A 142,889-nucleotide genomic window follows, 5' to 3' on the forward strand; every position below is an offset into this window, starting at 1 on the left:
GCTTATATTTATGCTTATAATCTACTATCTCCGTCATAGAAAATAAGAGATTAGAACTATTCACTTATTATTTTTAACCATTCGTCTTATTCAAAAATGTAGTACAAATGTAAAAATTTATAAGTAATTCTTAAACTACTTTTAATAATAAAGAAAATAATAAAAAAATAAATAATACTTTTAAATTTTTTTAATAAGATGAGTAGTCAAACATTGTAAACAAAAAGTCAAAATCTCTTATAATCTGGGACGGAGGGAGTAAAATCTAATTTTATTAACTATTAATTTGAAGTTAATTTTAGAGTTTTTTTCATGTATTTTCTTCGAGCATTTTCTTTTAGATTGCTAAGAACACATATAAAAATTTTATTTATAAATTAATTTTCGTTTATAAATATAACTATTTTGTTTTTTCACTCCAAAAGCCAGACAATTACCCCCTTTTGTTCCTACAGAATCTGTCTGGTCTCGCTGTCGCCGATCAAGGCAGAAGAAATGAAGGGCACGGACGTGTTGTTTTGCCGTCCCTGCGACGCAGGAAAACTAGTCTCTACCCGTTGTTTTTCCATGCGAGAGTGTCAATTTGTTGAAGGCCACAAGCAAGAAAATAAACTGACAAATTTAGACCGGGAAAGGCTGTGACATTATAGCTCGTCTTAGGACTGTCGAATATTTTGACCCCGCTTTAAGATTCGGGAAGGCATGTGCATGCTCGTCGGAACGCACAGTTATTTGTTGTCTCCGGTCAAAGACATTGCTTATACAGTACAGCGCTTCAAAGTTGAATCGCATTTGGGTTACTTATTTGTATAAAGTAAGATACAGATGGGATTAATTAAACTATTGCAACTGTGCATTCTGAGATGAATCTACTGCACATTGGAGTACTATTTTGGTGCGGCCACTTGAATCACTGAATATATTTGATGGTCTTTTGTTTACTGATGCCATTTTTTGCTGACACGGTTTCCACAATTGCCACTAGTTCGACGTTAGACCTCTTCTCACTTTAGCCATTTGCGAAAGCATGACAGTATGACAGCGCACATCTTTTGGTCCAAGCTAACACAAAAACTCTGGTAGCCAAAAAGTTTAGTATTATTTTCATATGTCCACTTTAAATACTGAACATATTTGATATGTTCTTTTTTATTTATGCCGCTGCCATTAGTGATACTGTTTCCACACGTGCCTGCAGGTTGAAGGTTCGGCGTTAGACCACTTCTCACTTTTACCATTCGTCGATTACGGTGATAGATCCCACAACCAGCGACACAAAAAATAAAATTTTCTTACGATGATAGCAAATTCCCTATGGTGTTTGACTGGATGAGGTTAATTCAAACGATTGTCATTGCTGGAGTAAATACCTATGACCACTGCACACCACAACTTGCTCCCGGGTCAAAAATTTGCAATCTATCCGTTCTAAAATAAAGTTATTTTCACCATTCATCTAAAAACTTGTTTAAAAATAAAACTTGTTTCTGCTAACCCTCTCATCTAAAACAATCATAACAATTCTCTATTTAATTTCTTCACCTAATTTATCTTCTTAATCACTCACAAGCTTCTCTCAAACATTTTCACATCTTTTCACATACACATCTCCATAAATAATACTTATATTTTGGAACAGAAACCTTACGATCAATCCCAACAAACACACAGTGCAATCTGATCACCACCAAAGAAAATATGTGTATCCTGACAGTGACAAAGCTCACTCCCTGCATGCATGAACACTAGGATCACCATCGATATCCTTCAGTGCATACGCAGTGAGAAATGCATCGCACTTCCACGGTTTCACGTTACCAACGAGGCGACGACGACGTCGTCGTCGTCATCGCGTGAAGCAGTGAAACACCGAGACCTAGACTGGTTCAGGGCAAAGAATTTAAAGGGACATGAGAAATGTTAGACGCTCGCGTGCTGCATGCAGAAAAAAAAATTCGCTGCAACTGACGTCTGAACGGCGCCGGCTTTGTTCTTAGCGTTGGTTTCTTGCTTGTGCCAGTCTTATGACGGTGAACAAGGTAGTACCATTTGCTGATAGAAATTAAACACACATCTACTCTGCAGAGACCAGAGCTGCCTAGGAAAGATTAGGTTAGATAGAACTGGTACGTAGATGTTGCGAAAGTCTTTAGCCAGCTCGTTCACATGCATGGAGAGTTTCATGTATATGCGTGTAGTGCAGGCACCAGCTATGGCAGGTATGCATACGCTGGAGTGATCTGATTGGACTGGAAGAACAGGCAGGGGAATGTATATATGATATGGAGTTGATGATGATCGATTAGTTAGGTTTTGATCGATGACAAATGCGCACATTATTCGACCTAATTGATAATGTCATTCTTTGAAGAAATTGTGTGAAGTCTTCTGATAAAACCAATCAGAAAATTGTTGATGAATGGGACTTGTGATTGCACTATATTGGCTTGAAAACGGGAGTCGGAATTTTGTATAAAGAACTTTTCTAGCAAACTAAGGTTAACATTATGTATATATATGCGGATGCACTTGATTAATTTTCTCTCTATATATATAAATTAATATGAATATATTACTATCTCTGTCTGCTTTAAACGTAAGAGATTCTAAATGTGAATTTGGACAAACACTTATCCAAATCCATTTCTAAAATTTTTTATATTTAAGATGGAGATTTCTAAAATTCTTTATATTTAAGGACAGAGGCTTATGAGTGAACTAAATGTTTGAAGATGATGGTGGAACATCACCAGTGCCGGTATTAAACAGGAACCAGTACCAATTTTGAACTGACACTATGGAACCTTAGCCATGTATATACGGGCTCAACTCATTTTCCAATTATTTGAATTGAGTCTGTAACTTATCAAAGGTAATAGACATACGTGGGGCTAATGGATAGGATAATAGACATACGTGGGGCCCACATGTAGAAATCGACTAAAATTTGCACAAAGTTGCTTTTATACATAACAGATCATCCCACTAAATTTTAGTCAAATTTGATAAACTTTTATAGTGTGAACGCGAGTTTTAAAATTTTAGGTCCGAGTTTATACATATCAAATAGTGCATTTATTTTGCAAGAGTTGGATTGGTTTGGATTGGATCCCAATGAAGAATAATTGGTGCGGTTTGATTTGGTAGACTAATTAGCAAAGAAATGGATTGGAGCGGATTTGGATTGGATTACAATCCAATGGCAGGCTTATTTCTATATGATATTGAAGTATATATTTGCGCATCCCAAATGACATCAAATGAAAAGGTTGTCAACTAACAAATTGTAGATCTTATTGAGAGATACAATTTTCATATTAAGTTTATCTCCATCCGAGTTCGTATGAAAAAGTTCAATTAATACCAAAATAATAATTTTGGTTGAGGTCAACAACGCTGGTTCTTTCTATGAACCAACTGAACTCAATCAAAATTTACAAATTTTACCCTAAAAAATTACCATAAACTGGCAATGATGAGGTACATAACTAGCACTGATATCCCAACTAAAATGAGGTGTTATGTTTCAGTGGGGCCAGGTTGACAAACTGAACAAATTCTGCCTCTTTCTCGTGCACAAGGTCGTCTTCCTGAAGCTTCACGTTTATTTGATTTACTGTTGTTTGGAATACGTATGAAACCATCGAGAACACAATTGCCAAGTAGCCATAATTTATGTAAATAATTTATGTTAGCTCTTTTTTAAATATTTTGAACGGAGAAGTATACTCTATATGACAATTACATCAATTAAAAAAGGTGATGATTATTGTAATGACGTTGTTAGATCGATATCTATGCATGTACTGGTACGATTATATATATCCATTACTTCTGACCATATCAATTCTTAAGCCAACAAGACACATCGTCTGATCAATCACACAAAAGCATCACAATTTAATTAAATTTCATCAATTGGCCGTACGACATAGAGTCCTACACTAACAAAGTGTTTAGATCGTTTGTACCTGTCTATTAGAACTATAAGAATTCTTGGCCTCTATTGATAAGAGAATAAGGATAAAGGAAACATACTAAATTATTGTCCTTATTGAATAAGGACCATGACGATCGAGAGGGTACTCAGAGATAAAATAAAAATAAATTTAAATAACTAATAATTAACGGACACACAGATGATACTCTAAAAATCTCTTATATTAACGGAAAAGGTGCAACCGGCAAAATCATTTATTTCAGCATTCTTGGAACAGAGTGTAATTAACTTTACTGCACGCATGCCAATAAGCAAGATTTATGAGTTGCGTAAATACGAGTTAATTGACAATGTCTACTTAAAAAATGTTCTGTGAACTTAAAAATAAAAGATTGAAAAAATAATAAAAATCTCTACAGTGTGCAAAAAGAAAACATACGCACCAAAGATAGACATGAGATGCAATTAGTGCAGCACACACTGTCCCTCTACCTACTGAAAATAAAACAAAAATATACGAATACTACTGTTTTTTTTTTTGCGAGATTGCTCTGCGCCTGTACAGTGTACACACTCTGGGTAGCACTTAATAGCACAATAATCATATATCATATAGTCCACGAGATAATCTTAAAAGAAGTCCTCGAGATATGCGTGGAGTACACTATGACAAAATAAATAAATTAGAGTCCATCAGTCGATGTTTATAGAGAATATTTTAGTCTCAATTGGTCAAACTAGTATATTTTGAGCGGTGGTTATGTGTATCAGCTAATTTTAAATTTTCAAACTTAAATTTAATTTTAGGGTTTTTTAGTAGAGTTTATTTTTCTGCCTTTTATATAGTTAAGAATATATATATTAATTTTTTTAACAAATTATTTTTTCTTTGTAAATATGCCGTTTGACTTTTTTTATAAAAAACCAAACAACCACGCCCATAGTCAAATAAAAACACATTTACTATGTAAAATTAAAAACTATATCAATAATTTGTATTTTGCATTGCTTAATCACAATAGATTGTTTGTATACATATCATAATTCAATTTATCAGAAAACAATGCTCAATGTCTTATCTTAAAAACTTCTTAAATCCATTACCTTAAAAAAACTTCTTAAATTATACTACCATGTAAAATTTCATAGAAGTAAAATTCCATGAGCTTATTGTTTACGTCGTCCCTATTATAAGTATTAGTATTATGATGGAGTAACTATTCATCAGTTGATTAACTGAAGAAAAAAAAACAGGCCTCTAGCCAAATCATGTTGTATTCAGCTCTATTCATCTCCTTTCTTTTGCCTCTATATGAGGTGGTTACTCCCTCAACTTGTTTATTTAACATCGTTGATTTTTAAGTCTATATTTGATCACTTGCCTTATTTAACAAATTTATATAATTATTAATTATTTTTGTTGTGATTTAATTTATTACTAATTAAATAACTTTTAGTATGACTTACAATTTTTCATATTTACATAAAACTTTAAATAACGTGAATGTACAAACGTAGATCTAAGATTTAGCAGTGTCAAATAAAAACCAAAAAGAATATTTATTTTTCCCTCAACCTTTTTTTTTGTCTCATGTCAATAAGATGGCCTCTCGTGCACCACCTAATATATCTTGTCCTAAGGGGTGGCATTGCTGGATTCACTTGTCAATACGTTTTAAAAAGTGACTGTAAAAGTTGAAATACGTTCATATATAAGATAAATTATAAGAGCACAAAAAACACGCCTCTACAAGATAGATTCAGCAAAATGTGCTAAGACGATCTCTAAAATACCTATTAAAAAGTATTATTGATGATTTTTAAAATGACTATAGATGTCTCCAGTACATTAAACACCTAATTTTATAGACAATCCTCAAATTATATCAGAGAGACGCCCCTACCCATAGTGTTTTTAGTAAAACTTCTCACCTCCACGGCATGCAGACCCTATCCACTCCTAGATTTCTTGACCATAGCTCCACTGGTTACCCTGCCATCTTGTTGCATAGTCCATGTCAACCCATATTGCCAATTTTCCTATCGCTCTCACTTCACATAGGTGTCCTAGTCCAAGGCTTGCTGCCATTGGGTGGCAAGAAGATGGTTTGCCGACACATGGAGAGTCAAGAGAGGAAATGAAGAGATGATGGGGGAGTGAAGAAACAAGTGGGCCGTTGGATCAAGATCGATCCAGTGGACCAAAAGTAGTGATTGAAACTTTGAGCAAATAATCAGATTACCGATGGATTGCTTAACTGCATTATTGTATAACAAATCTCCCCCACGATGGATTAGTTAATTGTCATTGTTCTCAACAGACGATACTCCCTTTCTTATATCTCTTTCTCTGTCTCGATCGCGAGTTCTTACTATGCCAGGAAGTATCTATCTAGCTTGTTTTCAACACTGCACTATGTGAAGAAGTAACATTACATGAACACAATGTACCAAAGAAGTAACGTTGCATGAATATAATGTAACAAAGTCCAAAGGTGTATCAATCAGGTTTGGCATATGTCTATAAGAGCAAATTTAATAGTAAAGCCAGCTACTAGCTATAAACACGTATTAGAGCTAACATGTATCACAGATTAACTGTAAGATAGCTCAATAATGTTTCTCTTATATGTTTATCTATCTTGTGCATTTATCTTGGACCATATATAGAGCAAGATTTTACACAAGAGTTAACACTACCTTGTGTTTTCTTTGTCATTTATATATACTTATAGTTGGCTTATAGTCTGCTATTATACTTATACGAAACTATAAAACTCTTGTGTCACCCTTTCCTCTTATTTTCAATGATTTGTGATAAGGTGCTCAATTTTGTCATAAATCAAACTTTTCTCTAACTTTGATCAAATGTATATAAAAAGTCAATGTTTGCAAACAACAAATTAGTTTTTATTAAAATCCACCATGGAATTAGTTTTGTTAAAATCCATCATATAGATGTTAATTGTATTTCCTATAAACATTGTTGGAGATAAAGAACTTTGACTTATATATAATCAAAATTTAAATTTAAATACATGGAATGTGTTGGATTGTAAATGGTCTTTCTTTACCCCCAAAGCTAGCTCACGATGTGATCTTCATTGCTCATTATTTATATATTAGGTCACTTGTCACAACTAAATGGATGGAGTAGTGTTTCATTACTCTCGTTCTGAGTTCACATAAATTTCAAGAGAAATAATTCATAAACAAATAATGAAATTACAGTTGCCAAACTTTGACGTGACGGCTAGCTTCTAGCTAGTCTGCACTCCATGTTTCCATTCCATTTCGCTCGATCCGTATTTCCTCAAGGAAAACGTCCACGTTATCGGCGGCTGATAGAAGAAAATAATTAGAGATGACGACGCATGTGCTTCACATTCTTTCCTGCTATTTTTCTGAAGTTATGGTGAGATATCAATGTCTCCATCAGCATTAATATATGCTCGCAAGGACAACATAGACCGTTATCATTATTATTCCACATGTTGATTGAAAGGTTAGTCCTCCAAGACGTGTGTCATCATGGAATTTCGCACCAACTCAATCGATCGACGAATTTTTGATTTTTCAATATAGATATAGTTACTTCTCCAGAGACAGTTTTCTTACTCCAAATACTTCCAAGAAAGAACTTGTATTTTTTTTTCTTTCAGCATGCCTAAATTTGGTGTGGATTTCTTTGGTGACCGGCCGGAAGTCTGATATCAATCGCATCGATAATCGGTACAAATTTTAAACTGGGTTGTATTCCACAATCCGCTGCAGGTTTTTTTTTCACTCACATATAATTAAGGAGGTGGTTGTCAAACAACGTATTTACAAAGTAAAAATAATTTATAAATAAAATTTTTATATACGTATTCTTAGCGATCTAAAACTCAAAACTAAAAATTAAACTTCGGTGAAAAACCCTAAAATCAACTCTAAATTTAAGATTAAAAATTTAAATTTTTGGTTCATAAGTATAAGGAGAAGCGAAAAGATAAATGATGTAATTGCTTGCAAGTTAGTTAGCTTGTGTTAATTCGCTTCGTTAAGACGTCAATTAATCGGTAACACATTATCAGCGTAAGTACGATTAGTAGTCTTCCTAGTCAGCCCATGGAGATCGATCCATGTATATAGCTGTATGAATTTTTGAGGTGTCTCGCTCGTGATTTCGTGGTTGACGAGATGACAAGAGAGAAAAGGAAAACGTGCCGTGCCGTACAGTTAACACGTCAAGAGTTTATACCATTAATTACATACAGTATTGCTAATTAACGTGCATACTACGTATCGTGCTGTGCGCTCGTTCCTACATATATATTGGATTACACTGCATATATACGCACGTTTCTCACGTGCTGGCCACAATCGTTATCAGGTGCACTGATGAGGATCATGGATCTCAATCACCGACTGAAAATGAGGTCTGGATCTGCAAAGGGGTACTGTAGCTAAAATGGAAATGAGTCCGGCATATATGTTACTGTAGCAATTGAGGCGTGATATTCTGCTGCGTACCATGCATGATGTTATTGTAGCAGCTGAATTAAAGGCATCCATTTTTTTTATCCAATGGTGTTTATCTCAATTCACAATGCGTCATGTAGATTCAAGAAGAGATAAATATTTAAGAAGGGCCACTAATAGCGAGAAATCACCAGATTAAAATATATATATATCCTTGATCCAGATAGGTTTACTTGTTTGGGGATGTTGGGTTTAGTCTCACACCACAAAGTAATGATGGAGAAGCAAAGGTGGGGATGATTTTCACCCATGCATCAAAGTTTTTTTTTGTTGTTGTTATATAGGCTTAGGACTTAAAGTTGTGGATCCAATTGAACTTGTGGCAGAGCATACACAATATGATATGATATAGATGGCCTATGGTTGGTGGGCCAAGCAACTTACAATTAGATAGGGATGTTGCTAGTTCATAGACTGACTATTGTACCATCCTGAGGTTACCCACAAGCGTTCCTTCTAGGATAGCAATAGAGGGAGACTAGGAATATGGGCACTGGAGCCACACCTCCAGGATAGGTCCAGAGGGAGCAACCGAGGGAGGCTCTTTCCAACACAACAACTGATGGAGACTCTAGGAATATGGGCCCTAGAGCCACCCCTTCTAGGATAGGCCTAGAGGGAGAATAATAGAGGGGGACCCCAGAAACATGGGCCCTAGAGCCATCCTCTCCAAGATAGGCCTATAGAGAGAGGAAGAGTCGAAGTCAAACCCAGAAGCCACCCCTCCAAGGCAGGCCGAAAGGGAACAACCGAGGTAGACTCTGGGAATTTGAGCCTTGGGAGCCATCCCCTCCAATGGGGGAAGGGGATGAGCTCCGATCCCTAGGGGTCAACATTGGGAAAGTGGCTAGACTACATATGGACCAACCTCTCCCACTCGGCGGCAAACTCAAGGAAGCATCAATCACTTATAGTATCTCAACCAAACCCTTCTAAATAGTATGATCAAGACATGAACTCTAGAGGAGGATGGACAAGAATACCCTCGCAACTGCATAGACACTCAAGTATCCTCACATGTGTCCAATAATAGCATTAACGTATATCTTCATGTTTTCCTTGGACACCCCTTTACATTAGGTTTTATGGGGATGAGACATAGCTAGCTCATAGCCTAACCACATAACCTACTCCTCCACAAAGCTATTGGATTATATTATAGCTAGTGTAAGTAGCCCTAGGTTCACAAGTCAATGGGGGCAAAATTGTAAAAGCACTAGCCATCTTGCCCCTATATTAATGAAACTTCTAGCGCTTCACAGATTGAATATCCGCTCTTCATTCCTCTCATGTCTAGCTTGTATCTTAATTCCTTAAGCTTGAGCTCACCACCATGGGTCTCGCCGCATTGGTTAGGGAAAGAATCCGGGCAGCACCAAAAAATTGGAAAAATAGGTCTTCAATCGTAGTGTTTCGCAGATTTGCTCCTGGGCTTACATTTCATAGACACAGATGGACCCACATGTCATACACTCGGAGACCCATTTTTACAATGGCACATGTTTGAAGACCCATTTTTACAAATCTCCCATTTGCACCAATGATACACATGAATAACAGTGGTTTGTACAAGCGGTTAAACAACTAATCTAATGAAGTTTTAAGTCCAACACACTTGCCTACTAGCTCCTCCGTAGCTGCAAAATAGCTTTTAGATAGCGTTTGCAACAAATCACTCATCCGATTATTTCAATGAATTATGTACTCATTTGATTTGATTATAGAAATAAATTGAATATTTTAGCAAATAAACTTAGCAGATAGCCTAGAACTACTAAGTCTAAACAATACGTGCGATAGACTAAACAATGCCGGCATGAATGGAAGTATAGAACTGTGTGAGGACTGGCCTAAGTTAATGGCGAGGTAGCAATCATTTGTTTGACAAGACCATTAATTAGTCTCATCACGTATGCCATGATTATTCTGAATTAACAGCTCGCAAGTTGTGGGTGGATGGAGTGAAAATTTTTCGTTTAGAAATTTGGAATCCAAAAAATTGAATATGTTTTATTTGGGAAATGTTTAAATTCAGCAAATAATATTAGAATATCAAAATTTTGTTGTAAATTCCATTGGTATTCCGAATTTACGTTCAAAAATGTAAATCCCGGTGGGGCATGTCCTTAGCTAGACTACAGCGATCAAAATCCATCTCCCAAGCATGACGCTTCGATCCAATTAAGGTATAAATATAAGCTTCACTGCGGTGTTCTCAGTATTTTACTATCTGTATTATCATCAATGGCAGAACCGATCTCAACCATTGATTTAGAGTTCTACTGTTAATAGAAAAAAAATACTCTACTAAATAGATCTCCCAATCTCCCATGCAGGCCACTTCGATCCAAGGTATAAATACTGTGCTTGGTTATGGTGCTCATCTTTGAAGTATTCTATTATTAATATTATCATCGATCTAAGAATCTAAACCATTGATTTAGAGTTCTACTATTGATAGAAAAAGTATTATAGTGATAGTAGTTGATATGGTAATATAAATAGATCTAATATATTAAATTAGAAAAAATAAACAGTCTAAACTAGTACAGCAGTAGAGACCGTCGTAAAACACCTAATAAATATTATCTCGGTAGTTTAATAGACGAGCCATTGACTTTTTCTCACAATTTGATCATTTATTTTATTTAAAAAAACTTAGTTAATTATCATTTATCTTGTTGTGATTAGATTTATTATCAAATATATTTTAACTGTAATTTAAATTATATAAACTTTTTGAATAAAATGAATAGTGAAACATGTTAAAAAAGTCAACAATGTTATTTATTAAAATAGACAGAGTATTAGTTACTAAAACTAGCTTTTACAGCCTTAATTAATTTACTTTTCTCCTCGCTGATCTTATATTTTCTGGTCCATGGAATCAATTTCCAACTTTCCATATGTGAATGTCCTAGCCACAATTTAATTTTCTTTTTTTATTGAATACTAGTACACCACATAATGCTTGCTTGGCACGTCCTATAATATTCATAGTTCCAGGCATGCATGCAACCCTTCAGGATTTCTCTTGACTGGCGAGTTCCGAAGGACTTGAAATGGGCTCGTCTTGTTTAGTTGCCAAAAATTTTTGGCAAAAAGTCACATCCAACGTTTGATAAGATATTGGAAGGAGTTTTATATACGAATAAAAAAACGAATTTCACAGCTCGTCTGAAAACCACGGGACGAATCTTTTAATCCTAATTAACCCAACATTACCACACATGATTACTGTAGCACTTATGGCTAATCATACACTAATTAGGCTCAAAAGATTCGTCTCACGATTTCCTCATAACTATGCAATTAATTTTTTTATTTTTATTTATGTTTAATATTTTATTTAAATATCTAAAGATTTGATATGATGTTTTTGGGAGAAGTTAGAACTAAGCAGGGCCTTAGATCTACAACAGTTGGATGTGTTGAGCAAGTGACAGTAGCAATAATAATCTATTCCTTTTGACAAGTCATCCTGCATCTGGCAGAAAAGTACAACAGGACAGCGAATTGAACGAGCTGAAATTCTCAGGTTAGGCTAGTACCATGGCTACTTGACATGGGCTTTACGGGAACGTTATCCTCTACCGTTATACTACATAGTTATACCATTATAGTTACAAATAAGTAATACTAATAGTATTGTTCAACTAGAGGGGTTATCTTTTCTCTTGTTAAGGAAAAAAGCCCAAACAATATATCTATAAATAAAAAATAATTTATAAATAAAACTTTTATATACACGTTCTTAGCCATTTAAAAGTCATGTCTAAAAAGTAAGAAAAACCTCACTTAAAATTTAAATTTAAGAATTAAAATATTGACTTATAAACTTAAAAACGAAAAAGACGAGGGGGTTACTTACCGAATTCTGCATGTGGATATACGTCCAGTACCGATGGCGCAGTTCACGTACGCCCAAGCCGGAAGCTGGCTGGAGATCCGACAGAGAAACTGGCGCGCGGTCAACGCGCGTCTGGCGACGTGCATGCATGGGTGATCGATCGCAGCAGAAAACGAAGCAGCAGAGCAGCAACCGTGTCCATCCATCCATGATCCATCCATCATCGTGTGCCAATTTGCTCCCGGCCTGCAAGTTGCCGAGAAGCCATCGACCCGGCCATTTTTATCCCTGGAAAGCTAGCTGACCGCACGCCGCCGGGAGGCCTGGCGGCCCAGCGCGCGCGCTGCAGCTGGTCGAGTTTTGCTCCGCGTTCGTACTACTAGCTGCTGTGGAAAAGCTAGCCTTGCAAGTTGGTCATGCTACGCCAATACGCCATGATGTGTTTCTTTGGATATATTCACGTGCAACTGGATGCTTTGGATGTGGTGGTGTTTGATCGATGCCCGCCCTGCCTGCGTTGAGAAATGTAAGGGCGTGTTGATTTGTGGCATGGTCTTTAATTAAGTTGAACTTAATCTGAACATTGATTTCTATCATAACATGTACGTGTTCTCAACAGAACAAAATTAACATTATATATATATATATATATATATATATATATATGAAAGCATTTTTAAATATGAATCCACTAGTAAAGGTTGTATTGCACTAAAGTACATATACTCTCCATAAAAAATAATTGCAATTTTAGAATTCAATATTTGTCCCAAAATAAATGCTATTATATATAATGTAGTTTTTCTCCTCTGAATATGTTTGGTAATGAAGCGGGACGGTGCCGGGGATGGTAAGAATATATGACCACGTCCCTGCCCCCGAAATATATTCCAATCCCTGGCTCCGGCCCCTAACCTAGAATACGAAACTGGGGAAAAAGCAGTCCCGTCCTCGGCCTTGAACGGGGCCCTGTTAGCCCCGAAAAAAGTTTAAGATGTTCACTTGGTGACAGTGGAGTCGAAGCCAAATACAGTGACAACGTGAGGGCGGCCGGCGGTGACAGGGGTTAGTGAGGGTTAAGAGGTTGAGAGAGATATTACTAGGGTTTACTCTAATGGGCTAAAGTCCAATAGACTTTTACCAACAATGGACTAAGAATTTTTATTTATTAAAAATTTTGGGCCTCGTGGGGATCCGTGTCCATACAGATAAATTTTGTCCTTCGTCTCTGACCGAGGCCTCGACCTCAAATCTGAGTGGGGCAATTTTGTCCCTGGCCCCAACCCCAGTCTCGTTTGGTCAGGTTCCTGCCCCCGGCGGGATTTTGCCAAGCCTACCTCCAAATTACCTCGCATGCCACTCTGTCTCTGATTCTAACCACATCTCCATTCTCAACCGCTCTTATATTTAATAATGGAACGACTGTGTTTTTATCTAAATTATTAGTTAAAAGTTGGCTCCTTATATTTTCCCGAGGATAGGTTTGCAGATGAACTGTTGTTTTAATTTCTTCATGTCTTCTTATACAAGCTTATTGATGTGTTATTTAGTAGTAGTAGACACCATTCAGTATTATGCAATTTCCACGCTGTTATAATATCAGGCCAAAGAAAAAACTTGGCACATACTCAAGTGTATAGCGAAACCCAGCAAATAGCAGCACGTAAGACAAATTAAGGGTGACACAAATTGATTGGTGACTGGTTAAGAAATTCAGTACCCACTCCCTTTCATCATCATAATGGAATAAAAATACCACAAAATAGTCACTTTTTGATATAGATGTTTATTTATTGATGTAAAACAATCACAAGATCAAGATGCGTGATCATTTAATAATGTGTGTTTAAGATGGAGTTTTGTGTATTAATTGTCATTCTGAGCGATATTAGTTAGGCATACTTATAGCTATATAGGACATTAGTGAATAAATCTGGCCACATATTGATGGATCTACGTGGGTAAATTAGTCCAAGGCAAGTACAGCTTCATAATTATTAATTATTTCTAAATGTAAGACTTACTACTAAATCACAAAATAAAAACTAAAGTAGGACTTCAAAAAAAAAAGGAGTGCAAACTTTGTATCTATACTTCAAAATTTAGGTTTTGTTTTATCCTAGACAAATGAAATTAAGACTCATCAACTAAAATTTCTAGTTGTTGATTATTAAATCAGTAACATACTAAATTGAGAGCGCCCAAGACCGATGGAATATCAAACTTATAATTTGAGATTATAAAATTATCACATCATAAAAAAACAGACTGTCCAAACCGAGTGTAGCTTTAAAGTATTCCAAATAATTGGAGGCATATACTTAAAAATGATTTGAAAATGTCATGGTCTTATTCGTTTCACCTTATACATGTACGATCCACCAATTGGAACTATTTTATCAAGAAAATAAATTGGAACGTACATACTTAAAGATGGTTTTGAATTTTTCATGATCTTTATATTCGTTTCACCTTATAAACATTCTTATACACGTAAGCGCCGCCAATTGGTTACTTTACTGTCTACTTGGAAAGATTATCAGCTCGATGGGAGAAAATTGGATTGGATAATTTTAATGCGGTTTTGACCGTATTCCCACTTGCCAGTAAAAAAATAAGTCAATTAAACGAAGCAATCTATGGCGCTCGACGAAGCTCTCCGTCTATTTAAGAAGCCGCCATGGCTCGCCATTCTTCTTCACACCGCGCTAGCTTTACAAGCACAGGCTCAGGCTCACCACCTACTCGATCGATCGATCGCTAGCTTCTGCGCTTCCGTTCCGACAAGCCGGCCGGTGAAGCAATCAAGCTCGAGCGTTCGCGCGCGCATGGCGTCCGGGCAGCACCACCCCACCGTGCCGAGGTGGAAGCCGAGCCCGCCGCGGGCGGCGCACGGCCGCGAGGCCGACGAGGAGGCGCCGTTCGACGCCGTCTCGGACCTCAGCGCCTCCGTGCGCAGCACGGACGGCTTCCCCTTCGGCAGCGGGCGGTCGTCGTTCGCGCCGCCGCCGTTCCTGCCGGCGAGGCAGGCCTCGCTGGAGATCAGCGTGGAGGAGAACGGCGCCGTCCCCCGAGAGCGGTCGCTGCGCCGGCCGGACCAGGGCGTCGTCCTCGCGTGGGAGGACCTCTGGGTGTCCGCCGCCGGCGGGAAGGGCGGCCGCGTGCCCATCCTCTGCGGGCTCAACGGCTACGCGCGCCCCGGCGAGGTCCTCGCCATCATGGGACCCTCCGGCTGCGGCAAGTCCACACTTCTTGATGCGTTGGCAGGTAACGTGTCCATGCACGCCAGTCTCCCGATCCGGACGAACACGATCCTGTCACCGGCCGAAAAGATGGAGTTGCGTGCTCCGACAAGCCTGACACCGACTGACCGAGCTCCATGTTTTCTGGGTGCACAGGAAGGTTAGGTTCCAGTGTGAGCCAGAAGGGAGACATCCTGATCAATGGCCGGAGGCAGGCGCTGGCGTTCGGCACGTCGGTAAGCCGTGTTTTTCTTGGCAGAATGATTGTTTCATTGTTTCAGTACGTCTATGTGCAAGGAATAGTAATGGCGGTTTGGCTATGGCGCGCGCGCGTTGGTTGCTGCAGGCGTACGTGACGCAGGACGACGTGCTGATGAACACGCTGACGGTGCGGGAGGCGGTGCGCTACTCGGCGCAGCTGCAGCTGCCGAGCGGGATGACGGCGGCGGCGAAGCGGGAGCGCGCGGAGGAGACGCTGCGGGAGATGGGGCTGGAGGGCGCGGCCGACACGCGCATCGGCGGGTGGGCGCACAAGGGGATCAGCGGCGGGCAGCGCCGCCGGGTGAGCATCTGCATAGAGATCCTCACCCGCCCGGCGCTGCTGTTCCTCGACGAGCCCACCAGCGGCCTCGACAGCGCCGCCTCCTACCACGTCGTCAGCCGGATCGCCCGCATGGCGCGCCGCGAGGGCATGACCGTCGTCGCCGCCGTGCACCAGCCCAGCACCGAGGTGTTCGGCGTCTTCCACGGCCTCTGCCTCCTCGCCTACGGCAGGACCGTCTTCTTCGGCCCAGCCGCCGACACCAACCAGGTACGAACCCTACACACACATATGTATACAGTACAAAATACAAATACATACGTACGTGTATATTTATACGTGTATCTTGATTTATTATTAATCTTCTCGTGCTTTTTGAAAACAAAAAAAAAACTAATCTTGTTTTAATTTACTGGAGCTGGCAATCATGCATCAGCCACCTGGGTCTAGCTTTGTTTAGGAAAAAAGAATGGCAGCCAGCCTGATCGATCAGTGGATTCATACTGCCTAGTGCCTATGATATTATCATATCGTCGATGAATAGCTTAATTAGTCAATCCTTTGTGATTCAGTTTTTGGTAAGAGAATCGTTTTGCCGAGTTTTTTTAGTCACACTTGACGGGCTAAATCTGATGGTAACCATGCATGACAGTTGCAAAAACAAAAAAAAAAGGATTTGAACTTAGTTAGATGAAAGCCGATAGTTGGAAAAGGTTTTATTTTCCGAGAATAAGCATGAGCTATATATCTTTCTATCAAACGTACTACCTCAGTTTCGTATTAGAAGTTAATTTTGTTTTGTTTTAGTTAAACATTTTTGAATTTGACTAAGTCTATAGAAACATAAAGTAAGACACAAAATAAACAATCTAAAAAAACTATTTTAGTATGTGAATGTTAGCATAATTTCTATAAACTTGAGTATAGTCAAACTTGTAGATGTTTGATTTGGGATAAATTCAAAGTAACTTATAATATGAAACATAGCAGGATTGAAATCATTACTGGGGCAATCATGGCAAAAAAAAATCACAAAAATTGAATAGCTCAGACATAGTGAACAATATGCAGAAACAATACACATTGTTTTAGCCATTACTAAAACCTTTTCTGATAATGGATTTAATTATACCGAGCTTACTTGGACGTACACACCGCAGCCATTACTACAAACATAAAAATTGTTTTCGAAAGAAACAAATCTACAGACTATAACATCGGAACCATATTTCTGAAAATTAGCAAGGACAAACTGAGAACTGTTCTCAAACATTGGTAGGTAGTAGGAACAAGGAATCGAACTATAGCCGAAAAGGAGACTGGATCTGAAAACCCTATATATGAACTGCATACATTGACACAACTGCACATTCATTTTAATACCAACTAATTGTGACGCTTGCTTACTCACAAACAGAGGAACAGAACGAATTTAATGCACTGGCATAGTGAATTAGTGACCACTCCAATAGTTCTGTGATGTGTGAACCTGTCTCGTTCTTCTCTGGCGAGAGCCGCGTGTCTTACTTTTCTGAAGATCTCATTGAATCCAAACAGCGTGGCACGAGCTGCATGCAGAACATAACATATCCTCCTAATTATGGAGTCTTAAGTTTCACTGCATCGGTGGCACTTATTAATTCAGTTTGACTTAAAAGCTTGTGGGTTTTAGCTAGCTCTGTCAGCTGCAGCATACATCATCAGTACAGTACTACAGTAATCCAGTGTCATTCAGTTTGACGAATTTTCAGTTCTGAAGGCTGAAAGTCCCCAGAGATTACTCTGCAAAGATAATCTTAGTAGTACTGGTAGTAGGTAAACTACCCAGCAAAAGGAGTCCTGATACAACAAAGTATCAGGTGTGATTGAAGGCGAAACCAGGAAGCAATTGGGCCACCACTTAACTAATAATTTTTGAAGGCAAAGTTCTCCCATTAGTAGCATACCTTGTGATCGATTAGTTGACCTAGAGCACCCTTTGGCGTGGAACTGTGGAATTAGGAAACGGTACGAATAAAATCAAGGAAAAACACGCGTCTTCCTTGATCTACACCTGCGGTCGTGTACCATGTATTCAGGTCCATAGACAAACTGAAATACTGTGGCTCAGAAATAGTACGTCAGAAATTTCAGACTTGGTCACTGTTCTTGACCCTAGAACAAACGGAAAACAATAGTTCAGAAATCAGAAGAACCCTTGTTCTGAACTTTTTGACTTACTGCACAGATTCATTGAACTGTTCTTTCTTTCTTTTTTTCGCAGTTTTTTGCTATGAGCGGGTTCCCTTGTCCATCACTGATGAACCCTTCAGACCACTTCCTGAGGACTATCAACAAGGATTTTGACAAGGTGAGTCGCAAATGACGAGATCAATTAATCAAGACAAGACCAATTTTAACCATCTAAATTAAAGAAAAAAAGGCTGCCGAGTTAATAAACAAACGGATCCCAAATATGTTAACTTAGCCTCTAAACGATCTATTAATTCATCAGGATATCGAGGAAGGCATGGACGGGAAGAAGATGACGACTGCTGAAGCAATCGACACGCTCGTCAACTCCTACAAATCCTCCGTCCACTTGGAGAAAGTGACGCGTCACATCCAAGACATACGCGCCACCGTATGTCACACAAATCATCTCTGAATTCATTCGAGCTAGCCATATGAATCATCTCCAATCAAATTTTAAATTTTTTGCTTAAATTCTGCGATTTCATTTGGACAGGGAGGGGCAGTGGTGAAAAAGGAAGAGAGGCCGAGCTTTCTGACGCAGACATGGGTGCTCACGAAGAGGTCGTTCGTGAACATGTACAGGGACCTGGGCTACTACTGGCTGCGATTTGCCATTTACATCGCGCTGTGCCTCTGCGTCGGCACCATCTACTACAACGTCGGCCACAGCTACGGATCCATCCAGGTTCGTCAGCCATGGCCATCACAGTGTTCTCTATTGGTTGCACCCATCACTGTTCAGTGGTATTCCGTACTTATTCAGTGACAGTGTGATACTGTGTACGTATGTGACCGTCTGAAAAATGTCTGCAGGCTCGTGGCTCGATGCTGATGTTCGTCGCTGCGTTCCTGACATTCATGGCCATCGGAGGCTTCCCATCTTTCGTCGAGGACATGAAGGTATGCTCACTGATACCCTGAACGCGACAGTGACATATTTGTATTATTGTTCATCATTTCTGAACACACATGTTTAATTTCGATCGATTTTTTTGTGCAGATATTTGGGAGGGAGAGGCTGAACGGGCACTACGGCGTGGGGTCGTTCGTGATCGCGAACACGCTGTCGGCGACGCCGTACCTGGCGCTCATCTCCGTGGCGCCCGGCGCGATCGGCTACTACCTGACGGGGCTCCAGAGCAGCGCCGACCACTTCGCCTACTTCGCGGTGGTGCTCTTCACGACGATGATGGTGGTGGAGGGCCTGATGATGATCGTGGCCAGCGCCGTGCCGGACTTCCTCATGGGCATCATCACCGGCGCCGGCATCCAGGGCGTCATGATGCTCAACGGAGGCTTCTTCCGCCTCCCCAACGACCTGCCCAACCCGGTGTGGAAGTACCCCATGTACTACATCGCCTTCCACAAGTACGCCAACCAGGGCTTCTACAAGAACGAGTTCCTGGGCCTCACCTTCCCCAGCAACCAGCCCGGCAGCGGCACCATCACCGGCCACGAAATCCTCAGGGACTACTGGCAGGTGCAGCTCGGGTACAGCAAGTGGGTCGACCTCGCCGTCCTCGGCGGGATGGTCGTGCTCTACAGGGTGCTCTTCTTCGTCATCGTCAAGCTCATCGAGAAGATGAAGCCCATGGTGCAGAGGCTCAGGTTCAGGAGCGACGCGCCGTCGGTGCACATCGCCGAGAATGGCTCCGCGTCAAGCCCTTGATGTCCAGGATCGAAGAAAATATTAGGCATCTTATTAGTGGTGTGAGTAGCAGTAAATATGTGAACACTGTATATGCAAGCACGGGTGATGATGTGTTGTTAATTTTTCTCTTCTTTTTTTTTTTGGTTAAGGGGGAAAAAAATGGGGAAACGGTTTTGTACTACTCAGGTCTACTCCAAGTTAGATGTATATTACTGAAAATGTTTTGGTAACTTTAATAGCACTAAAATGTATTGAGGTAGAGTCATGGATATATGACTCACCTATAAGAGTTTAAATCCTAGTGTCCGTAAGAGTTTGAATTCTAAAGTCCGAGTAACTTTACCATCCTTAAAAAGGTACCAGGAGATATCACTAATTTCTATCTAAAATTTGGTATCTTTTGGTACCTTAAATACTAGAAGGTATTAAATTTTAAGCAATTTTACCATCCTTGAGTAGGTACTAAGAGGTACCACTGTTTTCTACGTAAAATTTGATACCTCTTGGTACCTTAGGTACTAGAAAGTACCAAATTTTATATAGAAAATAGTAGTACCTTATGGTACCTTATCAAGGATAGAAAAAAGCTCTTAAATTTTATATAGAAAAAAATGGTATCTCAGGACACCTACTTAAGGATAAGAAAAATGCTCTTAATATATAGCATACACGAGTTAAATAGAATTCATGAGGCTAGAGTGTAAGGCAGAGAGGCACTTATAGAGGCACAAGTGCAGTGTGCATATATACAGTGATGTGTAGACGTGCGTCTTCGCTATATTTCTGTGTATACTATTTTGGTCTATATTATTAATTTTTCACATCATTTTTCTTTTGAAAATATATATAAGAGAATCCAATCGTGCCTCAGCTAAGGGCTACGTTCTTCTGGTGATAAAAAAATATTATATAATTTTTTGGTAGTTATTTAATGGTATAAACGATGAAATTAACTATTATAAAGCTAAAAAATCCACTTTAAAAATGTTAGATGATAAACTTTTATAAAATGTGTTTTTTTAAAAAAAATACCTTTAGTACCTTAGAAAGTATGTACAGAAAAGCTAAAGAAGAAAACTGATAATAATCTGGTAAAATAACACAACATTTGAGCCTGGGCCTAACTTCACACCCCCATCGAGTCTTAGTCATTTAAAAAAAAATAATTGAAATGTGTAGCCCATACTTAGAGATGGACCTGGGTCAAATAATAAATAATTCACAATCGATTTTGGTTTAACTATAAAATATAAATTTTATTTTACAGTAAGTACTAAATTAGTGTCGGCCCTAAACCAACCATGACACCCCTACAGTTCAGCTTGGCAGATATCATCTTATCCAAGTCAGTGTGTTTTCATCAACACACAAGCCCATGAGGCCTAGCTAGGGCCATTCGAGTAGCAGTGGAGCCAAGGCCCGGCGACCCACCCAGGGCCTGTGCAGTGCTTGGGCTCCGCCGTTTGCAGCATGAGATTTGCATGTCATTAATCATTAATTATATATATATATATATATATATATATATATATATGCTATTCTAATGAAGCGCATACATAACTAGAATACTACTCTACTACCTAACTAATGAATTAATTACCCTAATGAAGCTGCATATTCTAATGAAGCACGCGCAACATAAGAATAGAAGTTTCTTTCTCCTATTCGATATGTACCTTCTCACTGTGGTATATTCCTCTATCTTTATTTATCAAGGAATGTACCAAAACCTGTTTTGGGTATTGAAATATGACTAAAAATTCATCTTTATATATGTTCTCGTTTTTAGTGCTTTAAACTAGATTTAGTCTATTACGGGTGCCTGAATTTGGATCGAGGGGATTCCGAGAAACCCTCTAATACATACATGGTGAAAATTGATAAACTATACCTAATTTTTTTTTCGAGGGAGTTCTCCTGACATATGCAGCGCCGCCCCTGAGTATAAGGGACCGAGCCAAGTTGTGCTAAAAAAAGATATTTCATCTTACTTTTAAGTAGACATCCTACAAATTAGATATTTTTTTTATCTTTTAGCAATAAAACAACACAGCTACGCCGCAAGAATACCTTGTAGTAGGCGACGGTACGCGTACGTACGTACGTGGCAACTAGCTCACCATGTTGGAAAGCGATTGAGCAGTCAACGTCTCTCAACGTTCATTGCTTTTCACCGATCTTTCCTATACGTACGAGCTGAGCGAGCTAGTAGCAGTTTAGCACGCAACGAAAACGGCAGAGAAAAATCAAGAACATCGCCAAAGCTGACCGCCTGCTTTCTTTAATTCTTTCTCCATAGATTTTCTAAACTTTTTTTCGGCATTTGTGTGAGCCATAACTGAAATGTAACACCGGTGTTTTTAAAAAAATATTGAATATGTTATATTTATAAAGTACTACTAGATTTTTACTTCCAAGTAAGTTACTTCCATCCTTTATAATTTTAAATAACTATAAAAAAAATCAGATAATCTTTTATGAACAAAAAACACAACCTTACCCTAGTACTACTACTGTAGCTTGCCATACTCCAGCTCATAATAGAAGCAAATCACCTTTGATCCTAGGTATTTCTTATAATTTTATAATTTGTCATTTTGGATGAGAGTGTTAAACTTTTAAAATAGTTAATTTAAAAGCACTAGGACAACGTATATAGATGAATCATAAAAAGTATTTTAATTAAATAAATATTTATTTATATATTCTAATAGAAAATTATATAAGATAGATTTAAAAGACTGTGTTATTATCTAAAACGATAAGAATTATTAAACTGGTGGGAGTATTTAAGTAGATACCTAGCAGGCTTTTATATCTTTTCAGAGCTTTGCTTATTTAAGTTGCTTCCTTTGAAAAAGAAATATTGGAACATATTTTTTTTGCGTACGGCTAGGAAAGGCTTGCGAGTTGCTATTATTGTTGATGATGTTAGATGCATGTATGCACATTATATATTGCAGCATGGCGGGAAGTTGGCAGATGAACATGTTATTCATCATATGTCTTGTACGTGCAACCTATTGATGGCATTTGAGTTGTTGTCGTGATAAATGGCCGTGCAAAATTCCACTTTCACATCATCCACAGATTTCCGCAATTTCCACATTATTACTGTAACAGATTTGATTCTCTATGACGAAACGAAAATATCACAGATCGATAGTCAAATTTTGTTGTGAAATTTTTTTCTTGATCTAAAACTACGTGAGATATACATATTTTATTTTTGAAAGTGTATGCATGTATATACACACGTGTGCACTTATTCACTATGTGCGCGTACACATATATGTGTCCTACCCATATATACGGGCACTTTCAATAAATTCAACCGTAATATCTTAAGATTAACGAAGTTAACATAAATATCTTCTTGTTGACGGCACATCACTAAAACTGAACTAATCAAGTCTAGGAAGTGAACCTTCGTCGATAAATTTCACCAGATCATGAAGAAACCCAACCATTGTGTTACCATGCTCAATTAAGAAATTAACGTGTGTAACACACACACATATATATATATGTATATATATATGCTTCACAAAATGTGTGTCATATTGGAAACTCTTATCTATGGTTACCCATATAGTTTGGGCAATAGGCTGATCAACCAGGTAAATGTTGTGGAAAATGCCGTACTTCAGAAAAATCATCGAGTGCACACTTGTTTTTTTTCCATAGCTGATATTTTCCGCACGCTCATTGAAATTATAGATTGAAGACATTGCCACCATTTTTAAACAAATGAGACCACAAAATTGTTAACAATGACTCAAATTTTAATTCTAATATAAACCTATCATTTAAATGACAAACCTTCAATGCTGAAACTTCAACATTTTTTACCGGTGAAGAAGCAAAGTTATTCATAGTATCCTGATCAAATGGGTCGTGCTAAAGTGGGCCGGCCGAGCATATCCATAATATATATGACTCAAGCACGTCATGGGTCGTTAGTCGTAAGACGTGCCCACATGTCATGTTTTGCTTGGGCCGAGGGTGTACTATGCTTGGCCGGCACGACATGGGCCGGTTGCCGTAACAAGCAGCATGGCCCAAGCATGAACACGACCGGCCAACCCACCTATTTTCCCATATTTTTTCTATATTTTATTAATATTTTTCACGTGTTTTTTCTATTATACCTTTTTTAACCAACTTCGCATATATTTATCTCTTTTTTAAAAAATTTCCTTCAATTCATTTATCTTCTATTTTTTCTTCTTTCACATTCATTTCACTTTTTCACACATATTTTAAATTTATTAGATATTTATACTAGTGAGCTATAATTAATCCGTAGCCTAGCCTGGCATGGCCCGTCTCCTCAATGGGTCATGCTTAGACCGTGGTTTCGGCACATGGGCCGACATGCCATGACCTGCTATATGTATTGTGCCTAACCGGGATGTCTCGGGGAATGGCAAGTCGTGCCCCAGGCTAGTTGTGCCATCCCGGGACACCCATTTAGCTATGTATATCTGACTGCAAAATCGAATGTGCCATTCTAATGGGCATGGACGGTAGTGATCATATGGACAAAATAGTCTAAGCTTACAAGAGGTATCAATGCTAAGTACTACACTCGCTTCATACAGTAAGACTTTCGAGTCTTAGCTAATTAAATTTATCAATTGATTAATACATATAGTTTATATATGTATTTAAATTCATATATATATATATATATATATATATAAATCTAGACAATGCTAATTAAAATGTCTTAGGTTGTAAAATTAAGGGAGTAGATAGCAGGAAGTTTGAAGTGGGGAGGTGAGACCCGTATCCTGTTGCTACTTGCTAGTGTCATGCATGTTGCATTGTGAAGCTCAACATGAGACAATTGTGACAACTTGTGATGTTACCGCTAGCTAGGGAAGTGGGGGTTAATGCATATGCATGTATTGGTACATATGATGTGGATGCGCATGTGAAGATGCTGATATCATAATCTTAGTTATAGCACATCCCGTCTCTTATTGCAACTGGTACCACACAAATATATATACTCCAACCAATCGTCAATATTGCAAACAATATTTAGTACATATATGGGATACATAAAAACAATTCTGTTGTTTGAGCTGCCCAAGTTCTTTTTCTTATCAGTCATTCATAGTCTGAACTTGCACAATATAAATAGCAGTAACTGTTGTACACATAAAGTTTGTCTGTTGTTTTATTTCCTAGACTATTCTAGATACATGTTTATGGTTGCATAGATCATGTTTGTTTTTCATATATTTGAGCATCACCCAATTATACTAGATTCTTTGTTTCATCACAAGGAAAAAACACATAAGTATATGTTGTTGGATATTTATCTATTGGTAGAAAAATATGATTGGTAAATAAGAAAATAATCATTGGTTTGATATAATGATGCATGCCCCCAAGAAATGACACATAGTAGATGAAAATTTAGAGGGTGATTGTTTGGCTTTTTCATGAAAAAAAATCAAACGGTATATTTGCAAATAAAAATAATTTCTGAATAAAAAATTTATATACGTATCTTGGCAATCTAAAAGAAGACTGAAAAATAAACTTCAGTAAAAAAAAATCCTAAAATCGACATCAAATTTATTATTGAAAATTCAAATTAGCAGAAGCGAAAAGGTTTGGGTGTTGCTAATTCATCATCATTCTCGACCGTACACTGGTAATTATATTCGTTGACCTCAAACACTTCTTGTAATTTGAGTTATGAATGGTCAATTTTACAATCCAACCTTATCTGTTTGAGTTCACAGCTTGTTCCTCATTTCTCTATATAAGCAAGCCTGCTCGTTGTAGTCTTCTTCACACGCTAAGAAGCTGATCGAATCAGCTCAAGCTCAAGCTCAAGCTCATGCATTCCATTGATCAGAAGCACAAAGCTGCCACCAGTTATTGCGGAGCAAGTATTCCAGCGTGCATGGCGTCCGAGCAGGAGCCCGCCGCCGTGCTGAGGTGGACGCCGAGTCCGCGGCGGCGTCAGGACGACGAGGCTGATGATCATCACAGGGGGGCATTCGACATGGTCTCCGACCTCGGCGGCTGCATGCGCGGCACCGAGGGCTTTCCCTTCGGCAGCGGGCGCTCGTTCGCGCCGCCGCCGTTCCTGACGGCGCCGGAGGCGGAGCCGCCCTCGCTGGAGATAAGCGTGGGGATGAACAGCGACGTTGCCTTGGTCGCCCGGGACCAGGTGACGTCTTTGCGCCAGCCAGACCAGGGCGCCGTCCTCGCGTGGGAGGACCTCTGGGTGTCCACCGCCGGCGGCAATCGCCGCCGCGTTCCCATCCTCTGCGGCCTCAACGGCTACGCGCGCCCCGGCGAGGTCCTCGCCATCATGGGCCCGTCCGGCTGTGGCAAGTCCACTCTTCTCGACGCCCTAGCAGGTAAAATGCATCCATGTCAGTCTTGTGATCTCGACTCGCGCGCGTGCTCCGACGCGAACATCACGGACGGAATTGCATGAATTCTGGGTGCAGGAAGGTTAGGTTCTAGCATGATCCAGAAGGGAGACGTCCTGATCAATGGCCGGAGGCAGGAGCTGGCGTTCGGCACGTCGGTGAGTCGGCGAATGATCTCATGTTGTTCGATAAAAGAACTAAAGATTCGATCGAGCAATCAATCGAGCTCACGATCGAGCATGCCATGTGCGGAGTTGATGGAAGTATGATCTCTCTCGACTCTCGTGAAACGTACGCATGGATCGAGCAGGCGTACGTGACGCAGGATGACGTGCTGATGAGCACGCTGACGGTGCGGGAGGCGGTGCACTACTCGGCGCAGCTGCAGCTGCCGAGCGCGATGACGCCGGCGGCGAAGCGGGAGCGCGCGGAGGAGACGCTGCGGGAGATGGGGCTGGACGGCGCGGCGGACACGCTCATCGGCGGCCGGTGGGCGCACCGGGGGGTCAGCGGCGGGCAGCGCCGCCGGGTGAGCATCTGCACGGAGATCCTCACCCGCCCGGCGCTGCTGTTCCTCGACGAGCCCACCAGCGGCCTCGACAGCGCCGCCTCCTACCACGTCGTCAGCCGGATCTCCCGCATGGCTCGCCGCGAGGGCATGGCCGTCGTCGCCGCCGTGCACCAGCCCAGCACCGAGGTGTTCGGCCTCTTCCACGGCCTCTGCCTCCTCGCGTACGGAAAGACCGTCTTCTTCGGCCCCGCCGCTGACACCAACCAGGTATTGTATGCATCGACCAGTTACATCTAAAAACCTGAGTTGATAGAAAAAGAAGACAATTTATTTTATACACTCTAACGCTTCGACTATTTTATCCCAAATACGGTTATGTATCCATAATTTCATATATATATGCAAAATACTTTTACTATTGATTAAACGTTTGATTTTTTTTCTTCTGTCAAACATGCGCCCAATGTATGGGTGGCTGGGGAAGGACGTGTATGGACTTTTTGACTTGCGTGCACGTCTTCAGATTATCATCCAACGACAGTGACCGGATTTGATTGATAAAATTAAAATTTTCAAACTTTTAATCACTAGACGGATCTATACAAAGAATATTACAGGCAAAACAAGAACGTATTGTATGAGAACTTGGCTTGCTGAAAGGTGAGCTTATGTGAAAGCCCTAGCCAAGAGCGAACTGTAGATGTCGCTAGCTTACTCAAAAACAGAAGCAATGAACAGAGCAATTTTAATGCGCTGAAACACACTCAAACAGTGACTCCGATCGGTCGGTGACGTGTGAAGTTAGACCCCTTTGATTTGTAGATAAAATATAGGAAACTTAAAAAGATCTTAATTCTATAGAATAAATCCCTAGAAAGACCTTTGAAACAATGAATTGAAACATATGCTTTACTTTGACTTTTATATGGAACAGCTCTATAGAGATTTTGGAAGGAAATTTGGCAAAACCTTTATCTTCTTGGGGATTTTCTTTGAGTGATCTATTTCTCTCATCTGATTCTTATGTTTTTTTAATCTATTCGAACGATCATTCCAATTTTTCACATGTGCTTTATAATCTTTAATTCCACACCTGCAATCCTATATAAATCGTGTGCTTTTACTGTTCTTCAATTGTCTTGCATTTCAAGAGAGCATTAATTCTCGATGCTTTCTGTGGCTTACATACACGTTACACCTTTTCTTTTGGGAGGGCCCTGTAGCTTACACTTCTGAAGAACTCATTGATGCCAACAGGAAGACGCAGCTGCAGTAGTAGCAGTAATCTTCACTGTACATTGTAGCTTTGCCGGCTGCAGGCTCGCAGCAGGCTGCGGCTGCAGCATCATTTCTATACAGTAATGCAGAGTACAGACGCAATAGTTAAAATTTGGCAAACTTTTCAGTTCTGAAAGCTGCAAGATCAGGTTCCAGATTTATTTGTAAAGATCCTTCCTGTAGTACTGTTAGTAGGTAAGACACTCCGCCGAAATCCTGATACAGCAAGATATCAGATCGATGTGGACCATGTGGTTGAAATTGAAATGAGGTAGCTCTGGGTCCGGTGAACAAAAATCTTACAGTTGATAAATTTCTATAAAACATGAAGAAATTACCCGTCTATAGAATGGATATGGAAGGTTTTTGAAAAAAAATTTATGGAGGTAGAACTAATCCCTATGAAAATCCTATAAAATTCTTACATATCAAAGGAGTCATCGCCCATAAATAACTGAAGAGACTCGGTTTTTAGGGTAGGTTTAGAAGAAATTCCTAGCACTTCCTGGTTGCTAATAAGATCTATGTTTCTGGTCATTGAAGAATTTCTTTGGAGGCCTAATATGATATTGTGAGGTCTCCCTATCTCAGGCAAATTCTCACCGAGTGAAACTCATTTTTTTTAAAAAAATATTTTTTGGGTAAATTTGAAATTAACCAGCATGAACATAATTTAACCATAACTTGAAGAAATTCGAGTGGATCCAAGAATTTTGTCCAATTGGAAAATAATCTCAGGAAGTTATAAGATTGCGGGATGCCAATCGAGATGTCACAAAGGCAAATTTTATCCAAATGATAAGTGCTTACTGTTTTTATTGATTAGCTCCATGCTTTGCAACATATAAAATAGCAAAAAGTTTATTTTACTCGCAAAAACTAATTCATTGGAGTACTTAGCACCATAAACTATTTTTTTAGTTTATTTTACAACTGAACTATTGAAAATGATTCACTTTACTATCTGACGGTACTTCTATTTTTTCTTTCCCTCCATATTAGTCATAATTTGCACTAAAATTTTTATAGGACGATAGATACATTACAACATACCTCTGGCTATTTTTTTAGAATTTCTCAAGTTGTTTACATAGGTTGAAAGCACCTTAGATTAAGTTCATGCAATGATGGAAATAGTCACGAAAAAATTGATTTTTTTAAACTTTGATAATAGTGTCATCCATGGTTCTAAAAACTTGCAGCTTAAAATACAACTTGTATTAACAATAACGACAAAGAAAAATATTATGAAGTAGTGAAGAGAACTATTTTCAATTCTTTAAGGGGGTAAAATAAGCCTTTTTGGATGTAATGGACTTTTGGGGGAGTAAAATGGACTTTTTGGATGAAAAATATCCTAATATTGCCAAAAATAAATAAAAGTGTGTGTTCCATAAAATATGTTCATTCATTTTTTTCTATAAGGAATATTTACCTTAATTTAATTCTATATGTGGTCATCCCTTTAGATTCAATTGTTATGTAATATTAAGAGATTCAAGGAGTTGTCAATAAAAAGTACAATATAAATAAAAATGAGTATTTTTCTATCCTTGAGAAGGTACCATGAGGTACCATCGTTTTCTACATAAAATTTGGTATCTTCTAGTATCTAAGGTACCAAGAGGTACTAAATTTTACATAGAAAACAGTGGTACCTTGTGTTACTTCTTAATGATGAGAAAAATGCTCAATAAAAATAGGTAGGGTACCAGATTCACTGTCAGCATCACTCCTCTCATTTAAAGGACTATAGACTATAGATTATGATATTTCTCCATTTTTGTTTCAGTTTTTCTCTATGAGCGGGTTCCCTTGTCCGTCACTGATGAACCCTTCTGACCACTTCCTGAGAACCATCAACAAGGACTTTGACAAGGTGAGCAAATCATGATTCATGAGATCAATTTGATGCCACTACCTTAATCATCTGAAAATTTTCTGAATCAGTATATGTAACTCTCCACCGCCTATGTTAGTCTCCGTCGCTTGGCTATACTTTCTCTTGCGAAGAGCTAATTTTCTAAATCATGTTTGAATTTTTACTCTTGCCTAAATGAAATAAAATTGACAGTTCTTTTGCCGGTTTGGCTTAAAATAAACATCTATACTCTATGTGTTCAATTATATTGGCACTTATGCTATTTTTTTGGAGGATTAAAGTTGATGTGTGAAATAGTTTTTGAAGTACATGAAGAAGTGGGGAATGATGGTCTGATTAAGGGTGAAGAAGTAGACGGAGAAGTAGTAGTAGATATATGGAGCTAACTCTGGTGTATTTTACTTATAGTAGAATTTAATCCATACCCGTTGTTTCATTTTTATTGGACGGATGTGATTAAATTATACTACCAACAATATTAGGTGCAGTAGAAATTTGAAAGGGTAATATCGTCCTTTTTATTGTGGTCTTTATTAAAAAAACAAAATTATAAAATATTGCTAACCACGTAATTAACAGAGTATAGAAATATCATTTTTCTACTGGTAGTATAATCTACCAGTAAAATGCACTGAAGAGTTACTCGTAGATATATACATATTAAATGGGAGAGCTGGAGAGGGAGTAATATTAAGAGACGAAAAGACTATATCATTACACCTCTCCTTCTAAGCTAGCTATTCATTCCTCAGGATATCGAGGAAGGCATGGACGGGAAGATTATGACAACAACTCAGGCAATCGACACCCTAGTCAGCTCATACAAATCTTCCTTTCATTGGGAGAAAGTGATGCATCGGATCGAACAAATACGCGCCAATGTACGTCGCTCACACATTATTGCATTAATTTCCTGTATATTTCTGCATTAATTTTCTTCATGCATGTTTGCTTAATTTACATCCTATATAATAATTTTAATTCTTTATCTGCAGGAAGGGCAGCTGGTGAAGAAGGAAGGGGGGCAGCCGACCTTCCTGACGCAGTCCTGGGTGCTCACCAAGAGGTCCTTCGTCAACATGTACAGGGACCTGGGCTACTACTGGCTGCGTCTCGCCATCTACGTCTCCCTGTGCCTCTGCGTCGGCACCATCTACTACGACGTCGGTCATACCTACGGATCCATCCAGGTTAGTTCGCCGACGGCCATCCATGGCTGAGCTAGCTAGCTCGCTCCGTCGAACTGTCAGAGTCTTCCGTATAAGTTTGCTCGGTTTAATATTTATCGTATTAGTGTACTGCACAGCTTGTGATAATTTGTGTGTGTGTGTGTGTGTGTGTGTGGCCGTCTGAAAATCTCTGCAGGCCCGTGGCTCCATGCTCATGTTCGTCGCTGCCTTCCTCACCTTCATGGCCATCGGAGGCTTCCCCTCTTTCGTTGAGGACATGAAGGTTTACTTATTTACTGATTATTGAATGGCATTATGTCGAATCGCAATTTTATACCAGACAAGATACTTGGGAGTAGTGAGCAATTAGAGACTTTGTATCTTTCCGGAGCATTTTACTGGCAGGATTATACTACCACTGCTAGAGCTAATCTCATCTGTCGATTTAAAAGAATATTTTCGTACTTTATTAATTAATTGATTAGTAGTAATCTGTAATTTGTTTTTTGAAAAAAGATCACAATAAAAATGAATATTACCCCTTCTACTGCACATAATATTGATGGTAGTATAATCTAATCACAGTCATTCGATAAAAATAAATCAACGGTATGTATTAAATTCTACTACAAGTAAAATGCACCGGAGTTAGCCGCATTAATGTTGACTCATAAATGTTGATACAGATATTTGGGAGGGAGAGGCTCAATGGTCACTACGGCGTGGCGTCGTTCGTGGTCGCGAACACGCTGTCGTCTACACCGTACCTAGCTCTCATCTCCGTCGTGCCAGGCGCGATAGCCTACTACCTGACCGGCCTCCGGAGCAGCGGCGAGCACTTCGGCTACTTCGCGGCGGTGCTCTTCACGACGATGATGGTGGTGGAGGGCCTGATGATGACCGTGGCCAGCGCCGTGCCGGACTTCCTCATGGGCATCATCACCGGCGCCGGCATCCAGGGCGTCATGATGCTCAACGGCGGCTTCTTCCGCCTCCCCGACGACCTGCCCAAGCCGGTGTGGCGGTACCCCATGTACTACGTCGCCTTCCACAAGTACGCCAACCAGGGGCTCTACAAGAACGAGTTCTTGGGGCTCACCTTCCCCAGCAGCGACCAGGCCGGCGGCGCCGCCACGATCACCGGCGGCGAGATCCTGAGGGACTACTGGCAGGTGCAGCTCGGGTACAGCAAGTGGGTCGACCTCGCCATCCTCATCGGAATGGTCGTGCTCTATAGGATGCTCTTCTTTGTCATCGTCAAGCTCGTCGAGAAGATGAAGCCCATGGTGCAAAAAGGCTCAGGTTAAGGAGGGACATGCCTTTCGGTGAAGGTTATCACTGAGCAAGGTTTCAGCAGCCCATGATCCAAATGGAGATCGCGATAACACGGTAGTGTGTGCTGTGTTGGATAGATGCAAACGTTAGCATACGGTAGTAATTAAGCTACGCATTGGACAGGTTGATTGATATACATGGTAGTGTACCTTTTTGAGGAAATACGTACATGTAATGTAATACTTGTTTCCCCGCAAAAAAAAAATGTAATACTTGATAGTGACTTAGGCCCTGTTTCTTTCAGCTTAAGATTATTATAATCTAGATTATTGAATCAGATTATTATAAGCTAGATTGTTATCATCCATAGTAGAATAAACCGTGAGTTGTTTCTTTCCTAGATTATTATAGCCTAGATTATTGGGTTTACAAATCTAAATAGGGAGTGGGGTGATATGGTGGGTAATTTTTTACCCAATAAGCTAGAAATAGCTCACCTAAATGAGCTTATTAGATTATAATAAGCTGAGCTCTAGATTATAATAAACTACTTTAATAACCTGACTGTTTCTTTTAGCTTACTCCTAATAATCTGGATTATAATAATTTCAAGCTAAAAAAAATAGGGCCTTAGTGTATATGTAGTGAGTATATATATATTACAATAATCATTGTGTGCAAGTGTGTAGAGCCGAATACAAAGAATATATTTATAGGTATGTATAGGCACGTGCCAGTCGCGTACTACTACGACAGAATAGGCTACTGGCGGGCCGGTGTCATGCAGTGGGCTACTGGGCTGGAATGGGTACCACCGGCCGGCCTGTTCGGCATCGCGGTCTCACGGCCCGCACGCGCGCGGGTGGGCTTGTCCCCCGTTCTGCAGCCCACCCGTTCGTTTGTGAAGCGGCCGGCGTCACCGCCCCCATGGCATCCGGCCCGGCCTTACAACCGCACGCGTGGCTGCCTTTGGAGTATGGAGTATGGAGACCTGGAGAGCAGGGCGCGCCATCGATTCTACGGTGGCGCCAAACACGGTCAAAACGGAGGGGTTCGGGTGGGGGGTGACAATATATCATTCGGATTTTTTTATAAAAAAATCACACGAGTTAATTATAATTTTAACTATCTATACTCTTATAAATAGTAGTAGTGGTGATGAATCTGTCACCTACCCATCACTAACTCAACTAAGATTTATATATAACTAACCATTTTTATTAGCTCTATTTTAGTAACATGTTAATGATATTTTTTTAATAACATTATGAAACGCTTGGTTAATATGCTAGTGTAGTTAGAAATATCTACTATCTCTGTCCCGAAATAAGATCGTTTTTCAGTTTTTTGATACACTATTTTGTCTCTTCGTCTTATTTGAATTATTTTGTGATTAATATTTTTATTCTTACTAGATGATAAAACATAAATAGTATTTTATGTGTGACTAATTTTTTTAAGTTTTTATATAATTTTTCAAATAAGACAAATGGTCAAACTTTGGACATAGAAAAATGAAAAATAAAGTTATTATGGAGCAGAGGTAGTATATAGTTTTAGATTATTAAACTTTAATATAGAAATATGATACATAAAGATACATAGTAATTGTATGTACTAATATTTTATACTAGAAAATATGACTAATGTGTAATTTTACTGTAGAAAGTTCCTCTAGGTACTACAATTTACACACAAAATTTTGATACCTAGAGATACAAAGTAACTAAAGAAACTAAGTTTTACGCGATAAAATACGGTGTATCCCGGTACTTTCTTGAATATAGTGAAATTGCTTAATAACTAATATGTAAGTCTCATACAAATATTAATATCCGTAGTTTAATGTTGGTTATATTGGAATTATATGCTAGTTACGTTCTAATTGCACCATAATTATATTCGTATGATTTTAAGAAAAAAATCGCTCGAATGATTTATCTTTGTTTTAGAAAATGGATTAAACGGCCTCCACACTAAACATGGGTGTACATGGCCAGAACAAAGTATCAAAGAGTGCTTAATCCCAAAACCTTAATACCAGGTTCACAAAGAAATAAGAACACGCCATTTAAGAGCACTGGGCTCAACACACCAATACAACACACAACAGTACTGCTAGATTTCTTGGTCAAGGATGACAAAATAGCACTAAAACAACCCAACCACCAACGCACTACTCTTCAAGCCTTCTTCTCAAATTCCACCCTCTGTTACATTATTTCTCCAAAATATTACATTATTTCTTTACCTTCTAGTCATCTTCCTCTCTAAGCAGCATCAACCACCGTCATGCCCAAAAAGTTCCTCTAAAAATTACCTAGCAAGTAGTATCCATTAAAGACTCACCCAACACAAAGTTGCCACTCCTACGAAAAGTTTTTACCCTAAGTTGAACCTGTTTTAGCCTATTCCCTAGAAGATTAGCAACCCTTTTAGACGATCTAATACCAAATGTTATCGTAACAGCATTCCACGTAAATCCTGCCACAGCAAATTCAGAGAAGAGGTGCTGAATTGTTTCGTTAGAATCACAAAAGCATCATTTCGGCTACCTTCCACCTCCTTTTTTGAGTAAATTATCTTTTGTCAAGATTATCCCTCTCTTTAGGTACCACAGGAAGATCTTAATCACAGTGGTATCTTGACCTTCCAAATCATGTTCTTTTTAGGAACAATTTATTCTCTATACATTGAGTTAACTGATCGATTTATGACCTTTATTACTCGGATGATTTATAGCAAAACCGTTCTTGGATAAGCCAGTCGATGGTACCAAATCATCCTTGACTGCCTCGTCTCGCCATCGAGTCAGACCACCGGCTGCGCCGTGTTTCGCGGAGAAGCGTGCAGCGACTAAAATTACAAGAGGACGTGGTGCAAAACGGTGCAAGCTTCAACGAGGCGAGCCTTACTTGTGACAGGTCGTATTCGTCGCGGTCTCCATTTTTCTTCGCAGGCAACAGTGCATCGCCTGTAACCGGTCCACGAAGATATCGCTTAATTATGATGGGTCCCTTTTTTTTGTGTGTTTGTGTGGATCTCCTCGCCGGCCGGCTTGCAGTTCCGTAACGTGCATGGTGCATCCGCATTGGAAGATATCGCATTTCAGAACACGACCCCTCGCGTATTTTCCTACGCGACCTTGGCTATAAAACGCCCGGTGCACGATCATCCGTGCATGTCAGCTTAGCTAGCTAGCTTCAGATCGATATCCATTGCAACTCCTGCAAAGAGCTGATCATTTCGACTCTGCACTCCAGAGCGATACACCTGAATTGATCACGATGACGACGATGCCTAAGGTGACTTCGGTTGTCATGGCAGCCGTGGTCGGCATGGCGATGGTGTCGCTGGCCGCTGGGATCTCTGGCACCGCGACTTTCTACACGCCTCCTTACATACGTACGTACGCTGTATCTTCTATACTATACCATGGCCCCGTTGGTTTCCTCTCTTCTTTAGCTTCAGATTCTCTAGTTTTTCGTATACATATATTCCGAACGGCTAAATATTTTTTAAAATTTTCTATAGGAGGATTCTTTAAAATTTTAGATTAATCTATTTCTTAAAATTTTTATAGTTAATAATTAATTAATCATGTACTAATATATCGTCATATTTTTCTAAATTTTTATATTTAATAATTAATTAATCATGTACTAATACATTATCATATTTTTCGCGCCGGTTAACGACATGCTTGCCGAACGCAGCCCATGTGTGCATCGATCCATGCACATGTAGCTATATTTCACCGTGCACGTCGATCGAGTAGTAAAAAAGTGGAGATCGATGTGAAAATTGCATTTATTTTGCGCGCTACGTAGCGTCGGCGTGCTACGGGAACCAGGAGCAGGGGACGATGATCGCGGCGGCGAGCGACGTGTTCTGGAACGGCGGGGCGGCGTGCGGGAGGCGGTACGCGGTGACGTGCACGGGCGCCACCAACCAGGGCGTGCCGCAGCCGTGCACCGGCCGGAGCGTCACCGTCAAGATCGTCGACTACTGCCCCTCCGGCTGCCAGGGCACCATCGACCTCTCCCAGGAGGCCTTCGCCATCATCGCCAACCCGGACGCCGGCAAGATCAAGATCGACTACCGCCAGTACGTCACATATCCATATATATTTTGCATCCATGTCACACTCATTGACTTCTGTGTATGGAGTATCCTCTTATTTATTTTTATTACTGGTCTCTCCAGTTTTATAATTCTTATTGTTTTGAATAATGTTATGGTCAAACTTTTAGAGGCTCGGGAGAGAACTTATAAGAACGAATGGCTCAAAGAAAACTTTTAGAAGTTTGGCTATTAATAAGTTTTAAAATTTATATTTTAAAAAACATGTATAAATGAGTCACAATGCACACTTTACTAAAAGTAAACATTTATTTATTTGTTATATATGTATACTAATACAAAATCATAGTTAGAAAATCATTTCATTATTCAATAACATGAATTATTAAACTGGAGGGAGTATCGGACGAGGACTGAATTGATGCGACTCATTTAATTTGTTCACTTCCATTAATGTGTTTTTGGTTTGCAGGGTGTAAATTCTACTATCGACGTGATGAAGTCCGCACGTATCTATATAAAGCAAATAAAATGCATCTCCAAATGGTTGGAGCAAACGTAGATTAATTGTACCACTGGGAGAGTGAAAAAATGTCTCCTGATATATAAATCATTTCTGATGATTAAGAAAAAAAATATGTTACTATGGATGACTTGTCATGTGGATATATTATGTGAGTGTCTTTTTACCATCTTAAAAATACCATCTCCATACAAGGTAACTCAAGTATATATCGAATTTTAAGTGTTTTTACTACTTGAGGTACTATATTTTCTAATTTAAAAACTTGGCACATCTAGTTACCTCGTAACTAGTACCAAAATTTTACACCGAAAATCAGATACATTTGAGATATTTTGTTAGGTACTAAAATTTCTCCAATACTTTACACTAATACCTCAACTTCCCACCGTATGGACATGAAAAGGACCGAGAACCGTTTGCCGTGACGCGCTCGCCCTTTCTTAAGTTCGTTTGCAACGCATTCTGTGATCGATCGATCGATCGAGTTGTGCCCATTGGCAACACGGCCCCACGTCTCGTGGATTTGACTAGTGCATGGCGCGCGTTTCCACCTGGTCGATCGATCTGTCGCACGCCGCGAGCGGGTTGCCGCTCGATCGATCGATCGATCTCATGCGCGTCGATCGGGTAGATTGCTACTAGCTAGCGTGCAGCCGGCGTGCGCGCGTTGGGCGCATGCACTCGATCTCGGCTCTTGCATCCCGCGAAGCGAAGCCGTCGCGCAGGCGGGAGGTGTGTATAGATCGCTCACGGGCGGGCGTCTCCGGAATACTGGATCGCGCACGTACGCGGCTCGGGCGGGGCGGGCCGCGCGGGGGGGGGGGGGGCGTACGTGGAGTGGAGGCGCGCTTGGGCGTTGGCGAGGCGATGGGATGGCCGCCCGGATCACGCGGACTCGGCGGAGCCGCCGGGGCGAGAGTACTAGGCGCGCTCGGCGTAAGGAAGTATAGCGTGCGAATGTTAGTCCACCGCTCAGGCGCGTGAATTGGAACACGACGTTCCGCTCCGATGGCAGATGTTGAGGGGCTGCGTCTAGGGGCTGTACTGGATCTCATCTTTTTAATTATCTACAAAATTTAAGGATTAGGTTTAAAATGAGTTTAAAATAAAATTTTATAGAATCTTGAGCTGAATTTTTTTAAGGATTAAATAGGGTCATTAAAAAAACCAAAAGCCTTGATCTATTACCACTCCGAGATCACGTGGGACTAGATCTCTCTTTTATTTTGATAACTCTGTTTCAAACTCATCTGAAAAAGTTTATATACCGAGACTCATATGTATTTTCTTTATTTTTACGATAAATATGTTTCAAACTCATTTGAAAAAAGTCTATATTCCAAATGTATTTATCTAAAATATTTATATGTATATTGTTTACATATAAGTATATATAATATCTCTATACAAACTGCCAGTTTATACATACCAAGTTTCTATATAACAAATATACATAGAACGTCCGGACACATAAAGTCTCTCTTACTAATATTTAAATGAATAGAAGGCCTTAATAGAAAATTTGTAATCGTGTCATTATAATTTTGAAGATATAACATTAGTATCTCACTGCCATGTGGGACACATATGAGTTCAATGATATGTGGGTTAAGATGACGTATCTCAAATTTACTAAAATTATAATAATAGCCTTATAATTTTTTTTCCTTTAATATTTATTTAATTTAATCTTAAATATAACACCTCCCTTCGTTTTACACGCAATTGAACAAAAAATTTGACTAGTTAGGACAAGGTTTACAAACCAAGTGGGATCCTTCCTTTGTCACCGTTGGCACAAAACTATGTGGCCTTCACTTTCGCCGAGCCGGCAGGCTGCCCTCTATCAGCATATGCCGCAGCGGTGTCACCGCTTTTGCGTTTCCACCGCAGAATCCAAACACAGACAATGTGCAATGACGTTGCAACTTGCAATTCTGCCGGCTGCTACTTGCCCCAAGCCCGGCCATGAACGTCATAATCTCCGGGCATGCAGAGCAGAGCAAGTGAGCAACGCATAGAATTTCTCCATTATGAGAAGAGATCACTGACGAACTCTGTGCATGATTGCTTGCATTGTACCACACCGGCATGCTGCTCTGGACAGCTCCGGAGAAAATGAAATAACCGTCTCTATCTTTTCATTTATACTTATGAGCCAAAATTTAAATTTTAAATTTATAGTTGATTTTGAGGTTTTTTATTTATAGTTTGTTTTTAGTCTTGGCTTTTAGATCATGAAGAACACATGTATATAAATTTTATTTAAAAATTATCTATCCTTTGGAAATACGCAGTTTGGTTTTTTCACTGAAAAAGTCAAACCATCAATCAATCCTTTTTGATGATCAGTACAATGCTGAGATTAGCATCTTACTCTGTTCCTGTTAAGCAAACAACAGAACCGCGATCCTGCGAAATCCAGTATAACGTACTCACTCCGACGACCAAGTCACTAATATCTGCCATCGTTCATCAACCTAGGGCAAAGCGTGGATTAGGACTTGGGAGTGGCATCTTGGACGTTTTTCCATGTCGTATCCTGTTGCATTTTACCATGAAACCTAACCAAATCCTGCATATGTGCTTAGCTGGTGAGATGTGCCCTGTCCTAATAAGTGCGTTTATGCTATCTATGCTGCCCTCTGTCGTTCATGTCAGGCTCGTGTGAGATCATTCATCGTCTCGATGGATGAGACTGGGGGCGGACTGATGAATGATATATAGTTAGTTAATTTCGATGTTAAGAAGCTACTAGTTGCGATTGCAATCTTCAGCAATAGACACACTCGATTTGTATGGTACCGCCTTATAAGAATGTGGCATGTGCTGGTACAGTAAAATTTTATCGCCTATATAATGTGGCTTAACCAGTGTAACATTCACTACTAACTACCTCTTGCACACATCCATATTTTGCACGAGCTAGCTTAATCCTGGGCATTTTGTGCAAGGGTGATTGATCAGTAGCCGATCGATCGCTAGTTCGCTACCATTATGGCGCCTAAGATTGGTTCCGTTGTTATGGCGATTATTGTAAGCCTTGCCATGGTCTCGCTGGTCGCCGGGAGTTCTGGGACTGCGACTTTCTATACGCCTCCTTACACACGTTAAGTTACTTATCCTTGTACAGTTAAATGCAATGTTCGGAGAAAACTGTTTAACTAATTTCTTCAAAATTGCTGTAAATTTTTTCCAATTCGAATAGGCCCTTGCTAAACTTTAGTTTCGCTTTAGTTATCGTGCAAGTCTAACGTTAGGCTCTTTCGATGGATGCATGTGCGTGCGCGCAGCGTCGGCGTGCACGGGGTTCCAGCAGGAAGGGACGATGATCGCGGCGGCGAGCGACGCGTTCTGGAACGGCGGCGCGGCGTGCGGGAAGATGCTGGCGGTGACCTGCGTCGGCGCGACGAACCAGGGGGTGCCGCAGCCGTGCACCGGCCGGAGCGTCACCGTCAAGATCGTCGACTACTGCCCGGCGGGCTGCCGGGGCACCATCGACCTCTCGCAGGAGGCCTTCGCCGCCATCGCCAACCCCGACGCCGGCAAGATCCTCATCGAATACCACGAGTACGTGCCGCATCGGCATGCGTGCACCTGACATATTTCTCTTCTTTCTTTATTCTGATGAATTTTGCTTGAATTTATTCACGATATATCATATTATATGTGATAATTTTGCAGGGTCTAGTTGAAGCGGATTTGCAGGGTCAGTAGCAATAAGATGGATGTAGGCTGGAATAAAAGGATATCTCCATGAGATTCCACTCTGGTTCAGAAGGAACCATGCTGTTGATGTGATTGTGAACTCGACGTGGGCGTAGAGACATTTGATTAAATTCAAGTGATCCAGTTTGAGAGTATTATCGAATATTGTTGCTATATTTATTAAACACTTGTGTAATACAGAAAATACTCGTACGAGTATATCAAGCATAAGTTGGAAATTCAGAATTAATTTGTGATTCACTACTGATGGCTCAAGAACAGTTTATTTTAGTTGTCAGATGTATATGCTCTTCTTAGCAGAACTTCTGGCATTATCAAACAGAATGAAAGAAAGCTCTACCAAATGGATCGGATTTTTTTTTATACACACTTTAGTGCACATAAATTGCTCGATACGAGAACCAACAGTACGATAACCATTATTTAACATGTTATAGGCCTGTGGTGTTAAAAGTGTTATTTCTGGAAGCGTTCATTCGTTGCACAAAAGTTAAACGGATACATATGTAACCATTCCTACATAGATAACCCGTGCCATTTGGGGACAGGGTAACTGAACCTAGAGGTGGACAAGACAAGTTAGTTGTTCAGGATAAACGGGAGAACAACGGTTCATCGCTTTCAGTATCAGATCGGGCTGTAAGATCAAAACAGCAATCCAAACCGAATGCTAAAGCTGTGATGAACTGTTGTTGAGCATGCTAAGATGACCGGAGATTTTCTCCTTGCACGCTGGACAGATGAAGCCAAGAGAATCAGCTTGCTGATCGGCGACGGTGCCAAAATGCTGGAACTGAGTGTTGCACCATACACAGACGGACGACTGGAGCACACACCCGCCAACCATCTTTGACATGGACATGTCCCATCCTATCTGGACAGGAGGGCAGCTACCAATGTGCGGCGCATAACCTAACATCAGTGTTGGTTCGGGTACAGGAACATGATTATGCCTGCTCATAGTCCCAAATTGTGGAGCTCCAGCTGAGGCCATCCTCAGCTGCTCCTCAAAGGTAGGATACATCTGTGGTTTCTGAACACCAAATCCAAGCTGCAAATCACACTGTTGAAAAACAATCAAATTAGTATGTCCAATTCCACTATTCCAGCATGCTGTCGTTTAACGTGAGTAAAATAATTAAATCACGAGCCATCAAGCAAAAGGCTATGTGGCTCACTAAGGACACTAAAATTTTTAGCAATAAATAAAATTAGTTCATCTACTGCAAGTTACAGAACATGTATGCGATATTAAACTTCACATATTTTCCGCTATCACGAAAATAACTTTTTTCTTGTTCCTTCAAGTGTGTCCAATGAAGCCACATAACTCAACAATGATTATTGATTAAAATTCAAACAAGTGCCATTGCTTAAGCTCTACCCCCTCCGTCCAACAATGTAGATGGAGATTTTTGAAGAGGTTAAGGTTGAGAGAATGGAGGATTGTAATTAGTGGAGATGAGAAAGTATGTGCGAAAATTAAATGATGAAAGGTTGTGATTGGTTTGTATTGGTAGGGTGGAGATCTCTTTAGGCCATTCTCAAGATTTCATTATGCAATTTCTAATAATATCATATCATCAAAACATATTTAAGTAGATGAATAAAACAAGTGTTTTTAATGCAATATTTCACTTCACGGTTTGATAGGCCAATAGGAGTTGATTAAATGTGTGGAAATGAAACAAATTACTCTCAGTGAAAGTTTTAGTCCAATTTTATGGTTTAGCTAACTGTGTACAAATCCCCATAAAACTAAACTTCTCTCTCTCATCATAAATTTTGTGTCACATCACTATTTTTGTCTACGTGACATGTCATTTAATAAGATTGAAACCCCTACTAAGACTATCATTATATTGTTGGACAAAATTCAAACTCTAGACGCACTTATAGTTTTGGACAGAGGGAGTACTAGATATGCTATTTAGTCTGGTCAATGGCATAATAACCTACTAAACTTTCAAGTAGGAATTCAACAGCTCTACTAGATTGAATTGCACAGAATTTTTAAGGCAAAACTCAGAATATCTTGAGAAATTACCTGATCTTGAATAATTCTACTCATTGGACCATCTTCAACAGAACGAACCAAAGAGGTCAGGCTACCGAAATTGGTTTGCATGGACATAAAATCATCTATACTCCCGCTTGTGCCAGCTGCAGGGAGCGAGCCACAAGGACGAGCGCTGCCATTGTATTGATTTTCCAGGTCGCTGTCAGATTTTTCCAGTGCCTCAAGCATGGAACCCTTGATATCGAAATCCAGTGTGCAATGTTCATTTGGTTCATTTCGACTGGTGGAGCTATTAACAAAAGTATTCCTCATACTGTGCATATCAATTTCATCAGTTGCAGAACCACCAGTCAGTGTGTTCAGATCAGATAATGAATAGCAGCTTGAATAATCAGTTTTCATGTGTATTGCACTATTCAGCTGGGCAAGACTACTCTCTGTGATAGCGCCATTGAAGATATTGCTGTAAGCTTCAACATCAAAACCTGCCTCATTGCTCGTTATGTTCCGTGGATTCACCAACTGTTCTTTGGCATTATCTTCACATCTGTTGCTATTGTTCTTAATTTCAGATGTCATTGAACATGAAGAAGTAAAACAATCCAATTGAGCAGGGGAGATAGTATCCAAGGTCAAATTAGGTTGATACATCATGTCATTGTTCTGGTTGACAAAGCTTTCAGCCTTGGATGCACTGTTCTGGTTGTTGACAAAAGTTTCCTCCTTACAAGCATTGTCATGAGCAGAGCTAGCACCAAAGCATTGGGCAATAATTGATGATCTATTTTTGTCCTCCAGGGCATTAGATGTTTCATAATTTGCACCAGAAACAGGAGAAGATATTGTATCTAAACATGAATTGAGGTTGACATCTCTTATCCTGCCATCAGTATTAATCTCATGATCTTTCAGAGCAGTAATTCTGCAATCAACAATCTGATTCTCAATATGTTTCCCATCTTCAGGGCTAGTAGAACCATCTGCATTACCATACTTACATTCTACATTGCCATTGTCTACCTTCATATTAATCGAATTAAGAACAGGCTCATTCAAGGTGGCAGAAAGTGGGTTATTTTCCTCCTGACCACTAAAATTAGATCCTTCAGGAAAACCACTAAATTTGTCATCCAGTAGGTCACATGGCTCAGAAATTTTTTTGGATGGTTTTATATCAGTACACCCCATGGGATCATCAGTGCACTTGCTTTCACTTTGAGTGCTTGTGGCATTAGGAGCTTCTTCAAGTAAGTTACATGTTTTGTCAGTCTTGCTGATATTCTGGGTGCAATCTGCGCTGGAAAGTACTATATCCTTTGAGCTGTCAATCTCGTGAAAGTTTGCCGGGCTACCAGTACTAAATTTGCTTGCAGCTTCAACAGCATGAGGCTCTTCAGCATTATGACATGCTCCATCATGGATTTTATGGTCAACACAATTGTCACTCAGGTTCTCATGATGCCCAGTGACAGGTTCTCTAGCAGATCTTTTTTCCTGCTCAGCAACATCAGCCATATTGTGAAGAGAATCATTACAATGTCCAGATAGAAGTTCCCCAGCAGAAGATTCTTTTCCCTGTTCAGTTTCGCCATCCGTCTCTCGAAAACCAACTGGCTCTGGAGCCATGGATGGTTGACCACCTAACTCTCCTGAAATAGTCTCATCAGACACTTTTTCTGGAGTTTGACCTTGATTTCTTGAAGCAGCTACATTATGGTCAATATGGCCCAGTTTATCTTCAGAGGTCTGCTGAAGTTCTTGAGTCACAAATGTTCCATTTTTGTTGACTCCCACCTCACCAGATTTGTTAACCTTGCGCCTTTTAGCCTTCCTTTGGTGAAAGGACAACTGATGTTGCACATAGGCACTTTGGTCCTGAAAAATCAAATTGCATTTTTGGCACTCTTTTCCATTTGTTTCCACCTGAGTTTCATTCTTATCATGTTGTCTCTGAGGATCACCATAGTGACTGGAGACAGGCACAGATGTAACTGGAGGTGCACTATGCTTTTCCTCAGTTGAATTAGGTTGGCAGTGGCCTACAGACTAATCGAACATTCTAGTTAGCTAAACCATCAAAGGTTGTTGCACATATAAGGTGCAATAAAGGGACTTACATTAACAGTGTGTAATTCATGCACTCCTGCATTGCTGTTCTGAATGGCAGTTGGCTTTGCCTCCACATATCCAAGAAGAGATATGAGATAGGAAGAAATTTCTTTGCAACTAGCAAACTGCTGTCCGCTGGGGCTGGCAGGTATATCAATCGACAGTTAGCTCAAAGAAATAATGGTAGTGAGAAAAAAAAAAAGAAACATTCAATCTATTGCAATAAATGAAATCCAGCATATGTTCAAATATTGTGAAGACCAAAACACCAAGTTCAAAATAAATACTACGCAGACAATGTTACGTTGCTACAGTCCTAATAAACATTTTCTAATACCAGGTAGGCTCTGTGGCTAGAAAATAACATGTCTAAAAATGTAATATAAGTAATAACGAAATATATCTATGTTTTTTCTACAGCGCAAGTATACCTACTATGTAGAGCGTGAAGAGTATGAATGTCTTTGCAACGAAAGAGAGTCCAACAAATTACCATGATGACAACGCTTTAACTATCAAACAGATTAAATGATGTTGACGTTAGTTAAACAAAGTTAAACTTATGAGCCGCCATACATGTTCAAGGCATGATGGTTGATAGACAGAACCATGGTTGTTAAGTCGCACGATTAATCGCGATTAGTCGGCGATTAATCGTAAAGTCGTTCAACCCACACGACCAAAAGCCTACGACTCGAACAAATCAGAAGTCGTGCGACTTCTTCGACTTGCCATCGACTTTTAACGAATAATTGCGCTCAGATCGATTAAGTCGGGCGACTTTGACAGTGATGGGCTATTAGCCCATATATTGGGTGGGCACTGGACCATATATTGGCTGGTCCATTAAGAAAGGGGGATACTATAGCAAAAAGAGGAGGAAACCCTAGCCCCATTCCCACAGCCAGCCACCAGGCATCGAGCAGAAAGAGCACGGGCGCGAGAAAGAACAGATCTGCGCCTCCGGTGGTCCAGCGAACCTCTTCCTTCCCTCTTGCTCTCATCTTCTTCCATTTCCTTGGCTTCCTCTTCTCCCAAATCACTTGTTGACTTGTTGTCTTGCTTGGTGCATTAGTAGACATAATATATACTATATAAAATACTAAAAACAGTATAATAGTAGTACAGACTATATAGTCTATCCCTGATTTTTGGCATAACAAGTCGACAGACTAGTCGTGGACAAGTCGACGACTAGTCGTCGATTAGTCGACCAAGTCGACAAGTCATTCGAGGCATATCTCGACTCGACTTTACGACTTTACAACCATGGACAGAACCCTATTAAGGGTTGCACTTGCATATGCTTTAGTAGTCAACAAAAGAAAGGGCAGCTGTATATAAGAGCTTGACCAACCGTTGCCCAAAAATTCATCCCAAAATTATATTTTTGGTTCTCCAGTTAGATATTTAGGTGGGCTGTTCATTCCAACAGATAACTAAAAATTGACACTCAATGATAAAAAGTGGGTCCACCTCAATCTATGGAACATAAACAGAAAATCGCACCTTCTCCACAACTCTCTTGTCTGGTTAGGACGATTCTTGTTGGAGTCTAATTTTTAACTGGATAACCAAAATTTTAGAAATGGGATCCAAATTGGGAATCTATTGGCCATGCTTTAACAGTGTAGGTGGGTGGATTGGTGCGGGGAACGCAACGTGATCAACAAACTGTTGATTAGAAGAAATATATGCTTCCTGTCTGCACATAGGCAAGGAAAATCTGGACACAGAGTATACTGGAACACAGTCCAAATCTTTTGTGCGCCATCATATCAACAAAATAGCTGTATTATGCATTCAAATGCCCAATGCCATTGTTCCTATGTTTCTAATATCAGCTTATGTTGTTGTCATGAGGCTCACTTTATAAACTATGCATAAAAGGATATCATATGGACTGTGTGAAAACTATTGTGACAAACGTGCTGCATTGCACTTCAAACACAAAATGGAATCATCAATGCATACAAAGGACACTTAGCAACTGATGTTAACTACTATCCAAACAATATATCCACAACAAGAACAAACCTAACATAACGCCGGCAATTGATCCAAGCGACACGCTCCTTGCGCTTGAGGCCAAGTAGCAGCTTCCACCCACGGGGCAGGTGGTCACCAAACATAGAGGCATCCACAAACTTCCTCCGCCGCCGTCGGCTCCCCCACTGACCCTCCAGTCCATTCATAAAACCTAACAATTCAGATTCTGCCCCCAATCCTGCAGTCCGCCTCTGCATCTCCTCCCCGTAGGGATCCACTAGCTCCGCGAGCCTCGCCAGATCGACTGCCACCCCCTTCGGATTCATCACCTCGAGGTCGGCATTCGAGGGAGTCAGCGTCGGCAGGGAGGGCGCGGGGGTCACGGGCGCGGCAATCGCGGGCGGGGTTAGGGTTTGCGGTTGGGGTCGGGGTGTAATCTGGGGCGTGGAATGGAAGGAGGGTTCCTCTCCCGCGAAGAGGCGCTGTAGATGGAACACGATGAGGCGGTTCTCCGAGTCCTCCTCGGTGGGGGCGGCGGCGGCGGCGGTGGAGGAGGACGCGGTGGCGGGTGTCAGGCTGTGGGAGACGTTAGTGGCGACGCGGTGGCGGGAGAAGGTCTGCTTACGGGAGCCGGCGCTCTCATTGAAGACGGTGCGATCGATCTTCGGGGGCGGGAGGACGTCGGCGTCGCGGCCGCGGCGGGGGTCGGCGGCGCGGGGCGAAGCCGACGCCGCCGCCGCCAGCGCCAGGAGATCCGACTGGGACAGCGCCCGCATGTCCACGACCTCCGTCCCCATGGCGGCGGATTTGGGGCGCGCCGCGCGCGGCGTGGGGGTGGATTGTTCAGAGAGGATGGAGACGAGAGAGAAATGGGGGAGTGGAAGGAACGAATGCGGTGTGGTGTGGTGTGGTGTGCGCTTCCGCTGCTACTGCTAGGCTTTCGGATCGAACGGCTCCTATGACTTTAATGTTCGTGCGGTGGGTTGATCAGAATGGACTGAACTAGCCTCAGGTTCGGTTCCATTCCACCTCGCCGCCGCCGCCGCCGCCGTCGATGGCGCGCCCCCTCTTCTCCGCCACGAAGGCGCTACTCCTGCCCGCCCCATCTCCATCGCCAGCGCCGGCGTCTTCTTCGGCGGCGGCGGCAGCCGCGGCGGCCTCGCTGCTGCCGCTGCTCCCCTGTAAGCGGCGGAGGAAGCTCCTGAAGAAGCTCAACAGCCCGCGCGTCGCGCCGATCGAGCCGGAGGAGGCCCGCCGCGTGCCGGAGCTCGACGCCGTCCTCGACCGCGACGCCGCGTTCCGATTCCTCACCCGTGCGAGGTCGTTTCTGGCCGCGCTCCCGCCGCCGCACCGGATCCCCCTTGCGGAGGCCGGCAAGCTGTACCGCGAGCTCGGCTTCCCCCGCGGCCGCAGCGTGTCGCGCGCCGCCGCGCGCCACCCGCTGCTCTTCCACCTCCCTACGGTGGGCTCCGTCCCGCACCTCGCGCTCACGCCGTTCATGCGCTCGCTCCTGGAAGAGGAGCGCCGCCTGCACGACGAGCTCCTCCCGACGCGGGTGCGGACCGTCCGGAAGCTCCTCATGCTCACCGACCACCGCCGCATCCCACTCGCGAAGCTCCACCACTGCCGCGCGGTGCTCGGCCTGCCGGACGACTTCCGGGACCGCGTCGGCGAGTTCCCCGACGACTTCCGCGTCGCCGTCGACCCCGACGGCCGCCACGTCCTCGAGCTGGCGCGCTGGGACCCCGCGCTCGCCGTCAGCGCGCTGGAGCGCGACTTCGTGGTGGACGAACGCCGGGTCCGCCGCACGTTCCGCTTCGCCGTCGCGCACAGCCGGTCGATGCCGCTCGACGCGGAGGACGCCGACCGCCTGGACGCGGCGACCACGTTCCCGCTGGTCTCGCCGTACACCAACGGCGCGCTGCTCAGGCCGTGGACGCCGGAGGCGGAGAAGTACCGCGTCGGCGTGGTGCACGAGCTCCTCAGCCTGACGCTGGAGAAGCGCGCGCTGATCCACCACATATTCGAGTTCAAGGAGGAGCTCAGCCTCACGCGCCACATGTACGCCTCGCTGCGGAATCAGAACCGCGCCTTCTACCTCGCCGGCACGGAGATGAACTGGGCCGTGTTCCTCAGGGACGCGTACGGCGACGACGGCGCTCTCAGGGAGAAGGACCCGCTCGTGCTGTTCAACGAGAAGCTGCAGCGCTACGCGTGCATGAACGAAGATGGATTCCTCCAGGGAGAGCATTCGCTGACTGACTAGTGACGTCCACGTACAAAATTGCTTGTCTGAATTCACAGGATTCAGCTTTTGCTTCCGTGGATTTTTGTCCCAGCAGTTCGGGCTGGAATGCAATGCGATGCCCATCCAGCTATTTCAGAATCTTCAGAGTTGTTGCCCATTCAGATAGTTCAGATCTTCAGGATCTTCAGATTTGTACCAGCTACCAGGTGAATAGCGGGAGAGAAAAACGAAAGAAAGGATCGGCTCATCCCCAGTCATAAGAGTTGTGCGATCAATTCGCAATGTTATATTTGGACGAGTTGCAATGTATGGACATGTTACTAGCAATCAGCAATGATAATAAAACCAAGGTAAATCACGTTTTGCTTTATAGACGGACGATATAAATTTGTATGATTTCTACCAAGGGAGCATCCATACTATTTTAGTACGGTGGTGGCTCGATCAAATGATATTAGAGGTATCTGAATAAATTAGATAAAGCTCTAGCCCCAATGAAAGCTCTCATGATCCTAATAGGGGTCCATGGCAGATCCGCCTTTGTTTGAAGACATAACTCCTTTGGGCCTTATGGGCAAGCTGATTTGTATAAACATATGTCTTGATTTCTGAGGTGATTCACGAACAAGTTTTTATAGAGACCATGAAAAGATCATAAGGAACCGATCAATCTATATGCCTTGAAAGCTGGAAATGTTCAAAACCAATATTTGAAGCATCCTCCTACATCATGACCTGGTTCCAAAATGAGAGCAAGAGGGCGATTTTTCTAGCATTTATCGGTTTTCAAAGCATAGTATTGCGTCACACAAAACACTTTGTATTATCAAATGAATGTTGTGATGCTATCCCAATACACACCACATTACTTAAAAATACAATACACGGTCAATACATATTGTTATTTATATTGCATTGCCAATCTATTACATGTCTCCATTACATTTAGCACAATGTTTCCACAATACCAAAGTCTTGTTGGTGCAATTTGGGTGGAAGAAAAGCACGGCATCCTCTACTCTGAGATGCTTTCATAGGATATAAACTAGAAGTAAAAGCAAAACCATGCTATCAATTATACCAGCCAGAATATCGGAAGATTAAAAGATGGTTAACCACCATTTCTGTGGAAGCGGAGGTGCACTCCATTTCATCCTATCGAGCAGGCAGCGCCATATTGTGGACAATGCAAACAAATCATTAGAATTGAGAACATTAGCATCTTAAAATTCAAGCAAAATTATTTTTTGAATAATAAATGCATGATCTAAAGTTCGAATGGTTCTAGACAGAGCCACATTAGACAAGTAGATCCTTCAATCCAACCGCTCAGCCCATTAGTCAACTCAGTGGATGTCATAACTAGAGCTAAACCCATAACTAGAAAGGGTGATAGCTATTTAAATCTTTTATGACACAAAATAGAGTCATCTTGCATTTTGGCTAGCAAAGGAGGACCAAGCATGGGTGATGAGGAGCTTCGGCCCCTTACTCGTTGGATCCTATGGCAACAAGGTAGAAAGGGGCAAGAAGAGGAAGGAGAAGACGGGGGGCGGGGGGGGGGGGGGCTAGACTAAGAACGAGGTAATAATAAGACTCCCTACAACTCCTATCTAGATTCTTCATTGTTGACTACCTATTTTCTCTTATTCTACTTGACCATTGACTATAAGGTCAAGAGGTTTATAATCAGTCTATGTTGACACATCGTTATTGAATCGATATCCAAAGTGTAGTATAGATTAGCAACCTTAGTTATGAATTCACAAACTCAGCAGTCACGCATGTTATATGATAGTGCATTAAACACAATATATTCTATTTGCAAAGTTAAATTCATGATAGAGAGCAACATAATTAAAATCCTATATTATGCAAGAACTTGATCGCTCAATACATCTTGGCTTCTATCCAATACAAAATGTTATTATTGACATTTTTCCCTTCATATTTAAGTGAATATATTAAGCCTAAATAATCGAACGCATACGTAGTTGTCATACAGTGGCTGAGAGGTTGCATTGGAGGTGGACCAGTGAAGGAAGCTGAGTAGTCTGGGAAGTTGGTGGCCCAAATAGGAAATCATACGCAGCCAATCGAGAATGAACTTGCTATCAATTTACCAGTCAACTAAGTGTATATGCTATATGAAGTGTACCCCCCCCCCCCACCCCCACCATTTAATAGGAAATGGTTACATTATTTAATGGAGTAATAAGAAAATCCTCTCAAATGTAGGTTGCACTCTTTTCTGATTTTGGGTTATAGAATTTTATTTGCACGCTTCTCAAACTCCTATACAACGTGTTTCATGCAAAAATTTTCTATATATAATGTTCTGGGAACACGGGTAAAAAAGAACTTTTGAGCTTTGTAGAGTAAATTTATACCCTCTAACAGCTATATGGTGTGTGTTTGTGAGTGCTTTGTTTGAACAAAGTTTTGAAAAGAAGAAAATAAATTAGATAATCCAAAACAAGGCTATAGCACTATCAATTTAAATGAAGTGAAATTTGAACACCCCATTTATGTTAAATTGAGGATATTTGATCTAAATGATGGTATGCTATTAAATATTCTACTTAATGATTCATTCAAATCATAGTATCTTCGTGCATTTATTGCTGACACCTAAACATTTAATGAAATCATAATTACAATCCTTCAATAAAGAAAAGGGGCTTATATATTCTCTCTTATATAGTTTGCATTTCACACAAAGGAGGAGAAGTGCTTTCTTACACTCATGGGTTCTATGGTGATACTCATTTTGTTTTGCTTTTTATTTTCTCATTGCTATCTTATCTCAACGGAATCGAAAGGAGTGCATGGGAACTTTTCTTCAAAGGAAAAGGTAAAAAAATCAGTGGGTCTCTTTTGGTACTGTATTGCTGGTTTTTCTTCGTGAGTTTTATATACTTTTCCTTTAGTACATGCCACGGATAATTTTTAGTGTTATTCCTAAATTTTAAAATAGTTTTGCTACTTATCATGGGTTTGAGTTTTTTTTTTTCCAAATCTCAAGACACCTATTATCTCGGTGCTAGAGTTGGGCCAGAAGTTTCCGCTGCCTAGGCTGCACAACAGTGCTCTGTTTCATTTTTCCCGGGCTAACGATATTTTGGACTTTGATCTTTGTTAAAATTTACATATTTCACGGATTTCTTTCATCAAACAACTCTATAAATCAATCTCTACCATTGGTATTTCTTTTACAAAAATTCTTATTTTTTAAAAAATTTGGACAAAATTTAGTAACTTAAACTGTACCGAGGACGAGGGAGGTGGCATGGAGGGCATGAACAATGGCCTCCCCTGTGGTGGTGCTGCAGTTTGTAAGGTATCTTTGAAGGGGTGAGTGTTGGAAATAGGTGGTGGTCCGAAGGAGAGTGGAAATAAGAAAGAGTTGGGCTTGACAAGTGTCAAGTATTTATAGAAGCAACCGCTCCCATTGAAATAATCCAATAAGATTTCTTTATTTGCTTATCTGATTTAATAAAATTCTTTTTGATAAAATATATATCCCTTTGCAGAATTTCCTTCCTACACACATGAATGTGGTAAATTGCATTTTTATTACTTCCTCATTAAGGCACATATTGCAATATATGGGAATGAACAAGTCAATAATCATAGCACTATTTTTGTGGAGCAGTTCGCTAGAGCACACTACTCGATAGAAAGGCATGCAAATTTATCTTCGGAAATCAATGAGAACATGATTGGCCATGTAAGCACCCCTCTTTTTCTAAGCCTCTTTAAATCTAGTTAAGCTCAGAAAGTCTTATAAGGTGAAACTGAGTAAACAGTAGATTTAGATTTTAGATGCTAATCACTCAGAGGTTGTGAGTTATGTGAGTTGTTTTCTGTTTGCTCTAGAGCGCTATGTGCCGCACACAGGAAGGCAGATTCTACGGTCTTCGAGCGAAAATTGGCGTGTGGGGCTCAGAAAACATAGGCCATTCCCAAGTGTCAGGAGCGTGCATAGCTGCCTTTAGCCAACAAGCAGAAGGTGTCAATACCTTCGAAGTTGGATTTCATGTAAACATTACTCCTTGAAAAATTTCAATCGGTAGAAACAAATAAATAACTTCTTTTGTGGGATGAAAATAACTATTTTGCAACATTATTGCCTTCCTTGCAGGTGTTTCCTGAGTTGTATAATAACAGCGACGTCCATTTCTATACATTTTGGACAGTAAGTGTAAAGTTTGATGCATTAAAATTTATTTGGAAGAAATAGAATGTGACATGCAAATTAATTTGTTGCAATTCCTCTTTGATCTTATCACTGCTGCAGAGGGATGCGTACTCAAAGACAGGCTGCTACAATTTGAGATGCCCAGGATTCGTGCCTGCAAGCGGCGCTGCACTTTATCCAGGCCAAGCAGTTGCTCCTACCTCAAGTTATAATGGAGAAGATCGCTACATCATAATTAGTTTGCACACGGTATGTCTTTTCATTACTTGACTTACTGTAAGTAAATTCGTATAATGCTAAGCAATTGCAGCTCAAATACGGTGAGAAAATGTATTTTGAAAAACAATTAAAACAAATAAGCCCAAGGTTGCCTACTTCTCTAGTTAAATCAATAAAAAAATACTCCTAGTTCAATAACGTAGTAAATCCCCCAAAGGTTACGTAATCATCTTTAAAAATTAATTCAAAATTTTTAAATATATAAGTAAGAGAAAAGGATATGATAAGAATAGTGGAGCCAATATTGTAGTCAATCTAATTTTTAGGAGACATTATAGCTAACCTATTATACATGTTATTTCACGCTAAAAAATAATTTCACTGATTAACAGTTATATTATTTTTATATAAATGCTTGGAAAATCAAAATGAAGGCAACTTTCGGTTCTAATGAAGTGATAAGGTATTTGATGCTAAAAAAAATTTAACGTGGATTTAGAGCTAGAGAAGTATTCTTAACATAATACTTATGTGTAAAACAAATTACATAAAATTCTCTGAAGTAAGGATTAGTACTTTGCATTACTCTATGTTAGGTTGTCTTTGTTGCCCTAAGGCTTAACTGGAAACTGATTCCCTCTTGTGCATTGCTCCGTCCTGGGGTTGCTTGCCGTGTCTATCTTAATGTTCAGAACATCTTTTCTTTCGAAAAGCATTGCTGATTCAATTAACAAAATATTGCATGATGTACGAATCACACAACTAATACATATCTCCTTTATGAATGCAAAATTAAAGGATCCTGATACTGGAGACTGGGTAGTGTACCGAGATGACCTAGACACACCCTCATTCTTGGGACATTTTCCAAGAGATCTCTGCCCTGATATGACTGGAAGTGCCTCTCGAGTAGCATGGAGCGGATTTGTGAGCTACCCCAAGAACGGAAGAGGCCCTCCCATGGGCAGTGGCCATTTCGCTGAAGAAGGTGACAGGAGAGCGGCATACTTCAAGAACATGAAGCTCTTCGACTCCAAAGGCCATGCCCAGGACCCTGTTCCAAGTAGCTTGGAGTGCATGGCTGACAGGCTAGAGTGTTATGACCGTAGTCTAGTTTATCTTGCAGTGAAGGATGGGTACTTGTTCTACTATGGAGGACCAGCAGGTTGTGTTGGTTAAGAAAAAGGTTTAGTGCTTTGTTTTGATTAATGCCGTTGTGGTTAATAAAAGAGAAGTTTTATGGTACAACGTACTGTCAGTGTATATTACCAGTGCATTTGTAATTTGCCAACAAAATAAAAATAAATCTACTTTAGTGATTTTAAGATTTAGAACGTTACCCGTTCACTTCGTCACATTAGGAGCAAAAGTTACTTCTCTTGCTGCTAAATTTGCTAGATGGCACCGAAAAAACGTGTAATTACCCGGTGGACACCGTAAGATCACGAATTTGCTGTAGGATACCACAAAAATATGATAATTAGTTGGTAGACACTCTGACCATTATTTTATTAATTTAGGAGTCAAAAATTTTAAAAATAACAAAGATTACCCTCGGTTCAGACCCTTTAATAAAAAGTTTCGCCTTAGTGAAATTTGATCTTTCCAGACCGGTCCGATAACATAAATCACTCGGTTTTTGGTCAAGTTAAAAAAACCAAACTGAATTTAAATATTTGAAAAAATATATATCTAGATTTCATCGGCCATCGTGGTTTATCACTAATTTTCATAAAACCCGAAGTGATTTTTTGAACCCTGGTAAGATCTGCACGTGCTGAGAGCAAGTTCAACGGTCAAGTACTCGCTCTAATTCATCTATAGTCAATCTATACAATAGTAGCTACAAAACATTAGTACATGATCTCACATGTCATACACACTGTGTCTTAAAGTCCATGTACAACTGGCTACAAATTAGTGGTCCACCTCTCATCTCTTTCCTCTTTATCTCTTTAAAATATACTTATAGTTGACTTATAGCATGCAATTGTGCGCATGCTCTCATATGAGAAAGATGAAGCACCAAGCGCTGACTGCACCACAGGATCGCAGCAAGACGCATGTCTCGGGGCCAAATCACGTCGTGCACAAACTACAGCGCGGGATGTCCCCATCAAATCGATCTATCTCCTTCGAGCGTCGCGTCACGCTGTGCACAGGTCAACGGGTTTGGGGCTTTCAGGAACAGGGGAGCCCAAGGTATACAGCTGAGCTGATGCATACCGTGCCAAAATAAACGGGTTATAGAATTTTTTGACTCTTTGTCTTATTTAAAAAAGTTATATGATTAATATTTTTATTTTTATTATATGATAAAATATAAATATTATTTTATACGTGACTATTTTTTTTAATTTTTAATAATTTTTTTAAAAAATATGACGAAGTAGTAAACGGTAGCTACAGGGCTGACCGGCACGTGTGAATATGTTGTATTTTGACATGGAACAGTTCATTACTTCATCAGTTCATGCAGAAATCGGAGAGAAATTGAAGCGTTTATATTAACTCCTAACTAGGGAAAATTTCGTGCGTGAATTTAGGGGAGGAGGCAGCGCTTTATGTTAGGTTATTTGGCTATGTTGTAACGATGTTTGTGATTGATAAAGAAAATTCTAATCCTCCGTAAATTCCTTTAATGTTTATTGGCTTGGTACTCTACAAATATGCAATGATATGAAGTTCAAAAGGATTTACAAATTAAGTCACATAATTGAAATCGGTAACTAGAGAACTCTTTATCCGAGTAGCCATTGCCCCTCTTAGGTTGCGTTCAAACAACCTAAAAGGCTGAGTTGATTCTCCGTTATTGGTGAGTACACTTCCCAAACTATTATGATGCATCTTCTTCAAGATACTTTTATATAGAAGTTAAGCTAAACAATTAAATAATTTCAAGTTTGTAGTAGACTCAATTAATTATACACTAATAACTTATCTTGTTTTACATATCACTGATAAGTACAGCTCATCCTTTTTCGAGTGCAGCCAATCTCACCCAATCTTTCGGTTTATAAGCTAAAATTTTAAATTTAAAGTTGATTTTAAAAGTTTTTTACTGAAGTTTATTTTTTAGTCTTAGTTTTTAGATCACTAAAAATAAATATATAAAAATTTTATTCACAAATTATTTTTTATTTGCAAATACGTATTTGGCAAACACCCCCCTACACTTCTAAGTTCCAGAACAGAGCATGTTGCCGCGTAAGCAGGTCCAGAATTCACATGACCAACAGACGACGGGTACCACAGCACAGGAAACAACTAGGCCGAAGAACTTTCTTACAAGGACCGCAAGCTCTGGCCTCTCACCTGTCCCAAAGCCCATCCTGAAATCTTCAGAAACAAGTCAGGCTTGTTCGTTCCTCCGACTTGGAGGAAAGGATGCCACATAATCAAGCTAGGAATCCTTGCTGACATGCAATGGCAAAAACAAACAAAAGGAGCAGAATCAACAGGTTTAATCTATCCATGTAGCACAACATATCAGGAATGCTATCCACCTTGATAGTGCAGCTGCACCATAAAAATAATCATACTGCTGCTTCAACTGCAGGGTATTATTGTATTGGAATAAAAGTGGGGAGAAAAATATACAGCACAGGAATCCAGTGGCACTGAGTTTAGTTGATAATCATCTGCATACACGTACTAAAGCAAACAAAAGACATGTTCGCCTGGTCCTGCAATCCGAGGGAAATGTGTCATAAACAAGCTAAGCATTTTGTATGACAGGCCGATTGACAGAGCAGCGACAAGGGGCCTTTTGAGCTATGCCAGCCTCATTGTAACCTTCTAATCCTAACAAAATCATTGCCTAACGAAGCAGGTGTGTATCTATCTCCCTTTCCCTCTTACCTCTCTCCAGGCCTCTGCCAGTCCCCCACCATGAGGTGCCACATGGACTACAGATGGAAATACCTGTAAACACTGGCACTGTAAGCAAATGGTCTCTTCTTGGCTTTGGTGACAAGAGAGAGTACAGAAATGGTTGAGAAAAGTTATGGAGACAGTTGGAAGGATAGGCCATCTTTTCCCATTTAAAGGCACTGCCATCCTTTCTGCAGTCCCTTGAAACACTTCCTCACACAAGATGCAAGCCATACAGATACAGGCATAGGCAAAACAGTCATCCTCTGAAGAATTCTTGGCCTTCACCTCATGCAAGCCAACTCTCCTTCCTCTGCTCGTCCTCTCTAGTGAAGATAGCAAGTTGGTGAAAGGTTTCAAAGCTATTTGCAGATTGTGGGAGGTCAAGAAGCACAAAGAAGATCAAGAACAGTGCCTTCCTTTCAGTGCTGCATTTTATTTTGGGATTCAGAAGAAGCATAAGAGTCAGTGTTCCTAGAATTCTCCCATCAATTTCATTCTGACTTGTTTTCCTTCTGCCCCTTGGTCTTTGGCCTTTCTTCTCTTCTATGTCTCTACCATCTCCTGTAATGGAATCCCCTCAGCTCACTGAGGATGATGGCGAGGAGTGCAACAGTAATGAATCCGGCTGGACGATGTACCTGGCCTCCCCCACTCGTAGTGATGATGTGAGAGCAATTGTCAGTGAAGGAAGTAACGTCGACGATGGCACTGGCTATAGCAATGTGAACCACAGAGGAGAAGACGACAAATGCAATGCAAATGATGATGCAGATTATGACTCCTTGGCTTCTGATGCCTCCACCGGGCCAGCTGAAGTGAAGGTACAAGAAGGCAAAGAAGATAGAGATCATCAGATGAATGGTGGCAGCAGACATGAACATGGTAAGGAGACACAAGACGAGATACGCCCCAAGCTCTCAATCAGCTGCAACAAAAAGGTAGGCAAGATGAAGAAAGGAGAGGAGAAGATCAGTAGAAGAGGCCAAAACAAGAGACGGAGCTCCTCAAGAACAAGCTTCTTTTGGTAAATGTTGCAAAATTTTTGTAGGGTATCCTCATCTATGTTTTTTTATCAAGCTAAAATTCTTGTAGGAGGCATATAGAATGGAAGGCCATGTGAGGGTCCTTGCAATTGTCTTCCAAGTTTTTGTCCACTTATTAACCACCCTCATAGGTAAAGCCAATTGCGGCTCTCTGATTATTATTCAATGCCATAACTTTTATCATCTCATTCAGAACTGTATGCACCTATCTATTCTATCTATAAGAACAAAAACAATTCTAGTACAGAAAGCCACATATTTCCTAGATACATTTCTCAAAGCATGAACTGTTGAAATCACAAACCCGAAAGGGTAGTTCAATCTAATCAATTCTCGGTTTACCCAGAATCTGTAGAGGACTGTAGTCACAGGACACGGGGCCGAAGGCAGAGTTCCTCGACACAGGAACATGGGGACATTTGCATCCCCACCTTGTGAATACCCTCTTACAAGTAGCATAACACAATCCTCGACCCTATTCCTCAATCCCATCAACCCAAAAACTTTGTGACTGTTACTGACAAATATAGTTGCAACAAATCATGATGTTTATAGGTCCTGGTTTGCTTCACTTCTGCGGATAATTTCAACCATTCTTAACTAATTTAATCCAACTTCTAATACAACATATAGTTACAACAAAACATGATGAACATAGATCCTGTTTTTGTTCCATCAACTGTTGCCCATGGACATCGTATATAAGAAAAGAGCAATACTACTACAGCTAATGTGCCATTTTTAGATGAGATCTATTGCCTCGAGGATATAAATATCCCATCATACCATACCTCCATATAAAAGAACAAAACAATGTACATAAGGTCTGTAAGATGTAAAACTCTAAACATTGCTAAGATTGACTAAGTGAGAATTTACAATACAAACAGATAATGTCAGCAGAATAGTACAAGTAAACATAACATTTCATACAACTACAAGTGCATCGAGCTATCACCTGATAATTGTGATTCACTACTCTTTGCATCTACTTCAAGTGTCTGAAGGAAGCTCTGGCATCGAATGGAGCATCTTCTGCTATGCATATGCAGAAGAAGGTACATCAAATTCCTGAAAAAAGAAATAAGAAAAAGAACTGAGGGAACATTTTAAGGGAATGATAGTTTGAGTATTATTTACTACATCATAGAGTTTGATCAAAAGGGTTGTCGAATTATCTCAGAAAAGCATGGAAACTACAAAAGGGATTGCAACAAAACTGTAATGTTAAATACCATGGCAAATGCTAGATTAAGGTGGCAAATTATAAAGGTCAACTAGATTAGATTAATCAAAGAATGCATGTACGTATCCAAAATTCAGATGAAAGGTCACCAGTGACCTAAAACATTCTTTAAAATAAAAGGTCACCTAAAACTAAATGTAAGTGTAAAAAGCTTGAGGGTAATTTGGAATATAAAATTACAAGACGGAAAAATGGGCTTGATATTGATTAAAATTATGAGACCAGAGATGTTACGTAGTAGCTAGGTGCATGTGTATTAAATTTAAATGATAGACATAAAAATAATGACCTAAGATGATATGAGTGGACTACTTAACAAATTGTAAAGATAATCATGCATAGAAAAATATAGATAATTTACCAAAATGTATAATAATTATAAATTAAGGGGCTCACACAATAAAGAAAACAAGTAGCTGTGTTATACGTTAAGGATATGTTTGTTATTCCACCCGTATATACCCAGATCACGTAACATACAGTTTGATTTTAGCTATCAACAAATTACTTCACATTATCCCGTGAAATATAATGTTAGCCATTAATTAGTTATATAAGGATATCCTCAATTACAAGTGTACTACTTAAAGGAATAGCAATGCGAATGTGTGGGCTGCACAGCTAGAAATTACGACATTCATAAGACAAAACAAGAGATATCTACACCATCATGGTGGTATCATATTATAATGGTATAGATTAAGAGAAGATATATAAATTGCTTTAGAAGAATTACCATTCTCGTTTTTATCTAGACAAGAACAAGATGCGCTGCATTTTGATAACCAAAATGGCAATACCTACAACTGTACATTAAAAAGACTCTGATGTGCTTTAGAAATGTTTCCTTGCTTGTAGAAGTCGTTCTAGGGACCATGCATGACGTAAATTGCAAACCATGCCAAGTAAAGGAGCTTGAGACGACCTAGCAGGAAATACAAACCAAAAAAATTTACCAAGGTCCAAACAAAATAATCAACAAATACATGAGCATCTCTAAGTGACAAAGGCAAGGAGGGGAGTAAGATGCCGACGGCTAGCGGGACTTTTAGAAAACTATAAAATAGAACCTGGTGATCATAGAAGGGCAACACATAATACAAGATAGAATATGCTATATTTAGTAGGTGGAAGAATATCATCTGAGACAGTGAAAAGATGCAACTAATAGTCTAAAGATAAACATAGATGGAAGAAGAGAAACAAATACACCATAAAATTTATATATCTTTAATTTGTTGTAATGTTAGATACTTACTAAAGGATCCATCGTGTTAGCTTTATGGGCATGAATTACTATATTAATTGGTATTAGTTTGGTCAAGTTACACTAGAGTTTAAAATTATATTGTCATTTTAAATATATTTCATAAAAAATGTGAAAGTATAATTGCTATTATCTGAGAAATTTTAGAGCGATGCTATTGCGTAATCTGCACAGGCTACCATACTAGTTTTACTAATAGAGTGGCCTTTGTACATACGATTGAACATGATACCTTCACATTGCAAAGCTGCCCAGGTAAACACAAAACCACCAAATGTTAAATTCCTAACTTTGGTCGTTTAGCTGAGCAGTAGTTTATCCATCTAACAGAAGAATCAGATATATGATCATTATCTTTACTTCTCTTTTGTTGTTTTATTTTTTCTGACCAACAAAGAAATGCTCACCTAATTATAAAAAAAACAGCACGAAACAACTCAAAAGCTCCAAAAGAAATAGCATTTATCCGCCAGGTTGCCACCGTGCGTAATCTGACAACACATATTCTTCAAACCAAAGAGACAACAGGTAAGCACAATCTTCAGGGAGTACAACCAATCCAGGATGTTTCCCTGGACCACCTACCAGACAGAATCACAAGAAGGGCAAGGCTGCAGCCCGCAGGCATCCTCTCACACTTGGGTAATTTTGTTGCAAATGCGGCGCGACAAAATAAATTGCTAGAGGAATCATGTTCGACATCCATGGACTGCCAAGTTCGTCCTCGTGTCGCTTCTCCTACAATCACCCACCCAAAATTGTTCGTTCCCAATTCCGCCCAGAATGAAAACTGAAACGTGTCTACGTCAGGAGGGGGAACACGACGCTAGGGCAAATCATTAGCCCCATTTCCACCGGAAATGAAGTGATGTGTGGGATTGGTACGCACCGAGGGGGTGTCGTGGTGGATGAGCGGCGGGTGGGCTATGACGCGACGGGCTTGGAGTGGTGGAGGAAGGCCGCGGAGCAGAGCACGGTGGTGACGACGGCGAAGAGGCCGAGCGCCACCACCAGCGACAGCCCGGCCACCGCCAGATCCAGCATCATCTGCGCGCCGTGGAACACCGCCCCCAACGCCATCATCGCCCTCGTGGAACTCCTCCTCGCGAGAGGTGGGGGGGGGGGGGGGGGGGTGGTGGTTCGCCAATATTACGGCAGCCGCGGGCGGAGGCGGGGAGAGGAGGAGGCGGTGGCGGTGGCGCGACACGCGGCGCGGCGAGCGCGGGCGAGGAGGCGGCGAGCCGACCACCTGGACGAGCGCTCGCCCTCGTGGTGTCATCTTGCGAGGCCGTGACGCCATTCGTCGCAGCGACACGGAGGCCAAGCGGTGGTGCGCCGCACGGGTGCACGAGAGGGGCACGACTTGGCACGGCCCGATTAGGCACGACACCTTGTAACGGTCCCTGTCCACGTGCTGAAGCCATTGCCGCGGCCCATTGAGAGGACGTGTAGTGCTGGCCCGGTCCAGCCACGGTAGAGTCCCATGGGCCAATTATGACGCAACAGTATAATTATTCAATAATATTATAATGATTTGTTTAATGATAAATCTAATAACATAATTTTACGTGATTAATGTTTTTTATTTTCTTTATTGCTAGTCAAAGTTTAAAATGTTCAACTTATTAGCATTATTTTAGAAGTAATTATTTTTGGAACCAATAGAGGTAAATTTCCTTCACTTCATTAAACTCCATTTCATTTGTCCTTTCTTTTCTTTAATTCCAATGCTGTGATGTACCCTCTATTTTAGCAAACTCCAATATATTTGTTACTCACTTTATTAAACATTAATGCATTAGTTACTCAAAAGATAAAGTCTTTGCTGGGACAAATGAAGAGAAAAAAAAAGTTTGTGGAACCAGGCTCCAGACCAGGTAGTAGTAAAGTGTATTGATGGTATACATGACAATAGCCGATAAAAAATGCTCGGTGCATCTCTCGTTTTTAGGGTGCTTCTCCACTATGGAAAACTACAACATTTTTATCAGTGTGTCCGACAGGTTTCGTTACAACAATGTATCAAAATTCACAGGTCAGTCTCAGAGGCTCATAAGCAGCAGTTATTGCTAGTAACAAGGCAACACTCATCTCTTGCTCTTGTAAAAGACATGCATTGCTGTCACCAAAAACCCGCTGCTGCTGCTGTGGGGTTCAATCTTTTCATCACCGTCAATAAAGTTGGTACAGATTTAGTGCTGCTGATGCTCTGAACAGCAGATGAAGCTGGGAGGATTGCATGGGAGCAGTCCAATCGATGTGAAAATATGCTTCTCCTAAATATTGGACTAGGGCCCTCAACCCTCAGGAGTAAGACAGCCAATATGTATATACAGGTCCTTCGGGAAAAACTTATCAAACCACAAAACGCTCAGGCACAATGCTGGTTATTATATGTGGTCTTCTGTTACCATCATAAGAAGATGCCAGCCTCCTCGCCCAGAGGCTATCCTCTGGTGACCATGATATTGTGGAACCCATTATTGCACACCACCTCAGGTTCAGTAAGGCTGTCGAAAGATGTTCAGTTGCTTCAAATGTCTTCATGATCCGTAATTCAGCATCTGGCGCTTCGCTGAGGATTAGATCTTCTAAAATTACTCCTTTTTCCTTAAGAACATCGGCCTCCTCGGATATCATTCTCACGCTCAGGACTTGCAATGCCTCAATTGCAGTATTGTACAGTTCCTGATCCACGTATGCACAAAATGTGTGCCAAAGAGTTGATTGATCTGGTTGGATTTTAGCTCGGCGAATACATTCAACTATATATTCAATGACATGAATCTGACCCTGTGCAGGATGTTCAGAAATGAGTTAGACTTCACCATCGTTTCTGGAAAAAGTGTATATCAAGCTTATCAAAGCCAAACCTTTCTGAATGCCTCTAAGAGTATTGCATTGAAAATCTTAATGTCGGGCTGAATTCCTTCTGTTATGCATGTGTCCATCAGATCCAGTGCCCCCTCAAAATCCTCTCTTGCCAATACAACCTGTCAGAAAAGAATAGATAGCTCAAGTGGGCCCAAAAAATCCAGGTCAACTAAAAGAAAAGAATCAACAAGCGTATTATTAATCCCTCCAGCTAGTGACAGCTGCATCATTAACTAGACTAACCTTCAGAAGAGATGTGAAAGTCAAAATGGTAGGATAAAACCCATCTCGGAGCATCAAGGATAGCAAAGCGTTAGCTGATTTGATACAAGGCAACAATTTACAGCACTCTATCATAATACTATAAGTGGCAGCATTGGCTGGAAGTCCACATGATCTCATGATCATGAAAGTTTTTATTGCTTTGCGGAACTGCAAAAAAAAAAAAGGCCTGTCAGATTCAACCGTGTTCCATAATCATCCAAAAAATTCAAGCATCAAAAAGAAATTTAAAAACGTTATTTAGGTCATCTCCAAACAAAAGGAAAAGAAACCTATTCATCATATGGACACAACAGATCCAGCAGTAAAGGGCTGTAGGTACATACATCCCTGGCCTTGACCAAAGCATGTAAAGCGATGCAGTAGAGATCACTTTTCTGATAAGGGTCCATGTTCCATAAGACATTCTCAGCTACATTCAAGTACTTCAGCATTTCCTCTATCATTCCCTCAGCTCCCAAAGCTCGTATCTGAATTAAACAGAAACTTTAAAACATCTAGAAATGCAAACATTGAAGTTTTAACAGAGCTGATATTTACACAGAAAAGAAGAGAACTGAGTTGGAGTAGAAATCCATCTCACTTTCACTGATTGGGATGACATCACAGTAGTGTGAGTGGCACATAGTGTTCTATAAGAGAATTTCTGTTATGCTAACGTTTCTGGTAATGATCTCATTTCATTGAGTGGTGGCGCCAAGCATTGCAGCAAATTAATATGCAACATTGCAAGGGTTTCAATTCATTACTTGTGTTGGTAACTTGGTGGATTAGGAAGCATGGACATGACTGCTTTTTTGAGAGGGGGGGGGGGGGGGTTGCCTAATTTCAATGCTTATGCAGGACAATAGGGATGACGCCAAATTGTGCTGTATGGTGGGGGCCACAGGTCTGAATAGCTTTTGGTCATAGAGCATGTTTGGTTGCTGCTCGTAGTTCTGTTTTTCTTTCTTTTTGGTGTCCCCTTATACTAACCCCGGTTTTGACGGGCTTGTTTTGAGTCTTCTTAAACTCCTTTCTTCTTACTATAATGATGCACAGTTCTCCTGCCGTTCAGGGAAAAAACATTTCTGGTAACGGAAACGGGAGAGGCCTCCCTCTCTTGCTTAAAATAGAAAAAAGAAAAGAACTTTTGGCAAATAGCTTTGATTCAACAAGTGAAATGATAATGAGGTATGCAAAATAGTGGTGCCTACATATGTACCCACTAATAAATTATAAATATAGTCATGAAAATGTTATAGTTACATACAGAATGGCTAGACACTTGCATGCTAAGTTCCTTAATACTTAATAGCACCAAATTTCAACCATCTTGATAAATTCACAACTTTTCTAAGAAAAATGACAAAATGTCAAGACTCTAATCCGAAAGACAATATTAGAGGTCATGTAGCAATAGCATACTCCCTCCTCCGTCCACAAATACAAGGGATCTTGTGCTTCTTTATTTGTCAATAAATATAAGGGCTTTTGGGGTACTACTTTCCTAATCCATCCAGCCACAATATTTATTGCTCACTAGTAGTTGCATCAAAAGGAGTGATATTTTCCAATCAAGTATTCAAGTCCTAGGGGCATCAAAGTTAACCTTAACATTAAGCTCTACTAAACAACCTGGAATCCCTTATATTTTTGGACAGGAGTATTAGGATTCTACACAACTTTCTATGTTTTGTGATCTTTTCTATTTCCTCCAAAATGCACATAACATTATCACATAACATAAGCGGGATATGTATACAACAGATGGAAAGTAAATTTACCAGGTTTTTCATGCACACAAAACTGTGTTGGATTTCATTGTTTAACATGTCCATCTCAATTATGCTGATCCTTTTGGAAACATCAACACGCGAGAGCACATTTCCTTCTTCATAGGGAATATTGACGTTACCAAACAGAGAAAAAAGAAGCTCATAAGTCCTGAGATTCGGTTTCAAATTCAGATGCTTCATTTCAGCTAGTATGCGCACAGCTCTTTCTGGTTCATTCTACAAATACAATGAAAAGATTTAGTTCATACCTTCCATAAACAACCAACCTTCAACGTATTTTTTGACAGAGTCATATGCTTGACAGCTGAAGAAGAATTGTTGTTGATATAGCATAAACCATTAAGTACTGAGGAAAAGTAAAAATTTTACTCTTTAAAAGAGAGTTGGGGTGATGCTAGGTTCTACATGCACCCCCCAACTTCAGAACTTTTGTGGATGCAAATATGGGCATGTGTTTGTGATACACAAAATATTTATATAAAAATATCTTTGCAATGACTATACTTAGGTGGCCAAGTCTCGTACAATAAGATTTGAGGATAATTAGTTGTGCATTGCATTTTATTTTATATTTTAGATTTATAAAGTTATATTCCCTTCGATCACAAGATGTCGTTTTGGACTTTTCCAAGTCAACAAGAACTACTTAATTCTTTTGCACAATAAAAAAAACACAAATATAACATCATGAAAGCTTTTGTTATGATAAACTTGCCTGCATCGTTTTCATATGACTGAAACCTAGATTTTGAACTATAATTTCAAAGCTAACTTGTGTTGACTGCACACATCCTACAGGCTGAACAGAGCTCTTTTCTGACTAGAGGTATGGGGCTGAACAGAGTTCTATTGTGACTGTATATTGAGTTGAGACTTGTTGCAACATACAGGCATGGGGCAAGATTACTAGTATGAAAACTATGATATATCATAACCGCAGAAAATCAGTATTGAACTACTGATAGAATAAATAGTCAAAACAAAACAATGACAAGATGAAGATATGGACAGGGGCACAACATGTCAGGAAATCTCTTTCCGGAGCCAATGCATTACCATAATGTCGCAGCCTGCAAGCAAATCATTAAAAGCATGTATATACTTTGGCCGTGGCTTTGATATTCTTGCCAATAAGTCCTCAGCCAGATCCAACTGTGAACTTCTGCTGTTGCTAACTGAGAGAGCAGCAAGTGTGTCATTGTAAGGTTCAATACCCCTTCTCTCCATTGCTTCAATCTGGAAAAAACAAGGAAGCGATATATAAGCTTAATAGTACTATGTACTAATAATATATTAATATGATGAATAACTATCTGCAATCACAAATGTATCTAGTTTTGGACATTTACAAGGCCTCCTAAATGCAACTTTGAGCACCAATTTTTTTTGTTCTAAAACCCAAATTATCATATCATGCAAGTATTTTTTTGAGGCAAATCTACAAAAAAAAATTGTATAACCAATCTTAACATTTTAAAAAGGTATTGGAACCAGAAGCATTAAAAAGTTTGAGGGAAGCATGCTCGAAATGAATTACTACTTCTGTTCCAAAATATAAGTATTTCTAGGTTGTTTATCATAGACTAAGGAGAAGTCAAAAGATTCATTTTCAGTCACTTCAATGGTCAATTTTTAAATTTTGAATTGATTAGATTGCCTTTCTAAGCATCTGGTTCTCTGGAATCGTTTGAATGATTGAAATCATGGGAATCAATGCATAAACGCCTATACTGTGGTACAAATTTGAATTCTAGAAATACTTATATTTTAGGACGGAGCGAGTGTTTGAGACCAGAGGGAGCAGAATAGTTAAAGTTCAGTTTGCATTGTAGCTTTCACGATGTATAAACAATGGATGGCATAAAGAACTTATTTAAAGAAAACTGAAACCACAAAATGTCAAAAACAGAAAGCAGAACATGCCTTTTATCCAAATCAGATATATAAAAGCAACTACACAAGTACTTGCTCAAATTCATAGTTAGAAATGCTTGTATTTTGTGGTGGAGGGAGTACATTCAGGGGTTCAGAAGATAATAAATATGTGTAATTATCAGTTTATCGTTCATATCCTTCGAGGGAACTGGATACATCATAATTGACAGCAGGCTATCAGTACCATACCACTTTGATGGCATATGCAGCTCCCTTCCCTGCCATGACAGCCTTGATAAAACCATCATACGTAAATCGTGATGGCTGCAATCCAATCTTTTGCATCTGGGAAGAAATTTGTTATTTGACATAAAGATCAGAGTTCTCTAAACAATGTAAGAAGTTTTGGTCAAAGTGCTTTCAATATTACAGTAGGAACTGCATATTTCTTGCTTGCCGTTATGTTTTCCACTAATATAGCACATTGAGAAAAAGAAAATAGTTTCTAATATGCATAAATGCTTATGGAATAATTCCACTTGTAGAAATGGACTTTGTCCTCAATGCTGTGCCTATCTTATGGAGGAAAATTTCTAAGCTAATAAATCTGACAAACAAAGGTATGAACAACTTGACTGAGATCTTTTATTTAAATACTGCCCATCCTACACGCTAAATTTAAATAGGAACATCACATAAAAAATCAGCTAAAAAGTAGATATCACCATACAGGAATACAACAATCATCGAGAACAAAGAAATGTTCAAAATTTAATGAATGGGAGAAATAACTAGGGTAAAATCCAGAGATGGTTGCATAGGCACAGCCATACAATATGTACTACTCCCTCCCATCACAAGAGCCTGCCACTTGGATAATGACATGGTTTCCAAATGCAATTGGACCACTAATGTCTATTGTAATATACTTGGGAAACCCAAGAACATTATAGTATTATCAAAGTACTTCTCACGACAAATCGATCCATATGATTTTCAAGATTTCCAAGGTTTCATATTATGTGTCTCCAAAATGGCATATTTTCATGACCAGAGACAGTAGCCAACAAAACTGTATGTATTGCTACCTCTAGAAATAACTGCTCAGCTATCTGGGAATTGTTCTGTTGCACACAGGCATGTATCATATCATTGAAAGAACAACGCAAAAACTTCTTTATGGTAGCTGGTACCGATCCTAATGGTTTTGCCATCCTCCCATTGTCTAGGTCAAATTTGTCAGAAGGATTGTTACCTAGAACAAGATTGAACATAAATAAGTACCACATATCTCATTACAATTAATCTCACTGGTATACTGAATGTCTTAAGTAAATGGAAGGCAGAACAGACCAGTAGAAATGAATTCAACATAACTCTTCAACTGCAAATTTTCCAATGACAGAGTTTCCCCCTGTGGCTGCTCAGGTTGAATATCAATTGAATATTTCTCAGATTCCTCCACCCTTCCTTGAAATGATGATGGCAGGTCACAGCCTAATAGAATTTTGAGGTCTTCTAATTCAGTCAAAGCAGGTACAGGAATGTCCAGTCTTGATCTTTGGTATCTTCCTTTAGAAGACCCCCTCATATGGTCAGTGCTTCGTCCAGCAAGGACTACCATATGCTGCATGATACGATATGCAGATTGAAGATCCCCTAGTATAGTTAAAGCCCTCACAAATTTCCTATGCAAAATGATGCTTGGGTGATAATTCCTAGTGCAGTCCTTCCATATATCATGAACTGCAGGTAAATTTCTCCGAAAAACTGCAAGCTAAAAGGGATATAATAATCAGATAGGCAAGATTTCACAATATTGGATCTGAAACTATGAGGGAATGAGAATTTAACATATTGCAGTCAGCACAGAATGTAAATTATTCCCTCCATTCCACATTATAAGACTTTTTGGCCTTGTCTAGATTTATTTGTGCACTAATGAATCTAGACACATATACAAAACATATACATTAATACATGGATAAATCTAGACAATCCCAGAAAGTCTTATAATATGGAACGGAGGGAGTAATTGGTAAGAGATGAAGTATCCCACAAAATATGTCAGATAAAGTGTTCAATAAAACAGGAGGAATGCACCAATATGAGAGACCAAAACACAAATATAGAAAGGAGAAATTGTGTTTTTTTTAATAAGAGAGGCAGAAGAAACAAAGATCAACACTATGCAAACATTGACAAAGAAAAAAAAAGGCAAAAGAACAAACAAACTGATATGATTTTCTTTGCCACTGCTAGAGTCTGGTATTCACATCATACGTTAACTAAAAACAGGACCAAACAAGCAGAAAATATAATGGGCAAGTCTGTCTTCTCATGCTTGCATCATATTCACAAGATCACAACAGGAGTCCAATGAAAACGAACATCCAAGAACCATATATCAGCATATTGAGGATGTTGGAACAGACCTTCAGGAGCTCACAGTATGTTATTTCAGACTTCCCAAGAAGACATGTTTCCATTTTCTCTAGACACCATTCAACATCACTCTGCTTTGTGGTACTCACGCAGCCGCTTAAAAATATGTTAAAAATTGGCAAAGAAAGGTGATTGCTGTCTTTCTCACCTAGAAGAGTCAGCCAGTGAATTGCCTACATTGGAAAGATGTTGTGAACAAGTAGTAGATTATCTGGTTGAAGCATCGATAAGTATTGAGCTATTAAGGCATGATTTTATGTATTGATAAACAAATAACACAAGGGCATATATGAGAAATTTTAAACTGCACATAATTGCATACCTATGTCTATAATAAAAAAATATTGATCAAACGACCATTTTTTTTGTCAAAAGGTTTTGCTAAAAAGAGTAAAGATATCCTTAGATGTGCATACAAGAATGCACATATCAGTTTTTTGGATAATATACAGTATAGAGTAGATATACATATTTTTAATTGAGCTGCCTCACACTTCATTAACATCCCTGTTTTTGCAAAGGTGCACTTGTAGCAGCCAACATATATACTCCTTAAAAGGAGGTAATGGCCGGGGTGAATCAGTGAATCTGGTAGGTGCCCTACCACCACCACCACATATTTTATAGATTTCTTCAACATTACATAATAAACCTTCCATATGTTGTTCTTTTCATATTTTTTCCTTCTAAAGTCACAATTTTACATGACAAAGTCTAAGGTGACCAAATTATCATGACATGTAGCGCATAAGTTCCTTTTTCAATTTGCATGTATAAACAATGTCAGATGTTCATTGCACAAAAGTCATTTCCATAGCATGATATCAGAGCTAGTGCGAACACTCTGTTTGGAACACATAGACAACGGTGCATGATTACACGGACAAAATTTCAACCTTGCAAGGATAAAAAATTAAAATTTTGATTCAGAAGTCACAAGTATGGATTACCTCCTTTGAATACCCGCCTTTGCTGAGAGCTCGAGTGACAGATCTGTGTACTATTTGACTCGTATGTACAGCTTTCTCTTCCATGAGTTCAAAAGCCTCCATAACAAACTATAGATAATTGAAAATGCTCCAAAAGAGAGATCTAATCAAAATGATTGTACTGTTACTCCATGCATAGAATAACAAATGCATTCAACAGAAGATTTACCAAAGGATCAGGTGCTGTTGCACAATACTCCAATATATAATGAAAATCCTCTGAAGTCAGTGGCCTGTTAGTCTGTTGAAGATTCAAAAGCAACAAGGATGCTTGCTGCCGATCACCTCTGCGAAGAGCACCGACAATATCTGCTTGAATGGATCTACTTGCAAAACTGGTCATCCATTTAAACTCATCATATTCTGAAACCATCACACCGTTGGTTATATACTTATATGCATAAAATTCACTTGTACAACAATATAACATGAGTACCACTAAAACCAGAGGATCGCATGGTATAAATTTAGCAAGGCAGTGAGCTAGGCGGTTGTGCCGGAACTTACAGATTTTACTAACACTGATAAATGAAAAAAAGAAAAGCATGTATTTCCCTGTTTGATCTGAGTTCACGTTTCTTACAATATATAGAGTACCATTTGTACCAACAAGTCGATATTGCAGTTTGCAAGCACATGACTATATCATAATATCATAAATGACGGTTATGGCATTGCATAATAATATAATAATAAGGGGAAAATGGCAGTAAAAACAAAAAGGTGGGAAGTCCATCACCGTTTGAACAAGTTGAGGCCTCCCCGGAGTGAACTCCAGTGACCGCATTGGCTAGCGCCTGCAAAACTTGCAACTTCAGCACCCAAAACACGCAGGAGCACACCTGAGGGGGAAAAAGAAAAGAACATAGCGATGCTAGGAAGAAGCTCTGCAGTACTATTTGTGGGGGCTTGAGTGCCGCGGAGGAATTGGTGCACCGGCGAGCGGCTCTCGATCTACACACAGCAAAAGTGGAAATGTGAAATCACGGCGACACCTGACCCGCGCGAAACCATTCCACCGGACGATTTCACCCACAATATTCTATGCATCTCCGGGAGATGCAGGCCGTTGACCCCCTGGGCGCAAACCCTTCGCGGTGGCGACGCGCGTCGTGCGAGCACCCGGGAAGCGGGGCTGGCTGGCTGGCCGCACCGGCGATGGCGACGGCGAGGCGCCGAGGTCTGGTGACGCGAGGGGGAGACGGATGAGGGGGGCGCCACCTCGGGCCCCCGGGGAGCAAGGAGGCGGCGGCGCGTGGGGCGCGTGGGGCGCGCGCGGTGCCGGCGGCGTGGCTGGTGATGACGCCGGGGGGAACTCGTGTTGGCTCGGTTGGAGTAGCGAGGGCAACAAGGCAAGTCTGCTAGTGGGCCGGCTTGGGCCGGGCCGCCCAACGTGGCAAGAAGGATCGGTTTAGGCCCATTGGGCTGCTATGAGATGGGATAGGCTCTGCATCTGTTGATAATTTTTCACCCTCTAGCGTAATTACTTAGGTGTAATTATTATTTTTTGAAAAAAAAAGGAAGGAAAAAAAGTCCCATGGTCTCATGCTCTCATGTTCATCACACTTCCAAATGGATTCAATTTTTTGGGGGGAATACATATGAGATTTTTATATCTTTGTATTGAGATGGATGTCTTGTACATCAGCTCAAGAGCATGATACCCAAAGGTAAAAACAGACAAGTTGGGGGCTTGGGGCTATTCCTCTCGATTCGATTTTCAACCTTGACCTCACCCGCTGCTAGCGCTAAAATGGCGCCCTGGAATGCCATAGCCTAGCTCTTTGCTGGCCTTTGAAGATGCTATTGTTTATTTGCTTATTTCTTTTCAAATTGACCATGCAGCTAAAATGACCATGGTCATCTTTTGGGCGTGTCAGGGAACAAACTAAACGGTATATTGTAAACGAAATATAATTTATAAATAAAATTTTTGTATACGTGTTATTAATGATCTAAAAGTTAAAATTGAAAAATAAATTATGGTGAAAAAGAACAAATCAACACCAAATTTAAAATAAAAATTTATAATTTGGTTCATGTCATATTCCCTTGTTCTTGATTTGGTGACCAGCTTCCTGCTGTCGCACCAACAGGTGAGGAAGGAATGCTAGTTTGCTGGGAAGCACTGCGATCGATTGATCTTGATGAGGATGATCTGATCCACCGAGCCTCAGGGAAGCCAGTTTGTAGGCGGTGGATTGTTTTCGCTCGTTGGTCGCAGAGGACACCGTTGCATTTGCATGGATAGGGTAAGCAAAACTTGCTCAGTCCCTGCGCTGCGCCGTCCAACGATGATAATGAGCAGTGGCGAAGCCGGAATTTTTTTAAATATAGAGCTTAATTAGTTGAATTTATATAATTTTGTCTTTATTTTTAGTTTTTAAAATTTTAAAATAGAATTTCAATACATAGTTAGGATCAGGAGTAGGGCTGAAGCCCTAGCTGCCCTATTCCTATATCCGCCCGTGATAACGAGCCATTAGTCAACATAAAAGCTTCAAACTTTTTTACGTTGAAATAATGTTATCTAGGAGTAGTGTATATTGTCATCCCATACGGATGCACAATAATGATTGTAACCAGGGTTCGCACTTGACCTCCACAAAATATAAAAACTAGGAAATTTTGATCCAAATTTAAACAAATTCTTAAAATCTATTTAAAATTTCCCTCGGATCTAATTTCGAGCCACCTCGAAATCACAAACAACCACAAGAACTACCCAGTTTTTATGGGATTTTCGTAAACTTCTCTATAACCAAATGTCTAAAAGAGGTAGCAATTAAAAAAAACATATGTAGAAGTTAGTGTTCCTACTTCCTAATGCACATGTATAACCTCCCTGTTTCACTAACGATTATAATATCTAATTTAGCAGGTTATCAGGATAGCCAAAGAGCTCAGTGACATGTTACAGTTCTATACACACCTCTTATCGCTAGAATTTGACCATTGCTACGGCTAGCTGAATTCACTTTAGAAATTTTTGTATCAGCTGTTAGAGATAACGGTGGTGATTGTTTAGGTTTTTTATGAAAAAACAAACGATATATTTATAAAAAAATAATTTATGGATAAAAGTTTTATATACATATTCGTATCTATCTGAAATTAAGGGTGAAAAACAAATTTTGACGAAAAATCCTAAAATCAACTCTAAATTTAAGATTAAAAATTTAAATTTTCGTTTATAGGCATAAGCATAGGATAAAAGACGGGGTGTTTAATAACCTTTTGTACAAATATCAGAGATCTGGTTCAAAAATTCAAAACCACTCCGATAATCCAAAAAATAAAACGAGGCTGCAGTTAGAGAAGGACACGAGGGTGGTAGTAATAATATAAGCAGGGGGAGCGAGGCACCCTCCACCGATCCACCAACACCACCGCGGCCAAAATTTTCTCTTCCAACGTCGGCCTCCCCGCGCCGATGTCCTCCTCCCCGTGGCCGCCCGCCGCGGCCGCCGCCGCCGCCGCACCCGCGGCGCCGCTAGCAGCTGGCGGTGGCGGTGGCGCGAGCCCCGCCGCTGCTGCGTCCGCCCCGACGTCGGAGGAGCAGCAGCAGCAGCAGCACGGCCCGGTCAAGGTCCCGTCCCAACACGCCGCCCCCCCCCCCCTCCGTGTCTTCGCATCTGTTGCGTCCGGCTGCCCCCCTCGCTCTCCGGGGCGGGCGCTTGCTTTCCTGTGCCGGGGTTTTTACGCTGTTTGCGCGGTCCGCAGGAAGGGGGAGACGACGACGCGGCGGCCGTGGTTGTTGCCGTGCAGGAGGAGGAGGAGGACGAGGCGAAGCCCCAGCTGCTGCGTGAAGATGACTCGTAATTCGCGACCTCCTCTGTTACTAGGCTCATTGCTTTTACTGCATTGCGTGCTCTGTGTTTGCGTAATTGCTTGCGTGAACGCTGCATTACTCACGGTTAGGCTTCTTTTTTCTTTTCTTTTGCCGGTAATATTGCACGGAGAACTCTGTAAACGCGCTGATGTGTAGTTGCTATCTTTTGTATTGCTGTCGCACAATGCTGGCGAGAGTAGAACGATAAGATGAGGCCATTTATAGTTACTAGTATTATGGTGTTCTTTGTGCACATGATGACTATGCCAGGAGGACCTTATCAGTTTTATGGTTTACACTGTGCATAGGGAAGTATATCACTTCATATGTCATAGTTGTCAGATACCTTCACAGTGCTCGGATATGCTAAGATAATACTGTTATGCTATGTAATCCTATATTTGCGAGTCACTAACAAACGGAGGGTCGTTTTTTTTCCCTTCAGAAAACTGTGTCGAGAACTCATAGATATCACTTGTTAGGGGGTCAATTATGCTGTTTCTCACCAACATATGGAGAATTCTGAAATCGACTATGCATAACTTTTGTCCTCTAGTATATAAAAGCAAGAAGTTAGATTCCGTGCCTATGCACCCAGTTTTTGTTAGATTTGATCTCTTTAGCATCTGCAACTTCACTTGTTCTATCTTGCATCTTGCAGAATTAAGATGTCGCAATCACCTTTTCTAATAAAATCTCACCCTTCAGAAGTTGGTTTGCACGATTTTACTATGTAAATTGTGCTATGACCTGTTTGGCTGCCAATAAAGTCACACAGCTTTTTTTTAATTAAAAAAAGAGAGGCCAAAGAAGATTCAGCAGTCAGCACATGTATTGTTTTGAGAACAGATTGAGAAAAGGCAGAGTTGTGTAAAAAAAAAACAGAGTTCACAAAATATATTCTTCTATGACAAATTGAAGGACTAGCATGCATATTTGCTTGCAGATATCATCACTGCAGATGTTAAATTTTCTGCTACAATTACTGTTGGTTATTATTACGTACCAGTTTACTACTGCTTTTTAGAGTGGCATATAATTTTCTTACAACTGGAGCTAGAATAGTACCATGTGAGAAAATGAACAATAGAAATAGAACGTCAGAAATTGATGAAGGATTTAATTGTGTTTGATATATTGCCAAGCGCAGTGTACTCTGTTAATTCTAAAGGTACTCAAAAATTTATATCATACAAATTTTTCTGTGGTAAAATAGTTTAACTCTTTGTTCGAATTCAAACCTTTGATGGTTTTTAGGCAACAAAGTGAATACAGATCTTTGAAGAAGACCAAGTTGGTACATATGAACTTTCAAGAAGACTAAAATCCCTCTCCACACTACCCCCAAGGCATGCTCTATATAGAATTTGGAACACTTGGCCCTCATGGGCTCATACTTGATATAGAAATTACTCTGTCATGGTGTTCTGCTTGTTGTTGCTGTAAGAAATAACGAATTTTGATGGTAAAATATTTTATTGTGGTATCATGTGCAGAGAAGCAGAAATCCAAGAGCATGAACAGAAGATAAACAAATATCAAGCTATACTTGCAGCCCGTTTGAAGGCCAAATACTTCTCTAATAAGGATTTTGATGGAGGTATTTGTGCAATCATCATCTTCATGCAGTACAAATATTACCTAGAATAAGTGTATACTTTTTTTTAAACTTGTTTAATCACATTCAGGCATGCCAGTTTTTCAGTCTCATGCTATAGAGGTCTGCTATTGATTCACAATGCATCATTTTTGTTTCAAAAAGCCTATGAATAGATGAGAAAAGGTGATGAATTTAGGGCAATATTCTTCATTTCCTTCATTTGGAGGCCAGAACCTCTGAAATTAATTATAATCATTTATAACAAAAGGAGGATGAAATACTATACTTGTTTTGGATTAAGTTTATCCTGAAATTTCTAAAAAATGTTGAACTGAAGCATGGCATGTTATCCACTTGGTCAACATCTTAACACTAAAAATTGTATGGTTATGGGAGCATATCTATTGCAACCTATTAACAATAAGTGAGTGCCATCTTAGCATGGATCTGCTAAGCTGCCATTTTTCATGAATTTTCCATTCACTTACTAGCTTCCACCAGCAAAGTCCTCTTAAACCCAGACCGTTGATTAGCACTTGCGAGTTGAGTGACCGTACAGCGCCCCAAAATTTTCACATGTCAATCCAAGAGAATGCGTTCCAATATGTTTCTGAACTTCCAATTCCATTTTGCAAAAGTTACCTCATCTTTCTTTACTGATTTGGCTAGAACGAGTTTGTTTTCTTTGGCTCCACAAGGCATTCGATATTTCGATGAAAATTATGGCAATCTTGAAGAACTGCAGTTTATAATGACAATGTAAACGCAAGTTTTAGGCGGTAAAGATTGCATTTTTCCGTTTAGTAAATAAAATTGAATCACTGCACTACGGCAATTTTTTTCTACCTGGGCAGAGAGCCAACACCATCAATATAATTTACTCTTTATTTAATGATATTTCTAAAATATAAAGCCCCATTTTGTGTTTCTCTCGGGGGCCTCGTAATCATAGGTACGGCCCTAAAAGGAAAAAAAACGAGGAAAAGGTGACCTTATGGAATGAGACAACTCGTTACTAGGCTGATATTTTTGCTCAGTTTGCATATTTAGCTTTTCAAAAGCCAGTAGTCACCTTGGGACTAACAAGGCCCAGATAGGCTCCTAGTACCCTACTAAGAAGTCAGCCAAAGCTTGAACATGCTCTCCTACAACTCCTCATGCAAGATGTCCAACTCATTTTGGGATCTGATAGGAAAGTCAGCAAAATTAAGTCTCAAGCGGACAACTAATAAAGCAATCTACAAGTTGAACATGCAAAACACAACAGAATGCCCAACCTGGAAGTTCATCTGGAGGAATGTCACACCTCAGCATGTTCATTTTCACCTGGCTGCTTGCAAAGGATAGACTATGAACACATGCAAACCTCATCAAGAAGTCAATTACCAACTCACCTACATGTGGCATTTGTGGCATGTCCTTGAAGGTGCTGATCACCAATGCCTCCAATTCCCTTTTGTTACAGCCTTCTTATGATGCTTATGGCAAATGACTGTAGAAATGAATGTCATCTGATCATCTCTTGTAAGCTCTTCCCCTTCCCACCACCTGCTGCATCAGTGTGTTGAGGATGCCAATCTGCCGTGTGGCTTGAAAGAGGATCATCATGTAATTTCCTACTGAAAACGATTGAAGTGCATGTACTGTTTTAAATAGAAAATGTTCTTCCGTTATTAAGTATACTCTATAACTTAACATAATCACCTCACTAGGCGTCCCTACTGTTCTAACGGAAAAGTGAGTTTCTTTTAAGTATTTTGAAATATTGCTTTGCTGTTGCTGTAGGAGGCTATCCTCTATTCCTCAAAGTAAAATATTCTATGATTGTTTCATGATTAATAGGATTAATAGGTCTTTACCATCTACTACTCTTTTATTATACCTTGTGTCAATATTTACTCATAGTTTTTCTTCATTCTGTTAACAGGAAATGTCTTTGAAGCAGAAGCCACTGTTGAAGGAGAAACTATTCAGTCCAGCAGGTATGTCTCCTCTGTACTTCTCATCATTTACGTGAAGTTTCAGTATAACAATATTTTTGTTTGTAGGTGGCCATGTACAAGATCATTTGCAAACCCAGTAAATTTTTTTCAAGAGAAGAACAGCCGTGAGAGGAGTGATTCTCCATCCTTGACAGCAGATTCCTCCGCCAAGAACAATTCTCCTAGAATAGATTCCTCACCAAAGAATAGTGCAAACACTTTGGCCACAGAGAACAATCTAACACCTGGAAAGAGACAACTATCCAAGAAGACCTGATGGATAACAGTAGGCTAGTTGGTTGTTTTCTGTTCCTCTGAAGTCTGAAGGTACGCAACCTGAAGCATATAAGTTACCTTGAAAGGCAAATTCAACCTGCGCATGTTTGTGGGCAATGCTAGATTCATTCACTGGGGTTCCAGTAACATCTGTAGCAAGAAACATTGTATTTGTGGTTGATGTATTATAGACTATTTCTGGTGAAGCATTCATTGGTTGCCGAAACCTGTGCTCCAAACTTAGGTTCTATTTTGAATGTAACTGTTCAATTTATCTGTGACTACATACTCCTTGACAACCGAGTAGATGAAAGCATGAAGCAGGTCGCTTACACTATGATTGATGATCCAGGGAGACATTCTAATGGTGCTTCTTTTCACACTTCATGGTAATTTTCCTATTTCTCATCCGTAATGTCCATATCCTCAATATTTGTTTTTTGGTTGATTCCATTATTCCTGTTGGTCCCTCCTTTAAATACAGATATTTTTCACACACCTGAAATTATTTCAGTCCTTTAGGACTACACGTTTGGACATCTTATGCTACCATTTTTGGTAGTGTGAAATAGGTAATCTGCAAGCTTACTCTAATATCTTGTTGAAATTCTTAATATTTGTCGAAACTTTGTAGTGTTCTCTGGTTCTTGTCGTATAAAACAGAAAGCCCCACCACTGCAAAGAAATTATATTGTGCTTGTCCCAGGCTGCCCACTTGTGTGTGTGTGTCAAGCTCTTGCTTTCTGGTCACCTTTGCAATTTTGCTTGGTCCCTGTGATGTGAACATCTTACTGCCTATGCCTTTCTATTTTGTACTAACATGCTCACGCAAGCTTGGACAGCGTTGATTTAATGGCACACTTGCCGGTTGCAAATCGAATTGTGTGCTAATACCTGAAACCTACTATTGTCATTGACAATCATTGCCATGTTACTGAATTCGATTCAATTGATGTATTAGCAGTTACATCAATATAATATCTAGTTTCTGAATCTGTGATTGAATGAGTTGAATGTTTGGTTGGTTCAGTGAATTCAATACGTAAGCCTGCTGCGGACACTTGTTTTTTCTCATGAGCAAGGTAAAAATGTTTTCTTCCACTATGCAATAACTACAGAATTGAACAAGGTATTATTTTGTGGAAGAAGATCTGTCCCGTTACTTAGCTCATATATGTGCAGTCATTGACAGTCATTAAGCATCATATATGTGCATGTTAGGTTATTTAGCTCTCTCAGCAAATAAAATCTTCATTTATATGCATCCAATTTTGTTTTAAAGTTGAACAATGATATTTTGGTTTGTCTCAAGAATTTCATAAGGTTCAGGGAAGTTCATTTTATTATGTGGTATGAATGATTTAATTCAAATAATATTTCCTCTAGTTTTTCATGGAAATACAGCTATTGAGCAACTGCTGAAAAAAAAAATGCAGAAGCAGGAAAGCTTATTGAAGCGACATGGGCAGCCCATCAAAGGCATCAAACACATCATTTTCAGAGGAAAGCATCGTCCGTTGCTAACAAACCAATGGTAAGAATTCTTTTGTTGTTGTTTTTCTGCAGCTTCTTGTTTTCTCATCGATATCCATATGTTATTGCTACTAATCAATGTCAACTCGCCAATAGGCTCAATCCATATTTATCTTAGCCACCTTGACAAAAAGATGTCAATAATGGGGCAGTTAGAATATTCCCATACATAAAAGATTAGAAGGAAAAAAAAAGCCGAAGGAAGCATCTCAAAACATGTCTTATTTGATATACTACTAATAATAATTAACCCTCGTAGTTAAAATGAGGAGATAATTAAGAATGATTTTATTCAGTATCATTGTTCTCGCATGGCTCCGAGGAGGAGCTCGGCGAGGTGTTCTTCTGTCCTTGCATGAGGTGCTCGAGCCTAGCCTGGAGCTCGGCCCTCTCCTTCCTGAGCCGGCCGTTCTCGCAGTGGACATCACTGCATCCCCTCATTGCCTGGTTGAGCTCGTCAAGGAGGCGGCGGTTGGCGTCGCGGAGGTGGACGACCTGCCCCCTCAGCTCGCTGAGCTGCCGCTGCTTGCGCATGCGTGACCGCCGCGCGGACTCCCGGTTGGAGATCATCCTCCGCCGCCGCCGCTCCTCCTCTGCCGCCGCCATCTGGTAGGCGTCGTCGGTGCTGCCTGAGCCGGCTGGGCAATTGCCTGCAGCCGCCGCTACCGGGAGCACTTCTTGGATGGGTTCACAGATGGTAGCCGCTGGGAAGTGGAAGGGGGAGGATGGCATGGTGGTGATCATGTTGCTGCTGTGGTAGTGGGAGCTGAATGGTAGGCTTGGGGGTGAGAGGCAGTGCAGGCTGGCAACCTCGCCATAGTAATGGTGCTGCAGCATGGCTGCTTCGCTTGCTCGCTTGCTTGGTGGAGAACTCTTGGAGCCAGAAGTAGATGGCGAGGGTTAATTTGCTTCGGCTCTGCTTGCTTGCTTGCTGAAGAGTTTGCTCTCTCTGAGCGGAGGAGGCGATGGGTTGGTGGGTGCCTTTTATAGTGTGGCAAAGGTGCTTTTGATTGCCTATGGCTAGAGAGAGACCACCTTCTTTCTCTCCCCCCCCCCCCCCCCCCCCTCCACCCCTCCTTGTATTTGTAGAATACGGTTGCTTTAGTTTTGTCGATTTGGTACATGGCCATGACGGTGATCTTTCTCGCCAACAATATCCAAACAATATGCCTGCTATAGTTGTGGCTCATTAATCTTCTCCTACCTCCCTATCTTTGCTTTTTAAGAGAACATTGCCATTCGTTAAAAAAAGAGGGGGAGAGAGAACCACTGTCATTCTCTTTTCCCTTTGTTTGCTTCCATGACTTGACTTGCGTCTTGTCTAAGGTAAACTTATTCCAGTTCATTCATGCTTAACATTAATTTTACCTTGTAATGTATTCTCCCCTAAGATGCTCTTCCTTTTCTTTTTCTTATCATCCAAACTAGTTTACATATTAAAATCTTGTACCTAGTTCGAGTTGCATGAAATCTCTGGATAAACATACAACTTTACCTGTTGGTAGCCACTGTGGAAATAAACGAACAGAGACTGTTAGGCCACTAGAGAATGAAGTAGATTAGCTATGGGCATCTCAATTTAGAATTGTACATGTGACAGCACGCACTGTGTAAGTATGACACCTAACACTCCATCTTTTCGCTTTTGCTTATATTTATAAGCCAAAATTTAAATTTTTAACCTTAAATTTAGAGTTAATTTTGATATTTTTTTACCGAAGTTTATTTTCTAGCCTTGGCTTTTAGATCGCTAAGAATACATATATACAAGTTTTATTCATAAATTATTTTTCGCTTACAAATATATCTTTTGACTTATCCATAAAAAAGCCAAACAATCACCCCTAAGATTTTGTTCACAAGTGGTTACTGGTTAGTATAACTTTTCATCTCTAGCATAGGGGTATGACACCTAAGAGATAGATTAATGTGTATTTCCTGCCTTTGATTTTTATATAAAGGCATGGGGGCGTTTTTATAGCACTTTGGGTTATGTCACTTCAGCAATTTCTTTTGAAGGAATGGCACTTTAACAATTGATACGAATCACGGTTTAATATCAATAATTCATCATACTTGAGCATTCATTTTTTAAAGGCATACTAACAAAATATATGCTTGTATTGTCATTATCTTGGTAGCTAATGTACCACTATTACAGCAACTGTAGCGGTAGATTGACAGTCTGCAAAGAACATAGCATGACCTAACAAGTAGGACAACATATAATCCACATTCGTGGATGTGCTGCTGCATACATGCCTTTGAGCCCTGATACTTATAAGGTCTTTCTCTTCTTTATTTTGGAAAGAAACAAATGAGCAGGAGAAAAGGAACCTACAAAACTTTATGTGACAACTGCAAAAAATCAAGTGAAACAGGGGAGGAAGCCTCTATCACACCTTTATTTTACGAGCAATTTTACCATCCTTAAGAAGGCACCAGAAGATATCACTATTTCTATGTAAAATTTAGTATCTAGATATTAGGAGGTACTAAATTTTACATAGAAAACAGTGGTACCTCCTGGTACCTTCTAAGGATGGTAAATTTGCTCTTATTTTATAATTGAAAATCAAATAATTCTGTGGGAAGGAGAGAAGCAAAGAACAAGGAAATTTGCTCCAGGTATGTCAATCTTCTTTTTTTTTTAAAGTCATTCTCTGATTTCTTCTAACTATTCCATTTTGTGAACTCTCCAAGCTCCATTCCTGTACCGAAAGCAATAAGCTCAACTTGACATGCATGCATGCATGCACCTGCAGTTCCTAATTGTCCACAGAGACCTAATGCAGCTGCTCTAATTGTGGCAGCAATAAGCAATTGGATTGGGGAATGTGACGCCATCGAGCTGCCCACTTTTGCAAAAGCATGGACATGAAGATTTTGGATGATTGAGGCGACCATCCACCGCTGCGGTGGGCCCCACCTGCCAGCGAGCCGGGAGTGCCCTGCTGGCCGAAATGGATAGTTGGGCTTCCGTTCTATCAGAGTGGCAGCCGCAGCACCGAGGGATGGCCACTAATCAGGACACTTAACCACGATCACCACGAACATTATGTAAAGCAGCTTCTTACCTTTTATATTATTATTTGTTATTTTCTTTCCCTCTCGTGATGCCTTTGTCGAATGCGTCGTTTTCGTTTTTATGCAATTGTCGTATGCATAGTATATACGTTTATGTGGCTCAAAGATCTGCTTTTCTGAAACAGGAACAGTGACTGACTTTGTTTTGTGGGTACTCGTTTTATTATAAAGGAGTGGGCACCAAAGGAGATAAGAACTGAAGCCAACAGCGAGTGTGTATAGTTCAACTGGTGCATTACTTTTTCTCTCTTTCGAGAATACGCAGAATAGATGCGTATCTTCGCGTTAAGAAGAAAATAATGTGTGCAGCAACAACAACAGCCATGCATATGCCTGCAAGCACCAGGTGTGTACTTTAGATTTTTGTTTTATGTTCTCTTTTTTACTTCTGAAAATATATGCTTCATTTCCATAGAATTTTCAGTCCTTGTCAGTTCTAGGGAAAACTAGGGAAAAAAAAAGCTTGTTAATATGTCAACGAATGAATTACAAGGTAACGCAATTATCTTTAGAGGAAAAATGGAAAAAAAAAAGAAGCAAAGATAATCCTGAGAATTGGGGAATCTGGAATGCTGGAAATTAGCTAATTAATAAGAAGTTAAAATTCCCACTTGGTCAGTCTTGCTATCAACTTCGTCTGGTGACTTTGCTTTATTCCATTTTAATTTTTTTAATTATATGGAAGACGCACACAAACCCACGTAATACCGCAATGTTAAATAGACTGAAACTAGCAGCAAATTGCTCACCTCACTAAAATCTTATCCAAAGCACATCAACGTGTGCGTAACATTTGTAGGTACAAGAATTTGAACCTAGGTAGATAGAGTCACGCATCGACTGCTTCACCACCATATCCACCAGTGCCTTGCCGCTTTATTTCATCTGATGATGCACTTGCAACTCACATAATGGCTGTCATGTTTGCACCGAATAAAAATCAGTCCTAGTCTTCAGAAAAACAAAGAGAATAAACCAGTCCTGCGTGAGGCACAGAAGCGTCAGTTCTTCGAGATGTTTCAGGCTTTTTGCACGGTTGGAAGACTGTCTCTCCTCTTTACACCCACATATTCTTAGGACTCACCTTTTTTTTTGAGAGAATTCTTAGGACTCACCTGTGCTGCTGTGCAGGTGCATTCGCCATTCATGCAACAGAGTCTTGTCACTGGGACGATCAACGAATATATGCCAAGTGACAGTGTGAGACAGAAACACCTGGCTGGGGTCCTGATGATGTTTTTGCTTCCCAGATATGGGCTGCCTAAGCCTGGAACTCTTTGTAGGAAGCCCCTCAAAAATGCCAAATGGGATTAATTCCAGTTGCATGCATGCACACTCAAAAGAATTGGATGCTATGTTGTGGATAAAAGCTCATGTGATTGGACCTGGAAGAAGATGAGCCGTGAAATGAAGATAAACCGTGTATCGTTTCAGAAAAGTGGGTGAAACTGATGTGGTAAGTACAATACGGAAGATCTCATCTCACTTGTTGATATATTGTAGGGCAACTCGGTTTTCCTTCCACACACTGATCGCCACAGATTTTCAGGCTGAGATGGCTTCCATCTTTAAAGATCTCTACATGACAGCTCAGGAGACTGTTTATAACGATAATATACTCCGATAGGCAGACAGCGTAAAGTTATTCTCAATTTATTTTATGTTTTGTTACATTTTTCATGCGCTTGTGCTAGTGTCCGTCCGCTTGCATTTTTCTCTTCTCAATACCAGTAGAAATCGAACATGTCTTATCCAATTTATCCAAAGGGTGGAGCTTCATGGAGGTTATACTGGAGTATGGCCCCACAATCCCATCCTCACCCAACGTTAGAAAAACTATATTGAGGTCCCCTAGCTACTACAAAGAAATTTTATCATACTAACCACCTCTCTCTTTCTGAAACTACACTTAAGCTTCGGCATTGTCACTATCTAAAGATTTTATAATAATTCATTCTATATATTCCCTTAGAAATACCTCAAAACATAGAAATTTTCAAGAATTTTCAACATGGGGTCCAATCTCTCGGAAAATTTCTGTGTCTATCTCTCTTCTAATTTTCTATATATTTTTTGCGTTTGATCCCAACGATTGTTCCTGCAGTTTCTCGTGTTTCTCCAATCCATAGAATTTAGATCAAGAGAGCACTCCAATCCTATATTTTTCATATCATGTATTTTGAGAATCCTATATTCCAAATTAGCACCAAGTTTTAGTTCAGATTTTATCGAGTTCACTAAATTTTAGTTCAGATTCTATAGAGTTCACTTCAGATGCCTGACCATTTGCCCAGGTTGAGCCCTGTAGCTAGGTTGCTCTTTATGTTAGAAGTTTATAAATAGCAAGTACAAGGAAAAATTCATTTGATTGTATTTGTTCAAACTGAGATGAAATACTCACAAATATTTAGTGTATATGCTCTTTGAAAGATAAACTTATTCCAACTCTTAATCATTTCTTACCATATCTGCTCCTAGAAAGTGGGATTAACAGAAGCCACAAAAATTGGTGGATATTGATATCTTGCTTTGAGGAGGCACCGATGTACCATCTTCTTCAAGGCAAAGTTGCAAAGACCATGAGTGAGCCTAAGAAAAAGAGAGCTCCCCATCAACTTGAGATGATATGCTGGGGGGTCGAGACTCCAACTGCTATGCATTATTATGAACTCATGCTGCCACATTTATGGTGTTCTCCATTATCTATCTTGCCTGCCATTGCTAAGCTACATTGAAAATGTTCTATCATACGGTCTATCATGTGTTCCCCATCTGGTCTCCAAAACAGTTTTCCTCTTTCATTTTGAGTCTTTGACAGAAAAAAGGCTACAGGCAACCGGACTGATCGTCATGCTGTCTGAAGCATGAAACAGGGACTTGTTCTTGAAAATAGAGGGAGTTGCACATAATTTATAAAACTTAGGCGGGTGAAATGTACACAGATGACTCCTGAAAACGTGCACTCCCTCCGTTCTACAATAAGTTCAGAATGTTCATCTTTCTGGTTCAAATTTGTTCTTTACAAATTGTAGCCGGCTCCATCTGAATGCAATATGCCAGGGCATTACCATCTTTAAATGAGTGCAATTTTGAACCCATACTATGTACATAGGCCGTTGTATGCCGATAAAAAAAAAGTAACATCTACTTATCTTTGTCAGTATATAATTTACCACTGATAACTGCTCCCTCTATTTCATATCGTAAGACTTTTTAGTTATGTCTTTATTCATCTATTGATCAATGTATATTATTTATATATACATCTAAATTTATTATCATCTATATGAATCTAAACAATACTAGAAAGTCTTATATTATAAAACTGTGGTAGTATTTATCTCGACAAATTAGGAGTTTCCGGCTTTCCGCATTTATGTTATTATGGTGTAGTGTCACCTATAAAATTTTATAAATGCCTTCTTTCAAAATCTGATTTTTTTTCTCCTCTGGGCTTTCAAAGTTTCTGAATGGCACATACAAAGCTAATCCATACCTCTATTCCTAAACAATGATGTCCATATGCCATAGTGAGTTAGTGACCGGAATTGGATGGATGCACATCCAACATGCTTGCATGTTCTTGGCTGCCAATAGGTACGTAACAACTTCCAGGCGGCTGCCTTGATTCACTAGTGCTCAATTCAGCTCGTGGCACATCTGTATATTTGTAGTATAGGAGGTACCCCGAGGTATCATTTTTTTCTACGTAAAATTTAGTATCTTCTATTATCTAAGGTATCAAGAGGTACTAAATTTTATATAAAAACAGTGGTGTCTCTCGATATCTTTTCAAGAATGGTAAAATTGCTCTTAGTATAATATTCTCAATGTTACTGGGATATATGATAAACACAAGCTCCTTTTTTTTTTGCTAAATCCTATGATTAATCCACACGCGTCAATTTATGCAGGGTTAAATGCTATTGCTTACGTGGGAATTAATTAATTAATGGGCCCAAGGATAGTAACATCACTCTTAGATATATATGCATCGGCGGCCGAACTGTTTATGCAGAAACTGGATCAGTAGACAATGGGAACAATTTAGCACATGATCCCAGTGAAAGACAAAAAAAAAAAGGAAGGCAATGATGCATGATCCATGACCTAAATTATGCAACATAGAGGAAAAGGTGGTTAGAAGACCGAAGAGATTGCAAAAAATAGACCAAAAAAAAAACAGGAGAAGATTGAACAAGTCACTAGCTAGCATCGGTTGCTTTCATGGATGGTGTGTGATGCTGTTATAATTTCAGTATTTAAGGATTTTTTTTCCAGATACGATTATATTAGTGGGCAGCAAGAATCCCGGGATGGCTGAACAAAAATCTAGCTATACCACTCTATAGGGACGTTTGATACGCATAATAATTTTATTGTTATGTACAATCTAATCTTCGAGTGAACACATCATATTATACAAATTAAAACGTCACTCTTATCTTCATATTCAGAATTACCTTTTAGTATTCTCTTCTCTTCCGAATAAAAAAGAGAAAAAATATATATAGAGCCGTTAGGCCAGTAAGCACTAGGTGTTCAATACAGAAGGAACACCCATGCACTAGCCAAATAGAAAAACTAGCTAATTAATTAGATCCCTTGGACGTACTCCCATCCGTTCACGAATATATGCATGCATTTCATGATTTAAATTTTGTACAACTTAAAATTCTCTAGAAAATCAATTCTTTTTTTGAGAGAACACAGTACAACACATACGCTCACAACGCATGCACACCCTCCTCCCCTAAGAACGCACGCACGTAAACCCTACCCCTATGAGCACCTCTGAAGCCTGATCGGCACATCCTGGAGAGACTGACGAAGTCACCATAGACGCCTCGCTGTCGACGGGTACGTCATCTACTACTGAAAGCACAAAACCGTTAGAATCCTGAAAAATTCGCTCCAACTAGGAGTCGAACCCAGGATCTCAAGTGCTACTAAGGCCTCTGTAACTAGGCTACAGGCCCTTTCGCTCTAGAAAATCAATTCTAATGCATGAGAATTTAGTCATTTTCAGTCGATCAGGTGCTTAGAATGGGGACCCAAACATTTTCAAAATTTGACCACTAGAATGATTTGAAAGATAGTTCTTATCGTGAAATGACTGAAAGAGAAATTTTATTCTGATCTGATCCTTAGTTGTTGCTAACCATATTAGAAATACTTGTATTTGTGAACAAAGAGATTATTTTTCAAAACATTTTGACTAAAAGAGAATTTTTATCCTTATCCGATCCTTGCTTGTTGCTAAATAACTTAGAAGTATTTATGAATGAAGAGATTATTTTCCACACAACTGGATCATTGACATCTTTAAAAAAGATTTAGAAACACACAAATTAATAAGGGCAATAACTTCTCAAATTGTATGACCATATCTTATTGTTTTTAAAGACCTTAAATTATGGGATACTAAGGAGAAACTTGGAATGAATCATAGATGGAGTAGAACATGTGAGAGAGGGATTGAGATATAGTGTAGTCAAAGTTAAAGCTACATGTCAGGGACTTCATGCTAGGGATGAAAACGGTTCGGAATCTTTCCGGATTCCGGACCAGTTTTCGGAAATGGAAATTGTCGGTCAAATTTTTTTTGGAATTTATCGGAAATGGAAACAAATTCAGAATTTTTTCTCAGAAACGGAAATGGATACGGTAAGGGCACTATCCGTCGGAAATCGGTCGGACTATTTCTGGAATTTTTCTCGGAAACTTTCCAGAATTTTTCTGCAGGCCTATATGACATAAATTTACAATATCAACCAAAATGGCCCAGCCCACTTCAGCAAGTTAGCCTTAAGTCCTTAATCAAAAAACATATAAAATCACTTTACTTTGTATCAACTTGTATGACACATATTTTATTTTATAATATCATATGTGAACTTTATAATATGATATGTGAACTTTTATAATAATCTACGTGATTTGTATTTACTATAATAATTTGGTATTTAGATAATCATTAAGAAGTTGACTTATGAACTTGGTTGTAATGGTAAAAAATGTTGTGGTTAGTTGCTAATGTTTGAAATTTGATCTACTGTTTTAGAAAAAAAAATTAAAACCTCGGTTTGAGAGTTTTTATAATACGATAAATATCCGTTACCTTATCCGCTCCGATTCAAATTCGAGCCATTTTCGTATTCAATAATATTTGATTCCGTTTTCGTATCAAGGTTTCCGATTTTGATTTTGATTCCGAAAAAAATATGGAAACGGAAACGGTAAAGGTGGTTTCCGACCATTTCCTATCCGTTTTCATCCCTACTTCATGCAATCGTGGTCATCCATTTTTCCTATGAATGGCTGAGATCTTATGCTATAGTTATGTCGCTACCCACAATAACCTGAATGGTATCTACCATGTGTGAACATTGGCATGTAAAATCTAGACACCTAGATTTGCATTGAACGATCCTAGTGTAACTGTTTATGTCACAATTATATTAGGGACTGCACTGGATGGAGCGGGTTAGAGCCCATTTGGACCTATATGACACCCCCGGACAAGTTCGGGGACCCAAAAATACATTTTGAGAGTTCAGAGACCTAGACGACACATGCACATAAGTTTAGAGACCGATGGTGCACTTCACTCTTATAAAAAATATAGCTCGATCCTGTTGAGAACACATAAACAATAATTAATGGATGGAATGAACTGTTTAAGTATTACCTCTGTCCCACATTATAGAGGATTTTGATTTTTTATTGGTAATATTTGACCACTCGTCTTATTAAAAAAAATAAAAGTATTATTTATTTTTTTACTATTTTCTTTATTATTAAAAGTAGTTTAAATATTACTTATAAATTTTATATTTACACTAAATTTTTAAATAAGACGAATGATAAAAATTATAAGTGAATAGTCCTAATCCCTTATTTTGTGGGATGGAGGGAGTAACTTTTGTGTGGAAATTAGGCCTTGTTTAGTTCCAATTTTTTTCTCCAAAAACATTACATCGAATTTTTAGACACCTAAATAAAGCATTAAACGTAGATGAACCAAAAAACTAATTACACAGTTACGAAAGAAATCTTGAGATGAATCTTTTGAGCCTAATTAGTCAATGATTAGCTATAAGTGCTACAGTAATGAACATGTGCTAATGACGAATTAATTAGGCTTAAAAGATTCATCTCGCGATTTCTAGGCTAGCCGTGAAATTTGTTTTTTCGTTCGTGTCCAAAAACCCCTTCCGACATCCGGTCAAACATTTGACGTGACACTTCTCCCAAAATTTTTCTCAATCTAAACACCACCTTAGTCTTTGACATTATCCATCTACGAGGGCAGGCTACATCATCCGTAAATATATGGGTTAATTTGATCCATGCCATTGCAATTTATCACGATTGGAGAAATGCCATTACTATTCCCAAAACCGGTCTGGTGCCATCCGTATTATCTGAAATTTGTTCCATGCCACTAGATTGACCAGAGTCAGCTTCTAGCCATACCGTATTTTTGTATGGTCGAAAATGCCCCCCGGTCCTCAGTCTAACCCCCTCACGATGCCCACGGCTGTGCCATTCCCCACCACACACCACCATCCCTACTCAAACCCTAGGTAGACACCAACGACGGCGGGGCGGCGACGGACCCCCTCGCGATCCCCACGGCTGTGCCATTCCCCACCCTAAACCCTATCTTCTGCTTGTTTGGCGAGCTACCACACGGCACCGGCGAGCGACGCAACGACGGCGGAGATGGATGGCGGAGATGAGCCACGTCAAGCAACTATTACGAGATGTAGTTCCACGTGTGCTCAGGCCAGGGGAGTTGCTGATTCCATCCCTGAGCTTATATGTGCTTGTGGTCAAGCTGCAATGGTGTTCAAATTAGGCAGTGCTAGGAATCCAGGCTGACGGTGGCTCCAGTGCGGTGGAGGGAAGGTGAGTTGATTTTCACCCGATTTTCACCATGTCGAACAATTTCAATTTCTATGATTTGTTAAGTTTTGCTGCCATTCTAGAACTATAGGTGTGCACTGTGGATATGGGAAGACCTCCTCAACGAGTACGTTGAGAGGATGGTTGACTTCTCTCTCGTTGGGGAGCACGAATTTCTTAGAGAGAAATACGACAGTTTGAGCAGTACTATAGCAAGCAAGGAGGCCGAGAACTACAAGTTGATAGTAGTGTTAGAAGCGAAAGAAGCAGAAATAGAGTGTATTTCACAGGCACTAAATGAATGCAGGCAGAAGTTGGAAGAAGAAAAGATTAGAAGTAATAGATTTGTGCGTATGATGGTAGTTGTTGTAATCTTTCTGTTGGTTTCACTGTTATGGAGGGAAACATGAATCGGGGTTGTTTTGTTTTGTATGTAAGCCTTGCTAGTATTTTGTATGAATGATAGCTATGTGAATACAGATTATGTACGAAAATTATGTGAATGCAAAATTTACCGTGTTTCTGACATGTGTAGTGCCAAAAATGACATGTATGTTCAAACAATTATCTGAATGAAAAATTTCTTGTGCTTCTGACATGTGTAGTGCCAAAAATGATGCAAAATTATGTATGAATCAGCACCATGTCTGTTCAAACAATTATCTGAATGCAAGTTACTATCCAGTTCAGTAAGCATACTTCATAGAGCACACATATGGTTGGTTTGGAATAACCAGTTCAGTAACCATAGTTGACAGCATGTCATAGGACAAGTTCAGTAGGCAACTGGCTCAAAATAGACAGGTTTAGTACATAATTGGTTCAACAAAATATAATACATAACCAGTTCAACAAAAGACAGCAAACAACTCTTCTACTAGTCACACATACAAGTTCATCAAAATACATAACAAGTCCAGTGAGTAGCAAAATCTGAAGCAAGCTCGATATATGCTTTCTTCACATGCCAAGCCAATCTGATAGCTTTCTAACAACTCTGGCTGGTGGAGCAGTAGAAGCAGCTAGTTCCTTTCTCTTCTGTGGGGTTTTCTTCTTCTTTGGGGTCTTCTTTTTGTGCGTGGTACTCTGCATCTTTTGGGCAGTTTTTTGCTTCTTCAGAGAAGAAGAAGAAGAAGTTGCATCCCCTGTTGGAACCTGTCTTTTCCTGAAAGCAAAAAAATTGATTTTAGCTTAGCTATAACTGCAAAGAAATCTAGATTATTATCTAAATTACCTTTTGTTGGTCTTGGGTTGGACTACCATGTCCTCATTAGCAGCTGGTTCTGCTAGCTTACAGGTTTTCTCAAAATGACCAAATCTCTTACATCTTCTGCACAACACTTTCTTTCTGCCAGCCTCAAGACAATCTCTGATCCTCTGAACTCTAGGCCTTCCAGCCCCTCTCTTCTGTTTTGGTAGATAAACCTTGAATCCAATATCAATAATGGGCCATTGAGACCTATTAGTCATTGGTGGCACCCTCCCTGCATATGCTTGTTTAAACATAGCAACACTGTAATAGGGGCTGACAAAATCTTCAATACTATGTCTGTTAGTACAAATCCAGGCCAATGCATGCTTGCATGGCTTTCCTGTGATCTGCCAAACCCTGCAAGAGCATGTATGATGTTCTAGGTTGACTGTGTGCCTCTTGGTACTATTGTCAGCCTCAACAAGTGTAATCTCTGCAAATCCATCATCACTTCGAGCTACCTTGACCACCTTCAAACTATTAGTAAGTTTATTCAAATCTTTCATCACATTGGGAAGGATACCATCCTGCAATTTCCTTGCAACATATCTTCTTAGGGCCATCTTCTCCATAATCATTTCCCTAAGTGAGTCAACCAGTTCATGCAATAGCAACCCTTTCATACCTTTGATTTGGTTGTTAAAACTCTCTGAGACATTATTTGTCAAGTAGTCACATTTACTAGCCTCAGAGAAACCACATCTATACCAAATTCTAGAGTGGTGTTTCTCAAGGTATTCTATTGCATCAAGTTTCACTTGGTAAATTTGTTGCATGTGCCATCTAAATCTATCCTCAGTGTAACTTCTAGCAGCTGGGTATAGATGATCAGAAAAGATTGGACGTTGGTATTTCTTCATGAAATTTGCATATAGATGTCTCATGCACTCCCTATGTTCAACTTTATTGAATGCTGCATCTACTGCTTTCTCTAGACCCTTACATGCATCTGTACTAATTACTAAGCCTTCAGGTTCTCCTATGACTTTATTGAGTTGTTGCATAAACCACAACCAATTGTCATCCGTTTTAGAATCAAAAATAGCATATGTAACATAAAATAGCCAATTATGTCCATCTACAACAGTGGCAGATGCAAGCTGTCCTGTGTATTTACCAACTAATCTTGTGGAATCAACACCTAAGTATGGTCTACATCCATTAAGAAACCCATCTATGCATGGCTTTAAAGCAATAAAGATTCTTTTGAAACAATTTTTCTTCCCTAGCTTCTGCAAATCAATTTCAACAATTGTACCTGGTGAAATCCTCTCAATCTCAGCCTTCCAGTTGAACAGAAACTAGAAGCTCTCTTCATACTTTCCATGGATTTGTTCTAGGGCACTCTTCAACCCAGACCATGCCTTAGAGTACTTAAGTTTGATGTCATAATCTTGTTCAAGCTTCTCTTTTGCATCCTTTGCTTTCTTCCTTGGGTTCTGTTTCACCCAATCAGCTAGCCTGTCAGCACACCAGCCCTGAGTTGCCATCTTATTTTCATGAAGTTTGGTTGATGGGCAGTTGTGTTTAGCATGTAGTACTTTAATCTGCACCAAATTCTCACAGTTAGGCCAGGGGACTTCAAACACGAATTTAAGACATTTCAACCTAATTTAACATCCATACCTTTATTACTTTGCAACCCGGTAGTTTAGAAGCATGTATGCGCCATGGACATCCATCAACTGCACATTTTGCTAAAAATCTTGTTGGATCTGTCTTCAAACCAGGGGCAAATGAAAAACCATTTTTAATAGCATAATGCCTTATAGCTTTTCTGAATGCTACAATGTCAGGGAATAATGCATCCTTCACAATGTTGGGATTTTCAGGATCATGAATCACATTGAGAACCTGAGGATCTTCATCAGTCACCTGTGCTTCAGGAGCTCCATCCCCTACAGCATCAGACTGAGAAGACTGCCCAGGCTCTGTGGGTGTATGGTCAGTGTATTCAGAAGCTTGGACATTCTCTGAATTTTGAGGAACATAAATATGCTCATCATCTACACCTACATACTCTTCATCATTGTCAAACATGTCAGGTGCTCTAGCTTCTGCTTGTTCTGTTGCAGGCTTCTCAGAACCTCCAACATTTTAAGCATCATCTCCAGAACCAACATTCTCAACAATGGGCAATGGCAGGACAGTGCTGACCCTAGGTTGATCAGAACATATGTTTCTGTCATCCTCTGGAGGGATAAAACGTATAGGTTCAAACACAGTAAAATCAAATTGGTCTGCCTTACTACTCTCAAGAATAGCTACAACCAAATGGAATTGTGTATCTGTTTGATACATTTCAAAGAGGCCTGGCAATTGATTATCATTAAGTAGTCTCACATCCTCCCCAACCTCCCTATCAAAGTACCACACTGTAGGAGATTGATTCTCACCCCATGTTAACTCGACACTTAGGCTATTCATCAAGAATTTCATTGTAAATGTCTCTGGATCCACAACCCACACTGTAGGAGATTGATTCTCACCCCATGTTAACTCGACACTTAGGCTATTCATCAAGAATTTCATTGTAAATGTCTCTGGATCCACAACCCACTGCCGGTTAACACCCTCAGTATATGACTTTCTACCATCAGCATCTACCATGCAATATCCTTCAATCCTAACCTCTGTAGAGAACCAGTTCCTACCAAAAGAAGTTTATCAAACTCAAGTCATTCCTACGACTAGACGCATACACGGAAATCATTTCATTTCAGAACAATGTCAAGTAAATAAAGGGATAAAACCATAAAGGGATAGTACTTACGGATTCGAAGCTACAGGTGGTATCAACCCACCAAGATCAGCGGCCATCGCTGGTGCAGCACTCATGGAAGGGGCCGTAGTTCCTCCTGCGAACATCATGGGCCCTCCATCCACTTCGCCGTTGCCGCAACCCACTGTGCCTCCACCGCCTCCCGGTTCACCGCCGCAACTTGGTATGCCCCCGACTCCTGCCACTACGCTGCCGTCGCGTCGCACTACGCCACTGCCGTCGCCGCCGCCCTCGCCGCCCCGCCGTCGGTGTTTTATCTATGGTTTGAGTAAGGATGGGGTGTGGTGGGGAATGGCACAGCCGTGGGGATCGTGAGAGGGTTAGACTGAGGACCGGGGGCATTTTTAACCATACAAAAATACGGTATGGCTAGAAGCTGACTCTGGTCAATCTAGTGGCATGGAACAAATTTCAGATAATACGGATGACACCAGACCAGTTTTAGAAATAGTAATGTCATTTCTCTAATCATGACAAATTACAATGGCATGGATCAAATTAACCCTAAATATATTCATGGCATGCAGGTCCAATCCAACCCGTCCCGATCCCGTCCTGTCCAGTCCAGTCCAGTCCGATCGATCACTTGCGGATGCTTGCAGGGGCTCTCTCTTGCCGCCGCAAGTGCGATTTGCATGCGAGGATTTGACAGAAAAATGGATGGAGTAGCAGGAGTCCACCGCGCGCGGCCGGGGGCTCGTACGTGGCCGGCGCTGGCCAACCGCAGCGTGAAACGTAGGGCGCCGGCCGTACGTGCGCCCGCGCCCGTCGCCCCGTCGCTCCCCGCCACCCCGGCCGTTGGCTGGCGACACGTACGGTCGGCCGGCCGGCACCGGTAGGCCGGTCGCTCCAAGTCCCAGCTTGCCTTGCCTTTGCCTAGATACGTACTCCATCCGTCCCTAAAAACTTTTTATTTTTTTTCTTAAATGTTTGACCATCTTCTTATTTAAAAAAAATTATTTTTTTAAAAATAGTCACACATAAAATAATATTTATGTTTTATCATCTAATAAAAATAAAAATATTAATCATAATTTTTTTAAGTAAGATGAAGAGTCAAAATATTGTATCTAAAAACTGAAAAATAAATTTAATCTAGTACTACCTCCGTCCCATAATAAAATCGTTTTTCGGTTTTTATGCCCAATGCTTTGACCATTTGTCTTATTTTAAAAAGTTGTAAAAAACTTAAAAAAAATAAATTAGTCACACATATATTACTATTTATATTAACAATAAAAATATCAATCGCAAAATACTTTCAAATAAGATGAAGAATTAAAATATTATATCTAAAAACTAAAAAATGACCTTATTTCGAAACGGAGGTTTCCCCAAAATCCAAAGCTAATAATGTTGTGCCATAGTACTAACTACTAAGGTGCTGATAATTAAAAGGGTGGATGATGGATGTTGCGATGATTCTTTGGGGAGCATAAACGAATGGATTAAGTAATAAAAGGTCGATATTTTAATTTAAAATGTTTTCTAGGAGTTAACGGTCAAGAATGTTTTTGAGAGCATATAGTAGTACAATTTAGATGCTTGAAAAATATGTCTGTGGTAACCCATAAATATCGGAAAAGAACGAAACCTCCACTCTATCGACTGAGTACAACGCTACTATTTTTTTTTACTTTGTTTGTATTCTGTCCATCTCAAACAAACCATCTTTTAGAGTTTAAAGTTTTCCAAAACAAATCAACTTCTAAACACTTAAGTTCCATCGATTTGTAAATCGAGCATTTTTTTTATTTTAACGTTTCTTATCTAACCACCAATCAATATTATAAGTCGGAGCGACTAAACTGTTTGTCAATCTTTTAATCCATTGTGATGTCAGGTGTATCCGTGTATGATACTATACCAAATTAACTAGCTAGACCAATCAACATACTATCAATTACTTAATAGAACGATGGCGTACTGTGCAATTCTTGGCTACTTCCTCCGGTCCATACTTCTTGACGTATTGGACAATAATGCGATCTCCACATATATATTTATTCATAATATTCTATTATAATATGTATGCAAAATAGGTAAATATTTAATTTTATAAAAGCATTTTCTATGACTACTTATATATCATGTTCTAGTTAGTATCTTTAAACTAAATATTTTAGAAATTACTTTCATCTAAAAATAAATGATTATTTTACTCAAAATTTTTATCCTAAAATAAATTACTAATTTGGGATCTAGACGGAAAGAAACCAGAGTAATTATGGTCATACGTAATTATTACATTGTTAGAGTAATATTAGCATACCTTTTCATTACCAAAATGGTACGTAAATAATTAAGGGTATGAAAATTATTTTATTTGGACACTAATTTGTCTAAAATTAATTAAAATTGCTATTTATTTTGGTACGGAGAAAATAAAAATTATTATCCTTCATAGTTCTAATAATTTAAATTTAATATTAATTGTCTAAAAGGTTAAAAACTATGAAACTATCTGTGTGTGTCTCATCCATACACCTGAATACCTGATCAATGGGTCAACAACGGTTAATTTTACCTTTACAGTTGCTCGTATTGCTAATTAAGACTTACTGTTTCATTGTTCGTTTGACTTCTCTCTCTCTCCACTTAATGAGCTACATGAAGACAAAGCTTGGTTTAAGCATGCGCGCATCCATGGAGATTTAATTAACATTTTGATGTGTATGTTTTCTTCATCTCGTGTGTACTTGTGCAAAGTTGTGGTCATTCACTAACCTTTTTGTCACAATTGCACAAAGATGTGTCTTTCCTCCGTAAAGGCATAGAGAGGTTCAAGTTAATTAATCTCCTTAACTTATTAGCTTAGATGCGCACAATAGGCTGCATATTTTGCTCCAGAAAACTCTCATCTCATTGGACTGGTATGGATAAGCCCTACTCCCTCTCATTACTCTAAGCATCTCTGTTAGCAATGGCTCATTAATATAATCAAGCAACAAAGATATGTATGATTACCTCGAAGCTCCACCCAAGTATGTGCAAATGTGATCTACATGGTTTTCCAAAAGTACTTCTATTATCTGTTCTCTATTTTCTGATACAGCATGTTGTTGATCAGCATTTTCTTTTAGCTACAGCAGGTCAAATAATATACAGCAGAATAGTAAAATCTCTTCTAACTGCCACTCCCTGCATTCCAAAATATAAGGCGAAAAAATGGCTGTGTTAGATTCATATTTGGAAGTACTATCATAAGATGTTGGTTTCACTATTGATACTGATATACTTTGAGAGAAATTGATAATTAAAGTTTGATGTTGACATGGCAATACAAACCGCGTCTTATATTTCAGAACGGAGACAGTGACTGTCAGCAATAACCTATCTGCACGACATTTAATTACAACCACATATTAACTTCAGGCAATAAATCCCATGTGTTAGCAATTCAGCATGAAAAAGTTTATAGATAAAAGGAAATTAAGTTCACCTATCAAATCAGTACTGCATATTGAGCTTTAGGGCATATTCATTTCAGAACCAACATAAACTCTACCATTTGTGTTGCTATAGCCAAAATTTGGCAATGTCATTTTTTTTTTGGCAAGGTCAAGATATGAAGGTAGTGTTTGGTTTGACACCTTACCGAGTCTTGTTACGGTTTTATGACTAGAAGCTTATAGAATTATCAAATGTTAACAGGGATTGGTAAGGTTGTGATGGTAAATTTTTGTATGATTTGTTGCCAAATATTGGTAAGGACTGTCAAATTTTAGTATGTTTGATTTTGGCAACAAACTAAAAAGCCTTTACTAAGAGCATCTCCATGAGAATGCTAATATTTTATTACCATAAAACTTGTATTGGGTTCATCTAAAAAAATATTGGTCATAAAAACTACACACTCATCCAGCAGAAATCTAAAAATGAATAATTTGTATTAAGAACCCATATCTTTTACTCAAATTTAAGATACAATTGATGTAATTTTAGTCATGAGTAAATATTAGGAATGTATTTGGTAATCTGTTGGCGATATATTTTCTAGTATAATTCCTAAAATTTGGTTTTAGAGATCAATTTTAGACATCTCTTGGAGACGCTCTAATTAAGGAAAAAATGCCATCTAATATTACAAGTAGCTATTTAATTCCGCTGATTATACTAAATGAAATATTTTCACAATTATGGGAGTGCATGCATGCACACTCAGGTGAACATGGAAACCATCAGCTGATCCATGAGACTGACTTAACAAAAAAAAACTTTGGTGGTTAAGCCTAAGTAAAAACAACGGCATGCAATGCAAGTTGGTCACCCAAGGTGATGCAAACAAACTTTGCCACGCATGTTAAAGTCGGCTTACGCACCAACCATTTTTCCAATATTTAACTACTCGCTCAACTAAACTAAACTAGGGTCGTCACCCACTAACAACAATGCGGATATATGATGGGGGATAACGAAGGCCATTAGGGCATATGGTGGGGCCCCTCCCCTACTAATCAAGGTGCAAGAACCCAACTATGTTGCATTCTCGTCAAGTAAACTAATGCAATTAATCCCCACGCATTGCCATCAAACCCCATTATTAGTTTCTATTTTAATCTTGCAACAGGGCGACATCGAGTGACAATAACTTGAGAGAGTACGAGCATGTTGACCTTTTGTCCCTGACACGTCGATTCTTAGCGTCGTAAGCCTATGGCCATATTTTTTTGACTAATGATGAAAGATAAAATAATATCTGATTTTTTATATCTATTTAAAGATATAAACGATAGAATTATCTATTATAAAGTTAAAAATATATTTTAAAAAGTAAGATGATAAGCTTTTTATAAAAAAATTGTACTGTATAGTAGTTTGGAAAGTACCTGTTTACAAAAACCGAGAAAAAAATCTCTGAAAAATTTTGGGTAAAAAACGTAGCCTATGCGTTGGTGACATGAACAGTAGCTGCAAGTAAGGTGGTGGTGAGTGGGTGAGGCCGTGGGAGTGGCCATCCGGATCGTGCATGTACGCATGATGCATCCCCATCAAAGATGCTGATGCATGCAAGAGGGGGGTGTCGCCGTCGCCGTCGCCGGAGACGAAGCTTTCTTTTTTGGCAGCGTTGTTTCCGCGCGTGACGACTGCGCGCGCAGGTATGCGTGCGTGTGCTTAATTTGCTTTCAGGTGTCGCGCAATGAATCTCGAGTCCGAGACGCCTCTTATTTCATCACCTTTTCTGCGTGTTTTAATTTTTTAAACTGTAGTTTGGTTTTGATGATCTTGCGTACTGTGCTTTTTGGTGGGCAACATGGAGTAGTTTAGTTTTATCACCGGTCTCAATACATGTTTCATAGGGTGTCATGCAAATTAAATATGGTGCGATATCAATAAAATTGCTGACTTGACAGAGTCATTAAATGAGTGAGTTTTATAAGATAAGAGAGAAGTTTCGTACCTATAAAACTTATTTGGCTCGGTTACCTAGTTTACAGTTTTGATAACGATACCATAAAGCTATGTATTGAGCCTGGCCTTATGTGAGCCTAGCTATGGATCGATTTATTTGTGTCTTAACTCGGAGCCAAACTCTAGGTTAGCCTTTTTGTTTTTGTTTTGTTTTTATTCTTTTTTTTTTAGGACAAACTCTAGCTAGCTAGCTAGCTATCTAGCTTGTGATAAAGAATGATGCAAAGGAAGGTACGACAAGAAAGCAAACAAAGTCGAACATAAAGTAGGAGAGGGTAAACAAGCTCAAACAGAAGAAAAGAAGAATGGACCTAGCTAGTGGTCCAACTAATAAAAGAAGCTGATGGCCTATTAAGCATCGCCATTAATTAGCACCCGCGCAAATTAAAAAGCTATGGAAAATGCCAATGGCTGATGGCTCATTAGCTAGCTCTTCCGAGCTTCCAGCCAATGTAATTACCTGCGTGACTTGTACGGTGTCTCATATATATATGGTCCCAATATATGCAAAGCCATAGTTAATTAAGTGAATTAATTGTGTCAAGTACATTACGAGCGTGGCTCGTACATATGATCTTTTTTCTAAGATAATAGAAGCTTATTGAATATTAACAATTACATTAAAATGTCATAATCGCGCGGAGAACAAGTTCACGTGTTATCATTATGCACATGTGTATGCTCACCTCCTCTTTACATCTAAAAGAAATCTTTATATAGATGTGGAGTGACAATACTCAAGTATATGTAACAGAGCTTGTCGGATTATATAAATTAATCCAATTTTAATTCTTTTATTTTTTATAAGAAAGAACAATGGAGGAAGAAGAAATAGTTTTTTTTTATTCCTACCAAACGTAACGTTACAATGCGCAGATGTATAATCTTATCTGAAATAATGAACTGATACATCTCTATCAGCCCAGCTACGGCCCACATTATTCTCTGTATATATGGGCCTAAAGCATACTCCACTATGTTTGTTAATGGGCCTGTGTCGTGAAGGCCCAAGACCAACACACTGAACCCAAACGACCTGGAGAAGCTGGCGTGGGCCGGACTCCAACCTCCACCTCATCCACGGCGGCGCGGAGCACGGCGGCTTCCTCCCGTCGTCCCGGAGGCGGGAGGCCGGAGCACCGGGCGCGGCGCGCTCGCCGACCGGCGGCGGCGACCCAGCCGCACCGCGCGGCGCGGGGCTCTCGTCTCCTCCAAGAGACTACTGCCGCTGCAAGTAGCTATGCCTCCTCCCACCGTCCCCTTCTTCCTCACCTCCACCACGCTCGCCGCTGCGTCCGCGAAGCCGCAGCGGCCCGGGCCGCCCTCGCCGGCGCAGCTGCAGCAGAAGAGGCCGCCATGCGAGGCGCGGGACGCTTCCCTGGAAGCGTGCGCTTCGTACACCGCGCGCATGCGGCTCAACCCGCAGCTCGCGCTCCGCCTGTTCGACCACCTCGTCCGCTCCGGCGCCGACCCCGACCACGTGGCGTACGCTCTCGCGCTGGGCCGCTGCGCGCGCGAGGGGGACCGCCGCGCTGCAGCGCAGCTCCACGCGCACGCCGCTAAGCGCGGGGGCACGTCCCACCGCCGCGTGCGCAACGGGCTCATCCACGCGTACGCCGTCTGCGGGATGCTGCTGGACGCGCGCAAGGTGTTCGACCGCGGACACGAGGGTGACACGGTGGCCTGGAACTCCCTGCTGCAAGGGTACGCGACTGCTGGGGGCGTGAATGCGCTCCGCGAGTTCTTCGCGGGGATGCAAGGCCGCGACACAGTTTCGTGGAACACGATCATCGCGTGGTGCGTTGAGAATGGGGAGTATGAGGAGGCAATTGCAGTGTTCCGTGAGATGCTGGCAAGCATGGAGTGTCTTCCTGATAGGGTCACACTGGTGAGCGTCATCTCAGCGATTACATATTTGGGTGCACTAGCCCAGGGGCTATGGGCTCATGCATATGTTTGTAGGAAAGGTATTCAAGTTGAGGAGAGGTTGAGCTCAGCTCTCATAAATATGTATTCAAAGTGTGGTTGCATTGAAGGTGCAGTTTATGTGTTCGAAAATCTGGGGCCAAAGATGAGTGTGGATACTTGGAATGCGATGTTAGCTGGCTTCACAGTGAATGGATGCAGTAAGAAAGCTCTGGAGCTTTTTGTTAAGATGGAGATAACAGGTTTGGTTCCTAACAAGATTACTTTTAACAGTATACTGAATGCTTGTAGCCATGGGGGTTTTGTTGAGGAAGGTATAGGGTATTTCGAGAAAATGACGAAGGTTTATGATATTGAGCCCGACATTGCCCACTATGGCTGCATGGTGGATCTGTTCTGCCGTACGGGGCTTTTTGACAAAGCTGAAAACATGATCCAGATGATGCCAATGAAGCCAGATGCATCAATGTGGAAGGCCCTAGTAGGTGCTTGTAGAACTCACAGGAACTTTGAACTGGGAAGGAAGGCAGGCCATAGGCTTATTGAGGCTGCACCAAATGATCACGCAGGGTATGTGCTGCTATCCAACATATATGCACTAGATGGCAACTGGACAGGTGTGCATAAGGTGAGGAAGCTGATGTTGGATCGTGGTGTGCAAAAGCTACCTGGGAGTAGCTCAATAAAGATTGATGGTGTAATTCATGAGTTCATATCTGGGGATAAAAACCATTTGAGCAAGGAGGAAATATACAAGATGCTGAGTGAAATGTGTCAGAAATTGAAGGTTGCAGGGTATGTGCCAGATACTTCACAAGTGCTACTAGATATTGATGATGAGGATGTAAAGGAGAGCTCATTAGCTCTTCACAGCGAGAAGCTTGCAATTGCCTTTGGATTGATAAGTACTGCACCCGGCACGCCTATTAGGATAGTAAAGAACCTCCGGGTTTGTGGAGATTGTCATAATGCCATTCAACTTCTAAGCAAGATTTATGGGAGGTGCATAATTGTTAGGGATGCAAATCGATTTCATCATTTCAGAGAAGGATCATGCTCTTGCAGCGATTTTTGGTAACTTCAATTGAACTACAATTCTGTTTCTTTTCTTTGTAGTTGTAAATGTAACACAAAAACATTCAGCATATGGGAATGGAAATGTTTATAGTTGTCCATCTGAGAACAGTTGAGGCTCTTTACTTGATTTCATGTCTATTAAAAGCTAAGGTATCCATAAACCAACAGCATGATTGCTACCCTCTTGTGTCTCAGCAACTTGAAACCTAATTATTGTCCTTTTCAGTCTCCATGATCCAGTACTGAACATGAATCTGAGATGTATGTCCTACGCAAAAGTTCCATTAAAATAAATTGAACTCCTTCCATATGGTAGGGGCTACAAATCATCAATGACCTGATACATACCTAATGCTTTTCTCTCAAGTGTTGTTACTGTAATTGCTGAGGATGGCAGCTTCACGTTTCAAAGAGGGGAAATAGTAGGTGATAGGGACAACAACTACGGCAGGCATTTGCTTGCCTTTTTAGTGAGTATAAGGCTTTTCTTTGTTTCTGCTTGGCATGAAACCTTATTCATACATCTATGATACCACAAAATTCATCACCTTCTATGCCATTAATTGATATTATTTATGGATGTTCGATTCTTCTACTTTATTGGTGCATCTATTCTGTTTTTTTTGCATCATGTATTCATCCATGACATCCTACATACGTAATGCAATTACTACGTGTGTTCTTGAACAATTCAGCTATATCGCAGTTTATTTGTATCACAAAAAGTCTATCAAATCACAATATTGTCTTGAAAGAGTTCTAGTAATGGAGTACTTTACAAGTACAGTGGTAAATTGGGATTAGTTGTCCCATGGGTTATACCTTTCATAATCTTTGCAAAGGTCCAGATGACCGATTTGTTCTACTATTATGTTCTTAACTACCCTTTAGGGCCTGGAAATTCATGCACTAGGAGAGTTGTACCCATGGGAGAACATTTACCCACTAGATTTGCTAGTTCTTTATCTCCCTTGTTGCATGTTATTGATTTTGAAAGAGACATGAAGTGTGCTGAACAAGAAAAGGTATAGCAGTTGTTTAGTTCATGAACAAAGGAAAGTGGGTTTGTGGTAAGGACAAAGACCAACACTATTTGGGAGAAGTGATCACTTTCTCCCTACTGTTATTACTTCCTGGTGGTCTGGTTGATGCAGGGCCTTTGAACAAATGACAAGGAACACCTTTGATGCAGTTGCATGCTTAGTGGGCATTTGCAAGCAAACAACACAGGTATCATCTCATGTCAAATTCTTGAAGTGGAGATGGAGTTGTAGTTGCTAGTAGCCTAGTACAGAGTTTGCATCAAACCACTAAGTAGGAAAGTTTTAGATCTTCGTAATGTCAAATTCGAATGTTTATTCCCTTGAGAAACACTGCACATTTGCCTTTTATGCAGCATTTGGTAAGGACATCATCATGGTAAAAGGGAACAATACATAGAATTGGTGCAAAGTTTGGAACTACTTTAGATGTAGTACTAGTACCAAACTCATAGAGAGCACATAAATTTAACTTAAATCAACCATCTCCCATGTAAAGTAGAGGATTTGAAATGCTACTGATCTCTTAACCTTTTAGAGAAAACTCAGTAGTTCTATGTGAACTATCATGGCCAGCAGCATTCTGTTCAACTAGTTACTCTACGTTCTATAGGCAAACCTTTTAGAGAAAACTCAGTAGTTCTATGTGACTGCAGTAGTAACTATCCGGATCTGGTACATTGCAACTAGGAAAATGGTAACCTTTTTCCTTCACGCACAAGGCAACACAGACACGCATGCATACGCATATGCACACGCACATAATGGTATATGATGTATAGTAGAACTGCAGCTCCATGCCAATCATTAACAGGTTGGCCTTGACAAAATAAGCTGCCTGCTGCCCTTACAACTCTGTTTGTTTACCTTTTCTCTCTTGGGAGAGGTTTTTTAGTATTCCCCAGATATGTAATTTGTGGCGTGACCCCTAGTTTACAACTCTAATCACTACTCTAGGAGTATAATAAGACCATTAGCGCATGGCACAATGCATAATTAGGGTTTGGAATAATCTGTAATTACATATGCATGGTTTGGATTATATAGCCCGCAAGATGGTTTTCACCTAACATAGACCTTTACCAAAAATATACTCACTTGCATCTCGCGTGCAGCTGGCTTTGCCATGGATTGTGCTTTGTTTATGATTTACAGAAAGGTGTAACATACGCTTTCCTAAGCAAAATTAGAGATACCGTACCCTAGCACATGGGAACCGAATGCTGAATTAACACAGGTGTACTCACAGTGCTGAGATACTATGGGCCAACTTGTACTGTAATCAAATCATCCGTGTTCAATTCTAATCATTCATTCTTGGTAATGATCCCATTAAGACTGCTTTTTTGTTCTTTGCTTCTCGATACATCTTTCTAGTAACTGTTTGCACAAACTTTTTTAGCATGTAGTACAAATTATGATAGGCAGGGGGGGGGGGGGGTTGGTTTTATCTTCTTTTACTTCGAGTAAGCTTAGAATGTACTGAAACCCTTTCTATTCCGTTCAGGATCTTTTCTTTCTGAACAAAAAACCCAAAAATCATATGTGAAATAATTGAATAAATAGGACTCCAATCGTGTTGTTTCGCAGATTTGCCATTAGGCCCACATTTCATAGACACAGATGGATCCACATGTCATTATGTTCTGAGTCTTAAAGGACAAGTGTGCGATTTTATTTGTGACAAAAACAAAAATTGCTGTAAACTAGTTAAGGAGGACAGTCTTCTCAGGGAGCAGGGTCTGTGAGATGAACGAATCCGATGCTGAAACTCTTATCTTCATTATAACATGGATATGTTTTTTAGCTTTAGACTTACCCCAAAAGAGACGATTGCCAGCTAATCTCATGCAGACATTGTTCCATTTTTTTTACTTTGGGTTCTTTGGCTGTTATTTCTTGGAGCTGTTTTGTTTGCAGGAATCCTCTGCTCTCACTACTCACTAGCACCAGATGGCCCGCTCCTGACAGGTAGGACCTAAAAACAAGAAGCCCCATCCATATCAGCACTACATTTCCTCTCGCTTTTTTTTTCCTTTTGAGAAAGAAAATAATTATGTTGCTCTTGTTTTCAGCTCATCCTCTGCTCCTGTTGACAGCAAGCTCTGAAGTGATCTGCTCTCGCGTTATCCGGTTCTGATGCAGGCCCATTCGTTCTGAGAGCATATGGTACATATGAATATGTATGACAATGATTGGAAAAGAAGACATGGATCTGCAGCAACCTTTCTGGCGAGCATAATGATGCACGAGAAGATAATCTGGTGGATGGTCGGGTCCATTTCCATTCCTCAATGACTGCACGAGCCGGACGAGAACGGGTAAATGCCTTGTGTCGAGGCCGGCCAGCCCTGCCGTGCACAAGACTGGCAAAAGGAGGGCCTGCCCAGTGTGACACTCGGTCATGGATGGCGAAGGAGATATGTAGGGCTACCCCCCTACGGATGAGCTATGGTCGTCTTCTCAAAGATAAAAAGAAAGGAGGAGCTGGGCTTGGCTAGGAATCTATCAAGACTTGTTATCTAAGTAGCTTGTGGTCCATGTTCTGGGGAGTTTGAAGTCGTATCCTTTTCCAATCTTTAGTTTGCATTTCTCTCAAGATTCGGTTTCTTTGCTTTCCCTTGCCCCTTTAAGAGTGAACAGTTTAGTAAGGGCGCCACTAATGGTTGGCAGATGAAGAGAGCAAAAAAAGGATGCAGAGGGGGGGCCGGATACACTGCTGAAAGAAAGGTAAAGAGGTAAGCAGGGAATAACTTGTAACTTGCAGGCCACTTCTTGCAGTGTTAACCATGAAAGATAGATAGGATTATCACAGCTTCCTGATGCTTTTCTTAAGCACAAATTTAAAAGCTTAAGGGGGGCAAAAGCGTGTTTGGAGTGAATAAAAGTATTGCATGGGTGGTAGGCTTTAACTAATCTAAAGCTAGATTCGAGCGTTCGCTAACCCCGAGGCTAACGAATAGTTTTTATTTATTTACTGCAAAGAAAGATTGAGATTAGGAGAATCTGAACTCTGGAGGGGCATCTCTCTCTGATGGGTTAAACTTGCTCTAATCAAAGTTTAAAACTCTAACCCCTGGCTGTCCAGTTAGCTTTGCTCTTTCCTTCTAGTTTCTCTTGCTTGGAAGAGCTTGTCTATAATACAAGGCACCCACATGTCATATACTACCTGCTTGTTTTTCAGTTACCTCCTCATAAGAAAGATAGAGTATGGTTAGTTAGTAGGACCTTGAACAAGAAGAGAGGAAAAAAAATCTAGTGATGAAATGAAAGTGCCATTGCTTTGTTGTGGGGCAATGCCTCGATTGCAACCCCCTCCTAATGTTGACCACCATTTTCTTCAACAAAACTAATCATGCCGATCATGAAGGGCGTGTAAATAATTGCCTGTGTCGAGCATAAAAAATGCAAACAGTCAAATAATGATGAGAGTTAGGGGTGCATAATTTACAGCCAGGCTCCTTGAGAAAGCGAGCAGCCGGAGCAGATAAACAAATGCCTGTGAGAGTTGGCAGTGTCAGGGATGCTATGCCTATGCTCTGCTGGCTAGTATGCGGTAAGCTTCCTCTCTTTACGCCTGTTATATGTGTGTGTGTAATAGTGTAAGTGGCAAGTAAGTAAACAAAAGCAAAGGTAAACAGCATGATTAAAGGGCTGTTAACAAAGATAAAGCAGTGACTCAGTAAAATATAAGCCCTCCCTTAAGGTTAAACAACACAAATAAACCATGGTGTATTGGTGTTGTGGTGAGTGGTGGTGACTAGGAGGAGGAGTAAAGTTGCCTGCCTGCCTGCCTCTGTGGTTAACCCTGTACTAGCATTAGCCCTACACAAACTAGTGATGAACAGCTAGTAAATAGTCCTATAAATGTATCAAGCCTTTGCCTACACACTCTCTCTAGTAGTCTATGATCTTCTTCCTCTCATCTCCCTCTTGCTGGAACATATAGCATCAGGATCCTCTGTGGGCATCTCTCCTTTTCTTGCCATTTCTGGCCATAGGCTACAATAAGAGTTCTTGCTTGGGTGGTCATCCTCCTACCTCACTGCCCATACAGCTCCGGTCAGGTCAAGGAGAGGAGCTAGCTAGCTTGTCTGCTCTAAGCACTGATCACTCCTCTGGTTGCGTCCATTGATCTGGCTCGTCATCTTCTGCTTGCTCGTCAGCTAGGAATTCGTGGTCTTGTGGGGGTTTTGATCGATGGACATGAACGAGAGCAGTGAGAAAGGAATGGAGAGCAATGCGTCCTCTGGCCCTGGCAATGGCATCCCGGTGGAGTGGCAGAGCCAATTCAGCAGCGCCTTCGCGTGCCAGCCGTCGGCGGTGCATCAGCAGCACGCCATGATGGACTCCTTCGCGGCGGCGTCCGCCAGCCTGTGGGCGTCGGCCGCCTCGCAGAACATGGCACTCTCCTCCGACGTCAGCGCCATGTCGTCCGCCGCGCCGCCGCGGGGAGCGGGGTTCTTGGCGCCGGTCCCCGGATTCCTCCAGCAGGGGCTCGGCCATTTCCCGGTGGACTCCGGGTTCATCGAGCGCGCGGCGCGGTCGACGTGCTTCGGCGCCAGCGGAGGCGGGATGATGGGCGCCAGCGCGTACGGCGCGGCTGACCAGTCCATGGGTGACGCTTTCGGTGGCGCCACGGAGGGGCTCATGGACCATCACAGGAGGAACGATGGCAACGACAAGGCCGAGCAGGAGTTCGCCGGCAACGGCCACGACGAGCTGCCGAGCTCAGAAGTAGCCGGTGGAGACTGCTCCTCCAAGGGCTCAGACTCCAAGAAGAGGAGACGGCCTAACGAGGTAACACTGACGTTCCATCTTATTTTCGTTTGAAATCTCTGTTGAGTTGTCCACTTTGTTGCTCAATTAACGTAAATTTGTGTGCTTTGTTCGATAAACAAAGGTGATTGGAGCCGATCAAGTCCATTCTTCCAACTTGCCATCTGATTCTGCAAACGAGAGCGTCCACAGCAAGGACAAAGGCGAGGAGAGCAGCCCAGCGACGACGAATGGTGGCAAGTCGAAAGGGAAGGGAGCGAAGGAGACCTCTGAGTCACAGAAGGAAGAGTACATTCATGTCCGGGCTCGTCGTGGCCAGGCAACCAACAGCCACAGCCTAGCAGAAAGGGTATATATTTCTGTGTCCTAGTATGGATACTATGGTTTGCAATTGGCATTAGCATGTTGAAACTGAGTGCACTCATGAATTGTTTGCAGTTGAGAAGGGAGAAGATCAGTGAGAGGATGAAGCTTCTGCAGGACCTAGTTCCTGGCTGTAGCAAGGTGAGTTTTACTTTCTGAAGAAAGACTCGCGATTTTTCTTCCTGTAGAAAGAACTGAACAAATTCAAAAACGCTGTCTCTCTTTTAATTGAATTAGGTCACCGGAAAAGCGGTGATGCTTGATGAGATCATCAACTATGTTCAGTCGCTCCAAAGACAAGTTGAGGTACTGTTCCCCGGAGGTTCTGACTATCCATACTGTTGAACCGAATTGTCATGTAGAATTGATAGAATCACTTTTATTTCAGAGATGTTTCTAGTAACTAAATATGTCTGTCATGGTAAACTACAAAACATAAAATACTGATCATCTGTTTGCATTGCAGTTCTTATCGATGAAGCTTGCAACAGTAAACCCAAGGCTTGACCTCAACATAGAAGGGCTTCTTTCGAAAGACGTATGCTAGCAAGTTGAATCCTCACTTTACTTTGATTAGATTTCCTTCTAGGAAGCTAACCGTATCCATTTCCTCCTCGACACAACAGCTTCTTCGTTTCCCTGGAGTTCCTTCATCCTCTATCGGATTTTCTCCAGAAATGATGCACCCTCAACTACAGTTGTCACAGCCAGGCTTGATTCAGGGTGGTGCTGCTGGCATGGCCAACCCCGACGTGTTCAGAAGAATAATACAAGCGCAACTAGGTGCAAAAGATGGATCTCAGGTTAGAATCTAATCACCAAAATTTACTTTGACTAGTAGTTGGCATAGCTTGAGCTGTCATTGAACATAAGTTGCTCCTAAAACCATACCTCAACAGTCAACAGCTACCTGATTATAATCACTAGGCTGTATTGCCTGGGACCTACTACATTACAGATCATTCGCCTACACATATTAAATGAACTAGCTGAAACATCTAAATAGCTTATTTCCAAAAGGCTATCTACATATGTATCAAATTTAGGCTCTACCATTCCTATCATATGTACGTAGCGTTTCCTCGTGCACGAACTTGTTAGCTCCAAAATCTTAAGAAAGGCAACACATACTGATACTCAAATTCTGAAAAGGGATGCTGATCAAGTTCACAATTCTTTCCAGCAGATGCCCCACGCATTGAATGGATCATTCAGTGACGTTTCCCAAATGGCGTACCCGTCCCTCGGTTCACAGGACCTAAGCATCAGGCCATCTCAGGATGGGTTTCAAATGTGAAGTGAAGAAGGGGGCCAATTCCATGTACGTGCTATTGTTTCTGGTAATCTGGTGAACAGGGCAGGCACACGCACATGACTGAAGCTGCTACTGCTGGAGAAGCAGCGTTTGCAGTGCTAGCTCATCGCATAACTGAAGCCTTTAATTGCTTCGCGGCTAGCTGTATATCCATCGGGTTATTATTGTGTTCAGAACTGAAACTGAAAGCCTTGAGCCCCACAGGGACGCTGGAACGAAAATCTGCATCCTGGATGGTTGGAAATTCTGTCTGGGGGCGTGCATTTACACTGCAGCACGAGGAGCGGCAGTCAGTCACAGCAACTAAGCAAAGCAGCTTGAATTTGCTGCACGGCATAATGCAAGATCATCTGTTAAAAATTACTTCCGACGCATGCATTGTTGGTTGCAAAAAAAAAACAGCGATTAAACAACTCATAAACCAGGTGCTGATGTTAATGTTAGGATCAAACGCATTTGGCTCATGTTCTTGTACCACAGGCCAGGATACATGATAAGCTGTTGTTCATCATGCAGAGCATGCCTCAATTCAGAACCGGTAGCTCTCACAATTCTCCCTGCGTTCCTCCATGCTTTCTTCTTCCTCTTAGCTCAGTATGCTTGCCAGAACCAAATTCTCTCAAGCCTTCTCTAACATCTTAGCTCCTCTTGCCACTAAACAAACCTTCCTCTAACACTAAAGCTCCACTTGCCACTAAACAAACCTAACCACAAACTTAACCAGTAGTCATACCTTTGCACAGTGAAAACACTGTGCACTGATTCTTCTCACCCCCAGCACAGAAACAAAAACACTGCACTGTAGCCGCTGTAGCTGAAGCGCCGAGCACAGAAGCGGACATCGGACAAGTGATAAAAAGAAGTCGGGTATATTCTGCCGGGCTAACTAGGGGGCTCAGCAAGGACAAAGGCATTGGCTTTGGCACACTAGCCCGGATTCCATTCCAGCTTCTGAATTTGCACACACAAGAATTGCACGTAGTATATAGTACGTGTCCGTACGCTGGCGCAATTCCGGTGGAACAGTTCGGGGTCTCGTCTCCATGCGTGAACAGGAGACGCGACGACGGCGGCGAGCGACGCACGGGGACAGAAAAAACAAATCCTCTCCCTCTTCTCTTCTCGCGCCTCCCGATCCACGTTGCTGTGCCTGTGCCTGCCGATAGGAATAGGATCCAACGGGAAAAATATATATCCTCTCGCTTCGCTTGCATGCACACCTGCACGCGCCGGCGCGCGTGCGGTTTCGACGATCGCGAGCACTAGCAGCGCCAAGCCCGGGGATCGCGGCCTAATCTCCAACTTGCGTTTCAGAAAGATGGGCCTCGGTTTTGGGCTACCGAGATTGAGACCCTGGGCGATCGTAGCGGACTAGCGGTCCAAGCGGATGGGTCTATTTAGTGAACTAACCATCCGCAGCGCGAACGTTCGCTGAATAGCTCTTCTGGTCTAAGGCCTGTTTAGTTCCTAATTTTTTTTTCCAAAAACATCACATCGATTTATTAGAGTACCTAAATAAAACATTAAATATAGATGAACCAAAAAACTAATTGTATAGTTATAGAATAAATCTTGAGACGAATCTTTTGAGCATAATTAGTCCATAATTAGCCATAAGTCTACAGTAAGTAACATGTGCTACTGATGGATTAATTAGGCTCAAATGATTCGTCTCGCGGTTTCTAGGCTAGCCGTGAAATTCGTTTTTTCATTCGCGTCCGAAAACTTCTTCCGACATCCAGTCAAACATTTGATGTGATACTTCTCCCAAAAATTTTCTCAATCTAAACGCCACCTAAGTTACGTGTCATCTTCGTTACGTGTCATCTTCTGCCGTGTCTGATGTAAGATGGACGGGCACGACAGATTTGAGCGTGCTGGTATTGCTGTCTATGTACTTAGGGGCTGTTTAGTTCCCAAAATTTTTTCCCCAAAAACATCATATCGAATATTTGGATATCTAAATGAAGCATTAAATATATATATAAATATTAAAACTAATTACATAGTTATGAAGGAAACAGCGAGACAAATCTTTTAAGTCTAATTAGGACGTGATTAGTCATAAGTGCTACGGTAACCAACGTGTGTTAATGACGGATTAATTAGACTCAAAAGATTCGTCTCGCGGTTTTCAGGCGGAATCTGAAATTTGTTTTGTAATTAGACTAATTTTAATACTTCAAATATGTATTTAAAGTTTTGATGTGATGTTTTTTAAAAAAAATTTACAAACTAAACACCCCGTTAGTTTGTAACAGATTTTCTATTTTATTACATGGGAGATTGGGAGGTACACGTGTACATAAGCAGCCAGTACACATGTCGCTATGCGAGCAACTAGCGGTGAAGGTGTGATTTGTATAAGGAAAATGACTAAAAATCTTGAAGGGGGCATAGTACACTATTGCTTAGATTAGTTGCCTAATTAAATTAGATGATTTGTATTGCCTAATTAAATTAGATGATTTGTATGTAAAAAATTATTAGAGGGTGTTTGGCCACGAGCCGCACCTTCATGTTTTCCACCACTGTGCACCACACTCCACGAATGCACCCTCTAATAGTATATCCAAACAGACAAAAACCAATGATACATTCTCGACCTCACTTTTTTTGGTTGATAGCTAGCTCACTTGCACGTACATATCATTCGTAGGCATCATAATTTAAACTCTGACAGATGCATTCATGCACCCACAGCTATACGCTCACCCGATGTGCTTCTCTTGCTTCAGTCATTCTTCGTCTCTTTCTTCTCGTCAATCCGATCGTCCGAGTTCTTCACGTTGTTATTGTCGATATCTGATATCACTGTTCACTCCGAGCTATATCACTGTTCACTCCGACGGCAAAATGTTTTGGGAATAGTCACATCGAACGTTTGACCGGATATCGGAAGGAGTTTTTGGACATAAATGAAAAAAACGAATTTCACAGTCAGCTGAAAACCGCGAGACGAATTTTTTGAGCCTAATTAAGCCGACATTAGCACATGTTGGTTACTGTAGCACTTATGGCTAATCATGGACTAATTAGGCTCAAAAGATTCGTCTCGAGATTTCTCACATAACTATGTAATTAATTAGTTTTCAATTTATTTATATTTAATGCTCTATTTAAATATCCAAAAATTTAATATGATGTTTTTAGGAAAAATTTTGGAAACTAAACATGGGCCTACCTTATGAAGGCACAAATAGTGGTCGTACAGTGCACTGTACACTACCATGCTCACCTAAACAGCCCGTACATTCTGCAAGTGTAGAACTGTAGATGAGGTAATGTATGTATACTACTAGTACTACACCAGTAGTAGCACTTGAGTTGGAAGGATCAGAATTGCATCACGGATTTTCACTTCAGAGTCAAATTTTTAATTTTTAATTTAGAATTAAAATTTTTTATCTTAAATTTAGAGTTGATTTTTAGGTTTTTTCGTCAAAGTTTCTTTCTAACGTTGGCTTTTAGATCATTAAGAAAATACATATATAAAACTTTTATTCATAAATTATTTTTTATTTAAATTTGTTTGGTTTTTTCAACCCACGAAAAGTTTAGGGTTGGCTTTGATTTAACAAAATAAACTACGTTTCACCGTAAAATAAAATTTAGTTTATTTAACCGTAAAATAAAATTTAGTTTATTTAATTAAAATAGGGTTTATCTAAAATACCCGTAGATCGACGCGCAGGCCATCCCTACCACCGTCACCCCCTATTGATTGGTACGGCTAAGATTCCGGCGGCCTGGCTGCAGCTGCAGGACACATCAACCTCCCAGCGACGGTGACGACAACGCAAGGGATAAGTCTCCTGGCCCTGTCTGCGTCGCGCATCTCGGTCGAACTTGCTGGACACAACAACACGTACACTAATTAACGCGCTGTCTCACCGGGCTACTAGCTATAGCCTGATACGTACGTATCCGAAGCGGCGATTAGCTGGAAGTACGAGCTGGTTTCGTGCGTGTCCCGCCTGCCTGGGACGTTAATCACCTGCTCCCTCGGTGAATTTATTTTAGAACGAAGAAGATAGTAATCTTTCATTTCATATTATAAGATTTTTTAGCTATTTCTAAATAGATCTGTTGTTCAATATATAGTAGTTGTATATATATCTAGATTCATTAGTATCCATATGAATCTAGACAATGCTAAACAATCTTACATTATGAAACAGAGGTAGTATTTATTATCTTACTAATATGTGGATTCATTTTACTATAGACTCGTATAAGTGATTCTAAAATTACCTAATCCAAGTCACAAGATCATGGAGGATCGAGATGTTTGTCGTAGTTTCTGTTTGTATATGCTACTGTTCTGATTTCCAGTAGCTAGCTAGTTTATTCTGGTTCCCTGCAGTGCTGGCTGTTGTTACTAAGTTTGTCCTTGGACTTCAGAACCGCCCTTGAGACTAGTCCGTGGTGCTGGTTTGTTTCTTCGGCTTCAGAATTAGCGATGTTCTATGCAAGTCCTGTTAATTAGCTCGATTGATCTAGCTATAAGGCTACCAGCAGAGAACACAACAAATACTGTCAAATACAAGTGATTCGGTACGACATTCTGGCGGCGTTGTTGGGAATCCAGGACAAAAGGGATCCAATTGCTACTACAGTTTTACAGCTTATATTCCTCCTGGCTCCTGAGCTTGCTAGCTGCTCCGCCTCCAACAAGCTAGCAACGCTTTTATATTTGCCGAGATGCAGTGGTACGTGGTCGCATTTGGAGCCGGCGGTACACCGGCTCAACTTGCGCGGCACAACTTGTCGGCGAGGACGACGTCGACGGCGACAGAGCATGGGACAAGACTCTGGCCGTGCGCGTCGAGCATTCCGAAGGTGGGAATCACATGTTCCGTTAGCTTTCCTACCGCCGACGCCCGACGGGCGACGGCTATGCCTTTCGATCAGGAGGCGATCCGCGTCGGCCGTGTTAGGAACTTGGGCCTCGGTAGCTTTCCTTCTTCAAGGAAACAGTCCATTTTTTTTCTGACTCCCCTCAAGTATTGCCTGAGTTTGACTCCCCTAGCTCCCAGCGACTGTGAGTCAGCGACAACGCAATACAGTGCAGTGGCGGAGCTGGCTAGCTCTCGGATAGGTCGAGGGGTCGCTTGAACTTGTCATGGTCAAGATTCGTAGTCTATAAAATTTAGTCAATCATCAAAAAGAACACTATTAGGCCTTGTTTAGTTGCCAAAAATTTGTGTAAAAGGGTCACGTCGAACGTTTGACCAGATGTTGTATGGGGTGTTCGGACACGAATGAAAAAACAAATTTCAGATTCCGCCTGAAAACAGCGAGACGAATCTTTTGAGTCTAATTAATCCATCATTAGCACATGTTGGTTACTGTAGCACTTATAGCTAATCATATTCTAATTAGGCTCAAAAGATTTGTATCATGATTTCCTGCGTAACTGTGTAATTAGTTTTAATGTTCATGTATATTTAATGTTTTATTTAGATGTCCAAAGATTCGATATGATGTTTTTGAAAACAAATTTTGGGAACTAGATAGGGCCTTAGTGGCTGTTTGGATCCAGGGACTTTTTTTAGTACTTTGTCACATCGGATGTTTGAACATTAATTAGAAGTATAAAATATAGACTGATAATAAAACTAATTGCATAAATCAAAGCTATTTCATTAGACAAATTTTTAAGCCTAATTAAGCCATATTAGCAAATGTTTACTGTAGCATCAGATTCGCTAATTATGGACTAATTAGGCTCAATAGATTCGTCTCATGAAATAATCCAGAATATAAGGTGAGTTTTATTAATAATCTATATTTAATATTTCTAATTAGTGTTCAAGGTGTGACAGGACTTAAAAAATTTGGTGGGAACCAAACAGGCCCTAGTCGCTCGGGCTTAGCGGCTCATCCACCGGTGGATACAACTACAACTTATGTACGGACAAGTATACCTATGTAGATTCCGGTTAGCGCAACGCGAGGACGCCAAATCTCCGAGCGACGTCGGGGGACGGGGACAGGACAAGGGACAATTCTCTGGCAGCGCGCGGTGCGCATTCCGATCGAATTTGCAGGCAGGATGGAACAACCGCACTTCTCAAAACCTGTAGCGGCGGCGGCCTCGTCGGTCGCGCGTCGCCGGACAGGCCAATTCGCCCGTGTGCTGCTGCCATTCGAAATAATTCTGACATGAAAGCTCAGCTGTTTACTGAAATGTGCTGAAACGATAATCCTGTACAGTGAAAACCCCGTGCAAGTAGCGTCTAGTGGCCTGCAGAGCGGCACCGAAATGACAGACATTGATTCTTGGTCCTTGAAGACAGAAATGGACACTGGACAATGGTAAAATTGGGTTTTGGGGTATGCCAATATGTGCATTCTGCACGCTTTGCTATGGTTACAGGACAAGGATTTGGCACTCTAACACCCTTATAGTTTGGCTTTTTTATGTGGAAAGAAGACAAATGGCATATTTTAAAATAAAAAATAATTAATTTTTATATATGTGTTCTTAGCGATCTAAATAGCAAAGGCTAAAAAATATATTATGGTAAAAATACCCTTAAAATCAACTCTAAATTTAAAGTTAAAAAATTAAAATTTTGGCTTATAGACATAAGCAAAAGCGAAAGCGAAAAGACGAGACTTTAATATTCCCATCATCAAAGAATTGCACATCTTTATGTAGCTGCATATAAGTACACTAATATCGCAATCCCATGGAATCAAATTAGTTGAATTAGTAAATTTCTTTTCATGCAATTAGTCGTTTGCCCCCACTGAGACGAGACAAGCGGATAAGAGCCTAGGGTTTATACGCAGTAGCAGCAGCGAGGCGAGGGGAGCATGGGGGCGGGGGGTTTGGATGGAGGAAGGAGACGAGAGGTGAGGTGAGGTGAGGTGAGGTGGCCCGGAGTGTTCTAGAAGCGCCTCGGGCGCACGGGAGTGGCGTGGCGAGAGTGTGGTAATGGCGGCAGCGCCGTCGGATGGGCTCATCTCGATGGCGGGGATGGGGATGACGTCACGAAGGAGGCCCTACCTGTCAAGGTCGGTTGCTCTGGGCCACTCTTTCTGAACAATTTTTGTGGCTGGGCTAGGCTAGGCTGAGGAAGAGTGTTTCGTGAAGTCTAGCCCGCGGGAGTATTGTTTGGGCTTTGTAGCTGTTGGTATGTGGGTTTTGGGTATTTAGCCCAATAGCTGAATGTGGCTCGGCGGCTGGCACTTCCTTCGCTCCAAAAGTAGGAATGGACCAAAAGGCATGTTCGGCTTTCGCTAATACGATGCATACGTGATGGTTTGACTTGAAAATTCGTTTTATGTGGTGTTGATGTGACACATATATGGCTCTAGAAGAATAATGATAAACAAAGTAAACCACACATTACGGGGGTCACATTTTGGTCATAAAAATATAAAAAAAACTAGTGAGGCCGACATGTCAGTGAACCTGACTCCCTCGACGGCTCCACTAGCATCACTCTCTATGCGAAGAATGACCTGATAGAAAGGGAGGTGATCTATATGGCAAAACTAACAAGTGTGCACTCCTACATCAACTTGTTATTGGTGGTTTACCAAACCAAGGTCCACAAGCGCGGGGTGCAGATGTCCAGTGTGCAAAGGGAGCGGATCGCCATCGTGCGTGCCATTATTAAGGACATGATCGTCGTACTCCTGGATGAGAGCGTTGGACATGGAGTTAGAGAGCTCGTCATGCAGCAGGCGTTGGACAAGGTGATGAGGAACTAGACCATTGTCATAGTAGCACACCAGGTATCAACGATCAAGAATAACAATGTCATCTCGGTGCTGTAGGATGGATGACAAGATCATCGAGCGGGCGGCTCGCCAACACCTCATTGAGAATAGTAACGGCGCCTGCCATAAGCTTGTCAGCTTGCACAAAAACGTGAGCAGGTGCAGAGGCAATGATCCTATATCCCTGAAGAAACATGTGGTAAGCAAGGGTTCACGCATGCATGCAAGAGAACATGCGAGGAAGTGGCGAAACCGTGAAGGAAGGGGGTCCCACTAATATTTTTATCTTTTATGTGACTAACAAACAAGTCCCACACAATTGTGTTTTATTTTTCTTTCGGAGTCACATAAGTGTCGTGCAGACTGGGTACCAAATCAAATCAACCATGTAAGATATCACACTAGTGAAAACTGATCCTAGTTCTGTCTTTGGGACCATGTTCGCGCCTGTTTTAACAAGCATGGATGTGTCGAATCAGATTCTGGGGTTGAGGAACGGAAATCGAATTCGCCGTATAACCGACGGACCTAAATACACTTTCCCCCCAAAAGTATCCAGGCGGCCCAAATCCATCGCAGAGCCAGAAGCAGGCCACGACAGCCCACGCCACCCTCCACCTTCAGCAATCCCGCACTCCCGCCTCCGCACGCGCGCCTCCGCACTCCGCCCGCCGCAAAACCGGACTCGCAAAATCGCACGGCGCCACCACCCACACCACACCCTGACAAGCGTGGTGGAATCACGCGGGCCGCTGAAAACGACGGCGTCTACACGTACGCGACGTCCGCGGCCGGAGCTTTTCAGCATACCAACGCACACCACATGCCTCCCAAACCTGCGCGAGACAGAGCACTGCAGCAGCAGCAGCATCGATCACCCGTGCGGCACAGGTAGTCAAAAAACTCTCGGAGATGCGAGGCGCCAGAGACATCCAGTCCAGATCCTGACGCTGCTGTGACAGCACCGGTAGTAGAGCAGCACTAACTACCAACTGAAACTCTAGAACCATGAGCTTATACTGTATTAGTTTTGCTACTTGTCATAAAGACTTTTTTTTTTAGTTTTGCTCGTTGTCTGAAAAAGACTTTACTTTTAAAACGATTATTGTATTAGAATTCAGTAATATAGAAGGACAAATATGCATTGCAATTTTTTTCAAAAAATTATAGGATAAATACATTGGGACTTGAAAAGGTGAATAGTGTTATAGTTTTCATGGTTTTGTTTTAATTTGTATGAGATAATTAAAAGTTATTTCTTTTTGGAACATATAGATGAGTAGCAAACCCATGACAATCACTAGACGCTGCCAGGTGGGGCCATGGGTCTGACCAGGAACACATTCATCAGGTTCATCACCTCGATCAGCGGGTAATACTAGTGCGGTAGCTAGGCACCATCCCTCGGTTGAACGCATGATCTCTCTCACGCGAAATTGTTAATTCGATCACCACGATGCAGCTGTGTGACAGATCTTTGACCGGGGAGGGTGATCCGAGCAAGAAAAACAAAAATGGTTAGAACCCTAAATTACTACTTACTAGGGCAAGAATCTTGACTGTTAAGCAACGTGGCTCCCCCCTCGCCTACTTAGGTACCCGCGAATTAAACCACTCCCATTATCTACCACTCACTCATCACTCCATCACCAACTTGGGCAGATCTGATCACGCTGCAGGCACTGGCCCATCACCCCCACCCTTCGCAGCCAATGCGGCGCCGCCACGTGGCACGCCCGAGCAGAGATTGTGCTGTAAAACTTAGTAATTAACTCGAAGCAATCACCGTGTCAGTGCTACTGGTTTGGTACCCCTAGCAAGCACAGCAATGGCAAGGAATCCTAGACGCCTAGCTAGTGATCTCCCTGCAAGAACCAAGAGAGTACTATAGGGAAGCTGGGTCATCGATCTCACACGAGAATGCGAGATGGTTTGTTTGCAGTTAGTTTACCACCCCCCATGCACGCATGGTTCGTCGATGTGAAGACATCTCGCTGTATGGATGGATCCATGCATCCGGTCGACCCATCGATCGATCGATCACCTCCGCTTCTCGTCGAACACACGGCGGCGCGAATATAAACTGTTTGGTTTTTTTTCATCAAGTTCAAAAAACTCAAACTGCATTCCAGGACTTTATCAATTCTTGTTGTTTCGCCAATGGTTTTTAAGAAATCCGGAGATACCGTTTGTGAGCGGTTTGTTTTATCCGATATCAAGATTGTGAATCCTAGAGAAAACTATGCATAGTGCATCACTTCCCATTCGCGTGCAATGTGCATTCAATTTTCCACGATAAATTCTGTGTCTTCGTTGTGTCTTTGATCCGATCAATTTTTCTAACAAATCGTTTTTTTATCCGATACCGATACTGTGAATCCTAGAGAAAACTATGCATAGTGCATCACTTCTCGCGCCTTCCATTCGCGTGCGATGTGCATTCCGTCGCGGCAGAAGCCTCAATGCGAGCCAGAGCTTGTCTGAATTCTGATGGCCGGTGTTGAGTCGCCCGGAGATTGATCGGTTTCTGATCGGTTCTTGGGCACACAATTTGATCGACCTCCATGTGACAAGCAGTCAAGAATAGCGAGTTCATCGCTTCAGCTAATTAAGCTAGGACCACTGCGTGTCATAGCATCGGTGTGCGTGCGAGCGAGCGAGAGAGACAAGGTGAGGATTAATAAAAACGGGAGGCACGTACGCAGCCGGGGACAGTTTGGTATTCTAGAGGGCGTTGTCAGATGGCAATTTGAATATGCAGTAGCTCTCTTTGACTCACAGCAGCTGCAGTTGATCTGAAGCTCTGAACCTCTAGCTAGGTCCTTATAAAACCCATGCACTGCCCACCTAAACCTCTCCTTTGATCCTGTGCAACTGTGCTGGTTTCGGAGTTGGCAACTGGCTGGCTTTGCAGGGCTGTGCGTCTGGCTGGCAGCATGAGGTGTGCAAGTGTTCTTCTGCTGCTCCTGCTCTCCCTGTCTGCTCTGTCTGCTTCAACTGCTGAAGCCAACGAGGTTAGTACTCACAACTAGAATTCTCTTACCTGTCATTTCAGCATACTAGTTGTAACAAGTGGTAACAGTACGTAGATTTCAACTTGCAAGTGAATTCAGGTTGGTTATTTTCTGCTTCTTTGTGAAAAACGCAGGAACGGTTGTCGCGAGACAATGCGGCACCGTCAATGGGTCGGAAATGGTTGAGAGGACGGAAGGCGACGGCAATGGCAATGGCTACAGCTGCGGGTCGGGGACATGGGGATGTGGTGGTGGAAGGCAAGGGAGGAGGAGAGAAGAAGAACACAGGTGCAAACACTGCCCATGCCCATGGAAGCGAGAGAGCCGTAGAGGTTACCGTTGTCGGGTTAAGCGGCGAGGTTGCTGGAGCTGGACGAAAGAGCGGCGGCAAGCACGGGTTTGCCGGCCTCGTGCCGTTCAGTTCCGATTACCGCACTCCGAGAACTCATCCGCCAAGGAATAACTGACAGGAACAAAAAGGCAAAGGCTTCTTCTTGGTTCTTGCCACTGCTTGTAATTACTAGGACTAATTTGAAATCAGCTAGTGCTAGTGTGTTCTCCACACTCCTCTTGTAGGCTTTGAATCTCTGACGGCTCCCAAATTTAGCACCTAGACTCAGATCCTGTCATTAGCATTTTTGCCGGTTATATATCTTTTTTAAGCAATTTTACAGTCCTTGATAAGGTACCAGGAGATACCAAAATTTTAATGTAGAATTTTAGTACCTCTCAGTATCTACTCAAGGACCGTAAAATTGCTTATCTTTTTTGACAGAAATCAAGCATGTAGTGCAGGCTCTGAATGATGGACTCAAATGTGCCATTTTTTCTGTTGTTGCAGGAGCAGCGAACCAAGAAGCAGATGCATCTGCTAAAGCTGTAAATCATGAGGTATGTGCATTTCAATTCGCACTGCATTCATCGAGTGGCACGCATGCCTACCACCTTCTACCGTGAGCTGATGAATTGCTCTCATTTGCACTTCAGGAGGAGCAGAGCAAGAGACGAGCTGCAGCAGCAGCAGCAGCAACTCATGTCATGTTTCAGGGACACGACGACGCAGCCGCCGCGGTGTCCAAGATGATGGGCATGGACTACAAGACGCTGGGTGCTCGTCACCATCGGCCAATCAACAACGACGCTCCATTGGATCATGAGCTCGTCGTCGAGAAGCCCTAGACACGTTTTGACTTAGCTAGCTAGATATCATCTAGCCATTGGAGCATGAGAGATGCTGCTGGCTCCTCTGCCTTTATAGATACATGTATTTGGTCTTTGCTTTTTTTTTTGTCAGACACGTATAGATTGTTAGCTGATAGTAGCTAGCTAAGATAGGTAGGTAATGTAACCACTCTGACTCCAAGCAACATGTAGCCCATCGATCTCTTGGCCACTAAGGTTGAGGCTGATGGGCAGTTTTGGTGTGTGTGATGTGCTCGGAGATTGGAGTGGAGAGCATCTGTAATTTGTCAGCAACATTTCTGAAGTTGCAGAGAATAGATGGAAACTGTCAGACTGATGGTTGCCCATGTAGTTCATATTCCTCCGTCCGAAAAATAGTGCATTTGGTTGTGGATGTAGTATATAGGTGACAGTTGCATAGTGAGAATCTGAGAAAAGCTTTTTTTTGAGGGGCAATGTTACGGTACCTCATACTATTAGCGGTAGTAGTGTAGTAAATTTTAAATCTGGCTATGTATTTTTAATAAATATATTAAACATTTTATTTGAAACTTTGGTAATATATATTTAACAATTCATCTATTTTAACATGATACATGACATACAAATTTATCGCAATGTTATATTTTTTATTTCCTATTTTACCCCTATAAAATTTCTACTACATCTACTACCGGCGTAGTATAGTATAACTAGAGCCATTAGATCTAAAGCGGCGAACGACTCATAATTATTTGAGGGTACGATAAAAAAATCTTTTTTGGGGGAGGGGGGTTAGAGATAGTCCATGTGAAGAGTAGTGGTATGTTCTTCGTGCATTCAAATTACCAGCCCAAATGCGGGGTTGGGCTTTGGGTGGGGCCCGAAAAATATGGCCTAAAAAACCAAGCCCAAGTCCAAGAACCATTCTAAATGCTCTAGGCTCGAGCCTGAATCGAATGCTAGGATTTCTCAGTCTGGGCCAGGTACTTTGGGCTTTCTTAGACTTTTCATATTTTTAGGATTCAAAGTTCAGGTCCAAGCCCAGCCCGGTACTCCATCGGGTTAGGCTTTGGCCTTTTTTAGACTGGGCTAGGTCTGTTGCTTGATTTGCTGGGCCAAATGTCTTTATTTGGCCCATCGTATTAGCTAGAAGTTCCAAATTAGGCTCGGCTCAACCCATCTGAACATGCACCTTTGCCAAGTTGAACTAGGAGGTACTATCGTCGGACGGTAATCAAATTACCTGTCTTTGCACATCAGTATTGTATTAGAGTGAGAGGTCAAATCCTGGATATATAGGGTGTAGTTCTATTCCACGCCCTCACGTGATGACCAAACACACCCCAACCTGTCCAGCGACATTGATACATACTATCTCCACTCTAGGAAAAAAGAAAGAGTTTGGGGGTGAATCTAACCACGGTGCTTGTTCAGATTCATTCTCATAATTCAGTTTCTTCCTGAACGGATGGAGAACATCGCGTGACGTCCAGTCCAGACCTGTTTACGGGGGAGTTCTCAAAATGAAAAGGAAAAGAAGATGCTGCCTTGCCGTAGCCGCTGCAGCTGGCAGCTGGCCATCCAAAACGACCCAATGGCAGACGGTGGCGAACCCGACCACGCGAGCCTTTTTGTCGCGCTTCCAATGGCGCACGCCTCGCCCATGCGGTGCTGGCCGGCCGCCGGTATCACGCCATCAACGTCGCGCGGGTGACGCCGACGCGGGGGGCCAATAATGCAGCGGAGCGCACGACAAGAGGCGTCAGGCCGCCGGCCTACTGCGAGGCGACACGGCGGAGGACCGAGCAGAGACACCTGCTGCTGTTATCGGGGCGATCGTTTGGAATTTTTATTTTTTTAAGTAAAAAATAAAATGGATAGAACATTAGTGATCTAAAAGGCGAGGACTAAAAAATAAAATACGATAAAAAATCTCAATTAAAAATCTAAATGCTAATTTATAAATATAATTAGAAGTGAAAAGACAGAGCGACGTCGACTTGTCAGCTCCAAGAGCAAGAGGATCATATTCTTCTGACCTTTTTTTTACTTGCGAGAGATGAGTTTCAGGTGGTATTTAGATTGAGAAAATTTTTAGAAAAAGTGTCACGTCAGATGTTTGACTGGATGTCGGAAGGGGTTTTCGGACACGAATGAAAAAACGAATTTCACGGCTAGCCTAGAAACCGCGAGACGAATCTTTTGACCCTAATTAATCCATCATTACCATATGTTGGTTACTATAGCACTTATGGCTAATCATAGACTAATTAGGCTCAAAAGATTCGTCTCAAGATTTCTTCCATAACTATACAATTATTTTTTTAATTCATCTATATTTAATGTTTGATTTAGGTGTTCAAAAATTTAATGTGATATTTTTGGAAAAAAATTTAGGAACTAAACGCAACATCCACTTTGTGAGCTGTGAGAGTGCGAGACTGTGAGATGGACGTGCTACCGAACATGGCTATCCTGACATGGGAAGAAAGAGCATAAAAAAGGTCACTTATGTTCGTGGATAACAGAGCAGGGTGACGGCTCCCCTGAGTGTCTACAGGATGCTGGCGATATCAGAAACAGTCCCAGGCGATCCCTCCAAGAGCGTACGTCAATCCCGGCACAAAACAACGATCCAGAGGATCGTGTGCTTTCGTGGGTTGATATCATGAGGATATTATATAGTAGTAGCACTTCAGTTTTAACAAACATGAGAGCATTGCATTGCATTGCGTCTAAGGCTTTTTTTTTTTTCCTTTTTCTAAAAACATCACATCGAATATTTGAATATTTAAATAAAGTATTAAATATAAATGAATCAAAAAACTAATTGTACAGTTATGGGAGAAATTGTTTGATGAATTTTTTTAAGACTAATTAGTCCATGATTTAGCCATAAGTGCTACAGTAACAAATATGTGCTAATGACGGCATGATTAGGCTCAAAGTATTCGTCTCGCGGTTTCCAGACGAGCTGTAAAATTCGTTTTTTCATTCGTGTCCAAAACCCTTTCCAATATCCGGTCAAACGTCCGATGTGATATTTCTACCAAAAACTTTTACCATCTACGCACCCCCTCTAAGATTTCTGCAGGAGACATGATGCCCCAGTCTGATGGTGATATCAGCCAACCATGTAGGTTACTCAAGAGGATGGAATTGGTCACTGGCATTATTTTTCTGATGCAGGTTCTGGACAGTTCTTCGATAATAACATAACATGTCTGAACAAGTTGAGCACCAATGAGGAGCAGCACTACAGATACAAACAGGTTATATATATACATATGCATATCTGCAGTAGCATCCAGGTGCATATTATGGTAAGCGTCTTCAAAATGGTACAGTGGCATGACCGGTACACCGGCGGTGCCGGCACACTCACCACTACCAGGTGGCGCTGGCACAGGCCGAGGTCGAGCCCGGTATTGCGAGGTACTCATATATGTACAGATGAAAGAACAACCCAACACATGTCAAAGCTATGCACAAACACAACACACCCTCCTGCAAAGCTCATGTATGTCAAGGACGGTCTTATTCCCGAACCACCTCTATATCCTCTCCGAGAACAGACACCTAGTACAAGCGTAGAGAGCTGCCGCTAGCTGCTGCTGCTGCTGAACACCTCTGGGTTCCATCTACATTACCTTGGTGTAAAGCTGCTTCTTCTACTACTAGTTTCAAAACTGGCAAGAAGTGCCCAGCCTCTGCAACGGACGAGGGCCACCAGCAGCGGTGTGCTTCCGGGCTCGGAAAGCGCTCGGGAGCAGCTCCTTCAACTTGTCGAGGAATGCACTCCACTCCTCGGGGCCCATGTCTGACAGCTTCACAAAACTGGCGCTGGGAGGGAGAAGCTCATTGGCACTCCTGCTACCAGACTGATGCTCACTACCTTTGCCACTATAGTTAGTTTTAGCAATCAGCTTGCTCTTGGGAACACCTTTGCGGTACGCTCTAGCTTTCCCAAGGAAACCGAGCCCCTTGAACGATGCTGATAACTTTGAGACTGAAGGAATCTGCTTAGAGAACGGATTTTTCAAGTTGAAAGCATCATACTTGATCACCTGCTCATCATCGTCATCCTCTTCATCCTCCTCCACTTCATCATCTTCCTCATCGCACTCATCTAACTTTGATAGTGGATTACTGTGATTAGCCTTCATGGGCCCAAACTTGCTGAAAGATGGTAATTCAAATTCATCTGAAACATCCTCATTGTCGAGAGAGAACTGGGTGACGCCATCATCGTCATCTTCAACTCTAACTTCTGGAAGAAACAGCTCTCTGTCCTCGACCAACTTCCTTGCCTCCATACAGAGAAGCTCAAGCTCGCTTGGCTCCTCTTCTTTCCCAGTGAACGGCCTGCTCATCATCTCTCCTATCTCTGACAAGCAGAGGCCATATGCTGCAGCATCTTTGAGAAATGTTGTTGATAGCATCAGTACCCTCAGACATGCTTCACGGATAAAGGGCAGCCTCATGCGAAGCATTTCAGCATCTTTTACAGGATCCAGATTTGCAATGTAATCAAGTTCCTCCTCGGTGAAAGGAATGGATGCTTGTGGCCAGTGGATCCATTCAAAGTATGGGTCTTCTAGACATTCTGGAAGACAAAGACCATGATCAATAGGAATGAGTTCGGTCTGCACTCCAAAATTGTCAGCACCAGGGCCAAGCTTCCTAACCAGAAGATTTCCCGCATGCCTATCCGTGTTGAAGATTCTGATGTCAAGTATGCCAATCCTGTGCACTGCAGATACAGGGAAGCTTGATGTCCCATGGTCGCTAGCATCAAAATCATGAGCAATAAATTGCTGCAATGATGCAAGCTTGCTCACAGCCTGCGATTTGTTGTGGAAGACTTTACTTTTGCGGCCAACAGTGTCGTTGACATTGAACACAGAGTGTGTGATCTTGACCAGCATGGTGGGTGGGACATTTGCAAAGTTATCATAGTCAAGAAGGTAAGCAGCAACCTCTCGGAGCCCAGTCTCACCAACCCGGACAGATCTTTTGAGGCCTGGCACTCCAAGGATTTTTCCCACAAAACCTTTAGGATTATTTGGAGCAAACGGTTCTTCATCAGTTGGCTTGACAATTGCAATACGTTCCCCATTAATGTTCTTGAAGTAGTAGGCACCACCCATGCCACTATTAACAGGTACCGGGTCAACACCATTCCTTATGGCTTTCATAACATCCTTAGCAAGCTGCTTCATCTGAGAAGAGGCGCTCGAGTATCCAAGGATTGCAATGGGTTCACTCTGATCTTGCTGCTGCGCATCATGCCCAGTAGGTGAGAGACAAGGAGTGGAGCTGCTCCGATGCATCTGATTCTTCCTGAGGAGCAGTGGCGAGTCATTGCGAACACTGCTGAGATCATTATTCAGAACCAGATCACCAAAGATCAGTGAGCTCTCCTCTGTGGGTACCTGGAAGGCAACCTGGAGCTTCTTTTTCACAGTATGTGCATTTTCTCCCCTCTCCAGTTCAATGCCCAGAACAGAACCTTTGTCAGTTTGGACAAATACTCGCTTCCAACTGCATGATCTCCCCTCATTTCTGCTGCTCGAAGGATATTCACTGCTGAAGCTCCGATCCAGTACCGCAACAGCCATCTGTGTCTGAACAGGACAATCCAAGTCCCTGGACATAGAGTGGCTGAAAGGAGCTGCCTTTAAGCACTTTATCTGCTTCTTGCCTTCCTCCTCTTGACTACTCCGCCAAGGAAGCAAACAAACAGGCAGCAAGAGGAAGAAAGGCACAATCTTCCAGCTGAACCCTGTTGAGCAATGGTAAGCAGATTATAGAGAAAGCCGTCTCCACCAACTCCACATCAACTGGAAGAATTTTATCGCATAACTGAGCAGCAAATATCCTGAAAACAAATAACTGAACCATGAATCCTAAAATTATTCCAAAACAAAAGAGTAGCTTTTCTCATTTACAGGTGAAAATAAGTTAGGGTAAAGCTAGGAGGTATGTAAGACAACCATCCAGGGTACAAAAGCAAGTCAAGGGAAAATATATTAATGTTTGACACAATAACTTGTATACAGTACAGCTATAATCAAGCCTCAACTTGTTTCAACAAAACAAATATCTTTCGAACATCTTGTTCACTCGTTTCAAATGATCTAACAAGCCTTAGTGCAACAGGTAGCAGGCTTCCACAAATTTGTAACTTGTCCACAGCCTGAGGATAGCTTCCATGGAGAGTTTTGCACATCTCAATCACTTTCATAGGTATCACAGGTAATAAACCAGTAGTTGTGTCAACAGCCATGGGAGTCACCGAAGCCAGTAAACAGAAATAACTTGTACTCCCTTCGTTTCACAATGCAAAACTTTCCCGTCTTGCCTAAAGTTATATGTATACTAATAAATCTACGCGAGGCTAAAATATCTTACAATATGAGACACAGGCAGTACATTTTATGACAGTAAGCTCATGTGTCAACCTCAAACAGACAGTACCATTAATTGAATGAATATTTTTAAAATATACGGCACAAAGCATATGCAGGTAACCTGTTAATTTTTTTGAAGCTAGAAGGTAACCTGTTATAACATACAGAAGGCCATCATAGAACAAACAGAAATGTTACTAACAGATTTCCTAATGAAGAAACTAGCATTACATGTTAAATTGAGAAACAAGCATTACATGTTAAATCACGATCATTATATGTTAGATTGAGACTAGATTTTTCACTGTTTCTGATGAAATCTGGTCATAGAAATCAGTAAATCAAACGGTGGTTTTTCTGTGCAGCAATTAGAATTAAATCGCATCCAACCAAGAGGGAATTAGGATTGATTAAAGGAGGTGAGAGCTACACGACTCTACTAATAATTAATAGATATCCACAGCACACAGAAAATCGATTTTCCGTACGAACAAAAAATCAGTCAAAATTCGATCATATCTCTATTTCTCTACTGCACCAACTTGTTCACTCTGCCAGTAAAACGACATGCCACGAACTCAGAAAACAAATCCAAAAAACTCTCTCGGATCTTAACTTACTCCTAGCAAATCAGCGCGAGAAATCAATACATCGAACTCACTCTTAAACAACACGGCGCGAAAAATCGATGCATTCAACACACTCCTAACAACTCGGAGCGAAAAATCGATACATGAACAACGAGGGAGAGATAGAGTGAGTTGTGTGAAAATTAGAGAGGCAGTGAGCCACACATGCATCCTACATGTTCTCAATTGATTAGACGAGACCCAAACCACACGCATTTCGACTGACCAAAACCAAAAAGTAACTGAAAAATCACAAAAACTATGCACGATCCGCAAATCCTGCACCGTCCACCGGCGAAATCCTCATCAGAAAATGGCTTGAGACCCCACGCGCTAAACCAAAACACCGTGAACAAAAACCAGCCGAAACCTCTCCCACAAACCCGCATCGATCGAAGCAGCAGCCGAAATTCTCCGGAAACCCCGGATGCCTCAAGCCCACCGCCACGCTAGCCTCCCCGCACACCGGCGCGCACCGCGGCAGCACAAAGCCGAGGGGAAGGGAGGGGAGGGGAGCAGCAGGGGACTCGCAGGACTCACCGGCGGGACGGATCCGGGGCGCCGCCACGTACGTCCGCCTCCGGGCCGCGAGGATCCGGCGGGGGGACGCGTCGCCGGCGCAGATCCGACGGCCGGCCGGTGCGCCGTACGCCTCTCCCGCCGCGGCCGGTGGCGCGATGCGTTCGTCCTCTCTTTTTTTTTCGTTTTTTTTCTTTTCTTTTCTTTCTCCCTTGGCCTCCGAGCTTAACTCGAGGAGGTCCTAGGTGACGGGTTAATCTAAACCGTGGTTAAGGCGACACCTCTTGGCGCCATCTTTATAGCCCTGCGCTTTTTGCGATTAGCACCTCTGATTATTCGTCTATTTGTCGGAATGGTCCTTTGCCTCCTGGGATCACGACAAAAAGAGCGCCCCACTTGCGTTGCACGTCGCAACAAGCGTCGCTTACGAGCAACACAAAACTGTCGCGTTGTGCACGGCTAAGAAAAAAAAATACTCCCTCCATATTATTATTTTATTTATGGTCGTTGTCTTTTAATTATATGTTTGATTATTTATCTTATTCAAAATATATAAATAATTATTAATAGATTGTAACTTTGAATTTTTTATAGATGATGACTTATATCTTTTGCTTTTTTTGCTTTTGTCAAATTTAAATTTTAAATGAGAATAATCATTGGGCAAGTATCATTTAAATGGTGTTAGAAACGCTTATATTATGAAATAAGTTTTAATAAATAGAAATACTTATATTATATTTTAAGGCAGATGAAGTAGTTCAATGTTTTGGGTTTTTTATGTGAAACAAATGTCCTTGATAGTATCACAAATTAGAGTGTTATGTGCATATATAATATGGGTCTTTAGAAAGACTGAAAATTAGTCTTATACTTCAGTCTTGTAGTTGGAAGCAAGCTGGGTTTTAGTGAAACTAGCTATTTCACCTCAAAAATTGGAATTAATATTTCAGGTTGTAAATAATTGGATTTTCATGTTTTGAGTAATAATTGGATATGTGGAACTCGATTACACTTTGTAATTGTTGTTTGTAATATAATCTTTTGTTATTCTTCCAAATTTGCTGAGGGCATTCCTTAAATCAACACAATTGAATTTAAGGTATGCAGTTAAGGATTTGAAAGATTTTTCTAACTTCTTCATAGCGATTAGGAAAACAACCTTCCTAGTACACTTCAAACTTAACATGGTCTTGATATACTTTATTATCATCATGGTTATTATATTTTACTTTTAGTTTTATCTGGTTTACAGCCTACAATTTTGCATACTGTTGGTTTTCTTTCCTAACTTCGTCCCAAAATAAATTCACTTTTAGTCATTTTAGTTTGTCACAAAAATAAACTCATTTTTAGTCATTTAGTAATCATTGCATTTGAGTTTATAAAAGTAAGGAATAAATGCATTGAGAATAGATCTAGTAGGGATAATTGTATTATGATTTGATACAGTGAATGATATTTTAGCCTTTTAGCCTTAGTATTGGTAGGTGTATAATGAATGAAGAATAAAGTTATTTTGGAAAATTCTAGGTTATAGACTAGGTTTAATAAGGTGCTAGTTTTTGCTGTGTCAACCCTTTGGCATTGTAAAGGTGAATAAAGCTATCACATTTTTTTTGAATTTTTGAAATGATTTGTGTGGGGTTAACTCGTCTTGACTATACGCATTTCAAAAACAACTTCCTTTTATTACCAGTACACTACTAGAAGGAGTAGCAAGCATTATGTTATACATCTGTACCATTATGATACATTGATAAACTGATGCGAATACTTCTATGCAAGCTTTGTCAGTTTTTTATATTCAAAATTTAAAAACATAGTTGTTTCAATCTTAGAATAAAGAAATTGCAATTTTTCTACGCTAGGTCGCAACTCCACGATTTTAATCCATTTGAACACCTCACATGTTCTTCGATCTTAAATTTAAAGTTGATTTCAGAGTTTTTCATCAAAATTTATTTTGCAATCTTGCTTTTTTTATCGCTAAGAATATACATACAAAAATTTTATTTACAAATTATTTTTGTTTGCACTATAGCAAGACACGGAAAATAAGGTAGAGAGGGCAAGAAATTAGAGCAAAGCTAATCCTCACCAATCACAGACATGGACACATGTCAAGTCGCAGCCACAGTCACTTCACTCCTAACCTATCATTTACATGATTCCCTGCTCGTCGAACTCATAGTCGTTTGCGTTCATTTCAATCTTTTGCGCGCTTGATTTCCGAATTTATAAACGATATATTTTTATAAAATATTCTATATAAATGTTCATCATTTTAATTTTATAGGGTTAATTTTTAATTTTATAAAATTTAATTTCAATATTTATGATATTAAATAGCTATATAAAATTATATAATCTTTTATCTTTCAAAAGTACACAGCCAATCTATATAAAACCATAAAATCTTAACATATAAAATGAATGATATAGAAATTATGAAAAAGTGTAGGAGGTGATTGTTTGTATAAAAAACCAAACAACATATTGGCAGAAAAAAATCATTGATGAGTAAAAATGTTATGGATATATTCTCAGCGATAAAAAAAGTGATAAAAAAGCCAAGACTAAAAATAAAAAAATAAAATACGATAAAAAAATCTTCAAATCAACATCAAATTAAGGTTTGAAATTTAAATTCCGAAGCGAAGATATGGGTCGGTAATTTGAAACAAGCAAATGAAAAAAAAAACACGGACACACACCCCCATCGTCGTAGTCCTTGTCCACGAAAAGCGATTCTTGGGTGTCCTTCTATGCAAAAGCAATCCTGCTGAATTCTGATACTTTCCTGGACCGGAGCAAAGAAAAAGCTTCTCCGAAATCACTTTCTCCGGCTGAGAATTATATATAAAAAAACAGGAGTAAAAAATCGAATAATCATTTCATCAACGTGCCATCACTTCGTAGCGTCGGGATCGGGAAGGCTCTAGAACCGGTCGCGGTGGGACCCGCATGGCAGCGTCCGCCCTCGCGATTGGGCCACGTGGCACAGCGCGAATGGCAGGTGACCGCACCGCCGGGCGGGGCCCGCGTGGAAGCGGGCGTGGCTGCGGCCCAGTCCGGTTACTCGCCGGTGCGCGGTAGAGCCGCCGCGTTGCGTCGTCCCCCCGCGCGAATGCGCGATCGATCGTAGCTGCCAGCGATTGGGGGGCGGTGACCATCTCCGGCGACCTGCTGGATCACGCAACGGACGGAGGACGGTGGGCCTATGCTTAATGCTTTGACCCCATCTTTTCATTTTTTATCATACTTATAAACATATTTAAATTATTAACGGTAAATTTATAATTAATTTTATGATTTCGTTCAAAATTTATTTTATAGCAATACATGTATAAAAGTTTTATTTTAAATTATCTTTTATTTATAAATATATCGTTTTTCAATTTGGCGTGTGTTCAAGTCTTCTTGGCACTCACAGACGCGCAGTGAATCAGTGATCCAGTATTCCAGTGATACTCAGGCACGTGAATAGCTACGGATGTTACTGTACGTGTTGTGGATTTCGTACTGTATGTACTCTTCTTTAAAAAAGAAAACAGAAAATTGCAACATCACTTTATGTTTCTCGGCCCCGCTTATTAGCTTACTCACTCCATTAAACACGGAGACTTTCTATATTTGTCTAAATTTATATGAATGCTAATAAATCTAGACATATATATATAAATTATATACATTCATCAATTGATAAATTTAGGTAAAGATAGAAAGTTTTACAATATGAAACGAAGTTAATACCAATTAATCATTAATTTTTATAATTTAAATTTTTGCCTGAAACAGAAGCATAATCAAAATGACAACAAAAGTTTAAATTTCATCCCTATCATTTTTACTGGCAGATGTAAACATGTATTATGAATGTCTCATGCAGAGCTATTCATCGGATTATTGATGCACATTATTATGTATTTTGTTACAGTGATAAGAATTAATATTTTATAAAAAATGATTAACAAAATAAGCGGTCTTTAGTTGTTTAGCAAATATTAGGGTTCTAACATTAAATACATTGTGACCAAGTTTTGAATTTTAGGTTACTTGGATTCCCTTTCCAATGACCCAATTGGTCGTAGAATCATTAGAATAAGAAAAAATAATTTGAAGATTTAGATCCCTGTATATATTGTGGCCTGCATATAGATCCCTGTACTTGTGTAAACTTTGTCGTCTCTCACGTTAACGTTCAAGAGTTTTCGATAGATCAAAGATGTCGACGTAAGCTACCACCCAGCTGTATACACTCACCATTGAATCGGCCTAACTGACCAATTAATTCGAAGTCAGCGCTCTGCATCTACTCAATTGGTCCATCCATCCTATATACGTCAATGCACATGACATCCGTATACTTGACAATTGCTGCTGTGAATTCCTGACCAGTTTGCTCTCGATCACCTGTCCATTTCAACCTGATGTATTTATGTGCGCTTTCTGTATGCAGAGTCCATGCTCCTAGCTGATTCCTTCAACTGCATAGCGAGAGACAATTTTGGGATGGTTTTGTTTGCGAAAAATTTTGAGTTAGGTGTTCTGCACCAGATGTCGAAAAAATATTTTAATATCTAATTAAAAACTAATTACATAGGATGTCAGGAAACCATGAGATAAATTTTTTAAGCCTAATTAATCCATCATTAGTATATATGAATTATTATAATAATTATGACTAATCATGGACTAATTAGGCTGAAAATGCTCGTTTGGTAAATTTCTTCTAAACTATACAATCAATTATTTTTTAACTATATTTAATATTCTATATATGTATCCGAAGATTTAACGTAACCAGTGAACATGAAATTTTTTAAGAACTAAACAGGCTAACAGACTCTGCGGATATTGAAACCAACAGCTCCACAATGCACTCCTATAATTGATGCGAGGTCTGAAAGTGCAAGGAAAATCACACCAATGCTAAAACAAAAGACATGCCTTTCAGATGGGGCGGGCGATGGAGCAAAGAACGTGCAGGGCTGTCCGTGAAAGCCGAGACAGATCTACCCGCTGGAATCGATCAATTTCTAGTGCCAAGACAATCGCTTGGTAGTAACTAGTAAAGGGAACAGTGGTGCTGGCCAGGCACTAGCAAATCTGCCATTCATGCACCGGCACTTGGCCCACTCACTAGTCACTCCACCACTTCCTGGCCCCTAATTAAGCAGCAGCTTTGGACTAGAGAATAGTATTTTTTTACCTTTTAGAAATTGCAAACACTCGAGACTCCCTCCGTCCGTAACCATTAGCGTACATACATCCTCCCATGAAAAAGGAACAGCTAGAACATGCCTGTTTTGATGGTATTGAATAATATATATGAGATGGAAACAAATTGGGGTGACCGTCAAATGAAACATAATTTGTTTGTAAATAAAACTGTTATATACGTGTTTATAGCGATCTAACCTTAAAAATAAAGTAAAAATGAAAAACTTTAAAAATCTACTTCAAATTTAAGATTGAAAATTATGGGGTTGATTCACGTTTGCATAGTACAAAATATATTTGTTATCTACTCCCTCCGTTTCACAATGTAAAACTTTCTAGTTTTGACTAGATTTCAATGGATGCTAATAAATATAGACATATATATAAATTATATATATTCATCAATTGATGAATTTAGACAAGAATAAAAAGTCTTATGATATGTAATGGAGGCGGTTTATGGGAAGACATTGCATGTGTGTTATATCCATGTGTGTCGTGGTCAGAGTTAATTTGAACTTGGTACTCTACCACCGTACATCTATTTTAATTTACTGCTCACTAACTAATACTCCCTCCATATTTTTCTAGATGACGCCATTATTCAAAAACCTAAATAACTATTATTTATCTTATTGTGATTGAATTTATTACTAAATACTACCTCAATTTCATATTGTAATACTTTATAGTCTTGCCTAAATTCATTAATTGATGGATATATATAATTTATATATATGTCTAGATTTATTAACATCCATATAAATTTAGACAAAGCTCAAAAATCTTATATTATGAAACTGAGGGGTGTATTTTAATTATATATATAATTTTTTATAATTAAACATATATTTTTTAAATAAGACGAACAATATAATATAACATGTAACAAAAGGTAACATACAAAGGCAGTTTACATGGGAGCCCCGATTTGTATATAGAGGGCGCGCATTTGTAGAAAGAGTGGGTTCTGGCCTGTGTACTCGATCTGAGTGAGTAATGACTGTAATTGTGTGCCCGTCTTGTACCGATCAAAGATGCAGGTCAGTTATTCATCATCATCACATGAAGCCCGTCAGGTCAGGAGGCACAAAAGGACCGTAACCGGCGTGGGCCGGGTGGAAGGTGGCAAAGAACAGATCGCTCGATGCGCCCGAAAATAAATTTGAACGCAGCACTGACCTCTTGGGTGATGACTCAGCTATTTTAGATAAAAGTTAAAAATATATTTATAAGTAAAAAATGATTTATCAATAAAACTTATATATTTTTAGTGATATAAAAGGAGAAACCAAAAAATAAACTACGATAAAAATATTAAAAACAAAACCTTTAAAAAACTTAAAATTTAGTTTATAATCATAAACAGAAAGCAGAAAGAAGCCTGCGCGTCGTCGGCCAAGACTACAGAACTGGACGCTGGCCGCCGCTACACTCATGCGCTGATGCGCCATGAACTGCGTCGATCGAATGCATGCATAACACACCCTCGAACAACACACGCTCACGCTACGAAGGCGTCGTGGTTAGAGCGGCAAAAGCAGGACGACGTGGACGAATTAGGCTGATTAGTGAACAACAACAACGACATCCTACTAAATCGTTCTGCTCGGTTCGTTATCTCTTTTGGGTGCTGGCTTGCACGATCACATGGGCATCGGTAAGCTCGAGTCGAGATCGAGATGTGCTTTGCTTTGCTACGAGTTCACGGAAGCGGCCGATCCACCAACCAACCAGAGCCGAATGATGCATGTGCCCAAGGGTGCGCGTGGCATGCTAAAGATGCTACCCCTCCAACTGCACGACGTGGAGCCTCCACCGCAACGGGGTGGCAAGAAACCCGATTTTAAAGAAAAATTATCTATATTGACTTTATCTATTTTCACTGTTTTCTTTTAAAAAGGCCGAGGCCTGGCTTTTTAAGAGTTTGAGATATCGGGGTTGACCGGTTTACACGACCGTGCCACATTAATGATTCAGGTTACAAACTGAGCACATCACCAAACCCTTACATGAAATTACTATCAAAAGACCAACAGCAAGGGTGAGAAAAACTCGTTTTTCATGGAACTACTATTTTCGCTGTATACAGACATCTTTCAGTCTATACTTGGATATCATCAACAGACTAAAATCGTTTTGCGGTAGAGTGATTCGAGCTGGTCGATGGTACTGGGAAGAAATTAAAGGACTCGCCGACCGGGCGGCCTGTGATTCGTCTCCGCCGGAGCCCGTCGTGATCGAGAGAAAACAACGGCCGATCTGAACGTACCGTGCGGTTGTCGGTCGTGCTCCGGCAGCTCGAGCTTTCCAGAGGAGAAAAAACCGATCACGGTAATCATAGATCATAGTTCAATAATTACTCTGTTTCTAATCCAACGCTGCGCCGAGGGCAGCACACGTACGTAAAACGCAACAAATCCAGTAATCATCATCATCATCATCATTCACCACTCTCACGGCGTCGACGACGACCGATCACATGACATGATATGCATGGGTGGGTGGATTGGTTAGGATAAGAGCCAATACCTCGCGTGCATCCGGCCGGTCCGGCTCGTTCGTACGGGGCGTGGTGTGCGTTAGGTGCGACGTTACGAAGGCCCGGCCCCGGCCGGCGGCCGCGATTGCGCCGCGCACATGGGAGGGGAGGGGAGGGGAGGGGAGGGGAGCGAGCCCGTCTCTGCCCTGCCCTGACCCCGCCGCCGTCCACGCCATTAAACGCCTTTCACGGTCCGGACGAACACCGACCGGGCCGGCAGTTGGTCACGAGTGCACCAACGATAGTTATCGAGTGGGAGCCACCAAACTCGAGTACGAGCCGTGCAGCACCGTCTGTGTGTGATTGTATAGGGAACCGGTTCCCAGGGCCGGTCCTTTCTTTTCGAGAGCTCCGGTACGAAAATAACCAGGCCGCGTTCGTTGGGACGTAATAAGTTAATTTATCCGACTTGGAAACGCAGTACTATATTTAATACATGATTAATTAATTATTAATTATTAAAAAATATAAATAGATTAATTTGATTTTTTAAAATAACTTTCATATAGAAATTTTTTATAAAAAATACACCGTTTAGTAGATTGGGAAGAGTGCGCGCAAAAAAAGAGTGTAATAAGTTAACTTGTAGGGGTGTTTAGATCCTACAACTTTTTTTAAGTCCCTATCACATCGAATGTTTGGACACTAATTAATAGTATTAAATATAGACTATTAATAAAACCCACCCCATACTCCGGACTATTTCGCGAGGCGAATCTATTGAGCCTAATTAGTCCATGGTTAGTGAATGTGGTGCTACAGTAAACATTTGCTAATCGTGGATTAATTAGGCTTAAAAATTTTGTCCGATGAAATAGCCTTTATTTATGCAATTAGTTTTGTTATTAGTCTATATTTAATACTTCTAATTAACGTCCAAACATCCGATGTAACGAGAGAAAAAAAAAGTCTCTGAAAACAAACACCATCTTAGTCACTTATCATGCTATATAATATCTATATATATATATATATATCATGATAAACATTTAAATTATATTTAAAATAATATTTATATAGAAAATATTATACATGTTACATTAAAAGTTTAGGGAAGAAACTCTAAAATTTGGAGCTAGAGAGCCCCCCCCCCCCCCCCCCCCCACCCCAACACACACACCCAAGCACACACACACCCAAGGGCCGGCCCTACCAGCTCCTCTACCATAAATTGATGCATTTACGATTACTATCATATGACTTTACTTTTCCATGGACCAATATATCGGTAATGGTAAAGTCATACGAATTAAGTCAGAGGATTCCAATGCTGTAACAAGTGGAGAGCGTAGTACTGTGATTCTACTAGTGAGATGTAGGGACTGTTTAGAGGAGCTTTATATTCTGAAAAGCAGATGCTTGGTAGCTAGCTTTTGAGAATCTGGAAAAGCTCCTAAACCTAGCTTCTCTAGCTTTTGGATTTTTAGTTTATTTTCCAAAATCTGTAACTACAGATTCTCAGAAGTTGTGGACCGTTTGAGACAGCTTTTGGCAGAAACAGATTTTAGAAAAACTGCAGCCAGAAAAAGCTCACCAAACAGGCCCGGGGCCTAAGTCCGTAAAACCATGACCAAATATGATTTATTCATACCTGATGTATAGGATTGTCACCGATTATATTATTGCTAGACCGCCATTGCAACTGCTGCTCTTCATTGATTTATACTTTTCAATCTAAAAATAGGCCCAGAAGGATATATTATCATAGCTGCTCGACCCAGGCTTGATTAGCCCATCTCCCCCGTCTAAACAGATGGGCCTTTTCGCCGCAACTTTTTTGAGGAAAAATCACGGATTGATGGACCCAGCCCAGGAGTTTCCGGGCTCGTGACGCCTAAGCATTATGCATATCATCAATCATGAAAGCGATGCAGAAATTCAACGTCAACACCGGCAGCCGCGCCACCGCGGGGTCAGGGAAACCGCCGAGAGAGCCGACGACAAGTCGCTGTGCGAGCGCTGCGGGGGGCTCGTGCATCGTGTCTCCCGTTCTCTGTCACCACCTTGCCGCTCCGGCCACTGCCACAGTGCCGGCTGCCCGACGGTGGCGATTGTGGCATATTTGTTGATAAAAAATAACTAATGAATAAAACTCTGCAACACAGGCAGAAGCTATGGCTTGCTTGGAAGGGGTTCGGTTGGTTACTGAGTGGGTAGCTGACCTAAATACAACAGACGTTTCAAGAGCAGAATGGGGTGGAATAATTTCAGAAGTAAGAGCAGCAATGCAATGTTTGGTGCAGGTGCATGTGAACAAGATAAAGAGAGTTTCAAATAGGATAGCTCACACTTTAGCTCAAATGGCGTTAAGGTCAGGAATTGATGCGGAGTGGAAGTTAAGTGCTCCTGCAGAAATCCTTGATCTTCTGAATCAAGAATGTAATCCTATGTTCAGCCATTAATAAAATCTCTCTTTACCCTAAAAAAAACTTGTATATACATATTTTCATTGATCTAATGGCTAAGTTTGGAAAATAAACTTCAGTGAAAAACAACACAAAATCAACTCCAAATTTAAGATTAAAAATTAAAAATTAGTTTATAACCAAAAATAGAAACTAAAAGATAAGGGTACAAGGTTATTCACCGTCGTCCTCTTAAAGGTAGAAAAGTAGCCGATAGTAACCCATCTATTCCAAAAGTGTAAATATTTGTTGGATTTAAATTTTAATCTAAAATATAATTATTTTTACCACTATTTATAAAATATTATTTATCACATCAATCGTTTTTTATTTAAAATTATTTATTAATAATCATATACTCTCGCACCCAATTTATTTTTTATTTATGGAGTGACACCACAATATTTTATCCATGACCTTAATCTTGGCTAAAAAATTAAAAATAAGTATATTATATTATAGACCAGAGAGAATAGTGTAGTAGCTAGCATAAGCAACGATGATTCTAAGCAAAAGACCATTCAAAAATACGGTGTACAATAAACACATGTGTAATGCCATTGCCACATGTGCAGGGGTACGTGCCGTAACACCGTTACAACTATCGTTACTACTTAAAAACAATGTCGTTCGTCTTCTCCCCTATCCATGTCACACAAAGACACCCCTTTCCAAGATACTAGAAAACAATCAAGTTAAAAAATGCTTTTTTTATATGGGTTTGTACACTTGTAATGTCCATCATCAATTATTTGAGTCTATTAAAGAGTATGATAGAGATATCAGAGAAGAAAGTAGTACCGGAAATGGATGAGTATCACACATCGAAGGAAAACTAAGGGTATGTTGGAAAATGGGATGAGGATTGTAGGAAATAAAAAATATTTCCGTGTGAGATGAGGTGGCAGTTATATAAACGGAAATTTTATTTTATGTTTGGCTCGATGGATTCGTATCGCGGTTTTCAGGTGAAATCTGACATTTGTTTTGTAATTAAATTATGTTTAATACTTTAAATATGTATTTAAAGTTTTGACGTGATGTTTTTACAAAATCTTTTTTAATCTAAACAAGGCCACAGTTGGACTGTCCAAAACCCAAAATCAGGAGCACCTCGTTTGAGGCTTTGAGCACGTGCTGTTCAGCGTTCAGACCGCATTCTATTTCTACCCCCGCGGCCGCGGCGGTAAAATCTGCGCACAGTGGCAAACGAGGAAAACTCCCCCTGTTCGGCTCGTCCAATCCTATCTCCACGTGGAGACCGGGCCCACGCACCAGCCAGAGCCGACGACGCGCGCGCCGCCCAGACGGCGTCACCTCCCCCGTCAGGTGACGCCGTCACTTCCCCGGTCGAGGACAACGGCAGAGCGCGACCAGTCGTGGGGTGGGCCCGGTCCGCCCGCGAGGCGCCACGGCCGCGAGACGCTCGCGCGCACGCACGTGAGCCCGCTCGCCAGGCCTCGTCTCACGTGCCCTGCCCCCCCTCCTCCCCCCCGGGCATGACAGCGACGTCGCATGGCAGTGTGTGGCGCAGGTACGTAGCGTGCCGGCCCACTTCGTTCGCACTGTAGATTTCGTCCGAGTCGTATCAGTACTAACATGGATAATTGGATACTAACATTATCGCAAATCAAGGCGATGTAGTTGTGAATCTGGAACAAGCACAAGACAGCACAAATCATGTTTGCTTTTCGAAAAGGAAGAGATGCCCACCGGAGGAGGGCACCGTAGACAGTGCTTTGGTATATACCGGACCGTTGCGTTTTTTCGTC

The 142,889-nt window shown here is 40.8% G+C and overlaps 13 protein-coding genes, 1 long non-coding RNA gene and 2 pseudogenes across 22 annotated transcripts; 11 read left to right on the forward strand and 5 right to left on the reverse strand.

The window, feature by feature from the left end:
* The first annotated feature begins 15,039 nt into the window (after positions 1-15,039).
* On the forward strand, positions 15,040-20,289 carry LOC102716347 (ABC transporter G family member 1-like). The gene is made up of 8 exons (XM_040527481.1): positions 15,040-15,581; positions 15,713-15,792; positions 15,903-16,367; positions 18,361-18,447; positions 18,592-18,720; positions 18,826-19,017; positions 19,146-19,232; positions 19,333-20,289. The coding sequence occupies exons 1-8, from the start codon at positions 15,143-15,145 to the stop codon at positions 19,999-20,001; spliced, it is 2,148 nt and encodes a 715-aa protein (XP_040383415.1). The 5' UTR covers positions 15,040-15,142; the 3' UTR covers positions 20,002-20,289.
* A 5,620-nt stretch (positions 20,290-25,909) lies between these two features.
* On the forward strand, positions 25,910-32,569 carry LOC102716625 (ABC transporter G family member 1-like). The gene is given in 9 exon segments (XM_040527339.1): positions 25,910-26,372; positions 26,466-26,545; positions 26,698-27,165; positions 29,969-30,055; positions 30,811-30,939; positions 31,054-31,248; positions 31,424-31,510; positions 31,914-32,519; positions 32,522-32,569. Coding segments are annotated over 9 exon segments (2,163 nt in total).
* A 3,132-nt stretch (positions 32,570-35,701) lies between these two features.
* On the forward strand, positions 35,702-37,287 carry LOC102699805 (EG45-like domain containing protein). Its single transcript, XM_006660671.3, has 3 exons — positions 35,702-35,907; positions 36,333-36,609; positions 37,058-37,287. Exons 1-3 carry the CDS (start codon positions 35,790-35,792, stop codon positions 37,062-37,064), a joined length of 402 nt encoding a protein of 133 aa, XP_006660734.1. The 5' UTR covers positions 35,702-35,789; the 3' UTR covers positions 37,065-37,287.
* A 2,821-nt stretch (positions 37,288-40,108) lies between these two features.
* LOC102716901 (EG45-like domain containing protein) lies at positions 40,109-40,845 on the forward strand. The gene is made up of 3 exons (XM_006661275.2): positions 40,109-40,220; positions 40,405-40,681; positions 40,796-40,845. Exons 1-3 carry the CDS (start codon positions 40,109-40,111, stop codon positions 40,800-40,802), a joined length of 396 nt encoding a protein of 131 aa, XP_006661338.2. The 3' UTR covers positions 40,803-40,845.
* A 361-nt stretch (positions 40,846-41,206) lies between these two features.
* Positions 41,207-47,841, reverse strand: LOC102717184. Its single transcript, XM_006661276.3, has 4 exons — positions 47,007-47,841; positions 44,978-45,110; positions 42,888-44,906; positions 41,207-41,903 (listed from the first exon to the last, which is right to left on the reverse strand). Exons 1-4 carry the CDS (start codon positions 47,753-47,755, stop codon positions 41,511-41,513), a joined length of 3,294 nt encoding a protein of 1,097 aa, XP_006661339.3. The 5' UTR covers positions 47,756-47,841; the 3' UTR covers positions 41,207-41,510.
* Positions 47,842-47,843: 2 nt separating this feature from the next.
* Positions 47,844-49,576, forward strand: LOC102700083 (protein WHAT'S THIS FACTOR 1, chloroplastic). Its single transcript, XM_006660672.3, has one exon. It carries the CDS (start codon positions 48,013-48,015, stop codon positions 49,222-49,224), a length of 1,212 nt encoding a protein of 403 aa, XP_006660735.2. The 5' UTR covers positions 47,844-48,012; the 3' UTR covers positions 49,225-49,576.
* Positions 49,577-52,495: 2,919 nt separating this feature from the next.
* LOC102717464 lies at positions 52,496-54,805 on the forward strand. Its single transcript, XM_006661277.1, has 5 exons — positions 52,496-52,546; positions 53,086-53,247; positions 53,351-53,404; positions 53,507-53,656; positions 54,425-54,805. The coding sequence occupies exons 1-5, from the start codon at positions 52,496-52,498 to the stop codon at positions 54,803-54,805; spliced, it is 798 nt and encodes a 265-aa protein (XP_006661340.1).
* Positions 54,806-57,888: 3,083 nt separating this feature from the next.
* LOC102700366 (protein SOB FIVE-LIKE 4-like) lies at positions 57,889-58,820 on the forward strand. Its single transcript, XM_015841124.2, has one exon. It carries the CDS (start codon positions 58,048-58,050, stop codon positions 58,528-58,530), a length of 483 nt encoding a protein of 160 aa, XP_015696610.1. The 5' UTR covers positions 57,889-58,047; the 3' UTR covers positions 58,531-58,820.
* A 4,018-nt stretch (positions 58,821-62,838) lies between these two features.
* LOC102700646 (pentatricopeptide repeat-containing protein At1g76280) lies at positions 62,839-72,585 on the reverse strand. Of its 3 annotated transcripts, XM_006660674.3 has the most exons (15): positions 72,338-72,585; positions 72,198-72,255; positions 72,041-72,098; positions 71,471-71,664; positions 71,263-71,370; positions 70,303-70,485; positions 69,221-69,644; positions 68,956-69,122; positions 68,117-68,212; positions 67,049-67,228; positions 65,981-66,208; positions 64,541-64,684; positions 64,176-64,364; positions 63,932-64,051; positions 62,839-63,851 (listed from the first exon to the last, which is right to left on the reverse strand). In XM_006660674.3, exons 1-15 carry the CDS (start codon positions 72,349-72,351, stop codon positions 63,414-63,416), a joined length of 2,601 nt encoding a protein of 866 aa, XP_006660737.2. In that variant the 5' UTR covers positions 72,352-72,585; the 3' UTR covers positions 62,839-63,413. The 3 variants fall into 3 exon arrangements, with proteins under 3 accessions (XP_006660737.2, XP_015696792.1, XP_040383427.1); XM_015841306.2 differs by having other exon boundaries at positions 72,041-72,255; XM_040527493.1 differs by lacking the exons at positions 72,198-72,255; positions 72,338-72,585 and having other exon boundaries at positions 71,471-72,114.
* A 2,205-nt stretch (positions 72,586-74,790) lies between these two features.
* Positions 74,791-79,350, forward strand: LOC102700924. Its single transcript, XR_005812479.1, has 5 exons — positions 74,791-74,890; positions 75,025-75,119; positions 76,630-76,733; positions 78,661-78,715; positions 78,782-79,350. It is a non-coding gene; the product is annotated as an uncharacterized LOC102700924 (long non-coding RNA).
* Positions 79,351-80,510: 1,160 nt separating this feature from the next.
* Positions 80,511-81,474, reverse strand: LOC102701103 (basic leucine zipper 43-like). The gene has a single exon (XM_006660675.2). It carries the CDS (start codon positions 81,359-81,361, stop codon positions 80,813-80,815), a length of 549 nt encoding a protein of 182 aa, XP_006660738.1. The 5' UTR covers positions 81,362-81,474; the 3' UTR covers positions 80,511-80,812.
* A 10,733-nt stretch (positions 81,475-92,207) lies between these two features.
* Positions 92,208-95,838, reverse strand: LOC102717739. 3 transcript variants are annotated; one of them, XM_015841089.2, is made up of 4 exons: positions 95,548-95,838; positions 94,401-94,459; positions 92,757-94,321; positions 92,208-92,687 (listed from the first exon to the last, which is right to left on the reverse strand). In XM_015841089.2, the coding sequence occupies exons 3-4, from the start codon at positions 93,776-93,778 to the stop codon at positions 92,483-92,485; spliced, it is 1,227 nt and encodes a 408-aa protein (XP_015696575.2). In that variant the 5' UTR covers positions 93,779-94,321; positions 94,401-94,459; positions 95,548-95,838; the 3' UTR covers positions 92,208-92,482. The 3 variants fall into 3 exon arrangements, with proteins under 3 accessions (XP_015696575.2, XP_015696577.1, XP_015696576.2); XM_015841091.2 differs by lacking the exon at positions 95,548-95,838 and having other exon boundaries at positions 94,401-95,369; XM_015841090.2 differs by lacking the exon at positions 95,548-95,838 and having other exon boundaries at positions 94,401-94,895.
* A 6,236-nt stretch (positions 95,839-102,074) lies between these two features.
* LOC102718022 lies at positions 102,075-107,151 on the forward strand (annotated as a pseudogene).
* Positions 107,152-107,481: 330 nt separating this feature from the next.
* On the forward strand, positions 107,482-112,015 carry LOC102701376 (transcription factor bHLH49). Of its 5 annotated transcripts, XM_040527282.1 has the most exons (9): positions 107,553-107,570; positions 107,685-107,749; positions 109,178-109,811; positions 109,915-110,139; positions 110,229-110,294; positions 110,391-110,459; positions 110,620-110,691; positions 110,780-110,956; positions 111,337-112,015. In XM_040527282.1, exons 3-9 carry the CDS (start codon positions 109,212-109,214, stop codon positions 111,448-111,450), a joined length of 1,323 nt encoding a protein of 440 aa, XP_040383216.1. In that variant the 5' UTR covers positions 107,553-107,570; positions 107,685-107,749; positions 109,178-109,211; the 3' UTR covers positions 111,451-112,015. The 5 variants fall into 5 exon arrangements, with proteins under 5 accessions (XP_040383215.1, XP_040383216.1, XP_040383217.1 ...); XM_040527281.1 differs by having other exon boundaries at positions 107,482-107,749; XM_040527283.1 differs by lacking the exons at positions 107,553-107,570; positions 107,685-107,749 and adding an exon at positions 108,515-108,567.
* Positions 112,016-122,141: 10,126 nt separating this feature from the next.
* LOC107304899 lies at positions 122,142-123,303 on the forward strand (annotated as a pseudogene).
* A 3,374-nt stretch (positions 123,304-126,677) lies between these two features.
* Positions 126,678-131,232, reverse strand: LOC102701654 (phosphatidylinositol 4-kinase gamma 7-like). The gene is made up of 2 exons (XM_006660677.3): positions 130,966-131,232; positions 126,678-129,264 (listed from the first exon to the last, which is right to left on the reverse strand). The coding sequence occupies exon 2, from the start codon at positions 129,038-129,040 to the stop codon at positions 127,067-127,069; it is 1,974 nt and encodes a 657-aa protein (XP_006660740.1). The 5' UTR covers positions 129,041-129,264; positions 130,966-131,232; the 3' UTR covers positions 126,678-127,066.
* Between the last annotated feature and the right edge of the window lie 11,657 nt (positions 131,233-142,889).

Source organism: Oryza brachyantha, chromosome 9 (assembly GCF_000231095.2).
Source record: "Oryza brachyantha chromosome 9, ObraRS2, whole genome shotgun sequence".
Taxonomy (NCBI): Eukaryota; Viridiplantae; Streptophyta; class Magnoliopsida; order Poales; family Poaceae; genus Oryza; species Oryza brachyantha.

Bases quoted from the DNA above. Each gene is read 5' to 3' on its own strand.
- LOC102716347 (XM_040527481.1), top strand. From the start codon at position 15,143: ATGGCGTCCGGGCAGCACCACCCCACCGTGCCGAGGTGGAAGCCGAGC. The intron at 15,793-15,902 runs GTAAGCCGTGTT...TGGTTGCTGCAG, and splicing joins CGCTGGCGTTCGGCACGTCG to GCGTACGTGACGCAGGACGA. The intron at 19,018-19,145 runs GTTCGTCAGCCA...AAATGTCTGCAG, and splicing joins ACAGCTACGGATCCATCCAG to GCTCGTGGCTCGATGCTGAT.
- LOC102699805 (XM_006660671.3), top strand. From the start codon at position 35,790: ATGACGACGATGCCTAAGGTGACTTCGGTTGTCATGGCAGCCGTGGTC. The intron at 35,908-36,332 runs GTACGTACGCTG...CGCGCTACGTAG, and splicing joins CTACACGCCTCCTTACATAC to CGTCGGCGTGCTACGGGAAC.
- LOC102716901 (XM_006661275.2), top strand. From the start codon at position 40,109: ATGGCGCCTAAGATTGGTTCCGTTGTTATGGCGATTATTGTAAGCCTT. The intron at 40,221-40,404 runs GTTAAGTTACTT...GCGTGCGCGCAG, and splicing joins CTATACGCCTCCTTACACAC to CGTCGGCGTGCACGGGGTTC.
- LOC102717184 (XM_006661276.3), bottom strand. From the start codon at position 47,755: ATGGGGACGGAGGTCGTGGACATGCGGGCGCTGTCCCAGTCGGATCTC. The intron at 44,907-44,977 runs GTAAGTCCCTTT...ATGTTCGATTAG, and splicing joins ATGAATTACACACTGTTAAT to TCTGTAGGCCACTGCCAACC. The intron at 41,904-42,887 runs GTAATTTCTCAA...GTTTTTCAACAG, and splicing joins GTAGAATTATTCAAGATCAG to TGTGATTTGCAGCTTGGATT.
- LOC102700083 (XM_006660672.3), top strand. From the start codon at position 48,013: ATGGCGCGCCCCCTCTTCTCCGCCACGAAGGCGCTACTCCTGCCCGCC.
- LOC102717464 (XM_006661277.1), top strand. From the start codon at position 52,496: ATGGAGGGCATGAACAATGGCCTCCCCTGTGGTGGTGCTGCAGTTTGT. The intron at 53,248-53,350 runs GTAAACATTACT...CCTTCCTTGCAG, and splicing joins CCTTCGAAGTTGGATTTCAT to GTGTTTCCTGAGTTGTATAA. The intron at 53,405-53,506 runs GTAAGTGTAAAG...TCACTGCTGCAG, and splicing joins ATTTCTATACATTTTGGACA to AGGGATGCGTACTCAAAGAC.
- LOC102700366 (XM_015841124.2), top strand. From the start codon at position 58,048: ATGTCTCTACCATCTCCTGTAATGGAATCCCCTCAGCTCACTGAGGAT.
- LOC102700646 (XM_015841306.2), bottom strand. The intron at 69,123-69,220 runs GTCTGTTCTGCC...ATCTTGTTCTAG, and splicing joins TGTTGAATTCATTTCTACTG to GTAACAATCCTTCTGACAAA. The intron at 68,213-68,955 runs GTAGCAATACAT...ATTTCTTCCCAG, and splicing joins CTGAGCAGTTATTTCTAGAG to ATGCAAAAGATTGGATTGCA.
- LOC102701103 (XM_006660675.2), bottom strand. From the start codon at position 81,361: ATGCTGCAGCACCATTACTATGGCGAGGTTGCCAGCCTGCACTGCCTC.
- LOC102717739 (XM_015841089.2), bottom strand. From the start codon at position 93,778: ATGCAACAACTCAATAAAGTCATAGGAGAACCTGAAGGCTTAGTAATT. The intron at 92,688-92,756 runs GTAATTTAGATA...TTTTGCTTTCAG, and splicing joins CAACCCAAGACCAACAAAAG to GAAAAGACAGGTTCCAACAG.
- LOC102701376 (XM_040527281.1), top strand. From the start codon at position 109,212: ATGGACATGAACGAGAGCAGTGAGAAAGGAATGGAGAGCAATGCGTCC. The intron at 110,140-110,228 runs GTATATATTTCT...AATTGTTTGCAG, and splicing joins GCCACAGCCTAGCAGAAAGG to TTGAGAAGGGAGAAGATCAG. The intron at 110,295-110,390 runs GTGAGTTTTACT...TAATTGAATTAG, and splicing joins TAGTTCCTGGCTGTAGCAAG to GTCACCGGAAAAGCGGTGAT.
- LOC102701654 (XM_006660677.3), bottom strand. From the start codon at position 129,040: ATGTCCAGGGACTTGGATTGTCCTGTTCAGACACAGATGGCTGTTGCG.